This window comes from Panicum virgatum, chromosome 4K (assembly GCF_016808335.1).
Source record: "Panicum virgatum strain AP13 chromosome 4K, P.virgatum_v5, whole genome shotgun sequence".
In the NCBI taxonomy this organism is placed as follows: Eukaryota; Viridiplantae; Streptophyta; class Magnoliopsida; order Poales; family Poaceae; genus Panicum; species Panicum virgatum.
In genome coordinates, this window is record NC_053139.1 from 46783191 (window position 1) to 46922600 (window position 139410).

A 139410-nucleotide genomic window follows, 5' to 3' on the forward strand; every position below is an offset into this window, starting at 1 on the left:
TTGTAGAGCTCACCATCTGACAAGGTGTAGCTTTTTGCCCTTTGGAACATTCTTTTTTCTTCTTTTTCATTCGCAGGTTCAAAATGTCCCCGAAGGTATGCCATGATTGGTGATCGCCAATCTTCACTTGCTATTGCATTGATCTGTTTTGCTTTTTCTTGTTTTGTGGAAGGCTTCGAGATTTTTTCGTAGAAAACATCCGGAGGTAGTGGCTCTTTGCAAGCGGCAGCCTTTGCTAGCTTGTCTGCTTTGTCGTTCTGGCTTCTTGGGATGTGAATAGCTGTGAAGCCCATAAAATATTTTTTCATGGCTCTTACAGCATCTAAGTACATCTTCATTTCTGGCTTCTTTGCTTTTGACTCTTTTTCCACATGGTCGGTGATGACCATCGAGTCAGATTTGATGACAAAATTTGGATGACCTAGAGCTTTCATCTTCCTGAGGCCTAGCAAGAGTGCTTCGTACTCTGTTGTGTTGATTGTACAGGGATCTGGGTCGCTGAATTCCAGGCGTGCGGCATATCTTAGCTTCGCACCCGAAGGTGACTGGATGATTGCCGCGACGACGACTCCTTCGCTACACCATGCGCCATCACAGTGTACTGTCCAGGGCTCAATTGGGGCTTCTGCCGCGAAGGTTGGGGAGGTCCAGTCCACCACAAAATCTGCCAGGACCTGGGATTTGATGGCTGTTCTCTTTTCAAAGTCAATGTAATGCTCCAAAAGTTCTGAAACCCACTTGCTTATTCTTGCAGATGCTTCTCTGTTATGAAAGGGGTCATGCAACAGTTGATCGGTGACTGCCACAATTTTATGGCCTTCAAAATAATGTCTCAATTTTCTTGATGCCATAATGACGGCATAAGCGATTTTCTCAAGCTCCGAATAAAATAGTTTGGAACCCGAAAGCGCTTCTGAGGCGAAGTATACAGGCAGCTGTTTTTGCCGACCTTTGATTGTTCTTTCTACCACCAGGGCTGCACTAACAGCTGTTTGTGAGGCGGAAGTATAGAGTAGAAGAGTTTCTTCGGGGTTGGGTGAGGTCATCTTGGTAAGGTTTTCCAAGTAATTTTTCAATTCTCTGAATGCACTTTTCTGTTCTTCTCCCCACTCAAATTTGTTTGAGCTTCGGAGGGTTTTGAAGAATGGTTAGCTTCGATCTGCTGAACGAGGGATGAATCTGTTCAATGCTGCGATTCTTCCTATCAGTTTCTGCACATCTCTCACGGATCGTGGCTCTTCCATGTTTCGGAGTGCTCTGACTTTGTCTGGATTCGCCTCTATGCCTTTTGTTGAAACAAGGCATCCAATGACTTTGCCTTTGTCTACTCCAAAGACACATTTTTCAGGGTTCAGACTAAGGTTTTCCTTCCGAATGTTTGCGAAGGTCTCGGCCAGGTCTGCTACATGTTTCTTTCTTTCTGCACTGGTGTCCACTATGTCATCGACATAGGCCAGCACGTTTCTTCTGAGTTGAGGGCCCAGAACTTTTGATGACATTCGTGAGAATGATTGCCCGGCATTTTTCAAACCTTCGGGCATCCTGAAGAAACAGTATGTTCTGAAAGGGGTTGTGAAACTTGTTTTTTCTTCGTCTTCTCTCTTCATCCAGATTTGATGGTACCCGGAGAATCAGTCTAAGAGTGACATTAGTTGGCTGCTGGATGCGTCGTCGACAACTTTGTTAATTCTTGGTAAGGGGAAGTCGTCCTTCGGACAGGCTTTGTTCAGATCGGTGAAATCTATGCACATTCTCCATTTGCCATTTTTCTTCTTTACTGGCACAGTGTTGGCCAGCCAAGTGGGGTACTTTACTTCTCTTATGACCTTCGCATCGAGAAGCCTCTAGACTTCTGCCTTTACTGCCTCAACTTTGTCGTCAGACATCTTGCGGAGCTTCTGCTTTTTGGGCTTTATCTTTGGATCAATGTCCAGTTTGTGTTCTATGATTTCTCGGCTAACGCCGCGAAGGTCGCTGGCTGACCAAGCGAAGACATCCTTGTTTTTGTTTAGGAACTCCAAGAGTTCGCATTATTCTTGTGGTTCGAGAGCTGCGCTGATTGTTACTTGCCGATCTGGTAAGTGCTTGTCAAGTGACACTTTTTTCACTTTGCACTCTTGCTGAAACGTTTCTTCTTTGTCCCTTTTTGGTTCATTGAGTGGCGGGGGTTTTTTGTCAGCTTTGACCAAATGGACGTTTCTTTGTCCGGGAGCGACACCCCGTTCAATGTCTCTGGCCAATTGTTGGTTGCCTCGGACTGTGATTACTCCTTTGATTGCGGGCATTTTCATGCACAGGTAGAGCTGATGGACGATTGCCTCAAATTTGTTGATGAGGCCCCTGCCGAAGATTGCATTATATGGATAGTTCATTTCCACGACATCGAAGGTAACAGGTTCGGTCCTTGGGTTAGAGAGATCCCTGAAGGATACTGGGAGGGTTATCTTTCCGAGGGCATTTACTCGTCTGCCCCCAAAGCCGATGAGTGGGATATCCGCCAGTTGCAGAAGGTTGCGGTCGATGTTCATGCGGTCGAAGGTACTTGAAAAGATGATATCCGCGGAGCTTCCCGTGTCGACCAGTATTTTTCCGATGGTCCAGCCCTGAATGTTGGCTTCGATGACCAGTGCATCTGTATGGGGAAAGCTGAGCAGGTTTACATCTTCTTCAGAGAACACTATGGGTGTGTGAGACCATTGCATTTTCTGGACGGGTCCATCCACCATGATGGAATGGACCTGTCGAAAGTAGTTTCTTCTTTGCCTTTTGTTCTCGAATTCTAGGAATGATCCTCCGGATATTGGCATTATCATGCCGAAGGTTGGTAGTGCTGTAGGCTGGGCATTTTGGTTAGTTTGGTTTTCTTGCTTGAGTGGGGGGCCTGGCGGAGGTGGGGGCAACTCTTCTTGAGTTGCTTGAGTTGTGGGTGAGGGAGGCAGCCTTGGATGGTTTGGCTGCGGAGGTTGCCAGTTGATTGGGTAAGGGTTGTAGCCGAAGGTTGGTATTGTTTGGAATAGAGGGTTAAAAGTTGGTTGTGGGGGTTGAAATTGTTGAGCCTGCTGAATGGGCCAGGTGGTGTGCCCCACAAGTTTGGCTTTCTTTTCAGCTTCCATTCTTTCAAGCGTTCTCTTCTTTTCAGGACATTGATTAGTCCTGTGGCCGGCATCTTCTCCATGAAAGTGACAGTATAGTTTCTGTGGTCCCTGCGGAGGTCCGTGGCCTCGGCCTCTCCCTTTTCCGCGGCCCCTATTGGACCTGCCCCTTTGGTTGTGTTCTTTGGTGTTGTTGTTGACTTGCTCCCTCGGAGGTTGTGTAGGGGGTGGAATCATGTAAGGATCAAATTCTTCTGGTTGGTCAGTGTCTTGCGAAGGTTCCACCGAAAGTATGTACTGGTTTTGCTGATTTGTGTTTGTTTGGTTGTTTTGCTGCCAGTTCAGTTGTTGCCTCATCAACTTTCTTTGTTCCACACGCCTTTTGTGATCTGCGTCTGACTTTGCATATTTCTCTACCTCCGCATTTAGTTCTGACAGGCTTCTTGGTGGTTCTCTGTCAAGATGGGATGCCAATTGGCTTGGGAGGAGACCTTCGATGAATTTTGCTATTGCGTCTTTTTCGATGAATTGGCTTGGGGTTTGCTTGGCGAACATGACATTCGTGGTTCCTGGATGTTCCGGCTGTTGGGTGTGTGTTTGGTAACTCTTGCAGTTGCCCAACTTCTTCCTGCATTTTCTAGATTTCTGCTTGTGTTTCTGTGACTCTGCGCTTGGCTTCGGCTAGTTTCTGGGCTTGCTCGGCTGCCCTCTTTCTGGTTGCCAGTTGATTAGCTAGATGAGTTTTTTTCATTTCTAGAGCGCGAAGCTCAAGGTTGAGTTCGTTGTGTAAGATTTGTTCAAGTTGGTCATCTTCGAGCTGGGAGAGGCTGTTCTGTGTTTCAGTTTCGGCTGTTATTGCTGCTGCTGCTTCCTTTGCTGTTGCTGAGGCTGCTGTTGCCTTCTTGCTTACTGCTGAGACTGCTGCTACTTTTTTGCCTGCTGCCGCTGCCTTCTTTGCCTCGATAGCACGTTCTGCTTGAATGCGCTTCTCCTTCTCAATCAGTTGGGTGGAGGTTAGTTCATTAGGTGAGGATTGTCCGATGGGGACTTCGTGAAGGTTAGGACCTTCGGCGTCTGAGGCGCCTGGGTTGGTGGTTTTCTTTCTTTGTGGAGCCATCGTAAGGTGATTTTCGGGCTAAGAACATGGGTGGGCGCGCCTGTTGGGATCTTCGGCTCGATCACCAAACAGAAAGGGAAGGAACAAATCTTATATGAGAAGTAAAACACTGAAGAATAACTTGCACAATCGCTTTTGCACTATAATTCTCCAAGTGTTCAACCCCGTACAATGTTGGGTGGGAGGTGGTATTTATACCCCCAACCTTATTACTACATTCCAAGAATGTCCCTCCAATTCCTCCGTAGGTTAGTAGATTACAACGGGGGTATTCAGTAATTTTACAAGGTAGGACAGTCCGAATTGGACACTCCTACCCGGATCACATGTTTCATGACGCTCGGCGACCTTCGGTGATGACCTTCGCTGGGCTTTGCGGGCCTTCGCCTTCGTCATTCATCACCTCCGCGTCGCCAACCACGCCCCGAAGGTTCTGGACGTCACCATCTAGACCTTCGGTGATAACCTTTGCCAGGCTTCGCGGAGCTTCGCCTTCGTCGTTCATCAGCTCCACGCTGCTTGCCCGCTCCGAAGGTTCTGGACGTCACCTTCAGGCATCGGATATCGACGAGTTCCGCATCCCTCCGACGTCTGGGATTGATCATCTTCCCTGCTTTTCACAAATCGAATGGAGAAATGACCCTTGACGGCTAGTGAGTGTCACGACCTTTGGCGGAACTTCGGGTCCCGCCACCTTCGCCAGGGGGTGATCCCCAACAAGATGGCGGCAAGAAACAGTCCGACGATTTATGCCCCCCCCCCAGTTTCCCACTTCTCCTCGTCGCAACAAGGACCCGCATCCACCACCGTGTCTCCAGCCGACCACCGCTATGCCGCCGCGCATCGCGTTGCTGTTCCCAACCATGCCAGGCTCTACGCGCACCAGCACGGCTGTGTCCACTGTCCAGACGCCATAGCGCCTCGGCGCCGTCGCGCTTGCATGCGGTCCGCGGTGCCAGCCCGCGGCCCGCCGTCCTCGCCGTCGGCGTGTTCTTGATCTGTCACAGCGTCGCGACATCCCTGCCGAGCCAGCAGCTTCACCGGTGTTTGCTCCGGCCACCACCGCGCCGCGCGCACACAATGTTCCCGGCCATATACGCCCTCTTCGGCTATTCCTCCTCCCGCTACAGAGTTTCCCCCATCGACTCAGCTTCAGTTGCAGTCCTCAGCTGATCAGCTCCGCCTGCTTGCTGCCGAGAGCTTGCATGGCCGCTGGCGAACTCATTTGACCATGGAATTAGAATTTGGCACAACGATTATGGGACGTCGAAATCCTACTCCTACTGATGTTTTTCTAGACTTATTGATGGAGATTTCGACTCGAGGGATGAGATTTGCGCCCACCAGCGCCGGAAACGATGGAACCAGGGGGTGGACGGTGTTTCAAATACCATCCACCCCATGGGCATTTCTCCATTTTAGTTCTTCCTCTACATAATTTATTTGAACATGAAATTTAGTGGAGGCATGCGGCACTACATTATACATCTCTGACCATTTTTGTAGATTTTTCTATGAACATCTGGGTCGCCAATTTGGAGCTGAATATAGAAGGGGGTGGACGGCATTTGAAACACCCTCCACCCCACGGACATTTCTTTTTTTATTTTTTCATCTACAAAATTTATTTGGCAACGAAATTTCATGGAGACACGCGAAAAATCATTCTCCATCTCTTTCCATTTTTCTAAGATTTTTTGTGAGTATTTGGGTCGCCGATTTGATTGAAGTTCAAAATAGAAGAACACAAGGTTTCAGATAACAACCACCCCACGACCATTTCTCGTTTTTAAGCTCTTCGTATACAGAGCTTATTTGAGCATGAAACTCTATGCGACGACGCATCCCTGCTCTCCCATCATCTTCCAAGCATTTGTTTTCGGAGATTCCAGTGGTGATCGGCGACGAGCGGTGGCCATGGCTCCGGGCCTCCGACTGTGCCGAGCTGTAGGAGGCCAGGAGAGGGTTTGCATAAAAGTGATTGATCTCCGGCGGAGCCAAGTAAAACTACTCCAGCACTTCAGGTGATGGTGGATTTTACATGGCCAATCAATTCACATGTGTTAAATTGATCGGGTGCTCTAGTCTAATAGGGGGAGGGAATGAATTAGACACTCTAAAAACTTTAACTTATTGCTACAACTTCTTTTACACAAAACATAAACTAGATTATGGTAACTAGATGTGCAACTATGATTCATCTAGTGTCAAACCCACGTCTCAAAAGAGTTTTGCAACCTATAGTCAATCGTAGCAAGATACTACACTAAGAGAATAAAAGCACACAAGTTGCAATATGAAATACAGAAGCTTAAAGAGGAGGGACTAGAGGAAGCAAACTCTCGACACGAGTATTTATTCGTGGTTCAGATTGCCACAAAGGCGCCCCTACATCCACATTGTCGAAGCACTCACGAAGAGTATCGCTTCCGGCAATTAAGTTTCTTCCGTGAACACAATCACGGTAACCTTGATCTCGCTTTCCACTAAGGTAACTTTAACTTATTCCATCTGGAGCCCAAACGTACACCGATGCTTGAGCGTCGTTCTATCTGGCAACCATCGGATGCACCGATGGTACAGCATCAGTTTAACCAGTGCTGCTGATACTTGTCATCTTAATGGTGGATTGGACATGATGTCTCGACGATGGATTGAACATTGCGTCTTGATGGTAGTTTGGACATTTTGAATTATATCCATGGGACCTAAAAACTCCTACAAATGCGATCTCACAAACTTGTTAGTGTTATTAATTAGGGAAAAGTCTGTTTTTCAACCCTGAACTATCACGATAGTCCGATTTTGGCCCTTGAACTACGAAACTGGACATCCTACACCTCCAACTAACGAAACCGTTTGAAAAACAACCCTGGCTCAGCCAAAGGCGTTTTGCTACAGTAAAGTTTTCGAATTTCTGGAATTTCACACCTCTCTCAATTAAATAATAAAGAAAGTATAGTTAATATTGTCTAAAACTCATGATATTTTTTTGGGAGGTAGATCAAAAGACAAGGAATTTATTTTGGCTATATGTGCTACAATAGACATAAAGTAATTTTAATTATAAAATTTTAAAAATAGATAGAATTCAAAATTCCTTGAATTTTTAGGTCAGCTAAACCTATGATAAAAATGAAATAAAAATATGATAATTCATAATTTTTTATTTAGTTTAATAAGGTATTTTTTATTGGCCCAAGTTTTTATGAAAGTTTTTGAATTCCTTCGCAATGCTCAAATTTGAATCAAATTTGATTCCTCAAATTTTAATTTATGAATTTTCTATAGAACTTGGGCCAATAAAAAGTACCTAACTAAACTAAATAAAAAATTATGAATTATCATATTTTTAATGCATTTTTATCATAGGTTTATCTGACCTAAAAATTCAAGGAATTTTGAATTCTACCTATTTTTAAAATTTTATAATTCAAATTCTTTTATGTCTATTGTAGCACATCTAGCCAAAATAGATTCCTTGTCTTTTGATCTACCTCCCAAAAAAATATCATGAGTTTTAGACAATATTAACTATGCTTTCTTTATTATTTAATTGAGAGATGTGTGAAATTCTAGAAATTCGGAAATTTTACTGTAGCAAAACCGCCTTTGGCTGAGCCTGGGTTGTTTTTCAAACGGTTTCGTTAGTTGGAGGTGTAGGATGTCCGGTTTCGTAGTTCAAGGGCCAAAATCAGACTATCGTGATAGTTCAGGGTTGAAAAACAGACTTTTCCCTATTAATTATGTTGTCACTCAATTACCAAAATCACAAACAATAGTCTAATTGAGGCCATGTTCCTTACTAGGTGATAATCAGCATGAATGTTTTTGGCGACGAACTGGAGATCTACATTGGAAAGGACGAGCTAACGGTCTGGCGATTCCGTTTGGAAACAGAAGGATCGAGCCTGGCATGCATGGAGCCGCAGTGTGAGTCGGCTCCTAGTCCTCTTGGAGTGAATCGGCGCCCGGGAGAATGGAAACGCGGCGGCCGGCGGCCGCCGGCGATCTTGTGGGCACGACGTCGTCTCTGCATTACGCTGACGGGTGGGCCATCTGAGAGCAACGGTCCCACATGACAGCGTACCCTCCTGCCTGGTTGGTCGTTTTTTCTTTTTGAGTGGGGTTGGTCGTTTGTTTGTAGGCCCAAGCTAGTTGTGCAGCCCATGTCGAGGGGAGGACTGCTAACGGGCTCCAAACTAGATTGTTGTCATCCTGGCTCCAAGCGATGACAAACGCTCTGTTCCATTTTTTTCCCCTAGGGAGCATCTTTTTTTTTTTGCAGGTGTCCCTATATGTTCCAGTGTCTTCGTTTTAAAAAAATGTTCCTGTGTCTGAATCAATGATGCCCTCAATTTCTTCCGATCATGGCCACATGCATGCCTTAACGGCTACCGACCGAGCACGTCTCGTGTACTGAAAGCTGGGTCAAAAATTACTGTAAATCAGTGTCATTTCTTTCGACATTCTGGTAATAGATTGTTGTACAGTGAAGGGCATGACTATGCATGGTAAACCTAACGATGTTCCATCATTTGCGATTCCGTCAGGATCTGAAATGCTGGGTGTTGGAATTTGGAAACGAGTAGGACTCTGAATTAACCCAGCAACATGTGGCATCCATCCGGTGACCATCGAAGTGTTTGCTGCTGGCTTTGCATCGCATGCTTGGTAACCTACAATCCTTGTTTTGTCCGTCGCATTGTTTAGCTTTAGCACGTAGTTCAGTGATTCATCTTTCAGATCGATGGTAGAGCTATGGTTAAAACACTCCAGAGGGGTTGCACGGAGGGAAAGTGAAGCAAGTGATGCGGATTCAGAAAGGTGAACGGGATGGGACTCAAGATTGCTGCACGGAGCAAGTCTGGTGACTTGTGCTGCCCGGGTTCCCAAGTCGCCTCGCCATCACGGCCTTGGTTCCCCATCCCTCGCAAAGCTTCCTTGGAGTTTGCGTGCCCATGCGCTGCCGCAGTGATGAGCATCTGGAAGCTCTCGGCCGGACCGCCACATCTCGAACCCGAGGCCGATGAACCTCATCGCCGGGTGGTGCCTGCAGGCCGGCCAGCTGCAGGGCGGGGCCTGGTAGCTGTAGTTGGTCTTGTGCCACGTCTGCTTCCTTCTCCTCGGCGGCCATGGTGACAATGGAGAACGACGCGCGCGTCGCGCCTTCCTCTTCTCCCAAACATGGCGGCAACATGTTCGCGCGCACTAGCTCGATCGCCAGTGCCCAGACGCCAGACAAGAACGCCTGCCGTCGGGGCGCTAGCTAGCTCTCGGGTCACGACGCTGCGGCGTCCCTGCCGAGCCAGCAGCTTCACCGGCGCCGGAACGCTGGCACCAGGCACTAGGGGGTGGACGGTGTTTGAAATACCGTCCACCCCCCCCCCCCCCCCCCCCCCCGGAAATTTCTCTTTTTTGGTTTTTTGTCTACAAAACATATTTGGCCTCGAAATTTCTTGGAGACATGAGGATCTACATGCTCCATCTCTGTACATTTTTATGGAATTTTTGGTGAGGATTTGGATGGTCGATTTGAAGTTCCAGTGTAGAACGGGGGGTGGACGGTATTTGAAATACCGTCCACCCACACGGACATTTCTCTTTTTTAGTTATTATGCTACAGAATTTATTTGGGTCTCAAATTTCTTGGAGACATGCTCCCTTACGTGATTCATATCTTTGCATTTTTGTAGAATTTTTGGTGAAGATTTGGATCGTCAATTTGCAATTCCAATATAAAACGGGAGGTGGACGGTGTTTGAAATACCGTCCACCCCACAGACATTTCTCTTTTTTAGTTCTTCTTCTACAGAATTTATTTGGGTTTGAAATTTCGTGGAGACATGCACCCTTACATCCTTCATATCTTTCCATTTTTGTAGAATTTTTCGTGAAGATTTGGGTCGTCGATTTGAGCTGACATTATAGATATTGTAGAACGGGGGTGGTCGGTCTTTCAGACAAGGACCACGCCATGAGGCCAATGGTCACTTCAGAAGCCTAAGTTCAGAAGCTGACATGAAAGCGGAATCGAATTCGAATCGGCCTTGATGATGCATGGATATGGAAGCTGCCACACCCGCATAGGCGCATAGCTGCTAGCTAGCTTCGTCTCGTCCGGATCCCGAGCGGCGTTCCTGGCTGCATCTCTGTTCCTGCATGAGCCCTCGCGTCAAGAGAAGACGAGAAGCAACCGTACCAGAACAGGAGTGAGCAGCAGTGCTAGCTATCCGGCATGCATGAGATGCTGACCCGACTGCTGCCTGCCCGTATGGTCACTGCACTGTCCATGGCCCCTCAGCTAGCTAGGCATGCATGCATGTCTCTGCAGGTATAGGATACGGACATATTATACTCATTTGGTCTGCATTTCTTGCCAAACAACTCAGCTTCAGAGTTCAGATCAGTCTCCATGCATAATTCATATACAAAATGCAGGCCGATGCCTGTCGTCAACGTGTACTTTGACAGTGCCGACGCCTCACTGATTGATTATTGTATGGAAGGTATGTACATCCAAATTAACGGCAGTTTTATTTCATGGCTGTGTTTAGTTCCAAAAAACTCCCCCCAATTCCAAACTTTCCATCACATCGACATCACATCGACATCACATCGAATCATTAAATATAGCAAATGACGTATGCATGGAGCATTAAATATAGATAAATAAAAAAACTAATTGCATAGTTTTGATGTACACGACGAGACGAATCTTTTGAGCCTAATTAGGTCATGGTAGGACAACAATTACCACAAACAAACGAAAAGTGCTACAATATGCTACAGTGTCCGATGTGACTTTTCACATCTACTTTTTACCAACTTTTCGCGGATATAAACACACCCCATATAATTTGGCAGTTGTACTTGATTGTGAAAGAGAAAGGCGTACTGAATAATGATTGTGATATCTCAGGCTTTCTGCGTTCTTATGGCAGCTACAAGGAGTACAGTACTACTGGACGCTGATTATTAGTCGCTAGGGATTTCTCGTTAGTATTCTTCTTCTTTTTTTGAAAGGATGTTTAGTATTCGACAGTAAGAGGTGAAGCGCATGTCCCAATGAACATGCAGCCAATATGGCCGTTGTACAAAGGGAGCAGAACTAGCTAGAAACAGAAAGAGAAGAGACAAAATAAACAAACTGCAAAAATAGTAGCTTGAGTTGTCATCCTTTGTTGAGGCTATGTGTATGGTACAATTTAGTACCATAGTTGAATTCATATTTGAAAAGCACTTTCATGTGATGTGGATTAATTTATGGTCATGAGCTGTATCACATAATAGATGCCGATGACCAAAATGTAGCATTGGCGGCTGCAATGAATCAAACCGTGCATTACTATATCAATATTATTGCGTTTTGAAATGGAAAGAGCACGAGAAAACATCCTTTGGAGAAAAATAAACTTAGAGGTCTGACAATAAGTGTTCATGCCATGCAGCAAAGATATATAAATCCCTTTTCTGAAGAAGTAGATACAGAGAGCAAAACTGCAAAAGGGAATGAAATCCTACTATCCCAGCTAGCAACACAATGCATTCGACATAGCAAGAGAGAATCTTTAGGGATTTGGAGGCATTGGAAACACCATTCCGCTAGCTCTAGCACGCATTAACATATAGCTAAGTCTCCAAAGGTGTAAGCATCTCGACACAAAAAATAATCAGCATGGTACAGCATGCACTGGGGGAAGCTAGAGTTCATCAAGGCTTCCAACAGGAAGCAGCCCAGAGCCTAGCTGATTGAATAGCAACAAGGTTACACAAACATCAATTCATCGGTGTCAATGCCTGAACAATATAGGCCATGTTTAGTTCCCACCCCATAAACCCCGTAAACACAAAAAAACCGTCACATCAAATGTTTCGACACATGCATGGAGTACTAAACGAAGTCTATTTACAAAACTTTTTGCATAGATGGGCTGTAAATCGCGAGACGAATCTAATGAGCCTACTTAATTCATGATTTGCAATAGTGATGCTACAGTAACCATCCACTGATTATTGATTAATCATGGATTAGTTAGCATCATTAGATCCGTCTCGCGATTTACAACTCATCTGTGCAAAAAAATTTGTAAATAGACTTTATTTAGTACTTCAAATTAGTAAAATTCCAATGCAAATTTTTTTTGCGCTCGAACTAAACAGGGCCATAACGTCTGTATCCCACTCCTGACTCTTCACGGTTCTGACATATAGACAAAAGATTCCAAAGAAATCAGGCTTCAAGTACTAGATTATACTACACCCTATATGTTTCCAAGAAGTGGACAAGATCTGCACTACGTTCTGGAGGAGTAACATCCCATTAATTAGATACTGTCTTTCGTAAAAGCTCGGAAATTATGAATGACAAGCGCTTGTAGATTGTGTTTTTTTTTTTGAGAAAGGAAACCCAGCTTTTATAGAAAGCTGATAAACGTTGATTACAAGCCGGCAAGCGGCTCGCTTGTAGATTGTGTTCTAGCTACAAATTCATGGTTATTAGTTGCAAACAGCACAGAACTAGTATATAATCAAATGGTTATCTTGATCATTTTTTAACCAAGAATAAAGCATGCATGAACAATTTCTTTAACACATCTTTATTAACTTAATTTCACTGGTGGTTCTCTAGAATATAATGATGCAAGAAATATTTCACCAGTGCAAAGAAGATAAGAATGTGCATGCCATAAATATTCCCATAAAGTGGAATCGGTGACCAATTTAACTCAGTATTAGGAGAGGTAGTATTAGTACAAAACCCACTTGCACAATACACACCGTAATTGGGTTGCTTCTAGATCTACATGTGCTGCGTGTATAGCAAAAAAAAAAAAATCATGCATGCATGATGTTCATTCTTCCATCCTGGTTTGATGGTTGATTGCTACTGAAAATTCCATTGCTGTACAAAGAGAACATAATAGAGGAATGGTTCCTAATAAACTACTTGGACATAAATAAAACATTGATATGTTCTTATTCATCTAAGCTAAAGCCACACATGGTAATGTAGATACAGAGCTGAAGGAGTGAAGGGAGTTCTAGAGTATAGAAGTAAACAGAAGTTTCAGAAAAAGAAAAGACAAAAATAAAGCAGTTGGGTTTCCAGTTCCAGAACTTTGTAGGAAACAAAGAGAGAGATGAGGACGTACTGAATCAAATGATTTAAACCTGGATACACACCTCCTACCATCAGATTCAGAGGAAGGATTTGCATGCATGGGATGGGAGCGAGGCGGATGTATGGCCTCTAATCAGGTGATGATGATGGCAACTTTTTCTTCCCCTCCCCTCCCCAGCAGTCATCACGGGCTAATTATTGCAAGGGAAAGAGAGGGAGAGAAGATCCCCCACATGAGCTAGCCATGGGTATGTGTGCAACTGGCCACTGGTCAGTCATGCAGTCATGCCCACCCATCATTACATCAATCTGCATCTCATGCAGCCTCTTCCCCATGCCACACCCAGCCACACAAGATCTAGTGATCTACCCATACGGAGTATGCACGACCAAGAAAACTGCAGATAAGGGGGGAAAACAAGCGCGATATTATTCAGCAGATTAATCAGCTTACTCGGTTCAGATTTGGAGGCAGCAAGGAAGCTCCAGCAGGAACGAGCTCTGATGGAGGCAGAGAGCATGGGGAGCCCATCCTTTTGGGGGGAATGAAGCCTGGTCCGAGATCTACACCCATCTCCTCTCACCCCTGCCCGTCTCCTCTTGATCTCCAAGAGAGAAAGGAAGAGCGAGATGGAGGAGAAAGGGGCAGGTCAGAGAAAGAGCGGCGCCCCCGAGCCAGACAACATTCCCCTCAAAGACGAAAAGGCTCCCTGATCTCTCTCTCTCTAGCTAGCCAACTTTTCCATGATCACTCTCACATCTTCTTGATCCTTCCTACCTGTACTCTCTCATCTCATCTCACTTCTCTCTCAGCTTTATTCCCTGGCCCTTTTGGGGTATGAGCAAGAAGAAGGGGGAAGAGGAGGGTGTGTGTATATGGGAGGAAGCGTAGCTTGGCATGCTGAATGGCCACAGGACGAAGGGAAATTGCCCAAGAGGCACGGCTGGTTTCTAGGGGGAGCTGTCTGGCCGAGCGGCAGTACCGCCGCGCCTGTGCTGGACTGGGGAAGAGAAGAGGAGGAGGGCCGGGAGTTATGGTGGACCTCTGCCCACAAGAATTGCTACCTTCACCTACCCACCCCGGCCTACTCTCCCTGCTTTTCCTCATCTGCAGTGTGACAACCTAGATGTGCCAAACTTTTTGTACTAGCACCACCACTCCCATTTTGCTTGGTACTCCTAGTTTAGGACCTCGTATATTGGCATAGAGCCACAGAGGTATAGTATTTTAAAAAACAAAATCTGGCCATTTGCATTTCTAGATATAGGGGCAAAAGTCTAGTATTTACTTCAATATATTGTTAGAGAAGAGGATCGAGATTTATAGATATAGACATCGATAAACATAGTACAATTATTATGATTATATTTAAGTAAATTTACAATGCGAGCAAACAAAAGAGTGAATTTACCATGAATTTGTTAAGGACATTCTGATGTATACATTTTGATTTATGGTATTAATATTCAATTTTTTTTACTCCAAGCAATCTAAATAGGCATTGTTTTGGAGGTAATCGTTGTGGTACCAATTTATAATCCAATATTGATATTTATCTCTCATTAAAAACCCTTGTCGATGGAATTATTTGGAATAGATAAGATAACAACCTCGTTCAGTTTACTATATATCGCTCTATAACTTATGTGTCCTAACTTCTAATCAACAAAATATATTATTTATATTCTCATTTTCATATTCTTTTTTCTTAAAAAAAAGGTCCCAACGAGCACAAACGCAAAAATGGTAAGCTGGTAGCAAATCTGTGCGGGGGTCACTATTCATCACAAAAAGTAGCTAGCCTTTTCCCTCGTGCTTAACAATTAGATTTGTGCCTGTTGAATTCTTTGGATTCCTTCAATTGTTTGAAGTCCAAGCAGCCAAATTGTTTAGCAAAAACGGCTAGATCAGATGTATATAGTATAGTTCTTATTAGTTGTACACTTACCCCATATAGTTTGAGTTTTTTCCCCTACAGATCAAGGAGTCAGTGCAATAAGTCAATCCTTTTTGAAATTTTTATCGATTCTGGAATTAATTAATCGCCCAGAAGCATACTACACGGCATGCCCTGAAAGCCAAGTCATTGTCTAGGCGATCAAATAGACATAAACAGCCCTAGTCAAGATTCAAAAAGGCATTCTTTTTATAAAAATAAAATAAGATCCAAAAAGGGCACCTCTATGCACCTTTTCTCAGCCTAGAAAAAAGGCCTCCGGTGCTCCTACTACTACAATTTTTTTTTCAACACCCATGCTGCCCCCACATGTCAGGCTCAGAGGCAGCAATTATATAGCACGCAGGAGAACATGCACCCACGACACCCGAAACGTCTTTCCCCTCCCTCCTATTTCATCGTTCATCTCATCCGGTTCCCTTCCTGTTCAGACACAAGTTCAAATGCAGAGTTTTTGTTGAAGGACATGAGAGAGAGAGAGAGAGAGAGAGAGAGAGAGAGAGAGAGAGAGAGAGAGAGAGAGAGAGAGAGAGAGAGAGAGAGAGAGAGAGAGAGAGAGATCAGTTGTACGGGGCATGTGGGGGCCTGGCCGGCTGGTCCTGCCTTGTTGGCAAGAAGACGAGGGTAGACCGTAGACATCACGGATCAGGGATGAACAGCAGGAGGAGGAGGACACGCCATGGCCGCTAGCAATGCACTCCCTCCTTCCTCCTCAGGCAGATGCAGCGGCGCAATGAAAACAGCATCTGGCCGACCGATGTGATTGTGACCACGACGCAGTCGTCGTCGTCGTCGTCCATGCCGCGGCCGCCGGGCCCCGTACGTCGCCGTCGCCCCAAGAATCAGGATCTCTTCTTCTTCTACGCAAGTCCGCACGCATACGCGTCCACTGACGCGCGCATCTCCATCACCCTGAGGCCTCTGACGACGCGCCGAAAATTGATGACGACGAGCTGAGAGAGAGCCTGCTGAGACTGATGTGTGCATGCTACGTTACCCTGCCTGCAGGCTGCGTTCAGCTGCAGATCATCAATAGCACTGCTTGTGGCTGCTGAGTTGACGATTCTGAGGGAAAAAGAAAACAGAAATAGCGTGCAATAGCAGAGGATGCAGCATTCAGGTAGCAAAGCCACCCAGCCAACTCATGAACAAACATTGCAATGGCATGATGCATGATGTGTGGGTGTTGTTTAATAAAATTGAAGTCTGTAAATTATACGACATAATGATAATGAAATGATCACGACAATAATTCAATTTGATATACATCATTCATGCATGCCTAATAACGTCGCATTATTGTTGCCTGCCCATTTGTGTGTGTGTGTGTGTGTGTGTATAATTATATAATTATGTGTGTGTGTGTGTGTGTGTGTGTGTGTGTGTGTGTGTGTGTGTGTGTGTGTGTGTGTGTGTGTGTGTGTGTGTGTAGTCGATCTTCTTTTCTTGATAAGTTCAATTATTCGACTTCATTATTCTCAATGTGTATATCCAATGACTCTATTCTTCTGTCTTGATAATAATTAAGTAGTTAGGCCGCATTTTTGTTAGTTTCTCTCTGCACATATATACAGTTGAACGACAAAGAAGGCATCACGTGCGTGATAAAAAGAAAATGTGCATAGACCCCACCCCCACGGCCCCACCATGCATGCATGTTAATCTGATTTTGAGTTGTTCTACAATTAAGTGATGGTATACTACTGTTTTTACAAATCCCCCCTCCCACCTCTCTACGCCTCTCTCCTTGGATGTTGATCCGATGGTCCAGATTGAAGTTTCCATAGTTTGCACGGAGGGATTGGTTTGCACCTGATATGTTCCCAATTTAATTTGGCTGTCACCTTTTTGCAGTTGTCATGTAACTTAAGTAGACGTAGGAAGCAACGACGACTCAAGCCGCGTGCTTGCATTGCCACGAGACACGGGCCGGCACACTACTGTTTGCTATAGACACTAGAGCATCAAGCTGGTCAAGCAAGCAAGCGATAGGATAGGAGGCCGGGGAGCTTTTCGTTCAGAAAATAGCCGCGCGCGGCTTGGTCTCTCACGCACGCCTCCTTGTTCCCACGCACCCACACCACACGCACACTCCTTGTCGCTGATAGGGATTGGACGGCAGAGATGGATGATGGGTCGACCGAGCAACGCTGAAAAAACTGCGCGTGTATGCAGCCGCCCCATCTGGCGGCCGGGCGGCCAGCAGCCAAAGCTGCAGCAGCTTCATGTGTGTGTACATGCATGCTGCCCGAGTCAAGGTAGCAGGTAACATATACTGTATATGCTACTTGTGATCGTGTTTCTTCTTTTTTATTTTCTCTCTCTCTCTCGCGAAAAGTGTGGTCAAGGCATCCAACTCTGCCACGACATTTCAGTTGTTGTGCCCACTCTGCGCTGCCAACACACCAATTAACTAACATCTGATCGATCTCTGCCTGGAGGGAACGAACGAATCCGGAGTGTGTCCAGTTCCAGTCGTAAGAGCTGGCTGTCATGCTGCCAATACCAAGACCCTGTTTGTTTCAAGAGACTTATGCAAAAGTTTCAGAGACTTATGGGTCTAAAAAATTAAACATATAGAATTTTTTTAGGCTAAAAGTCTCTTAAAGTCTAAAATAAAAAAAAAAACTCTCAAGAGAAGTTTATTGAGATTTTTTTTGCTAGAATTCCAGCCTAGCCCATGTGCCCCCCCCCCCCTCCACCCTCACCCCCTCCCTACCCGGCGGTTTGCATGCAGGCATGAAGATGGTGCCCCTGCGGTCCTCCCTCACCCTCATTTATTGCAGATTAGGGGTATTTTTATACTTTGTGAGTTTTATTTAATAATTTTTAGCCCTTCTAGTCTTTCAATTTTAGTTCAGGACTAAAATAAGTTCAGAGACTTGTAGTAACCCAAACATGGGCCAAATAAAGATGACGCGGCGGCCCGGCCGCCCGGCAAGTAGATCACTGGATGGATCGATCGGTACGTGTCGTAGCTAGCCGCACTCAAATTCAAAGTCGACGTACGCTGAACTAATTAATAAGCTGCCGATCACATCACATGCATCGATGGACGATTGGGGGTGGGGCGGGGTTGCCCGGTAGCCGCCGCAGCTACGTCGTACTCCTACACACGAGCCTTAATAGCTAGTAGCTAGGTAATTATTAAGGGTGTGATTGGTTATGGCTGGTTTAGATGCAAAATTCAAAATTTTTAAAACTATCACATCGAATATGTTGGCACATGAGGTATTAAATCTAGACGAAATAAAAAAAACTAATTGTATAGTTTGTTTATAAATTACGAGACGAATCTAATGAGTCTAATTAGGTCATGATTAGATAATAAATTGCTACAGTAATTAAACATGTGCTAATACCAGGTTGATTAGTCTTAATAAATTTGTCTTGTAGTTTGCAGACGAATTCTGTAATTAGTTTTGTGATTAATCTATATTTAATGCTTCAAATGTGAAAAGATCTCCTTTCAAAAAGTTTATACGAAGCAACTAAACAAGATCTTGGTCTATTTCTAACCTGACTAGAGTTACGCAGGCCAGCGTAAGCCAGACCGATGTAGTATTTTGTGAGTTTATTTGGTTGGTTACGTATCTTGTCTTGGCCTGCATAAGATTTTGCTTGGATAGTTATATTGCTCCCTAGGCTGCAATGTTATAGATTGAGATAGAGGCCGTGTTTACTTGCCTCTCGTAAAGTTTTTGAAAGTGCATCTTTCTATATTTGAAGTACTAAATATAGACTAATCATAAAAATAATTACAGAACTCATCTGTAAATCGCGAGACGAATCTAATGAGCCTAATTAATCTGTCATTAGAGGTTGTTTAATATAGCATTACTGTAGCAATTTAGTGTCTAATTACAGCCTAATTAGGTTCATTAGATTCGTCTCGCGATTTACAGGCAGCAGTCGCAAATACATTTTTTATTTCATCTAGATTTAAGTCTCAATATAGGTGTCGGAATTTTTTTTTGGAATTTTGATTTTTGGAACTAAACACGGCGAGAGTTTGGAAACGACGATGCCAGCTAGCTCGGTCGACATGGACATCTTTTTTTTCTCCCTGATCGACATTGTGACAGAACCGCCAAATTAAAACTCTAAATTAAGCGTAATGGCCGTCATTTGAACACATCAGGCACATTAGCTTAATGGTTTAATTTGACGGTCCTTTCTCAACCCACGGCCCGATCGAAACAATACCGATAGTCCCACGCGAAGGCGGGCACAGATGATACAAGCGCGACAATTACTTGAAAATACGAGAGTAACACACGATAGAGATAGGAAGTTTTACAAACCAAGTTCAAATACCCATAAGGCTTACATAATTTACATAAATCAAATAATTTATAAATTTTACAATAGAGTAGCTAAGTCCAAATGGAAAAAGAACCTACAACTCTACTAACTACTCTGGTTCAGGTTCCGTACAACCTGTCAGACTGGTCTTCCAGACCGGTTACACATGACATGCCCAAGACCACCGGTCAGACCAGTCCATCCGACCGGTCAGACCGGTCCACACAAAACAGAGGGGCTGCACACTCTGCCCGCAAGTGTGCAACCCGCCAACTTTCTAGCCTATTGGTCTCGATCCACCACTTCCCACCCCTCTGCATAACGGCGGATAAATTTGACACAGCAGGGACAGAAATCGACGTCCGGGTGCCCTGAAATAAAAATTGGTGGCAACAAACCCTGAGCAACTAATACTCCGCAAGACTTACCCGACCAGTGGGTATACGTAGCCCACATACCTAGACATGCAAGGCATTTGGCTGGTGATTTATTTTGCAGAAAAGCGACTAAAGTAATTTCTTATTTTCAACTTTTAGCTCCATATTCTATATGTTTAAATCATCAACTAGTATTTGCATCTTCTAAGCCACCATAACAAACATTGAATATTAATTCAGGATATACAATTCCAACCACCATCTAAATTCCATAAAGCATCACTACGATGCGGTGCTGCGATCAAAGTGCTCATATCCCAGAGCGACCGACGGCGAATCGATCCGATTTAACCTTGTAAGGTGGACCTAACCAACACGACACGCATTTGCCCCATCGGACTATACATGCCAACCCTTTTTCTTCCTGCCTCGAACTACAAAACAGTCCCACCTGCATATAGTCAGCCGAGCCCTACGAGGGACCACCAAAAGTAAACTCATGCATCCCAATTCTCCGCGGCCACTCGACTCGCCCTAAGGGGTGGGTAGAAGTTCTGTACTTTCAAAGCAAGGCAGTACTCGGCTTACCGGTTTCGACTACTTCCTACTCCCGGCATGCGGTTAGTACAATTCAAACATGATCACAGGGCCAGACAACGAACTGTCCTTAACCGACACAGACGGGGCTAACCCTTCCCCGCCCGGTCTCCAAATTTCCATCCATTCCATCTTGAATATAGTGAACCATATAATGTAATATAAAGACACCCTATATCTCGTGAGTGACAGAAAATCACTCGACTTCTATCAAGCCCTATTAAGCATAGCAGTGCTACCGACCTATCCATACTAGTATGAGGCCCAGGAAAATCTAGGGATCATGCAACTAAGGTTTCAAACAACTCCTGCAACCTAATGCACAAGTAATAAGCACATATAGTGATTCATGAATTGAAATAATAAGACATGCACCGGGGCTTGCCTTGGGACTGCTGCTCAGGGTCAATTGGACCTTGGGCCGACTCCTCACAAGCCTCCTGCTGCGGGGCTTGCCACTGCGGCTCCTGTGGCTCCGCAGTCACCTCGTATACAACCTCCTCCGCCGCGGCTGCTACACGTATGCATATGCATATGATATGAGGAATACAGGCATGATTTACAAAAATTATAAGTAACCAATACCCGAAATAGTTTGCATCTATTTGTACCAACTACCCCTTACTAAACCCTTTCAGCCACAGCCACACCGGTCAGATCGGTCCACCCGACCGGTCAGACCGGTCCCATATAACCCAACCAATATACCGGTCAGACCGGTCCCTCCGACCGGTCAGACCGGTCCTACCCAGGCCAGAAACTAGAATCCTTGGCGCGGCGAAAATCGCCCACCAACTCTAAAACCCTACTAGGAACTAGTTCAGGGGTGCCACTAGGGGTGTTTGACCAGAGGGAATCGCTTAAAACCGCCTAGAAAAGGAGATCGACCCATCCCTAGCTAGAATACCTTGAATGAGTCCTTCCCCCACGAAGAACTTGAATCTACTGCACCCTGGGTATGGAATCGCGGAGAAGGAGCTTTCCCACGCCAATTTGATCCTTCCTAGGCCTTGGAATCAAGTGGAAAGGGTGGATTTGGGGAGTTGAGGGTTTGGGAAGGGGAGAGCTTGGGAGAGGGCGAGCTGAGGATGACTGAGTTGGTGACGAAGAGAGAGAGAGTGATTTAAATATTGTGGGCCCCCAAAACAGTTGAAACCAATTCAACCGGTCAGATCAGTTGCCCCGACCGGTCAGACCGGTCCGGCCCAGGCTGGCAGGGAAAAATTTCTGGTTTAGTGATTTGCCGCGTGAGTTGAAACTAATGACTATGATTAAGTTAATCACAGATGATTGACGCCTGAGGTGTTACGGACATGGACCTTGGAAAGTTTGAAAGCAACCAACGCTGCCGCCCGCCTCTCAGTTTGACCATCGTCCGCGTCCAGTTGCAGAGATTCTGAGTATGGTTTGCACTCGATGACGATCGAGACATTATACAAACCTTATTAATTATAGGAACATCGAGATATCTATATGTTCCGTTGACAAATTGACAACATCCCAGTGCCTTTTGAACATGGAGAAAATAGTAATAATTGATCGAGAACTAGCTAGCTCAAATAAAACTACATATCCCTAACCCTAACCAATGTGCGATCAATAGATTATCAACGTCCTGTGCGGCACAACGAATACACGTCACTGAATTACTGATCAATGTGATCCTGGGCTGGGCTTGTGCCTGCGTCTCCAGATGACACAATTCGGCTCCGGTGTTGGGCTTCTTGTTGGGATTGAAGTGCGGCCTGGTGGTGGAAACTGGCAGCCTCTTTAGCACTGGGCCTGCTGGGCTACGAAACACCCTAACAGATATCCAGAGCCCACTCGATCACCGCTCATCACAAAAATCACCGACAGCGAGAGATGAGTGAACTGATATCCTACCGGTCAAACCTCCGCGGTTTTTTTATTTTTTATTTTTTATTTTCGTTTTTTATAAAAATATATTTTCGATTTGGAAATTTATTGAAATATATCCCGACCGCACCGCTGCAAACAGTTTTTTGGAGCATGTGAAGACTGCAAAATAAACCTCCAGAAGTAACCAGAAGCATCGTCCCCAAAAGACACGGAAAGCAGGGAACCCAACCCAAACCCCTCCTCCCCCGACTGCTCGGGGTCGAGTTGAGTGCTTGGACTTGGAGGAGGGGTTTGGGCCCCTAATCCAATCGAGGCCATCCATTCCACCCAGCCCTACCCCTCCTTGGCTCCTTCCTTCCTTTCCCCCCACCTCCGTCCGTGAAGGTAGGCGTGAGCCAATCAATCCCCCCGCCGCCCCCGAACCCCGCGAATCCTTCCGCCGCAAGCCAGAGGCGAAATCGGGTTCCTCGGCCGCCGCCCCGGCGCGGAGCACCAGCAGCGGCACCGGGGCCATGAGGTCGTCGGACTCGTCGCGCTTCGTGCAGGAGCTCGTGCTCTACGCCGCCAGCGCCGCGCTCAGCTGCCTCGTCCTCTTCGCCGGCCTCCGCCAGCTCGACCCCAACCGCGCCGCGTCCCAGAAGGCCGCGCAGCAGAAGAAGGAGATCGCCAAGCGCCTCGGCCGCCCGCTCGTCTCCACCACGCCCTACGAGGTTCCTTCCCTTCTCCCCCCGATCCCCCATCTAGGGTTCAACCTCGACCGGTGCTCCGCTCCAATCCGCTGCCCCCTCCTCACCGTCCCCACAAAGCCCCCCAAATCAAATCAAACCCAACCCGATCCCTTAATGCTCGCTTCCCCGCCCGTCGCAGGATGTGATTGCGTGCGACGTCATCAACCCCGACAGCATCGACGTCGAGTTCGACTCCATCGGGGGCCTCGACCACGTCAAGCAGGCGCTCTACGAGCTCGTCATCCTGCCCCTGCGCCGCCCGGAGCTCTTCGCCTTCGGCAAGCTCCTCAGCCCCCAGAAGGGCGTCCTCCTCTATGGCCCGCCCGGCACCGGGAAGACCATGCTCGCCAAGGCCATCGCCAGGGAGTCGGGGGCAGTCTTCATCAATGTCAGGATCTCCAATCTCATGAGCAAGTGGTTTGGGGATGCGCAGAAGCTCGGTAAGGCGACGGTTTCTAGTGTTAACCACACTATTGTTTTTGCTGTCCACTTCAAACTTTCTAGTTTAAGAATAGGGGTGTGTGTTTGGATGCCTGCCGCCAGTTGTCAGGCCAAAGCATGGCCACTCCGGAATCGGCCGCACATTGACCGAAAACTGAACTGAGCCTGCCGCGTGACCTTGGGGCAAGCCAAAATTTGGCCTCCTACCCCTGCCCACGGTCAACGACCGAATTTTGGCTGGGCAGGTGTCGGCTTTCATCCAAACACGCCCTAGATGCCAGTTTTGCTGTTTTTTTTTTCCGCTGGGTATGTGATGTGCTGATGTCGGCATGTTATTGCTGTGGCAGTTGCGGCTGTGTTTAGCCTTGCTCACAAGCTCCAGCCTGCTATTATCTTCATCGATGAGGTTGATAGTTTCTTGGGGCAGCGACGCACAACAGACCATGAAGCCATGACTAATATGAAGACGGAGTTCATGTCCCTCTGGGACGGCTTCACCACTGATCGTGAGTGCTCTTATCCATCACCTGCTGCCATGAAAGCACCGCAGATTAATTGTATGTATGCATGTAGAACTAAATACTTGCCCTGTGAAGATTCTTTATGAATGCACAAGAAGCATAATCACAATTTTGTAAACAGTAGTAACATAAATAAATTTGATAGCCAGCCAACACTATCTAAGGTTATTTCCTTAAGAAAATAATTATTCCTAACTATCATATTATTTACGAGCCTCCCGCTAGCGTTCAACCACAATTTTAGTGACATATTTTCACTAGCGTTTCATCAGTTATCAACAAATCCAACCTTTGTGTGTGTATATTGCTTCCAAATGATTTAGTGCATCTTTGCCCGCAAATTACATTGAATGAAGGGGAAACTTACATTTTGTTGAGCAGGGGCACGTGCCTCCTATGCTTTAAGTTTTACATAATAGATGTGCTTGTAAGATTGCATGAGCTGCCACCTAATGTCATCCTGAACTCCTGATTGGTCGACATCAAAGATGAAGCTAGGCTGTGTTGTATGTCATGAGCAAAGGGATTGAGCAGCGTGTGTCCTTAGTCCTCTTCCTCATGTGCTCGAGGCCTATGTCTCAAACATTAACTCTGGTGTTATTTCAGTTTGAGTACCGCTTTGTATTATATACTGATAAAGTCTGTCCAAATCTTCCTCAGTGTCGGAGCCAGTAGGGGGACTAGCATAGGGGGCACGACCATAGTCACAAAGATTCGGGGTCGATGGGGTCGAGGAACGGGGTCGAGGGACGAGATACGGTCCTCGTGAGAAGTTTTTACAAGGCAGGAACGAAAATGACCCCGCGTTTTCGGGACGGGGTCGGTGTTTCCGGATCGAGGAACGGTACCCTCGACATCGAATCTTGTGACTATGGGCACAACCCCCTCATGATCCTATTTTTCTATTGAACCCTTAATCTTAAGAGGAATTTTTAAGGCATGAATCTGTGGTGTTTGTTCTTTGAATTAGCTTAGCTTCCCCCGTAATCATCATTACCTAGCTCCATCACTGTCTGCCTTTAATTAAATCCCGTAACATTCCCAAAACAAATGCTGTAGCAGCCTGTCGTGGTGTGCAAATCCACAGCCGGGTGGCGTAGTGCACCCGCCTAAACCCAAAGGGTGAGTACTCGGGGGTTAGCTAGGATTAGTCCAATCTCGGTGGAAGAACGCGATGAGCACAGCAGGTTTAGAGTGGTTCGGGCCGCCGGAGCGTAATACCCTACGTCCACTGTGCGTTGTATTGCTTGAGCTCTCAAGAGGTTGAGAGCCGGGTAGTTCGGAGTGGAACCGAGTTTGTGTTGTGTCTGGCTTGGTGTTAGCTGAGTCTGTTGTGTGCAGCGAGCGCCTCCTTTTTATATCTCAAGGGAGGCGCGTACATGGCCGTTGAGTCCTCGACAGGTGGGCCCAACGATGTAGTATAAAATGACATACTGTACAGGCATTATGGCATTGCAGGCGACGGAGATTTCATTCCTGGATTTCCTTGCTCTGCCCGTGGGAATCCTCCGTCCAGCATATCCATGCCCTGTCTTGTCGAAACGGCGCCAGGGTGTAGCTTGCGGCGTTGCCTGCAGCGTAGTTGAACGGGCCGTGTAGCTTGCGGCGTAGGCGGTATGATGAAAAGGTGTCGTGCTGCCGTATCCATTTAATGCGGCAGACGGGCTCTGCGAGGATGCGGCGCATGCGGCTGCACTGTGTACCTCGGTAATACACGGTCTACAGTGAGGCCTGACAAAGGCTGCCCCGTGTGCCGCGGCGGCAGAGCACGCCTCAACCACCCGTATTGAATGCGGTGGGTGGGCGAGTCTTCCAGCGGAAGACCCGCGCCCGCGCCTGCGCCTGCGGGACACGTGGCGCCCCTGGACCCCGCCCCGGCGGTATGTTGGTTCTACGCGCGTGGGAGGTCCGGACGGACGCGGGGAGGTCCCGGACCCCTATGGGGGTCCGAGCCCTCGGCTGTTGGCGCGGAGCTTCCCCTCCTCAGGGACATGTGGCGTCACCGGACCCGTCCCAGAGCGGGGAGCGGGTCCGGGGCCGTTGGCCCGGTGAGGTAAGAGCCTGACCCGTGGGGCCCGGCTGCTCCGCCCCTTATGGCGTAGTTACGGATGACTACGCGAGTCCTGCCTTGCTGCAGTAGGAGTGGGTATCCCTGCTATAGGGTACCGACACAGCCAATAGCAATGACCCCTACGGCACACCAGTCACTAGTTGCCTCTGATGTTCAGCATATAATATATCTTGTTAAAATTATATGTACCAAAAGAAACTAATGTGCTTTTTTGGATATCAGTATAGAACTTATGTAACAATTTGGTGGCTTCACAAAGAAAATAAGGAGAATATAGTGCGATAGTAATATATATTTGTAAGAACTGATTTCGGGGAAAATGGTAGCCCATTAATGGCCAGTTCCTGATATGTTTTTTGGCCTGTTTCTGTCTTGCTGTTTTTTTCTCTGTTCATTGATTTTGATTCATCTTTTCATTATTTTGGCTGATTTTGTATACTGGAACAAGCAAGGATGTTTGATTGTAAGTTTTGACTGGGTTTGGGGGTGCACGTCATAGTTTACTTAATCTATCTGACACCAATGTGGCTACGCCTTGCTAGGATTCATATCGATGGTCTATGGCTGGTCATATGGGATGCTTTCAATGTACATAGAGCAATCACTTGCTTCCATCAATGAGTTAGCTTCCATGAGAAGAACATGTTCATAATCTGCTTTTTTCACTCATTTTTGTTTAGGAATTCTCCTGATGAGATTATTATTATTACTACTGTTATTGAGAATTATTGAGATTTCCGTAAGTTACACATGTATGTGATACTAACCATAACCAATGCTGGTGTCATAGGAAGCATGTTTTCAAAAGTTCTAGATACTGAAAGGATGTTACTTCAGAGAAACTATAACTAATAACATGGTAGCCTTTGTCATATGGCATGCTTTCTAGGTGAATTTCTACATGAACTTATAGTATGCCTGAGGTGGACACGAGAAATTAGTTTACAGCTACACTTGTTTGCCATGACGTCTTATTGGGAACCACATTATGTTATTTTTGGAAAAAGGATTGTTACTGCATATGGGTATAGAAATGTTTACTGTACAAATTTACTTCCGTAGATATTACTGAGCAATATTTAATTATAAATATATGCCTTTTGCAGAGAATGCTCGTGTGATGGTCCTTGCTGCTACAAACAGGCCTTCTGAGTTAGATGAGGCCATCCTCAGGCGCTTTACACAGATATTTGAAATTGGAATTCCTGTTCAGAGTGAAAGGAGCAAGATACTTCAGGTTGTATTGAAGGGTGAAAATGTTGAGCCAAATATTGATTATGATCACATTGCAAGACTGTGTGAGGGCTTTACTGGATCAGATATCCTAGAACTGTGCAAGCAGGCAGCATTCTACCCTATCAGGGAGCTGTTGGATAGTGAGAAAAATGGGAGGAACATAGATGTGAGTCTTTTATTTCCACTCAGTTTGTTGGTATACAAGATTTCGCACTGTTGGTTATAACATTTGTTTCCACTTCTGATAGTAAGTTAACAACCTTAGTGCTAAATTAGGGCATGTATTGACTTCTGAAAATTCAATCTTATTTGCTACAATCAGTTTAACATATCTTCTCTAGCATTTTTCTTGAGTGACAATTACTAGCATTAGCTTACCAGTTCAACAAATTTGCTACAATCAGTTTAACACAACTTCTATAGACCTATTAATCTATTATTTTGCATTCATGGATAAAATTTAGACAGTATTGCTATTTGGACCTCACACTACCTGATTTGGTAATAAGAGCTGTGCTGTTTATATATCTCTGCATACTGGTGAAGTTGATTTAAAGTTAACTTAGAAAGGCTTCTTCAACCATCTCACATTGGATCTGATTCGTGACTTCCTACTTCTGTTTCAGAAACCTAGACCATTGAGACAATCAGACTTGGAGAGAGCCTTATCAACATCTAGAAAGGGCAAGAAGGCTGCAAGCTCAGGGCTACAGTCACCCTTGTGGGTTCGGCCCTCAGATTCAGAAGACGATCAGGTACAGAGCGCAATCTTTGAGATATCTAAGCTGATGTCTCGAATAGTTCAGAACAGTCAGTCAGAATCAGAACCGCAAGAGCCTTCTTCACCTTAATCTAATCCTTTTGCTAGATCTCGTGAAAACCTGCAGTGGAGTAAACACAAGCATTACCTCGATTTCGTTAGGTTTTCTTGTGCAGCTTGCGAAGGTTCATCACATGTATTAGTTCCTTTTCGCGTGGCGAGGCTGCACCAGTTTTTGAAGCTAATTGCAGCTGGCAAAGTGGCAAGTTTGCACTGATGTTTAGTTGATTCAGAATTCTATGTGCCTGGCCAAAAATTATAATTATCAGACCTCCATGGTTGTCTGGCTGAAGTACTGTTTTGCTTGCCTTGTATTTCTAAACAGTTTTAGGGTAGTCAATATACATAATGAAGAAAGGGCTCCTCCATTCCAGGTCCGCAAGTGATGCACTTCGTTTTATCTGATTCTATTACCCACATGCCTTTAATCTCTGTCAAGGAAATTCATTTCAGAGCATAAACTGCTTCACACCTGCCATCAGTACTATGACAAAGCAATCCCGTGTTCACTGAGAAATCGTTTGTTCTGATGATCCATTGCAAGCAGATTGCTGTGAAACATGCTTGTCCAAACTTCAGATTACTTTGCGTGTGAAAGAATCAACTTTGCACCACGCCATTGATTATTACGAGCACGAGCAGCTGCTTGCTCGCCTCAAGGCGCTCGTCTCCATGATGATGGACATCTCATCAGCGAGCGAGAGCTTAGTGCCCTTAAGCATCAGCACGTCCGCGCCACCACCGTGCCCGCGGCCGTCGGCGCTGGCCTCCTCGTCCGCCGCCACCCCCAGCGGCCTCCTGGACACGTTGGCGTGGATCTCCTCGAGCAGCCTGAGGAAGGCGCGCTCGACGTGCTCCCCGCTGAGCGCGGACGCCTCGGAGAAGAAGAGCCCCTGCTCCTCGGCGAAGGCGGCCGCCTCGTCGGCGGCCACCGCGCGTCCGGCGGCGGCCAGGTCGGCCTTGTTGCCGATGAGCATGACGACGATGGACTTGTCGGCGTGGGCGCGGAGCTCGTCGACCCAGCGCGCGGCGTGCTCGAAGGTGTGGCGCCTGGTGACGTCGTTGACGAGCATGGCCCCCAGCGCGCCTCGGTAGCAGGCGCCGGTGACCGCCCTGTAGCGCTCCTGGCCGGCGGCGTCCCAAATCTGGGCCTTGACGCGCCGCCGGGCGATGTCGACGGTGCGCGTCTGGAACTCGATGCCGATGGTGGACTTGGAGTCGAGGAAGAACTCGTCGCGGGTGAAGCGCCCCAGCAGCTGCGTCTTCCCCACCGCCGAGTCGCCGATCACCACGATCTTGAACACGTAGTCCTCCTCCATTTCTCGACCTCCCCAGGCTCACCTCCAGGCTATAGCTGCAGCAACAATGGCTCGGCGTCTCCCAAGCTACAAGTCTCTAGCTAGCTCTTGCTAAGTCTCGTCTGACATCCGATCTGCGTGTGTGTGCATAAATATTTGTGCTGGTGACACAAGAAGCAGAGTGGTTGGGAGGGCAGTGAGGAGAAGTTGCTCTCAGCTCCTCCTATGCTCATCAGCACCTTTCATAATGGAGACTGCTGCAAGCTGACAGAGACGAGAGGGGTTTCTTGGTGTTGATAATCTGTTGCTAATTACTGCCACCACTGCTGTTTGTGTACGTTTGTCCTAGTGTCCTACAGTGAGTTTGGTTTCCTATGGCACTTTTCTCTTTCGGCATTCATTCATCCTAGAAAGACTAACTTGTAGCATGCCTTAGGTTAATTAGATTAGATAGGCACGTGCAAATGCAATGCTTCTTTTTCAAAGGTTTTCGTTCTGATGCATTCGTATTTTTAGCAGCGTTCATTTAAGGTTATTAAAAAACTGAAAACAAAAACCTCATCCTCTCCATCAGATCATCAACGTCGTGTGAACCACTTACTCAATCTCAATCGAGTTCGATTTTGCTAGAAATATTAATGACGGCGGAAAGATAATACAATTCAAAATGAGTGTGTTTAGTTAGTTTATCATTAGAAGAGTGTGTTTAGCTAGTAGCTTTCTGTTCAGCGATTCAGCTGCCAATCCAACACCAATGTGATGTTCAGACGTGCAGTGCAGGTTGATGCTCAGCCATGCTCATAGCAGCTTTGGAGGTGATCGATCTTGTGGCACCATTAGTAGAAAAATCATGCTACAATATTCTAGGAATCAAGAGTTTCCACATGATAATCAACTGGCAATTATACAAAGCCTAACATCACCCAGTCCTTAGTCCTTACAAGATGCAGCACCAGAGCAGAGTCCAAGCATGAACGAGCTTACTATACTACAAGCGGGTCAGCAGCAGAGTAGGAGACAGACGAGCGAGGACTAAACTAGAAGGCGCGGGCGGCGACAGCGGGTGGTCACAGATGGTGGCGAACTCAGCCAGGACCTCGGCGACCATCCCGGCTTTGCCCTTGCCGGCGAGCATCCTTACCAGCGCCGCCGCCCGCGCGTCCAGCTCCTCCTCCTCGGAGCTTGCTCTGTCTCTGTGCCGGGGGGACAGCAGCGCGCGTCGGCCAGCGCGGCCGCGTACCCCGTGGCGGCGCGGCTGGAGCGGTCGAGCGCCGCCGCGCGGCGAGACTCAGGCGGCGGCGGAGGAGGAGTGGCGCCTGAGCGGGAGCGCGCGGGGGGTGGCGGTGGAGGTGGGGCGGCGGGAGGGTGGACGGGAGCAGAGTTCAACTTTTCGGTCGAATTTTGCCGAAATTTCGGTGTTTTTTTCGTTTTCGCTAGTTACCGGGAAGTGAAATTCCGGTATTTTTCGCCATTTTCTGTTTTTAAATTTAAAAATTCAAAAATATTTATAAAAAATTCGAAAAAAATATGATAAAAAACTAGGTGTTCTTCTGAGCAAATAGAACTAGAAGACACTTAAATCTAAGATCATTTGCTAGGCTAAAATTGCATTTTAATTGAAAAACAAGGTTATTTGTAGTCTAATGAGGTAGAATTTATAACTTTTTAGTATCCGACGCAGCTTGGCATTTCTCCAGACCCCTCATCGCTCTATACAAATTGAATTTTAGGAATTCTCTATACAAATTGAATCAAAAAAAAAAATCAAACACTGCCACATGAATTGATAACCAATTCAAATCATGTTTGTCCTGGATTTAAAACAACTTTCAATTGGATCAACCAATGCCCCTGAAATTTAATAGACATATCCGCAATAACAAGAATAATAAAAGTCTAGTTGAGACCTAAGAGAGAAAATGGAAGTTGTCACATGAAATGACAAGACTTTTAATTGGTAGTTTTTGAAATAATTAAATAACTTTCAAACCATTGCTCAAATGAAAAAGTTCCTGAAACAAAAGTTGTAGATCTCGAAAACTGAACAAATTTGGTATTCAAAAGTTTTTCATTTGACCTCCGAAACAGTACGAAAATCACAATGGACATCATTTTCCGGTCGAAATCACCGAAATTTCGGTCGAAATCACCGAAATTTCGGTCGGAATTCACCGAAATTTCGTTTTTTGAATTTGAATTCTCTTTCCGTTTGGAATTAGCGAAATTTGGCGAAATTTCGGCCGAAATTTCGTTTCCGGCAGTTGGCGGGATTCGGTAGAAAAACGAAAAGGTGAACCCTGGACGGGAGCGGGAGCGCGACGGCCGCGTCCATTGGCGCGACGACGAGGAGTGGCCGGAGCCACGCTTAGTATTTGTCTATTTTGTTTGGGATTTTCCGTGTGCCGCGCGTGCTCCACGTCCACAACTACTCCAGGTTAGGGACGGTGCGGCGGAGGAGGCGGACACGCAGGACACGGCGCCCCGACGCGACGTGGACGGCGGCGGAGGCGCCTCAGCAATAAGCGGTGGGCCGCACGCGCGGCGGGCTCATCCGAGAGCCGTGTCAAAGCTCGATGCCGTGGGCTGTTTTTTAAGTGGGCCTTCGAGAGAGCTTGGAAAGCGCGCGCGCGCGCGCTGAGAGGAGAGGATAGCCCACCGGAACGGAACGCCCTCCTCTTCTGTCTGACGAGGTTGATCGTGAATCCTGAGAGATGAGATGAGACTGAAACGGTGTCTGCCCATGCCGCCGACTTGCTGCCCTGCATATACATACCGGCTGTGTTTAGTTGCAAAATTTTTCTCTCCAAATTTCACTATTCACCTATCACATCAAATCTTCTGTCTCATGTATGGAGTACTAAATGTAGGTAAATAAAAAACCAATTGCATAGTTTTGATGTACGTTGCGAGACGAATCTTTTGAGCCTAGTTAGCCTATGGTAAGATAATATTTACCACGAACAAACGAAAAATGCTACAGTGCTACAGAATCCGATGTGACTTTTTTTACCACTTTTTGCGAATCTAAACACAGGCACAATGAAAAAGCAGCAGGCCCCAGAATCGCAGCAGATCCGGTCAGAGATGGCTCAACCGTTTTGCAGGGGCAGGAGCACCATGCGATCGTTTAGCTAGCTTCTGCTGTGCTGCATGTGTCCTGGGACGGACAAGCAGCTAGACTGCTAGAGCTTACTGTAGCTGCAAATGGCCTGGGGAATCTGGGCAGGCGAGGCAAGGCATGACCAGACACACTGCCAGCATATCAATAATGAAATGGTATAATATAGAGTATCACTTCCATTGTTACTCGCCTGACTCATCTCTGCTGCTTTCCAAAGGATGGATGGATCATTTGATTTTGATTATTATTCATTCAGTCATGTCGATCGATCGATCAAGTTGCCGCTGCAGGTTAGCAAGCTTAGATTAATCCCCCCAGGCACGCGCCGCCAACAGGTTCCATGGCACGGCCCCTGCTCTCCTGCCCTACCACCCATGGTTTTGTACGCGAGCCAGCAGGCCCAGCACAGCATGGCGGGCCGCGCGTGCAGACAAGCCGGGCACGCGGCCATATAAACCTCCCCCTCCTGGTCCTGGGACAGCTCCGTCTACCAAACCATGGAGAGGGCAGCGTAGCGAGAGCGAGTCCTCCACAAGTGCAAGGATCGGAGCTCGACGACCCACCATGCTATAGCTGGCTTTGGTAGAGATATATAGGTGCTCGACGCGGCGGCGCAGGCGGTGCCGGTGCCGGAGACGATGGGGGAGCTGGAGGAGGAGGAGCGATACGTGCAGGGGGCGTCGAGGTTCTTCCGGGTCAAGCCGCGCGCCGGCGGCGCCAATCTCCACTACCTCGGGTCGTGCTTCCTCTGCAAGGAGAGCATCGCCTGCAACCGCGACGTCTTCATGTACAAGTACGCGCACGCAAGCATGGGCATGGCATCATCATCTTTCCGGCGATTCCTCCCTTCCGTCGTCCCATATCTTGGTGCTAATCGATCTGCTGCCTGCAGGGGGGACGCCGCCTTCTGCAGCGACGACTGCAGGCAGGAGCAGATGGACATGGACGAGGCGCTCCAGACCGTGGCGCGGCGCCACCGCCTCCTGCGCGCGCCGCCGTCGTCCTCGTCCTCGCCGGCAGCTGATGCGGCGGCGTCAAGGCCGCCGGCGATGCGCCGCCGCCCGACCATCGCCAATCTCGCGGCGCGCAATCCCCCCGTGGCCGCAAGCTAGGTAGCTGCATGGTGTCGATCAGCAGGGCCGGCCGCGCGCGTCGAGATGGACATGGATCAGGCCGAGAGTGCAGTAGGTGATCGTCTTCTGCCGCGATCATCCATCAGTTTGCAGTCAGGCGCAGAAATTAGCAAGAAGGATCTAGTACGGGTTGATTGGCCTTGTAGGCATGTATAGGTCAGTAGGTGTTGTTCTCTGGGGATCCTGAGGGCATGCATGGATGATTTCATCTGCATGATCTCTTGGTGAAGGAGAGAGAGAGAGGAGGGAAGAAAATTGAACTGATGAGCAGTTCAATTACACTAGGCAGAGATCCAGCAGAGCAGGAATAATAACCAGGCTATCTATGGACATCTCAACTCTTTGTGATGACCTATCTGCATGTACAAATTAAAAAGATTAATTAGTACCGCTGCCATGTGCATTCTTCTTGGTTCATGAGCTTCCTCACATCATCTCCTCGTCATTGTTCTTGCACTTTTTTCTTCCCGCGGGATATTACTTCAGACGTGGACAGATGAGAGATTCAGAACAGAATTGAGGTGCCACGGCATGCACAATTGTCCTTCAATTACAAGCCTGCTGAGCAACCCTAACCTTGTCCAAAATCACTTTGTATTACCTGCCTAACTTTTTCAGGGCTTAGGTTGTAAGATTTCAGACGCCTGATCTTTTCAGCCTTCAGTTCCGTCTTCTGATGCTCTGAGCAAGTGTGCACATCTTTACTTTCAGATGATGTAAGGAACATGGTCTCATTTAGACCATTATTTGTGATTTTGGTGATTGAGTGACAACATAATCAATGGGACTAACAGATTTGTGAGATCACATTTGTAGGAGTTTTTAGGTCCTATGGATATAATTCAAGATGTCCAAACTATCGTCAAGACGCAATGTTCAATCCATCGTCGGGACGCCAAATCCAATCCACCATCAAGATGACAAATCCAATTAGTCATAAAGATACCGATGGCTCCACCATCGGTGTATCCGATGATTGCCGGATACACCGACGCCCTAAGCATCGGTGCAATTGGGTGAGCACACTTAGCCAAGTGAGGAAAACTCAGTAGCACCAGTTTAACCGACGGGTCAGAGACAGGCATCGGTGCATCCAACATACTATTGTCCAGAGACGATGTCAAGTGCGCAGCAGCCAAGCCTTTAGCACCGGAAGAACCGATGCCCCATCGAAACAAGCGTCAGAGCAATGACGTCAGCAAGGAATTATCAAGTGCAACGGCTACGAGAAGATTCTGTGTCACCGGAAGAACCGACGCCCAAGCATTGGTTTAACCGATGGACCCAGAAGTTGCTGCAGCCGTGTCAGAGAGCCAACGTCTAGAATCAGTCTGTGTGTGACCGGAAGAACCGATGCCCTAGCACCGAAAGTTCCGATGCCTACACAGAAAAATGGCCAACGTCTAGTTCAAGTGTGAGGGCTATATATATGTGTTCCCCCGGCCATTTGAAGTTGGCTGGAGTTTCTAGAAGCCTCATACACATCTAAGAACACCTCCAAGCCATCCAAGAGCAAATAGATCAAATCTTTAGGCTTAGCACAAGCTTTGTGAGTGTTAGTGTTAGGATTAGCTCTTTAGAGAGTGTGAGAGCAAGGTGTTGTGTCTTATGGCTGGTTCTAGAGTGAACCAACAAATATCTCGGTGCACCGGCCCATTGGAGCATTGGTGGCTCGCCGGCAAGTCAACGATCCTCCGGCTTGGTGTGGAGCGGTGTCGACAACATTGAGCAGGGGACGGAGACCCCTCCTTCGTGGGCAAGCTCCCTTAGTGGAAATCGGGATCAAGGTGACTGAAAGCATCTAGGCCCCTAATTCGAGTTTTGGTAATTAATGACAACGATTTGTGGATTAACAATTTCATTCGAGATAATGAGCATAGGTTGATCCACGGATGAAAGATATTTGGTTGTGAACGTGTGAAGTTTGGAGATGATATGCAAAGGTCGGGCTCAAGACAAAGGTATAAAATATGACTTTTGTATTTTACCGGTCACAAGGCGTTTAGTGGATGAAAAGTGACTGAATTTGTTGGATAGATAGCCGTACTATAAAGAGGGGTTGTGTACTCGTGCTTGACGGGTCTTTAGTGCCATTTTGCTCAAAATATCTAGGTGCATGCATGAGGGCTAACGACGTTTTGACAAGATTTGAAAAAGAACAAGTTTGAGAGCTGACTGCACAAGCGCAGACAGTCCGCTCCCTGGAGCGCAGACGGTCCGCACCCGTACCAGAGAGCATGTTTGGCTCTGGTGGAAATTAGATGTGGCTGGCGGACAGTCCGGCCCAGGTGGGCGGACGGTCCGCCGCTCTAACTCAAAATGTACCAGAGATGGTGTTTTCTCTGGCTGGGCTTATGATCTGTGCTGCGGACGGTCCGCCCCTGGGGCACGGACGGTCCGCCGACTATTTGACAATTTGTACCAGAGAAATTGTTGTCTCTGGTAGATTTCAAGGATGAACGGCGGACGGTCCGCTCCTGGGGCGCGGACGGTCCGCCGGCTAATTTCAAAGTTGTACCAGAGACGATGTTCATCTCTGGTAGTGTGGAAAACTTAACTGCGGACGGTCCGCCCCGGGGGCGCGGACGGTCCGCCAGGGCTGTAATGGCTAGTTCTGACACGCATTAAATGCACTCTGACTCTCTGCCTTATAACGGCGAACGGTCCGGTTTTTGAACAGCGGACGGTCCGTGACTTCGCAGAAAAGAGTGTAACGGCTAGTTTTTGAGGGGATGTCTATATATACCCAATGCCCGGCCATTGGGTCTCTTTCTTGGCCATTTGGACTGCATACTTGACACTATAGAGCTAAGGCATCCCTCTCACACACACACTTGCTTAGAGATTGCATTCTTGAGTGTGAGAGCTTCCTAGTGCATTGCATCAAGAGTTTGAGCTTTGTGGCACTAGGGAAACTTCAAGCAATCGTCATTGACTTGTTACTCTTGGGAGTTGCCGCTCCCTAGACGGCTTGGAGAATAGGATTTCGTGGAGCTCCTCCAAAGAGATTGTTGAGGAGCCCCAATTTCGGTTGTGAGAGGTTTTGTGCTCACCTCACCGGAGTGGTGAAGAGCAACTCTAGTGGAATCGAGGTGTGGAGCGGTTCCTTGATTCAAGCCGGCTCAAGATCAAGAGGTTCTTGATAGAGGAGCAGTTGATTCTTGGAATCCACCTCAACGTGGATTAGGGGTGACCGGCAAGTCATCGACACAACGGGATAAACTCGTGTGTCAAGCTTGGTTACCTCTCTTGCTCACTTTAATTCTTGTTTTTACTTTGAGCAATTTACTTTACTAGAGCTTGATTTGTATCTTGTCACCCTAGGTTGCAAACCCATCTAGAGATAGTAGTAGCATGACATAGGGTTTTCCTTTGTTACTAATTAAATTTCTCTAGTGTTGTTGGTTTTAGATTTTAAACCGCCTATTCACCCCTCCTCTAGTCGGTGTTCTTGATCCTACAGTGACCGTGATTGTGTTCACGGAAGAGACTTGATTGCTGGGAAGCAATACTCCTCGTGAGTCCTTCAACAACGTGGACGTAGGGGCACCTTTGTGGCAATCCGAACCACGGAATAAATCCTCGTGTCGAGAGTTTGCTTCCTCTCATTTCTCCTCTTTAAGCTTCCGCATTTCATATTGCAACTTGTGTGCCTTTACTTTCTAAGTGTAGTATCTTGCTAGAATTAGCTATAAGTTGCAAAACTCTTTTTGGGATGAGGGTTTCACACTAGAAGAACCATAATTGCACATCTAGATAGATAGTTTTAATTTAAGTTTTTGTGCAAACTAGTTGGAGCTATAGGTTAAGGTTTTAGAGTATCCAATTCATCCCTTCCTCTCTTAAGCTAGAGCATCCGATCACTTTCAGATGACTAATCGTAGAGGCCGTCTATTTCTGTGATAAGAGGCTAAAACAATTCTCTTTTTTTCCTGCTCAAGTGGCGGCAATACAAAAGGCTTTGTATATAATGTGCATCATGTCACATACCTTCGCTTTGCAGCAACCAAAAATGGGAAAGCTGCTGGCAAGTCATTTTTGTCCTTGGAAAAAAGAAAAGCAACAGTCCACAGCGACTAATAAGTAAAAGCCAAGGACCTTGTAAGAACAGATGTGAATGTTTCCCAGTTGCACAGCTTTTCTTTCCCTTGACATCATCCTCTCTGCAGTGATCATTACAGCACCAAAATTTCAGATGTTACGATTTTATTTTTGAAACGAAATCAGCAACTTTGGACCAGGACGATCAAGGTTGAATATGGTGGGCAAATGAGCAGACATGTACGAGCAAGTGGGAGTAACTATCATGGACACCCAAAGCACACCCATTTGCACTACTTTTTCCTGTTTTCCAGGGCCCAAATGTACAACAAAAATCACAGGAAAGCCAAAAATCAGTCACTATACCCAAAGATATATTCTAGTGACTCATGAGTGGAGCCAATGAATGCCCAACACAAAGTACAAAGAAAAGCCAAAACCCTAACTTTAGTGAGCCTTCAATTTCAAGTCGATGCAATGTACGAGAATCTGTCGTGATCGACCATGGATGCTTCGGGGCTGGACTAGAAATTTAATGTGATGTTAACAACTTAACATGCGAATATTGCAATTATATGTCGTGATCGACCATGGCGACCATGGATTCTTCTTAATTGAAAGGCAGAGCTCCTGCTATTGTTGCAAAAAAAAAGGTGGAGATATTCCAATTAACTTCCAAGTGCTGGAGCGTGACAGCAAGAAAAGGGCAAGCAAGTCATGGGCCCTTTTGCTTCCAGACCACCTTGCTCACCACCATGAGAAGGACAAGATGGCCGGCCTATCGAGCTTGGCACAAGTGCTTGCAAGGGGAAGGAGTGAAGGGCGCACATCATCACGAGATGGAGAGGAAGACAGGTGGAAAGGCTCCTTTTCTAATCTTCTGCAAGAAAGTGTGCTAACCTTTTGGTTGGTTTTGCTCCATTACATACCACCTCAACAGAGGGACGTATATGAGAGCTCTCAGAGCTGGTACACCAGTCCCATTCTGAAATTCTACTGTTACGAAATAAAGAAAACAAAAGCAGATCCATCCAACAGACAATATCAATTGGCATGTACATGTAACTCTGCACTCAACTAGGATCATTTTAGAGTATCAAAAGGAAGACAGAACGCTACAGTACTCTGTAGCCGTCTGCGATTCAAGTTTTTAGTCCTGCTGCTCAACCCTCAAGTGAAAGCTGGTAAGTAGCACCTCAGTCAGAGTGGCAGCTTTCAGGCAAGTAAAAGTTGTCTGATTTTGTTCAAAAAGTGCATCTAATCGATTACTGAATTATCCAAGAAGCATAAAGCGAAACTGAGCTTCTGTAGTCAGGAAGGATAACTCGAGGTCTGGTTGGGCGTTCTCGGTGGGCTACGCCAGCCGGTTCACGGAGACACCCACCACCGAGCATCTGGCGACCGTGAAACGAGTGCCAGGCACCATCACCTACGGCTGCTTAGTACACCACCGGTGGAAGACAGGACGTCCACCATGCTTGACAGTCCTCCGCAGGAATGCCCGCCGGCCGCGTCGCCCGAGCTAGGATGACCCGCGCAGACGGCACTCAAGGGGGCGGAGATGGGCGGTCAAGGGCTGGAGATAGGCATCGAAGCGGCAGCGGAGGCCGGCGTGCGAGGATGGGGATGAGAGGGCGGTGGGCGAGCAGGTCGGCGGCGCCGTTTGCGGATCAGCGGAGGAGGCGCGCAGGGTGAAAGTTAAATTTCTATAGCCAAGGACCTGTTTGCAAGTTTGATTTTTGAACCTTAAAAATACAACGAGGGGTGCTATAATAGCCAAGGACCTGTTTGTAAGTTTGATTTTTCTCAGAAGAAAAGATGTTCTCGTAGTCGGCACTTGGACGAGAGCTGCCACGTCTCCGCTACTCCCTGACGCCTCCCATCCCCACCCCTTGCCGGCCGGCCAGCCATCCTGGCTCCCGGCGTCCATCCAGCAGCTAGCCCCTCGAAGGCTCACCGGTCTCTCCCTATCTCTCTAGCTACCCAACTTTTCCTTACCTCTAACGCACCTTTCAGTACAGAAGCAAACGCTCAAATACATGCACATACAGATTCTTGATCCTACCGATCTCTCACTCGCACTTTCTTCCTAGCTTTATTTTCTGGCCTTTGGGAGGGATGGAGGGAGACGATAGGAGAGAAGGGTTTTAATGGAGGAGGAGAAGCTCTTGGTTTGATTAGGAGTGGGGTCGAGTCATGGTGGACCTTGCTACCTTCACCTACCTCGCCGTCCTTCTACCATTACCATGACTCTAAGTACGTTGCTCGTCAAGCTGTAACCACTAACCAGTTGAGTTCAAAAAAAAGAAAAAAAAAAGACTGTAACCAGTTTAAGTGCATTGGACTCTTTCGTCTTTAGGTCCCTGTTTGTGCAGGCAATAACAAAGAAAACAAATTAAAAAAAAAAGCAAAATGGCACCATGGTTTCTTTAGGTTTTCCAGAAGAAGACGTAATGATATGAACTCAATAAACTAACAACGTGAATGAACTAATAATCACATATCAGCAATTCTGCTATACCTGAAGACATCTGCGCAATATATTGTTAATAAGGGAAAGAACGGGTATTCTCGCCACAAATCCAGCGACATCATCTTCCATTTCTTTAAATTCAAAATGCGGCCTGAGTAAAACAAAAACCCACCAAACATAAGTATAGCTGCATCTTACAATCCTTCTCCTTGGCAAACACTTCTAATTGCCAACCAGATCATTATGATGAACACACAATTTTGTTCTTGGCACTGCAGACCTGGATCTGCATTAAAGGAAACCACAGCATCAGTCCATGTAAACCCTTATTAACTCGGTTGGCCTGTGCTATTTGTGTGAGAGAAAACATCACAGCGATATGAACAAGGTTCAACGGACCCTAACATGATGAAAATAAAATACCCTCAGTAACTTCTAGGACTGGGATGCTCATTGTGCTAACACCAGTGCCACAACAATCATCAACAGCAGACACCTTACCACCTTAGTTCTTTGGTTATCTTACATGTTGTTTAGAAGATTGAAGGTTTGTGATCTTAAAACACATGGCTCCAATTACTCCCATGCTTGCCCTAACATTACTGTCCTGCCAAATTCAATTATCCATGTACTCTATGTAGATCTTTTGGTTCAAGAAAAAAAAAACGATGTTATCTTTTACTGCCGGTGGTCTCCTCAGTCCTTGTCTCCTTGAAAACTCTACCAGCCAATCAGTTCAAATCAATGTGAAATCCTATTGCTTGATGGCAACAAATATCAGTTTCCAATCAACCACCAACCATAGCTGATTGGTCACTGCATATCAATGTGGCAGTGAATGCTGCCTAGCATGGCTTGAAAACAGGGCAGTGTGCCAGCCAGAAATTAGTTTCCCAAGGACAACACTGAACTGTCTAGACATCACATTATAGCAAGTTCCTTCATCTGAGTAGTAACATGAAACCATAGGATATGTCTACATCCACACATAGTGTCAAAAAAGAAAAAGAAAAAAATGAGCCACACTCCAGCAGCAAGGATCAATATACTGTCCACTTAACCAAACAGCATCTTTTACTCGTTTTTCATTCTAAATAGATGTTCAAGCTGAATTACACAATTTGGAGGGGGGCAAAAGTAGCAAAACTAGCAGTGGTCGATAAAAGACATCTCCAAGACTGGTTACTCCATGTACCTTACAGGATCCACAAACAAAATTGACCACATTTAGAGTGGGGAAGGAGCATACCATACTATGGCTTGGAATTAGCATCGGGTTCAGAGGAAGTGGTCGAGGTGGTGGTGGACTTGCGGAGGTCGTCTATGATGCCACCAAGCTCTCGCCGCGCGGACTCCCTTCCAAACATGAAGCCATACCTGCAGCAAGAACAACAGGTGTGGGAGATCTAGCATGCTCAGAGCGGGAGTTCGCAGGGGATACTGGATTATATCAGGCTCTGTTACCAGCAGGAGACGGCGGAGAAGACTCCCGCGGCCGCTACCGTCTGCAGCAGCGTCAGCTTCTTCGCCTGCATCGCCCGCCGGGTGGCGACCGCCGCCTCGGGAGGAGGAAGTTGGCCGGGACAGCGGCGGCGCGGCAGTTTGGGAGTGGAGGTGGCGGCCGCCGACGAAGAGGAGGGCTTGCTTGCGGTTTTAGCCAAGCCCACGGCCCATCTATTGAAACGAGGGAGATGCGACCGAGACGAATGGTTGGGCCTTCGGGCTTTTTGCTGGGCTTTTGTATGAGGAGGAGTTTAGGACTAATTTTTTCTAGGATTTTCCCTAATCTATCAAATTTGGGTCCGGTGGATTTGCCTTCAAGAGTCGCGGATTTTTTTTTTTTTTGCTTGCATAAAATTGACTTTTTTTTCAGGCACTTTCTAGGAACATGGTGGCTCCAATTTTGAACTTAGTTGTAGTGAAATGAAGATCAAGAGTTGTTGATCTAGGCATGTTGTATATTGGAGACAGCGGCACTGCATCTTTCTATCTGCTATGGATGGCCATTTAGTTTGTGAATTGGTTAATGAGTTAAACTTCTAATGTAAATTTTATTTTAAGGGTGTAACAGTTTGCTATTCCTTGTAGTAAGCGCAGATTGATTCTTTCTCATGGACAAATTGAAGTCGGAATATTTATTATTATTATTATTATTAACGAAAGAAGAAGAGGTGGAGAAAAGAACACGGTAGCTGTAGAAAAATTGAGTGTTGCAACACTGGACGCCCTACAACTATTTAAATCAATTTTGCATTTGCCTGTTCAATTCATCTGTCTTCATATATGTATAGCCTTTCTGAATCCTGATAGAGAAATTGTCTGTTTTAAACCTGAACATCTTCTATTTTGGTGCGCTTATGGTCTCTATATAATAATAGGGTAATCTTCTATCTTCTATATACACACAAACTTTTTTTCTCTCCTGCTTAATACATGTGTTTGCGAGAGAGAAAAAAAAAACAAACTTGGAATTTGGAAAATCCGGCGCCGGTGTTTCAGCCCCAAACGCAAACGCCGTCGTCACCTCTTGACCGACGGCGGCGGCCTGCCATCGCCTCCTTTCTTGTCGGCGGGCGGCGGCGGGGGCTCCATCTGCAGCACCCGCTCGAGGTCCTCGACGACGTCCCTCATCGCCGGGCGCTCCTTGGGGTTCTTGCCGAGGCACCGGTCGGCGAGCCTGGCCACCTCGCGCGCGGCGGCCAGCGGGTACCGCCCGCCCAGACGCGGGTCCATGATGGCCCGGAACCCGCCGCCGTCCGGCGGGTGCCGCCGCACCCAAGCCAGCAGCTTCTGCTCCTCCGCGGGGCGGCTCCGCTCCAGCGACCGCCGCCCCGTCAGGATCTCGTACAGCACCACGCCGAAGCTCCACACGTCGCTCTTCGTCGTCAGGTGCCCCGTCTCGATGTAGTCCGGCGCCGCGTACCCGTGCGTCCCAACCACCTGAGCCATCGTCCATGATCCACCACCAGCCCAGTCAGTTCAGATCGTCAGATGCAATGCCGGAAACGTCATGGCACTGGCACACAAGCTGCGAACTGCCACAAGTTTTGATTGGCCGGTTGACCACTCGCATACTCACCGCGGTGGAGACGTGCGTTTTGCCTTCGGTCGGCCCCTCCCTTGCCAGGCCAAAATCCGACAGTTTTGGCTTGAATTCGGCGTCGAGAAGAATGTTGGATGCTTTAAAATCCCTGTAGATCACCTGCCACATCAAAAGGCCGTGGATCAGATATTGATCGCTTACTAGTCTATGTGTTCTTAAAAAATTGAGCAGGCAAATTCAGGTAGGAAGGCTGTGTGTGTTAATGCAGTGTTGAACATGGTTCAGTTTGGAGTTTCAGAGAATGTATTTATCCTGCAGACTACAGTTTAATCGGTTCAGTCAGACATTCAGAGAATGCCCTTTTTATTAGCAAAGAGAATGCATTTTTGTTGGGCATGAACTCGTAGACTCATGATCTGAACCTGAACTTCCGGCACTCCTTCATGGAGATAATCCAGGCCCCGTGCAGCGCCTATCATGATCTGCAGCCTCAATCTCCATGAAAGGGGAGGATGAGCTCGGTTGAACAGGTGGTCATCCAAGGTCTTGTTGGGCATGAACTCGTAGACCAGCAGCCTGTGATTGCCTGCTTCTGAATCCACTGCACAGTAGCCGATCAGCTTTACGAGATTCGGGTGCTCAAGAACACCCAGGAATTGGACTTCAGCCAGCCACTGCTTGTGACCCTGAAATCAGGAAAAAAAAACTTTCTAACTGCTATTCCAAAAGATTTTTTTTAAAAAAAAGATGAACCCAATTGTAAAGGAACACAGTTCCATGCTTGAAAATTTTGAATTTCTTCTGTACTAGTAGGATCTAATTATTGTCATGATCAGACTTGGGCTGTGTTTAAAGCGTGATGCTGATCTATATGATTTAATAGGTTGACTTGTGATGCCATCTTGAATAATTTTCACGTGGTTTGTTCTACGATTCCCACGGAAGTTGACATCAGTGGATGTCCTTGTCTAGTTGGTTGGACCAATATTCTCTTAAATCTCTTTGAAGCTGTCCATGCCAATATTTATGTGTTTAAGATTGTCATGAAGCTCGTATTATCTAATGTTTTCACCGCAAACCAACAATCTTCTGAGTTTTGTTTTAGGCCTTGATCCACATGAGGGCACCTAAAGTCTCAATGATGTTGTTACTTCTCGGCAGTTTGTGGACGCAAAGTAAACAGTGAAAATCTGTAACCAGAAATGACAAATCCTTGTATTTATACACCAGCTTGTGGTCTTGAGAAATGACAACAGGACTTGTGGACAACAGCTCTTGAAGAGTGAAAAATCTGATGACACTTCCCAATTCATTTTTACAAGATGAGGTCTGAATCACTGTAAATTTCTAAGGATTCCATCCAAATATTACACAGATACTCTGCCGCCGTGTGATAAAATACTATGATTAATCTAATCGTTACAGAATTCAAGCTTTCTGATGAACAAATCCGATATGGCATTACAAATCTAATCCCAAAATGCAGCATGGCATGAATAATTTTGGGGGAGAAAAAGAGGAGGAAAAGGAGAGAATATAGGAGATGCGAGGAAGCAAACTGACCTGAAGGCTGCGCTGGTTGAGGCGCTTGACGGCGAGGACGACGCGGCCGCCGCCGGCGGAGCGGAAGAAGGCGCGGTAGACGGAGCCGAAGCCCCCCTCGCCGACCTTGAGCGCGCGGCTGAAGCCGTTGGTGGCGCTCTGGAGCTCGTCGAGGTCGAACACCCGCAGCCGCTGCGCGCCCCGCTCCTCGGACAGCTCCTGGATGCTCCTGGTGGGCGTGGACGCCGATGCGGACGAGGCCTTGCTCCTCTGCCCGACGCCACCGGAGGAGTCGGACGCCGGGGGCGACTTGGCCGGCGCCGTCTTGGCGCCGGGGGCCGGCTGGCTCTTGGACCTGCCCTTGCCGCTCCTGAAGGCGAAGCACCCCATCTGGTGACAGGAACGACGGCAACAGATTAAGCCGGAGAAGAGAGGAGCATGCAAATTTCATCAAGAGAAAGGGAGGGGGGGTGGAGAAGCGAGTCGCTGGCTGTACCGGTGAGAAATCGTTGAAAAATGCGAGAGCTTCACCTAATTCAACAGACCGTGAAGAGGATAGACGAAGAACTGCGAAAAAAGAGGGGATTTTGGGGGTGGGAGGAAGAACAAATGCTATGGTTGCCCATGGGAGAGGAACAAGAGCATGTCGATTGGAGCCAGCAGGGAGCCCTGTCTATCGAAGCCCATAGCAGAGGAGACACGAGGATGGAAAGGAAGGGGCTGAATCAGAAGGAGGCAGAGCAGGCGAAGGGGATTAGCCGATTAGGGAAGAAGGAAGCGGCAGCCCGGGAGGTAGCTAGCCAGACCTGTGGATTGAACGGGAAGGAAGAAGCTTTTGCTTTGACGAACAAGGCAACAAACCGGCAGGTGCAAGGAAATGAGTTCTGCACACACGTGGTGGCATTCATACCTCGTCGTCGGCCGGGCCTCGTGGCTTGGGGATCGGATGGGATGGGATGCGCTCCTCCTCCCTTCCCGCCGCGCTGGCCAAGATATATATGCACGCGCGCGCACCGCCACACGGCGGACGGTCACACCAGTGTGCAGTCCAAGGAAGGGACAGTCAGTGATTTTTTTTCTTGTTCTTTCTGCAATTTCACAGAGTGCTGTTCATTCCCTAGAGACATTTTTTTAAGACCCTATCATCAAAAGAAATTTTACCATTCAAAGTATCAAATAAAATTTATTTATAAATATTTTTTTGACAGATGAGTGCTAATTTGTGAGACGAATCTAATGGGTCTAATTAATTCATAATTTGCTATAATGATCATTTGTTAATTATGAATTAATATATCTTGTTAGATTTGTCTCGCGGTTTAGCCCCAGGATTCTGTAATTAGTTTTGTAATTAGACTTCATTTAATACTTTTAAATATTAAGATTCTTTTTGATGTGATATGATTTAAAGTTTAGCCCGTAAAATCAAACAAGAGTGACTTTTGGGAATTCCGTGCCTTTTTTTCCGGTGCCAATAAAACAAATTGACTGGTAGAAGAAGAATGGCTGCCCAAGACGAAAAAGAAGAGGTTTAGCTATCTTAATTGAGCTGGGTGTATCAAGCATGTTTATCCCTGCTTCCTTCTTCAAGCAAAATTTTTGCTTGGTCAAAAAATGCAAAAGCTTGGCTGTTGGTGGTTAGCACTTCTGCTTCCTTTTTTTTTTCCTCCCCCGGCGAAGCCGTCAAAACAAAGTTGCTGCTGCGATTTGAAAGCCGCGGCCATGCAACAAAAAGTGGCGGGTGGCATGCCAACGAAACAAAAAGGGGTCATCAAGTGGACGTCATCAGGATTTACGATTCTGGTGTCGGTAAGAAAGCAGACTCGATCTCTCAGCACTCTGATTATAACGTCCCGTCTCCCTCAGGCCGGACTCGTTTACATCTGTCAGTTTAACTAAAACACAGACTATCCTTACAGACCAATACATATCTTTTCTGCACCCTCACTTGTGCGCACCCGGTAATAACTTTCCGGTCAGTCACCCATCCCCAATTTGCTCCGGGCCAAGCACGCTTAACCTCAGAGTTTTTTGGAGACCGGCTTCCGAAAAAGAAATTGCAACTTGTTGGTATGAGTATCCTATTAAACCCTGGACCAAGGTGTCACACTGATCCACTGAGGAGACGCCGCTTGGTCTCTCGCGTCGCTCTCGCGTGGGCGGCGCGGGCGACCGACCAAACCCAGCCGCCGCCGCCGCCCTCCCTACCGCTCCCTCCTGCCGCGCCGCCGCCTGAACGGGTCGCCGGCGTCTCGTGCGGCCCATAGTGAGGGCGGCGGCGTGGCTTCTCCCCTCCTCTCCGGCGAATCTGCGCGGGCGCGACCGTCTGGGCTCCCGGAGTCTGCTCGTCGGCGTGGGTCACCCCTCGCGGCGGCGGAGGCAGCTGCTCCCAGATCCGGCACCGTCCCGGACGGATCTGGTGGCTACGCGATGGGGGCGCGCCGTGGTGCGTGGGGGACGGCGGCCGAAACAGGGTGGTGGCGGCGGCGGCCGGTGCGGGATGGTGCAAGGGGAGCGACTGCGGCCGGAAGCTGCCGGCTCTGCCTATTCTGGCCATGGTGGTCTGGAGATGGTGGGGCTAGGCACCTTCTGCGCGCGGGCGACGGGTGCTGCGACAAGTTGGCAGTTACTCCCCTTCTCCTTCTCGACGGCGACACTGGTACAGCGCCACCATGGTGGTGGGGGCGGGGCTAGCAGGTGCTTGCTGGTGGTGCCGAGGTGGTACTTCGGGCGGGGTCGGGCTTCTTCCAGTAGAGGCATTGCCGATGCGGCGGGGAGCAGGCTACTGGCATGGCCGAGAGCGTGCGGCAGGCATGGTGTTGAGCCGGGTGAAAGCCTCCACTGGCACTTTGTCGGTGGCGATGGTGGCGGCGCCCTTGGGGCGTCGCTTTTCCTGCGGGGGGCATCATTGTGAGTCACCATGTCCCTGCAGCACGAGGGTCTCAGAGTGAAAACTTTGTCCTTATGTGAACGTGCGTCGACGACGCCATTGGCGTCGCGCCCTCCTTGGAGGCGCCGTATTTGGAGACCCAGCTCGGCTTTGTGGCAGTGGTGGTGGTCGGTTGGTGGTGTTGTCCGTGCGCAGCGGCAGAGGAGGCACACGATCCGTGTTGGCGGGGCGATGCAGAGGGCCCATTGGTGTTGGTAGCCTTGGGCTGGTGCGTACGGGGCGGTGGTGACCCTGGTGACGGCATGACAGAGGTGTTGCTCTTTTTTGTGGCTTCGGTGGCAAGAATCCTCGGAGCAGTGTCCAGTGTGGCGGGCGGCAAGGTCCCCGTGCACTTTAAGGTGGTTGTCTCTGAGGAGTACGAGGCGGTGGAAGAGGAGAGAGGCCCCACGCATTGAGCGTTCAAGATGTCTGTGTCGATGCCACGACGAGAGTGTTCTGCCAAAGCAAGACTGGAGCTAGGAGATCGACGGTTGTGTGTGCGGCTTGAGGACGACCACCCGTGGTGGAGTTGTTCGAATTGTCGCTCAAAATTGCAGCGGGGCGCAGCATTTGGCGTGGCACAACGTTGGTGACGACGGCGCAGTTCGCGGTGGCTTACTTTCGGCTACTCTCCCAGGTTGTGGTGGTGTAATGCTATGTGGTGTGCATTTGTTTGCGTACATTGTCTATGTGGTGATGGTGTTTGCCTCGGCACGTGATGTACCTTTGCTTCTTTTTTTTAAATGACAGAGTAGTACTCCTGCTGTCTTTAAAAAAAATCTCTCAGCACCCTGATCATCCGCGGGATCGAAACCGGCCAAGGAACGGCGCCGTCACGTGGTCAAGCTTTCGACTACTTTCATGGGATGAGAATGAGATAGCAGGCCGTGGTCCTATGTGGCACCAACTTCATGGCAGCTTACGAACCCACGTTGACATGCGGTGCATGTTTCATTGCCACGTGGTCGGTTTTTCTTTTTTTTTTTGGCGAAACCATCTCTAGCAAGGTTAGCAAAAAGTTTTTTTTTTTTAGTTTTGTGCATCCTCCGTTGAGAACTTTTAATTGGGTGTGGATATGACTATTATTGTCCTATGCGACGAGTTTTTAAAAAAATTTATGCATGAAGCATCTTTAGCATCTTCTCATGGTAAGTGCTAAGTATAGGACGAGTACTGTGGTGGTTGATGGGGGCCAAACCAAACGATGAAATCGACAGCCACAACAAATGTTCGGAGGGTTTATTAGGAATATTTTTTTTATAAACAAAAACAAAAGGGTACAGGAAGGAATCTGAAAAACACAAAAACTTGGATGCTGTAAAAGAGTGACTCTAGCTAAGTATCTGAAACCCCATTAACTTGCAGCCGAGTTTCCGCTCTCCTTTTTTTTTCTCTCAGGTGATGCTGAATTCTGAGGTCACATCCAACTAATTTGCTAGCTGAATTTCCCTGGACTACATTGCAGACAAGACTAGCCCAGTCCTGTTGCCATGGTGATCGAAAGCGTATAGTCGTGCCACGGCATTTCCACGCTCACGCGTTTGAGAGTCCTCTGGTACGTACCCCCGTGCAAGTTGCAGCAAAGCCCATGCCGGTGGCGCCCACAGTCTCCGTGGCGAATTAACCGGTTTTGACTTGGATGGGAATCTGTCCAACCCAGTACAATCTCCATGCACCCAATCACTTGATGATGAGGTGGCTTGCAGGCTTGGAGAAAGAACAAGACAAGAGTGACATTCAGATGCTTCCCCGTCCTAAGCTCACTGACAGCCAGGGTTTTCCATTCTGTTTCTTCAGACAGGTCACTGTCGCACCCATGACGACCTGCTTTTCCTTGCTTCCTGTAAAACAGGTTCAGAGCAAGTGGTAGAGCTGTGAGTGCGAGTGAGCTCATTCGTACCGGAAGCAGCAAGAGAACACATCGGACTGAGAGAGGAGACTTGTTTAGTGGGAAGACTAGTGGTAGAGGTGCGGAATTAAAAGTGGTAAAGTGGTCAAAGACGAAGAAGAATAGGTGACCCGGCCTTTTTTCAGGGTGAAAGAATATTACTGATGGCCAGAGACAGATGAGCCGACAGACATGTTGACCTGTGGTCTTGTGCTGCCTGCTAATCCAACGATGTGGTGGGTGATTAGGCAGGGAATCAAGTGAAGTGGGCCACCGACTAAACAAGGGGTGTGCAATGGAATGGAGATCGCGTGCAGAGTGGGTTCCAACGAGGACGACGACTGAGCGGAGCTCCCCTTCAAAGGTTGGCACCTTTCTCCACGTCCTTTGTCTTGTTTCCTTCTTCCCAGTCCCCCCCCCTGGATAAACTGTGCAGACGATAGTTGTAGGCGAGTCCACCTGGACTTTGGATCATACAAGTACAGATCTAGGTACCTTCTAATATACAGCTTACACCGTGTATGAGCAAGAATTGCCAGCTGCTGCCAACCAAATTTGGAGGCTAGAAGCCTAGAAGCCTTTGACAGGAAAATGATTTACAATGCTTTTCACATGCCTTATCCAAAAAAAAAATCTTTTTCACTTTAAAGGGCCAACAGGGGGGAAGAAGAGGGGCATGATGCAAGACCAAAGCCATCATGATTCTTGAGCAAGCCTTGAGCTCAGCCACATCACTAAACTATCCAGATATTACATCACAAGATAGTATACACCTCAAGTGGGTATTTCTGCTTGCAGAGCAGCAATTCAGGTATGCATTGTCTGCATAATCCATATGATCTTGGTTTTATAGGACTGGTAACTTGTGTACAGATGTGAAGGTTACAGAGAACATGGTTCAGAGCTGGTTCTCGCAAAACATAAAAGGCCTGCCAGAAGAATAAGAGAACATACACATACTGTGCCCGCCAGATTGCATCCCATGAGATAGAATTACAACACTATGCCACATGACGGGAGTGGCGTCTCGAAGACAGTAGATACAACAGACTTCCCAAGGAGCCTCATCATTTTTTTACACAAGTATGGAATTATCACTTGTCTTCTATCTCAACAGCCTCCTGCTTACAGGTGGTGCAAGTCCTGGGATGTTGGGAATATCCTTGTTGTGTGGGTTTACAATCTGCCAATGGAACAGTATGAACATCATTCAGCAATAGTCACTATAACCAAATAAGCCTGAAAATCTTGTGTGCATTTTTTCTGTTGTCATATACGATTTTTTTATTGGCTATTTGATTTATTTCATATATGACTTATTTCTTAACCTGAAAATCATGTAAAGGAGGCCTCTACTTGTAGAATTTCCATGTCATTTTGGGTCGAGTACGTCAGGATATCGGATAGATATGTAATACGCCAATTAATACACTAACAGTTTAGTGAGCAAATCTCTGAAGAACCTGAGCGCTCACCTTAACAACAATTACTGCTATGACTCCAGCAACAATGAGAAAAAGCATGGCCATGATGCAGCGATCAGTTGCAACCTAATTTAAAAGAAGTGAGATAGATGAGAACTCCAAATAAAATGAAAAACTGGTGTTGTGAGATAAACTTACCTGTCTACCGATTTCTTTCACCAATTGAGATGCCTTTTTAATGGAGAAATGGATGGAGTCCAGCTCATTAATAACTCTGCTCATTTGCTCGGTCTGATGAAGATGAAATAACCAAAAGTGACTATTCTAACCCTAATCGAACGGTATAACACAACAATTGGCTGCTTTCAATACATAAGAAAAGCGACTTGCCTGAGCTTTCAAGGCAGCTGCAGTTTCTGTGCCTACATTAATTGTCTCTTGGACAGTCTACAAAATAGACAAAAAAATCAACATCAAGAAGCAATAAAATGAATGCTGCTTCTATGAGGGCATGAGCACAGCAATTGTTCTTTAGAAGCTAAAATCATTGAGACATTGATATATTAGGACTTCAGCAGTAGACTCAATTCCAAACTTAGAACAGAGTGCCAATTCTTGAGTAAAAAAGGCTTCTATATTTTTATACATAACAGCTTCATACAAGAACGTTTCCTCGTCTTCAAAAAAAAGGAAAAGGAAAGATGAAGAGGGGAAACACAGCAATGTCAGCATCTTAGCATCAAAATGAGAAACAAAGATCTTAATAGGATCATATAGGGATGAAGAATATATCTCACTGAGCGCAGATTTCTCAACTTATTAATGTAAGAATGAAAAATCAGCAGGTGTCCTAAGAACATAATGGTAGAAGCTTAGATGTAGGTCATAAAAAAGCACTGCCACAGGAGAAATTAACCTGTTTAGATCGTGCGATAGCTTGATCAGTTCCATCCATTAGTTGATTGCCTTGATCCATTAACTGCTGGTTTGTCATATCTGAGGGGGGAAAGAAAAAGGCTCAGTATATCCAATCCAGTGATGTCAGAGGTTTGTTTCTTTCAAAGCTTTCAATCGAATATTTCCTTAGTTTTTTAACATAAAAGAGATCATACTATGTGCACCTATAGGGCTTGTGACATTGTCACTTACTTGATGCTAACAGGACATTTTCTTCACCATAGTCATCTTCAACACTAGGACCATCAAAAAGATCAATTCGTTTGTTTTCACTTGCATATCTGCAATCCAAATGATCTTTGATGTAAGTATCATGAAATGTTACCAAAACTAGAGATGCATTCTTCAAAGTTTATAAGAAACATAATTAAGATGCAGTGACATGGGTCAACACTCACTGTTTCTTAAGAGCAACATAAGAGTTTAATTCTTTGATCTGCAAAACAAGACAAATTCTCGTTTAGTGAAAGTTAGAGGATCAGACCAAGGTGTATAAATTCACATAGATCGGAACAATGTACAGTAATAATACCATTGACTGTTTTCTGTCATGCAGCATTTTTGCTGTCTCCGGATCCGTACGCCCTACCTCATCTTTGCTAACTCGCTCAAAGTCTTTGATAAGTCTAGAACCACATAAAGAGAGCAAACTGTCAGTTTTCATGGAGCTACTGTACAACATCAGAATTAAGAAACCAGATATCTGTTTTCCTACAAACTATAGTTTGGCCCCCCATTACTGTGATTCAAAATACAGAAATTGCAGAGATACATCAACAGCAGAAATACTGGAACCAGATAGAGAAAAAACACTAAATTGATGTGGGTGTGGTGTAAGTAGTACCGCACTTCCACTTCTCTACTTCATGCCAACCAAGGTGTTTGTGTTTAACCTTTCTATCTGCCATATTCTATTTTTGGGATGTTTCTAAAAGCTACATAGTACAGAAAGGGGAGTGAAAGAGACTGAGTAACCTTTTGCAATCTCGCATCTTATCAGTAAGCTCCTCAAGCTGCCTGCTGCGGCGGTTGGGATCCTTGATCTTGTCCAGCTTCTGAAACCCATTCCTGCAGACAAATTAAGCAACAAATCAGTTCACTCACATTATGCTACCTTACTACAAACATCAAGTTGCAGACGCGCAGACATCAGGAAAAAGAACGAATTTTTCCCCCTCTAAAGGTCTATAACTTGATCTCCAAACTTGTGCTCCGCTCCCGAAATCGCAGCAAGCAAACTGACTGAGATCTAACGAGCATTCTTGGACAACATGAGCAAACTACAAGCAACCAAAATCGCAGCAAGTCGAATTGTTTGAGCTTACTGCAATGCTCGGAGGATATCGCCGATCTGTCCGTCGATCTCGGCCAGCTCCTCGTTGACCGACGCCAAATCCATGTCCTCCTCCTTCTGGGCAACTGCACCAGCAACCGAGCCCCACAGGGGAAAGCGAAATCCAAACAGAAAGCAGGATCAGGCACCCCGTCCCCTCGAGGTACCAGCCAAACCCCACGAGAGCTGGATCGATGGGGCCGGCGGCGGCAGGGACCCCAATGCAGGTTAGGTGGTGAGCCCTGGTTGGATTCGCCGGGCGCAGATCGAGAGGGGTCGATCCCGCGCCCGGGATGGGGGAGGCGGAGGCGGAGGCGCGCGGTGTGGTCTCCGACAGGGCCTGTCGGAGGCACGCCGCTCTTTGCTTGACCTTTTTGTTTGGTTTTGCTTTCGCTTCACGGAGGATCTTCCTCGTTGGATACTTGGGCCCTAGTTCCCACCCCGCCGTATAAAAACCGTAAACGCATTAAAGTGAAAAGGAATCTTACTAATTTAAAGTACTAAATAAAGTCTATTTATAAAATTTTTTGCATGGTTGGGCTGTAAATCGCGAGACGAATCTAATGGGCCTACTTAATCCATAATTTGCAGCAGTGATGATACAGTAACCTTCCGCTAATTATTGCTTAATCATGGATTAATTAGCATTATTAGATTCGTCTCGCGATTTACAATCTATCAGTGCAAAAAAATTTGTAAATAGACTTCATTTAGTACCTCAAATTGAGACGATTATTTCGCAAAAAAAATTTTGCATTTACACCTCCCTGAGCTAAACACGGCCTTGGATTCACATCGTCATGCTGTCCGTACGATCGTCATCCAATGCTGCACATGAGCTGGTCACTTGAGGGAGGCACCTCATGGCAAAATGGTTAGCAGAAATGGATGTTTGAGCAGATGCTTTGCTTTTTAGACAAACTGATTTAAATTCAGTAGAAATGCCAGCTGCAAACTCCTATTTCTAATATGAAATGGTGCAGGCAAAAGATAGTCTATTACTGGAGTATATGAGTAAACGTTATCCCCTGATATGTTTTTGCAACGAAAATTTATCCAAACTGTGAGAAAAAAATGTTTTTAGCTCCTTCAGAGAAATCTTTAGTTTGGGCGTCATTGACTTTTGATATTTATTTTATGAGGATGCATATGGTTGTTGGAAAGTACCTATCCAGCCTAGCATGAGCTCACACCAAACATTCTAATATTCAGAGGGGTTCCTTGACCATCTATTATCTTATTATTTGGCCAACAAACGGAGCCTTCACGTTCGCTCTCAATGTCTAGAAATTTCCACGTTAATCGGAGAAAAATAAAGAAATAAAAATTACCCACCACTGCCACTACGATAAAAATTAGCCTAAAATACCCCTGTGCCTAATTAAAAAGCACCCACCAATGCCATTATGAAAAATTAAATATAAAATATCATTTAGCTATGTATCAATTACAAATATATACTATTAATAAAAACTAAATCTAACAACAATCAATCAAAATAAAATAAAAATAAGAATAATTATCTGCATAATATTATTAAAGCTCAACAAATTAAATTATTATTATAGGTAGATCATAGTTGAATTGTTTTAATCAATAATAAGACATAATTTACGATAATGAACAGGATGATGTTTGGTAAAAAATAGTATAACCTTTAAGTAATAATACAACGACATGCAAATTTTTGAATTTTTAATACTAGCCGCGCAAATACGCAGGCTATACGCCTAGTTGTGTCATAATTAGTCAACCTGGAATGATATGTGGGCACTAGGAGAGTAGTACGAGTGCATGATAATTTGTCCTAATGACCTAATCAATGCAATCAGTCTCATAGTAGCTCTTGCGTCAGTGTTGGGATGAACTTAATACGCACAATTGATGGTATAGCTTTACCTATCAACAGTTTCTGAACTCACGACCAATTCGAGGGCAAGCTACCTTGTTTGTTTATCCATAACCATGAATCAATCAATGGAAGTGATGTAATGTGTATACGGAAGTCCATTGATGTTTTGTAAACCACATATCTAAACTCACGATTTGAGATTTTTCAATGTCTGATCACTCTGGTGTATTTTTTTTTTTGAGGGACTACTCTGGTGTATATATTTGTCATTACCTTGTGAAACATCACCATGTCGTTCACGAGACCAAAGATTTATTCTAAATTAATTAAAGGTAATTTGCAATCTTCAAATGGTGTTGATCTAGCCTCAAGCGTAGAGATATTTTACCATGAAAACCGGGAAAAAAACATTTGTTTTCCTATTTTCCATCATCAGCGTAACGTCTGATACTCTGATGCTCCATCCAGAAGAGCCGTTGCAGCCACCCAAACCCCATCAACAAAACGGCGCCAAACTCGACCTGACGACGACGACGACCATCTCCGCCATGAAGCACCTCCTCCTCCCCTCCCCTCTCCCGCTCCTCCTCCACCGCCCATCCAAGCCCCTTCTCCTCCACCCTCGCCGCCGCCTCGTCCGCATCTCCCCCGCCGCGTCCGACGGCAGCTCTGGCGAACCTGCAACAGCCGCATCGGAGCCTGCCACGGACACTGTCACCCAGCCCTCTCCACCGGCCGCTGCCCCCTCCAGCGGCAAGCCCACCGGCATCAAGAACCGCCTCAAGGTGAGGAACCAGGCCCGCCGGTTCCAGCTTGATGCCCCGCCTGAGGAGGTGACGCCAAAGAAGAAGGCGTCGGCGTCGGCGTCGGCGTCGGCTGCGGCGCCGAGGAGGGAGAAGCAGCGGGAGCGGAAGGGGTGGGAGGAGATGAGCCTGGCCGAGAAGGCCGTGGAGCTGTACGTCGGGGAGAAGGGGCTGCTCTTCTGGCTCAACAAGTTCGCCTACGCCTCCATCTTCATCATGGTCGGCGCCTGGATCCTGTTCCGCTTCGTCGGCCCGTCGCTCGGGCTCTACCAGCTCGACGCCCCGCCGCTGCCGCCGACCGCTGTGTTCGGCGGCTCGCCGTGACACGGCTGGGTGAGAGCGTCGGCTGCGTGTTCTTGCAGAGTGGAGTACTGTAGGTAGCTTAGCGCCTTAGCAAAGTGGATAAGATATATGAGAAAGATTGGGGAAGAAGAGGACGCAAATTTAAGAAAGCATGGCTGATTTAATTCGGCAATGTGTGCCTTGTTACCACAATTGGAGGAATGGATTACGCTTGTGCAGTTTTGGACTAAAAGTTCAATCTTTTGCTGGCAATTTTGAACTGAGGATGCAAAGATCTTATAGCTTCAAGGCATAGCATGATAGCAGTAGCACCTCTTACTGGCTACTGCATCCTGAATTCCTGATTTATATGTGCAAACCTGTTTGGGTTTGTATAGACAAGTAATTAATTTCGATATGCTTCGGGTACAATACTTCGTGTGATCAGAAGGTCATCCTGCTGCTATTCTTCTCAGTAAAACAGAGAGAGAAAAAATCAGAAATGATTTTGAGATTAAGAGACAATTATGGACAACAAATGGACAAAGTAATTACCAGTAATTTCTGTTCTCTTATACAAACCTCTGAATGATTCCATGCTAATTTCTAACACAACACCCTAAAACCCATTGATCAGTTTGACATCAGCACTTCCATGGCATCTAGCAACTGATCATATAGTCAGAAGAATGGGATATAGTCGCATCACAGGGGGGTCATCTACATGGGTCAGTCAGAAAGAAACTGTTGGACAATAGACCGGATCATGACAAGGATTGCGCCACTGAGGAGGTGGAGACGAGGCCGGCGAGTAAGCCGACGATGAGCGCGCTGTTGTACGTCGTCGCCTCATTCTGCCTCACATTCTCCCTGTCGTCGATGAACGAGTCGTTCTTGAATGGCCCACCCACCAGCGCGCCCGTGGCGACGTTCGGGTTGGGCTTGGGCGACTTGAGCCACTCCTGGCCGTCGCAGCCAGTGTCGACGTCGGCGGGGATGGACGCGCCACGGTGGTGCACCCGCTGAGGGTAGCTGTCGCCGTAGCCGACGAGGTAGCTCAGCTTCATCGGGTTGTCGCCGAGGACGTAGTCGGCCTGCTCGAGATTGATGTGAAATTGTGAATGAAATTGTAATTAAGTTTCGTTCTCTGAAGATTGTTCATCAGTTTTCATCTCTAAAGACATATAGCCATTTCTCTGAACAGTTTCTGTTCTGTATCAGTGATGAGGTTGGTGTTAACTACCTGAGACTTGGCGAATTTGCGCAGGTCCGCGGCCCTGAAGCTCTTCCCGCTGCAGGTCAGCTCCGTCTTTCCCGACGCCGACATGTAGTCGCTGTAAACGGCGGCGAGGAACGCGGAGGCAACAGGGTGCTGGAGGGAGTTCCACTCGGCTACATACAGCAACCCCCCTGCACAATGGCACATTGCATCAGAGACCAGTCCGACTGGCCCTTTAGCAACTTTACTTTGTCACAGACCGTAGCATTTTGCTTTTCCCATGATCTTACTATTACTAATTGGAGGGTTTTTTTGAAGCCTCCAGACGAAGCCACCTAGGTGGACAGTCTAAAAAAATAGAGAAATCCTATAAAATCTCACAAAAATTTGAAACATCCGACCATCAATTCGGCAACTCTAATTATAATAGCCATTGGATCTATTATCTTTTTTAATAAATTATCCACCTTTGCCATTATGAAAATAGACTAAAGTAACCCCCTAAACATGTATCTAAATTATTCACCTCTGCCATTATAAAAAATAATCTAAAGTAGCCCCCTAAACATGTATCTAAATTACCCACATCTACCATTATAAAAAATAATCTAAAGTAACTCATAGTCTTCATGTAAATTACTCACTTATGACATTATAAAATAATATCAAATGACCACCTAATTTTTTATATATATTAACCAATAATAACATAATAAAAAGTTAGAATGAACCCCAAATATTAATCAAAATTATGTTAATATAATAAAATCTTAAAGCACATCAATATAAAATTCTAAATTACTATTCCTATCATTAGTAATAGTAAGATTTATATTATTATTTATATAAGCATACTAAGTATTTGTCCGCCAGCTCGCCGCCCACAGGAGCTCGTCCTGGTACGTCGTGGAGTTGTAGTAGGCGCTTAGCTCCGGGAAGGTCCGCGTGTAGGAGCCCCGGTGCTTGTCGGCGAAGGCGAACAGCCGCTCGGCGTGGTCGAGGAGGGACGACGAGTACGTCCCGTTGATGGGCTTGTACACCAGCGACGCCGCAGCCATGGCGGCTGCGGTCTCTGCCGCCACGTCGCTGCCGGGGGACTTGGTGGTGATCTTGGTGAGGGGTCTCTTCTCGGACATTGTCTCCGGACGTTCCCAGCACTTGTGGTCTGCTTTGGGGTCACCCACCTGATGATGACCAACCAGGAGATCAAATCAGAATTGATTCATTGATCCTTTCAAAAAAAAAAAAGAATTGATTCAGTGGAGCAAATTCATCTGAATCTTGCTAGTCTGATACATGTTCAGGGCTAAATTTTGCATCCTGCATGGGGAGTTCTGAATCTTGGATCAAGTGAGTCAACAAGAGGAAACAGCTGGCACGCATTGGAATTGTACAAGATCGATCACATGAGGATCGATGATCGGAATGCAAGCAAGATCACCTGGATGTATAGGACATCGTCGGAGGGGTGGGCGTTGATGAGGAAATCCATGATCCACCCCAGCGCGTCCATGGCCGCGTCGCGCTGCTTGGCGGTGCCCATGGCGGCGCCGTACTCGAGGACGGACCACGACAGCATGGTGCCCGTGAAGGCCAGCGTGAAGCCGAACTTCATGTGGTCGCCGGCGTCGTACATCCCCTTGGAGAGGTCCAGCTTGGCCTCCTTGCCGTCGTCCAGCGCCGAGTCCCCTCGCCACGGGACCTCATTCTTCACCAGCCTCCCGGCTTCATCGATCGATCGAGACATGCATGCATGACGCAACAGCCATTTTAGATGGCATGCAGTTTGGGCATTGATCGAGGAGATCGGCATTGATCGATCGGCACCTACATTTCTGGACCTGGAAGAACTGGAGGGCGACGGCGAGGGCGTCGGCGTACTTGGGGTCCGGCACGCCGGGGAGGGGGAAGACCTGGCCGCCGTTCCTGTAGCGGATGAACACGACGGTGGCCGTGACCGCGAGCGCGACCAGCGTCAGCAGTAGCACCGCACGCTGCAGCCGCAGCAGCGCGCCGCCATTGATGGATCGCTTCACGGAGCTCCCGCCGCCAGATTCAGAGGCGCGCCGCGGGAGGAGCACGAGCACCAGCGGCCATCCGCGGCCGGCGGCGATCCCCTCGGACTCGGACGTCGTCGCATCAACCGATCGAGTAGTCGAGAATTAAACGAGGGAATTGAACTGCGTGCGGGCGCCGGGAACGGATTAACCTCCCCTGCGTGGCTGCGTGTCGAAGCGAAGCAACCAACGGCGGGCGCAGACGTGCCGCCGGCAATGGCGTCGGTTGGTGGGCGGTGGTGGGGAGTTAGAGGCCGGCCATGACCGTCTCGCCCCGGATCAGTTGCGGTTCCTTTTTATGGGGCGCATCGGAACGGGAGGGCCGAGCTTGCAGTTACGCAGGAAGTTTGACGGACACCACACCAGACGAGTCAAGCAACACTTGATCACACAAAAGCATGCCCGCGCGTTAAGATTATTCAGATCCATAATTCATAAGATTGAGATTAGCGCAGTTGATCAATTATTTTCTTCTAGTTGACTTATTTTTCGTTTTTCGTCACTCAATTTTTTTTTCATGTTAACTCAATTTTTTGTCGACATATACATCGTTTACCACTAAAAACAATACACATAAACTGAAAAGTGCACCCGCGATGAGCCATGAACTCAAAAATCAAAATTGAATAAATATGTTCTCACATATAATCAACCTACTCCCTCTATTTTTATTTACATGTCATATTAGGTTTGTCCCAAGTCAAATTTGATAAACTTTGATCATATTTATGGAAAATAATAATAATAATTACAATACCAAATTTGTTTGATTGAATCGAACATAAAGTATATGTTGATAGTGTATATGTTGAATATTATAGTTGTTGCTATAGTATTTTTCTAAAGATTTGATCAAATGTAGTGAAATTTGACTTAGGATAAATCTAATACGATATATAAATAAAAATGGAGGAAGTAATCAACTGACACCAGTTGCTATCTGAAAGTGCATCTAGGCCCCTAATTAATTTTGGTGATTCTTGACAATCACAATTTGGGATATTATGCTTTCAATAAGATATGTGCAGGAATAAATGAAATAATCAAAAAGAAGATGAAAGGAAGGTCCCCAATTCAAATTTATCATATGGTGGATTCTATCAGAGATTTAATTTTAATTTTTGGTTTGAAATTGAGTATAGGACCACCGTACTATTAAGGGGGACGCATTTGATTGATTTAGGTTGTCAAAGTGCTAAATTTGAGATGAATTTTTTTTCAATGAGAGACACTTTTTCACTCACACAACACTTGTGCACAAAAACTTTCGCACTGGGTCGGACGATCCGGCCTGCACCGCCAATTCGGCTCTGGACACGGCCGGATCATCCGGCCCTAGACCGGATGATCCGGCCCCTGTGAGTGGTGAGCGCCTGAACCTCTCTGTCCAAGTCCGGATGATCCGGCCCTTACCCGGATGATCCGAATCTGGAACTTTCTGAGCGCTTGGTAGTCTTTGAGTGAAACCGGATGATCCGGCCTTTGCCCAGATGATCCGAATCTGGGAGTTTTCAAGTGTGTTTTTAACCTATTCTGTTACCCACCTGGATGATCCGGGAACCACAAAAATCACACATAACGGTCACTTGCGGGGTGAGAATATATATACCCCTAACCCCCCCCCCTCATTCATTTCTCTCTGCTCTCCCGACCAACCAAGCCTCCAAAGCATTCATTCCTTCACTCTCCTCCATCCAAAAGCTTGATTATAGTAAGGATTCACCTAGGGATTGAGAGGAAGTGAGATTTGAGGGTTAAGTTGAGAGCACTTCATGAGCTAGCACTTGTTTATCTCAAGAAGCACTTGAAGCAACCTTTGATTCGTCGATTCCATTTGTTACTCTTGGAGCTTTGCTCCTAAATGGTTAGAGGTGCCGGTGAGCTCCCATTTTTTGTTGGTTGAGCCTCCGGAAGTTTGTATTACCCTTTTTCTTCGTGAGAACAAATAGTAAGTGACTCAATCCTCCTACGTGGTTGATTGGGCGAGGAAAAGGGTTATAGGGCAACCCTACTCTTTGTAAGCCCCTCAACAGAGATGTAGCTCCTTTCGTGGAGTGAACTTTGGGATAAATCTTGTGTGCTCCTTTACTTTTTGTTCTTCATATTGTTCTTGAGCTCATTTTGACCCGATCTACATTTTAGTACCATATCTCATGTGTAGAACTTACCCACAGGCTTAGTTACTTCATTTGTCAACTTTTTAGTTACTTCATTTGTCAACTTTGTATTCAAAGGAAATCGTTAAAAACTAAGTAGATTTCAAATCTCGTACAAGATTGTTTCTAGCTGTCGGAACATCCGACCCTACACCGGATCATCCGGGCCTGAGAAGGACCGGAAGATCCGACATAAGGCCGGATCATTCGAACCTAATGTTTTTCTATTAATTTTTTCAGAAAATTTTTAAACAGGCCTATTCACCTCCCTCTAGGCCTAGTGTCGATTCTTTCACTGTCTCCTCCCGCTGCCCTATCTAGACTCGGAGAAAAATTAAAGACGGTACAAATTTCCAACCAAGTCTACAGGTACAAGCGAACTAAGCATTGTTATTCTGTGAACCTACTCATCTATATTTAAGTCCATGATAGGTTCTCGTATTTTCGAGTAACTATTATTTTAATGCTACCTTCATTAATCCATATAAGCCGTGGTAATGATATTCTTGAGTTCCAAGGGAAGCTGAACCCATAGCCATGGCCGCGATGGTGACGGTACGGGCGAGCGGTGGCATCTCTGCCTCGCGGCACGTTTGGAACATAGCCACAAAGATTCGAGGTTGATGGAATCGAGGGACTGGTCGAGGAGCGGGATATGATCCTCGTGAGATGTTTTTACGAGGCGGGGACGGAAATGATCCCGTGTTTCCAGGACGGGATCAGTGTTTTCGGGTCAAGAACGGTATCCTCAACCCCGATTTCTGTGACTATAGTCTGAAATCGCCCTCCGCGACCCTCCACCTTCCCATCCCTGGGGCCTTCTTCAGTCTGTGATGGATTTACTTGATCACAACAACTGGGCTTTAGACTGGAGAAAGGAATTGCCTGGTGGACCTGCAACACTGTCTAACTGCTTGCTCGATAGATGGAGGGTCTCAAAAAAAAATTGCCATATTGAGGGGTGCCGTGCCCCTCCCCCCGCTAGCTCCCTCGGTGCGTCTATTTATTACACGTGCAATTAGAAGCCATACTATCGCACAAGTTTATAGAAGATAAAAAAATATTCAAAGAATAGAAATTGTTCAAGAATAAAATAAAATGTTCAAATTTAAATGTTTCAAGAAATATCTACACATAGAAATTATTTCAGAATAAATATATATGTTTTAGAAAAAATATTATCTAAATATAGTCAAGTGCGATAAGTATAGTTTCTAGTCGTACGTGCAATGAATAGACGCACCCTGCATAGAAGACCCATGGGTGCGTATACTTGCTTGTGTATATACGCATCTACATCAGTATCAAAGGTCATCTTCTTCCATCTCACCTCGCCATATGGATCAAATTAAACACTACCCCAGCGGTGCAAAGAAAAATAAATTCGCTGTTTCCCAAAACCACTCAATATATATCTACCATTTTCCCATTTAATATTTGCTTTCGTGATGGTTTTCCAAGCCAAGACGACACGTCCAAGTTGCCAGTGGTCAACGTATCCTGTCTTGATGTGTCATTTTTTTGACCGTGATTTTTTGTGTATTTACGTGATCTCACAGGGAAGATTGCAGGAAAAGTGCGTTCTCAAAAAAAAAAAAGCATCCAGGAAAAGTCCATTTTACATGTCACCATGGGCCAGGGAGGGCCCAGAGACTGACGTACGCCTAATCAAAAGATAGCCAACCAAAACAGGATGAAATTTCCCTCAACAGGAAGAAAAAAAAAAGAGGAAACAAAAGAAAGAAGCAAGCAAAACCCAATCCAGGGATTTGGTGGGTAAGCGAAAGGAAAGGGAAAGGCGACGATGAGAAGCAAGTAGCCGTCGCCAAGCCGGACCACGGGCGAAGAAAGCAAAGGCAAACCACACCTCACCCGCCGCGGCGCCTACCTGATCCGTCGCCGCCGGCACCGCCTCCGGTCGGAAGGTACCGCCCCCCCGAACCCCCTCCATTCCCCGCTCAAATCCATCGGATTCCTCGCCCGCAGGTCAAATTTCGTTGCCGAGTACTCAGATTCGATTTCAAATGCGTTCGCGTTTGCTTTCCCCTCATTTCCAGGGGCTCCATGGAGCAGCGTGCGGCCCCCGATCGGAGCGACGCCCCCGCCGGGGAGCGCGAGTGGCGGGAGGAGCTGCGGCAGCAGCAGTCCCAGGTGGACGCGCTGCGGGAGCGGCTCGTGGAGGTGAAGGTCGGGATGCGGTGCGCCGAGGGCGACTCCCGGAGGGAGCTGGACCACCTGTGCCGCAGGGTCAAGACCATCGCCACGCTGCTGGCGTACCTCAAGTCCAAGGCCAGGATCATGGCCATACCCCACCTCGCGCACACCTCCTGCGGGATCAGGCTCCAGGAGGGCATCGGGTACATCGTCAGGCACGGCGTGCCGCTGGCAGACTGGCCCAAGGGCGCCGAGCCCGTGTCCTGCGGGGGAGGTTCCGACGACAGGATGGCGGTGGAGAGCGGCGCCGCTCCTGAGCACGGCGATGCCGTCGTGGGGGATGTGGATGTGGACGACATTCTCAAGTCCATCTGTGTGGTGACGGATGTGATGGAGTCGCTTGTGAAGAGAGTGATTGTTGCTGAATCCGAAGCCGCTAACGAGAAGGAGAAGGTGAGGATGGGGTTGGAAGAGATCAGGAGGAAGACTTTGCAGGTCGAGACCATGTCGGCCAAGGTCGAGGAGATGGAGAAGTTTGCTGTGGGTACGAATGGGATGCTGAATGAGATGAGGCAGAGGGTTGAAGACATGGTGCTCGAGACCACTCGGCAGAGGCAGCGCGCTGCTGAAAACGAGCAGGAGCTTAGTCGGGTGAAGCAGGATTTCGAGTCACTGAGAACTTATGTTAGCACTCTTGTTAGTGTCAGAGAAACTCTTCTCTCATCGGAGAAGCAATTCGAAACTATGGAGAAACTTTTTGACAGGTACTTTTGCACCCTGTTATGTGTTCTTAATTACTGTTCTTTTTATGAGTGCATGGTGAAGAATTCATTTTGCCTGGCACATCTTCTATATTATGTTAAAAATGACTTGAAGAAATGGTCTGATGATGAAAAACATAAAAAAAAAGAAATTTAATATTCTAAATCTCAAGCACAAAGGCGCGACATTATGGCAAATCATTCATTACATTTAATTCTCACAGCATACAATGTATTTCTGCACAGAATGCTTTTACTGTTTCCGTCCTTCGATGCTTTAGTGACTCACAAGGCCTGGTGTAGTGCAGAAAAACCCACAAAATGTTTCTAATAGTCAGCTAGTAATCTAAAAGTCAGCCTGTTGATTTTATTAATGACACTGCATTAACAGTACTTTCTTTCAAGTGTACGCTATTGCTATCTAATTCTTAATATCTTGTAATTTGTGTTTGGGATGAGTTCTGGCAGCTGCCCAGGGCGCTTTCTTCTGTTAAGAACTCCACCCTAATACCCTGTCATTTGCTAAGTAGCAAGTATGCTTGTTAAGGCACTGAAATCATTCGGTCTGTTCTGAATTAAGTATTCAAATGCCATCTTCAGCAGACTTATCTCCATCTCATATCATCGCCATATTCTCCACTATCGTTAATTTCTTATGGTATCTTATGAGGGATTCACCGAAATTTGATGATTGCGTTGAATCCAGTTAATTGGCATGCAATCTTTGACTAAAATTGATACTCATTGGTCTCATATATACTGTTGTCAACATTCAGATAAATAGTATAATGTGGTAACACATCCATTGCCCCAATTCTCTATTATCTTGAGAAGATCTGTTTTTTTACATGTAATGGTTCAATAGCTAAGAAGATGCACACCTAAGTGGATACAGAATTAAATGATTGAGTCTAACAGCCTGCTTAGGTCTATATCTGTACCAAAACTCTTGCTTCTTTCTGAACCTGATAGGTCTTTCAGTTCAATAAGGTCCCTGCTGTAGTGCTGTTTGTGTACTCTCAAAACTGGACATCTACTTGAGAAAATGCCATGGGAAGTAAAATAACATAGTAGAAGTCACATTTTAGGGGAGAAGAAATATGCTTTGTCCATTGTCTTCTATCCATTTTCTTTCTCGTCTTTTTTTTTCTTCTTCTAATTGATACAGGTATAGTCAGTTTGTTGCGGTCATAAAATTGTTCAGAGAAGTATGGTGAAATCCCCTCCTCCAACCTCTTGAAAGAAAGGTCCATCGGTCTTGTTGCATGCATGAACAATTTTGTAGATATGATATTGGTGGAGAGAGCATGCCTTGGTACCTGGTAGTCTTCATACTGTTAGTCTTTACTATGTATTGATAATAGCTTGGGCAAATATTTAGGAGCTGGCCAGGCAAGTCTATTTATACACCATTTTGTAGTATCCAAATTCTGATTCTCTACCAAATCTGACATCAACTAACTTGTTTTGTGAGCAGGCTAGTTGCCAAGACTAATCAGCTTGAGACCGAGAAAGCTCAGAAAGAAGCTGAAGTCCAGAAGGTGATGGAGGAGAATGTGAGGCTACGTGCCATGCTGGACAAGAAGGAGGCACAGCTCCAGGCCATGAGTGAGCAGTGCAAGTTCATGGCGCTGAACCACCACAACTAGCAGGCGATGGGCCTGAGGCGGCTGTGCACTCTCGCCCTACTGATGTACCTTACAAACTACAATTGCATTGTTGTGATAGAGAAAGAAGAAAGAAAGAACAGATGCTGTTGGATAACTCGCCGCCGCGCTGCCTGAGTTCCAGGGATGTAATTCATGATGCAAACAATTGTTCCCTTAGGTTTGAGTAGTCTGCTGAATTGTAACTGCGACGCAGATCAAATGCAGTCGCTGAAGCGACTGCAACTTAAGGACTGCACGTGATCTGAGCCATTCATTTTCCCCGCGAACGGACCAGATCTGATACTACATTGTTGCTACAGTACCACACAGTGTTTCCCTCACCTCCCGCGACTGCACAGGAACTCGGTCCTTGTAACTGACATTGTTTCATGATGAAGGGTGTGTAGAATACTGGACACGATCCATCCAATTTCGCAAGCTCATTGTGACATCGTTGTGCTTGCAGCTTTGATTTAGCGGGACATTCTGTTTTAACCAGGGTGCGGTGAACAACGTTTTTTATAACGAAGATGATACTGCTGAACATGCCGCAGTGAAGCTAAACACTTTTGCAGTGTTTTTACCTCTACGATTTTTCAGCAGTAAGGTTGAAATGTAAGAATTGTACTTGGTGCTTTTGAGTTTTGATTTCGATGCTTTTCTTTGTTACTGTGCTCGCACACGCACGCAGTTGTATCTATACACTCTACGTGATGCACTTCTTTTAAGTCTAATTTAGTTCCCAAGCGCCCTGTTTAGTTCCCAAAAAAATTTCTTGAGTATCTGTCACGTCAAATGTTCGGATACATGCATGGAGCATTAAATATAGTTGAAAAAAAAACTAATTACACAGTCTAGCTGATTAGCACGAGATGAATCTTTTAAGTCTAATTAGTTTATAATTAAATATTATTTTTCAAGTGACAACGAAATGTGCTACAGTACTAAAATTCAAACTTTTTCGCGAACTAAATGGCGCCTCACAATTTTAGTTTTAGTTGACAGTGCTATGTGGGCCTACCTGTCAGGGGATTTACACTTTTTAAATGTGCCAAAAAAAAAGCAAGCGGCTGCGACGGCTTCCTAGTTCCTACTGCGTGGACCTCGTGCTTACTGCTACTTGTACCCGTCCCTCCGCGCAGAGAAATCCGCACGCAAACACAGCCTCGCGCGAGCGCCCCCCCCCCCCCCCCCCCCGATCCGAGATCTGGGCCGGCCAGCCATGGCGACTAGGGTTTGGCTCCCCGCCCTCCTCCTCGCCTTCCTCCTCGCCTCCTCACCCTTCACCCAAGGTAAACAACAGCGCGGGCGCGCGCACCGCCGCGTCTCCACTTCATCCCTCTCTCTCTCTTCCCGCCACGCAGATCCGCTCCGGGGACCTCCCGCTCTTTCGGGAATTCCGCGCCGCGGCTGCGCTAGATCCGTGCGCGTCGCTTCTCCGTGGCGCGGAAATGGAGCTGATCGAGCTCCGTGGGGTTGGGCCAGAGCAGATTGGGGCTCGGGGCGGGCTCAGGTGGGGTAGATCGGTGGTTTTGGAGGGGGTTTGGAGGTGTTGGTCGGATGTAGAGGTGGGGTCCTAGACGCGACGGATCGCGGTCTTGGGGAGGATTAGTTGGTATACAGTAGCTTTGTCTAGTGCACGCATCTATGTTTGCATGTTGGTCTAGCTAATCATCTGCGGACTAGCTGTTATTGAGTTGATTCGAAATTGTACGGGATTTCATACTGGCACGCCAGCAGTAATTTTTCACTGGGTAAAATTTTGGAAAACAGCACTATTTTTTTGAACCCAGAACAACTCCAACAAGTGATTACAGAAGTAGGAAGTATTAATACCTTGGTTGTTGTGTACAATAGGCAATTTATATTGAGCTGCACAGGGTTCCTATTCCAAGCACGCATACTAATGTAGTCTCCACATTGCATATCTTTTAATCAGCCAGGATAAGTTTCTATAAGTATTTTCTCATTGACCTACACACAGCATGTCTTTTAATCAGCTAGGATAAGTTTTCTATAAGTATTTTCTCTAATTGACCTACTGACATCTTATACTAGAAGCTCAGAGTGGATTTCAATTTCATTGCTAGTGTTAAAAGGTATTTCTTATTGCTGTAAGGATGCCTTATCCTGTTGCACTACATAACATTGCTAGCCTGGTGATCTCTTCCTGAGATTTTTGGGACCTATTGAGTTGGCTAATAGAGTAGGTTTTGTTTTGTGTACATTGTTCAACTTTCCTATTCTCCATTTCCACAATTGAGACTCTGTATGCGCTATTCTTTCCTAAACTATCTGTTTACACTGAATTTAATTTTCCTTCCCTTCTTACAGTTGCTAGAGCTCAGTCGGACTCCGACTCGGAGGAAGATGCTGCTACAGCTGAGGTTGTCGAAGGGGCTGATTTAGGAATTGTGGGTGATGATACTCAGGTTTCCAGTGATGGACCTTTGAGTCCTGCTCCTGGTGTAGAGACAGTATGTGTATTCCCCAAAAATGCTGGCAAAAGTGAGTGCATTTCAAAGTATTATACGTTATACACACTAAACTGGATCAATTCATGGCTTATCAGAAAGAATTCCATTCATATCTGTAGCATGCGATGTTCATTTAACATTTCAAAGTTCTAGGGCAGCTGATTTTGTTGAATATCTGCATATAATCAGTAACCAATAATGCATCCCTTCTTTTACTTTGTTGCAGTTGTACCAGCAGGTGAAGAAACTGAATTACTCGTTGGCCTGCAAAATGAGGGTAACGATAACCTCTCCTTCCATATATTTATTTATATTCGTCTCTCTAGCAAATCACCATTAATGTCTTATATTTTATATTTATATAAGCATTTCCTCTTTTTGCTGGTGGCTCATATTGAATTTCATCTCTAGTTTATCAGTGTTGAAGCTAGGATTAGTGGTGAACTTGGGCTACATCTATTTACATAGAATTTGTTTAGTGAATGTTTCATGCTCATATGTTTGTGCATCTTTGCTTTGTGTATTAACTCATTGCAAGTTCTAAAATCGTTTCTATTCAATCAATGCTCTATCCTGCTAGTTTGTATATAAGCTTCATGTTATCACCAATTGAAAGAAATTTGGATTACGATGGACTAAATGGAGAGCATAGATTGTAACTGTAAGACATTCTTGGCCCTTGAGAGAACCACTTTGAGTTTTCTTTGGGCAACAGATGCTTCTATAGTGTTGGCAAATTGAATTGGGTACTCTTGTTTCATTTTATATTAGATGCATGTTTATTTGCATCTAGAAGAAAAGCTAATTACTGCAGATGGTAGTCTTACACTGTTTGCTTACATTGTATTTACAGGTGAATCAACTTTGAATGTTGTTGCTGTCCATTCAACTCTCCATCTTCCTTATGACCATCGAATGTATGGCCAGAACCTTACTGTTCAGGTGAGGATATGGGCTCCTTATTGTTTATCATCTTTTATTCTAGCTGAAGTAGCCATCTCTGGTGGATATATGCATTATCAAACCATCGACTCAGTTACCATATATTAAGTTTTATTCTAGCTGTAGTTGTTCGGAAAATAGGGGATGAAGGACTCCTATGCTTCTTTAGGACCTCCTGTTCTTGCTTGCTGGTTGTTTCCTTGAATTGATGTGTGGTGCGAAGGCTCTCAGTGATCTTAAGAATGACAAAGCTCTCATGTGTGTTCGATAAGACAAAAATGTAGGGAGTTTGCTATTGCTTTGTTGATTTTCCTTCAGCTCTATAGTTGCTCTGGATCACTTGCATATCTTGACTATAGACAAGGTAAGAGGGCGTCCACTGAATGGTTCTTATACTCTGATTGGGGGTTGAGGGTGGTTGGGTTGTTTTGGCCTTTTGGGTGTGTCCAGACAACAGAGCTGGAGGTGGGAGATGTGGAAACAGGGTGGGGGTGTGAAAGCCAGTCAAAGTATGCGAATCTTCTAGGATCTGCTCATTTGCTACTACTGAATTAAGTTGCATAGGAATTGAGGTGTAGAATAAGACTTAGAGAGGGTCCTTGGGTGTAGTCGAGAGTGTGGACAAGTTAAAGTTAGATAGCATATTTCTTAAAAAAACAATATTAATAACTCTGTTATTTCATGTTATCTTTGTACAGAAATTCTTCAATGCATCAGTTCCTGTTTCTGTGCAAGCAACTTTCCCGTATACATTCGTTGTGAGCAAGTTCTTGCAGGTGTGTTAATTTCTCTCTTACCCTTGAGATAAGTCCATGATGATTATATTTCTTTACCTTGAAATAACTAATGAATGATGATGCTCATCTAAACTGTGAAGACTAATTCTTTATGCTCTTGCAGCCTGGAGCCTATGATCTAGTTGGTTACATAGTGTATGAGATTGATCAGCACCCTTACCAGAATGTATTCTACAATGGCACGATTGAGGTTGTCGAGGCTGGAGGCTTACTCAGTGTTGAATCTGTTTTCCTTATTACCCTTGGAATTGCACTTCTTGGTCTCTTTGGATTGTGGGCATATGGCCAGGTTCAGCAGCTGTCGAAGGTAATCCTGTGTTTCAGGCTTTGAAATTTCCTTTCCTTAGGGAAATATATGTTCCTTCTGTAAACATGAGCTGTTCAGCATTCAACAAACCATAAACCATGGTGAACTGATAATTCAGACTGTTTTTTCTCATCAACTTAGTTTAGCGATGATTAATGCAAACCCACTTCTGTTATAATTACCGCTTGTCTTGTTGGGTCATATATTTTTCCTCAGCAACTTGTTTCTTGCTTGTAGAAAACAAAGAAGGCCCCCAAGGTCGAGCTCGGAACTGGAACAACTGATGCCAACATCGATGAGTGGCTGGAGGTATGTTTCTGCTGATGAAATTTCTTTTTGGAAGTCAGAACCATGTCAAGGACTGACGCCCATTCCTGTTTTACCTTGCAGGGCACTTCGTTTGCACAGAGAAGCAAATCCAAGAAGAAGCAGACCTGAGGCTTCCGAGTCTAGCTCATCATTTGAGGATCTAGAATGAGGCAAAGTGAGGGTAGCACCTCACAATCACAAGTGACTTTGCAGAAGATAGATGTGAAGGGAGGTTTTGAAAACTGTAGTTTCGTGGTGGCACATCTTTGTTAACACCATTTTCGGCCTTGTGTACTTTACATGGGAACTTTTCTTCAAACAAAATTTTGTTAAAAAAAAGGTATATGCTATCGCTGCTGGGATTTCTGATCTTATTTGAACTGTTAGCTGCCAAACTTAAACATTTTTATATCATTGGCACCCTAGAATTTTCTGAGCTTGGATGGAAGATTTATTTTTAAAGATACTGGCCACTGGCTGGAAAGCTTGGCAGTTTAAGACTATCTGGTCGGTCTATATATATCATCCCAGGCGCCTAGGACATACCGCACGACGCACTCCCACGCGAATACAGCGCGAGTCAGAGCTCAAAACGCGCCCTACGCACAGCCTTAACATCGAGCCATGGGTGTATAGGTTGTAGTGTCTGGTTAGTTAGGGAGTGCGTGGGTGTTTAGATAGGGAGTGAGTATAGATACTATAGCTTGTACCTAGTTTGAGGCACTAAAAAAACATCCAGCCATGCGCCGGCTATATCTAAACACGAATTATTCAACGGATCTTCCGCAGAGCTCGGCATCGGCGGCGGCGCAGCTTCAGCTCCCTCCACAACCCAGCCCGTTAGATCTGGGAGACAGGCGGGCTGGGAGGGAAAGGCGTCTAGGAAAGGAATGGGGTGGGCTCGGGCTGTGTGGGCCGCTTCGTCTGGGCTGGAGACATTGCCGGTGTTTTTTTTTCATTGTCTCGCTAGAATGGTGGGGTGTGTTCGGGTAACGCGCGTTACCCCCACAGGATATTGTGGGTTGATTTCTCGTTAGTTGAGCTGAAAGTAAGAAATTAAGTTGGCTCAATATATCAGTTCGTGGCAAATATTAAAAAAAATTGGAACATTTTTTTCTTGAATGTGGAACAATTTTTTATTGCTGGGGACAATTGTTCCATCAACAAAAAAAATTCCAGTAATAAAAAAATTATTCCACTCTATATGTGATGGTTTGACTGCCAGTCACACGTGTAACTCCTAACATTTGCGAGAATGGTGGGATGCTCGGAATAAAGTTAATGCTGGTGAACAACTCAAGCCGGTGAATGATATTGTGCACAAGGCCCGGTCTGTAACTGATGTGTGTGATGTTATTCCCACTGTTAAGCCTCTTGTGTTTGTGTTAGGACAGGAGGGCCTCGTCAACGATGGAAGCCTCCACCCGAGGGAACATGGAAAATTAATGTTGGTGGTGCTTTTTGGGAGCAGGAAAAGAAGGGAGCGTGGAGCCTGCAGCAATGGCAGGAGCTGGATCCCTGGAGACGGTTTGCGACGTGCTGCGGAGTCGCATGCTTGTTTAGCAGCTCTTCATGCTGCGGCTGATCAGGGGCTTCAAGACGTCATACTTGAGACCGACTCACAGATCCTGGTCAAGGCACTGCAATCTGATATGTATGATCGTGCACGTGGTGGGATTTAGCTTCCGAGAAGCTAAATTTATCATGGCGATTAACTTTAGTTCTGTGGCAATTGAACATGCCCCTTGTTCTTGTAATCTGTTTGGATGCATCCCCTCCTTAAATTTGTAACTATGGTGTTGGTTAGTGACATCACTAAACCCGGTGTGTATTAATAAAGAGTTGAAGTTACTATAAAAAATGAATGGTTAAAATGTTGTGATAGTGCACAAATAACAGGTACGGTGGTACCTTATTAACTTATTATGAACATCGAAAAGGTATGCAGCATAGTGATTATATTAACTTATTATGAACAACGAAAAGGTCCGCCGCCTAGTGATTACAAAAGACTCGGTAGCACTCCAGATTAACTCAGTAGCACTCTAGATTCTGAGTTCGACTTTCTGCAGAAGGATTTAACGTGCTTATGTTCATATAGGTGAATATACACGTGTTTTAAGTGTTGAGTTGTATTTGTATAATTAAAAAATTAAAAAATAACTTGTAAAAAATATCGTATTCAGCTGCTGCAAAATGCGAATATGTAAGATGTCTTGCTGGATGTATTCAGCCGTGCACCATCGCCCCGTGAATGTCGCTTGTTGTCTTGCTGGATCAAACAAACATGTAAGATGTATCATGTATGATGTATCTAGTCAGCAAGTTAATTCCTTTACACTGTAGTACCAATACCTGAAGCCATGTTCGCTTTAATTCAACAATTTGCTAGACTAAAAGCTCTCGACGAGATGAGGGGAGTAGGTAGGCATCAGAGTCATGGAAGAGGAGCAACATGGCTTGCCTCTCGGAGGCAGCTTCTGCATCGTAAGCAGGATACAAATGTCGTCATCTGCCTCAGCGTCCCCTCACCAAAATTCAATTCGTAACCCTTTGTAAAGCTATTTTTTTTCAAGAAGGTAATCCAAGTAAACCTGCACAGTGCTGCATGTTATTTCCTGTTCAACGTCATTATACTAGGTTTCACGGCTGTTAATTCATTGCTACAAGACCACTGGCTCTCTGGACGCAGACCAAACTGCGCTCCAGAGCAACAAAGAAACGGAAAAAAAAAAGTAAATTCTGATCAAAGAAGAAACACACAGGCAGGTTCAAGAGCCACATGCCAAACAACAGAGTGTATGCGATGGGGGGATTAGGTTAGGCATCAGAGTCATGGAAGACGAGCAACACGGCAGGCCCTCGTGGAGCCGGCTTCTGCTTCGTAAGCAGGATAAACATGTCGTCATCTGCCACATCTTCCCCCAGCAGATCATTATCAGATCAAATCAAACACAAGAATGAATTCAGGCAAAAAGATCGGCAACACTGCATTAGAAAACATGCAAAACTCTAAATCCTAAACCCTAAATCAAATCAAACACAGAATGAATTCAGGCAAAAAGATCGGCAACACTGCATTAGAAAACACACAAGTTGAACCCAACCCCCTAAAAAAAGGTATAGAAATAGAATAGAGGAAACAGAGAGGCGCAGCCGCGCAGGTCGGTGATTACAATATTGCAACTGCAAGCAAACTTTTTTTTTTTTGGCAAAGCAACTGCAAGCAAACTTGGTTGGACAAAACATTCGAGATCTCCGACCGAAGAATAAAAACATAAAGAAAGCAGGGGTGCGAGAAGAGACGGCCACAACCGGTGGGGCGAAATGGAATGAGCTGGCGGCGGCGGCTGCGACAGAGGTGTGGCGGCCTGCACGGTATTTATGGATGGTGATTGCTAGGGTTGAGTGCCCTCGGCCTCGATTCTCCAGGGCCGACACCTGGATCTCCGGCAACCGTCCGATCCGCAACGGCTGCGAGATCGCGTCGTCAGTTCGGCCGCTCCCGTTTCACAACGGAGGTGACGCCTCCACGGCGCACACTCGGTCCGCGATCCGCAACGGCTGGCATCACGGGGCATTCTCGCCAGACAAATCAGAGTTTTCTGAACTCTTATCATCGCTAATAGTCACACTCCCTCTCATCAAATACCCCTCAGCCAAACTCACTGCTTATGGAGAAAGTACAATTTCCTAACATCACCCAGAGAGAATGTTTGGCAGCATATTTTACAAGGGAGCCACAATCAATGTAGAGATCTCATTCTATCCATATTTACAATGTCCAAAGGACTGGATTGCATTCATCCCAAACAATTTACAAGGCAACAGCTTAACAGCGAGGAACTGGAATCAACAACAGCGCTGTTACGCTTTGCTACACACATCATGCTTGCCGAACTTTAGGTCAGAAGCGCTCCTATGGGGTTCTACCGCCTGAGATTTCCTCCTCTAACTTCCCGCATCACATGACAAGAGTATTCTGACAAAGCAGTGAATAGCATCGCAGCACAGGAGGTCAATCGACTGTTGCACGGGTTCAGGTTGCTAAGCGCAAGGAAGCTTGTTCTTGAGAAAATGACCACGAATGCTTCTTCTGCTGAGTGACAACAGCTACTTCTGCTGAGTGATAGCGTCGCTGCAGAACTTCTTGAAATTTTGGCACTCATCGGCGAGGAAGTCGCTGCAAAATTCAACAGGATCTTAAAACAAGATTGTCCAAAAGCAACATAGATGGACTACAGATAGACCATGGACTTACTAGATCCGTTCAACCATTTCTGCCTGATCCCATCTAGGACTCCAGGGATAATCATTTATTGGGGGTGACATAATAGGTGCCCCATCGGCATCGCAGTGCTGCAGAGGAATCAGGAAGGCAGACGTCATTCCACAGTATCAAAATCTTCATTTTTTGCTTAATAGCATCTAAGTGGTAAAAGATATATAGGTAGCTCCGCCGTGGCTCTTATCACAAGATAAAACTATTCCAACACCCAAGCAAATTATTGAGCGACAAAGAAAGGGTTTTAACTTTCAAGGCCTGTCTAGTATGTGAAGAGAATTTTTCATGATATGTCAGAACTACATGTTTGCTTCTTCTTGTGTTCATTTTCAGAACAACAACCAAATATAACATTGAATAAATAAAGCCTGAAACAGATAATGAGTTAATGACTACAGTTACAACAAAAAGTAAAATGATAAAAATTCATATCTAGTTCTGAAATTTTCTGAGAAAAAATCAGGCAAGTAGAAGAAAGGGCGAAATACATGCGTATAAATTTTTAAGACCAAACTTAGCTTCTTTTTATGAGACACAACATTCATAAATCACAAAGAAAGGGTGAAGAAAAAGACCAAAACAGTGTATGTGCTCTATTTTTGTCTTTCGTTTAACAGTTTGCTGATTTCATATTACAAAGTTGAGTATGGTTTTGATATTTTAGAAGATGGGTTTCCTAAAATAGCATAAAAGGTGCCAGCTTCACTATGTGATTGTATCGAAATTCAATTATACTACTCAATCCTATATGCAGAAAGCACTACAACTTACAAAAAATGAGACCTCTGATCAACCAAGTAATTACAAATAAACATAACTGTTCAGGAGTCAAATAGTGACCTGAGAACTCTGCAATGTGAGGATAGGTTGTTGCTTTGGGAACTGAAGGGGGATGGCAAAGTGTACCTGCAGCATCACAATGTGTTCCTTGTCACTTGTTAATGAATTAGTCAAAGTTATAGGCTAAGATGAAATAATAAAAAAGGATGATGCAAATTGTCAACAAAAAAAAATCTGTGTAAGTAAAGAAAGCAAATTTATTCAGGATGTGGCATTAAACAGTTCGCAACATGCAAAGTCAAGAGGAAATGAAGGAAAAGACACTCCACAAACATACAGCTGCTAATGGTTCCAGCATAAAAATTGGGGAAATGCATCCGCACCAACGTTCTGAATGTTGGTGACCCGTGACCGAATACCACAAACGACATACAGCATTGTGGTGTTATTCCACGAGAATGAATATTGTTTCTAGAAGCGTGTCCCATTTTCTTCTCAGATGCCAGGTTTTGTTTTTTTTTACTAATTCTGCATTAATCTTAGCGGTTTAATGTGCTTAAAATCCACATATTTAAAAAAATTTGCAGTCACTATGTGCGAAGTGGAAGGGAGGACAAAATTTCATGTTTTCTGACTATCGCCATGGAATAGAAAAGAACAAGAGAGTATCAGGTTCATGCATTCTGTGACATACCAGAAATGTGAAAACTCCTGAAATGGAAAGCACTGTAGCCCTCCTGCAAAAGATCTGATGCACAGATGTATCATTAGGAAACTTGGCTAAATCCACAATTATGTATGGAAAAACAAATTATTTACAAATACCGGATCAGCCTCTATTGGTCTCCCAAAGGTAGGAGCCAGTGCCTCGATAAAACGTCTCCTGGCACCAATTGAAGCTGATGCCTCAACAACCTTCAGTACAATTATCAAAGTTAATGTAGGAACAAAAAGAACCATTAAAAAACACATAGATAAACCCCTACTTCATGTGTTTTCATGAGTCATGACATCGCATAGCCATCAGCTAGGCAAAATTTTGGTGCCAAGCCAACCAGTGGTTGTAACCATGAGAGTGAAAGAGAGAGTGGGCAGGGGGGGAAGCTTTAGGCATTATCGCCAGGCCAGTTATTGTCCTAGTAAATGAGCTCACAAAGCAGAGGAAGGAGCCTTCCTCCCTGGCTCCCTCCCTCAGAATTGTGGCAATCATGCACGGCTTAACTAATTAACAAATGCTTGAACATTATTTGGTAAACAAAAAGCCCATAGGTTTTATACAACCAAGCACTTGAAGCATTACAAAGCATTGATATGCAACTAGACAGCACAAAAAGCACATGCAGACACAGTCAGGTTTATAGCTGCCATCCAAATAATAGTAGACATTGTTTTTTCCGCTTCATTTTTTCTTCTGTTGCAGTTTCCCCTCACTTTCCGAAAGACCATAGTCTGAACAAAACTTGAACACTCAGATTTTAATGCAAATACGGATTTTAATGCAACCGAAACAGAGTAAATGTTTTACAGTCATCTAATCGGATCGAGATTAGTCATCGATTAGGCCGATTAGTTGAGCCCAGTCGTCTGTCTAGTCTTCCCATACATCCAGGACCGATATGATATGTATAATATACAGTACATAGTATATAGTATCAACACCACAAATATTGGCAGGAGCTCCTGGGCAGCAGGTATCTCCTGGCAGCGGGGAGGCATGGAGCACCTGGGCAGTGGGTAGCTCCTAGCAGCGGGTAGGCGTAGGCATGGAGCTCCTGGGCATTTTCTTGGCGGCGGCAGCGTGCTCCTGGGAGGCTAGATGCACCAGCGGATGCGCCTTTGGGTGGGCGGCGGCATGTAATTTGAAGAGCGGACAGCGGCGCGTCCACGCGTGTTCTAGAAGGCGTTTTGGGGTGAGGTGGCTTGGCAGCACCTGAAGCTGTGAGATATATACCCAAAACCTAATGGGCCTAATTGCCAGCTCAGTAGTCCACCACCCACTGGCCGAGGCCCATCATCTCAAATATGATCATTTTCAAGCCTAAACAGATGACTAATCACGGTTAGTCGACAACTACCTGGGCGACTAGGTTTCTAGTCGCTGGCCCTTATCAATGGCAAGGGAGCGATAAACCTGACTAATCGCAATTAGTTGGATGACTAGAAAACATCAACAGACAACCTGTAGACATTGTGTAATTCCCATTCCCCATGCGTTAACTCATATGCATGGAGTTGATATGAAAATGGCATGGAAAATGCAAAACAACAACAGCATGGCTTACCAGCAGGTTAAGACTTTCTTCTAAGGCAGGAAGATACTCCGCCAAACACCTGCATATGATAGACCAAGGAGAGTTCGGTCATCTTTTGCTTCTTTACGAGAAATATTGTAATAAATGGGGGACCCAAAGACATAACAAGTGTGTTATGCGTCAAAACATGGTATACAAAAAGATAACACAGAAGGCAAGATAATCTTCATCTAGCGGCATGGAAAGTTGACTTACATCCCATTTGACCATGGAGGGAGTTTCACATCCTCAACTGAGAAAAGTGATTTCAAATCTGATGTTGAGATTAGTTTGAGTCGTGGAGCAGAAGGAACAGAAGAGTAACTTGAACTTCTACTGATTGGAAAAATGACCTGCACAAGAAACAGGCAATGTGGTTTTCAAGTGAACAAAAAGCTCCTATTCCATCGGGTTGTCCAAACTATAGAAAGACAAAATGAAAGGAGATGGCTAGTGCTATTCATTATCAAGGCTACTGCTATTATCAAATATCCATGCCTGCATCCATGGAACCAGTGGCTTTAGAGGTTAACCTGTAGATGGATCTTTTGAGGTAATCTCCAAGGACAGCCTGGCACCAGTTTGTTAAAGTTGAAGTCGACGTCCAGAAGTGGTACAGCAAATTTCACCTCATCTGGCTACAAAATACAACAAATACCAGGTGAGAGTAGATACCAATTTTCATGAAAAAGAAACGGATGTGGAAACTGGTAAACTTGCCCTATCAGCGGAAGGTACCATGCAGACTTCAATCCCCTGTTCAATGAGAGAATTTCGAGAAGTCATTACTCATCCAATTAATTTAATAAAAAAACTGTACTGATTGGAAGAGCAATTGGTAATAAGCCAGCCAAGCCACTTAACCTTCGACACATATTTAAGACCCTTTCCGTTTCTCACTCACTACTGCAACCATACCATATACAGATATATGGCGCATTAATCTAATATCTCAATGCCACTTAATGCGAACATGTGCAAATGCATTACCTCCTTAGTGAGAACTGTACTTAATTCAAACGTCACCCTTGCATCATCAACCTTGGCAACCTGCTTCTTGTGGCATTCAATGTACAATTCCCTGCACCGAACAAAATTTGAATGAAATGTTATTGAAAGAACAGAAACCTTGGCACCAAAAGTACCAGGAGTATCCCGAAATGCTTCCACCACCAACAAGAGCATCCCATGATGTGAATTTCTTCCCAACCACATGTCTACCTGACTAACTATGGTTCAAAAGTAAAAAATTTGACAAAGCATACATTCATTCAATCCCAGCGCTGACAGAAAGCAAAGACACCAGCATCCATCCCAAAACCCTCTTCATAAACATAGTTAAACCATCGTCCCATGTTTGCAATCCACAGTTAGTGTACTATGTAATGATGATGATTGATGACACCATAGGCATAGACAGCTCGAGAAGCAAGAAAAACCTCACCGGAGCTCATGTACGAGAGCAAAGAGTCCCCTGGGATCGCGGTAATCCCAACGTGCCAAGCAGCTCTTGTCATTTCCAGCGTCGGCATAATCAACCAGCGGCTGGAACCCCTCGTCGTCCTGGCCGAACACCACGTCGGGCGCCACCATGGGAGACAAGGCATTATACACGAAATCCCCTGCGGTAGCGGGAATTAGAGGCGCGAAATCCAAAAGCCCGAACCCTAGAAGCATCATCAAACGCTTAGAGCGAGGGAGCCTTACAGTGGACGTAGTCGAGGCAGAAGGGGATGGAGAGCGTGAATCGATCGGAGTGGCGGCCGTTGTGGCAGCCGGACCAGATCTGCCCCACCTGCAAGCGAGCGAAGTGAGACGGGGAGCGGCGAGGCGAGGCGAGGCGAGACGATGGAGCGCAGGGGGCGAAGCGGATACCCTGATGGGAAGCTTGGAGTGCGAGAGTAGGTAGCTGAGCTGCGCGGCGACGAGGGGCGCGAGAGGGGGCGACGAGGTGGGGACCGGCGCCGCGGCGTCGGCGGACGGAGACATCGCCGCCGGCGGATGTGGCTGGACTCGACACAGGCAACCAAGTTTATTTTCCTCGCTTGGTCTATGTTGGGTTTTGGAAGAGGAAAAAGTCTCAGACAGCGAGCATTTTGGGCGCAATACTGGTTTTGCGGTCGACCGCTCGCGCCGATGCACGTGGAGCTAGTGGGCTGCGCACGATCCTCCGGCTCCACTTTCACTTTATTTTTTCTAACTTTCATGTGTTTTATTTTTTGTCTTTAACCTTTTTTATCTTGAAATTTTGTGTCAAAATATTTTCTCCAAGTTTTCTATCTCAGAATCTTTTGATGGACTTTTTTGACTTCTAAATTTTTGCTTGCAGAAAAATTTTGCATCCCAACTTTTCTTTCCAAAATTTATCGATCTCAAAATATTCTAATCCAAATTTTACAAAATTTTCTGTTCAGAAATTTTTTCTTTCATTTTTTTCTCAAAACTTTGTTAAAAATTGTTTGTATAAATTTGGTTAATTTTTTATTTGTATAAGTTAGTATAGTTTAGTAGTTCAAATATGTCACGACAGTTTATTGGGAACGAGATGAGATGACGTGATGTGACAGTGGACTAGCGAGACCGGATACATCAGCTCAACAGCAGAAATGGGCCGGACGGTGCGGTCGGAATCGACCGTACGGAGCCTGATTTTACGGGCGACCGTAAATTAGCGCCCCCCATTTTGGGCCCGGTTGATATTCCAAGGTTTGCTAAATTAAACCCAACACGATGGCCACTAGATACTCTCCCTTCTGCTATGTGCCTTCGATGCCACGTCGTCACCCACGCAAATGTTAAGAGTCGCCCGGGCTATTCGGAGTCAAATCATCGCACAAGACTCGATAATTAATTTTTTATTTCCGAACAAATTTTGTGTATTGCTATAATAATTAAAAAATTATTCCGGAAAAAAATTGTTCTAGAACAAATTTGACTATGAGTCAGTTTGTTGAGCTAGTTTAGGCCCAACAACATAAAATCTGGAGTGGATGACAAGTCTGCTAGGGTCACCCGTGTGACCCCCAGCAGCCCCCCGTCAGCCACGGAGTCAATTACTCAATTTCGCAACCAACAATATGGTGGCTGCTGATCAGAAGGGGCTTGGTAATCCTACAGACGACAATGCTAATATGTTATGTGTCTCGTCCTACCAACTTGTGAGATCGAGTTGGTTTTCAGTTCTCACCTCTTCTAACGGTTTGCTTACCCTCATGGATATACCGTCATCCGGTGGGCTGGATTTGTTGATAATTGAGACGCCAGATCCTTTGTTTCTCAAGGCAGTCGTCTTGCTCGCCCTGGACATTCAACGACTACAAAGCATGTTGATATTCCTAATGTGCTACTCTTGATGCCACTAGAAATCTTTGATATTCCTTTGTCGGGACGGTGGCCGGCTTCGAGGCGACTGGCCTAACCGTCGGCGATGGACGACGAGAGAGTCTTGCAAGGACCTGAATGCAATTTTTCTTCCAAAAGTATCTTTGTAAGATTTGCAACATTATACGTGAAATACAACTGGTTTCTCAAAAGAAAAAAAAAACTCCCTCCATTTCTTTCTGCCACTTCATTAGCATTCCAAAAAAAAAATAACTAGAGAACCCTCTCGGCTCTAGCTGATTTATGGAGAATTCGTGTATGGTTCTATGGGAAAACACTCTGAGTTAGATAGCACATGAAAGATCCGTTTTGGAAGGTTTTAACCGGGATAACTGTACATCGATCGCGTGCCAATCCACGTTGTGCCGTCTAAAGCTGGTGAGATGAATAAATTAGCCTAGCAGAATATGTATCAGCGGAGTGCGCAACATTTTTTTTCCAATAACATTTTTAGGAGTGGGTACGTGGCAATGAACCAACGAGATTGGCCAATTTCCTTAGTTAGCGCGCGTAGTTGGGCCGAGCAGTGGCTTCGTCTTGACTGATGGGCTTAATTTCTTCGCTCGTGGGCTTGGTAGCACTGTCGCCGGCGGCCGGCCCAAAATGTTTCAGGCGCGCCCCCACTCGGCTTCCCCGCGGCCGTTCCGGCGCCGCGCCAGTCCCCACCGCCGGCGCGGCCTCCGGGAGGTCGGAGGAGGAGCTACAGGAGGGAGTTGTCGCTGCTTCCACACCCGGCGCCGAGCGGCCGGCCGGGCTCCCCACGCAGCATGGGCCCGGGCGGGGGAGGGGGAGGGAGGCGCCGTGGAACGGATCGCCGCCGGCCCGGAAGGCAAGGGAGACGCCGGCTGCGCCGCTGCGGCCTCTCTGCTCCCTCCCGTTCCTGTGTGCTCCACGTTGCCGGTGCCGGCCACCATCGGAATTCCGGCAAGGTTTGTCACTATGCCGTCGTGTGCCGGAATTGTTCAGTACTTTTATACTTTGATTGACCTGCCGATGATATTGATGTACATCAGTGCTTGAGCTGTTCCAATCATGCAATGACAAGCTTAAGGTGCAATTATTTTCAACTAAACTGTGGCCTGAACAAAGCATGTAATGTGGCCTCTGGCCTGGACAATCTCTCAGATTAGCTAGATTAGCTGTTGAATTTCTTTGTCACAAGTGAAAACGCATCGGCTTTACATTGTTTGCATCATTAAGTAACCATAACCAGTTTTATTTGCTTTATATCGTAGCTGGGAGACGGCTCAACCACCAGCCAGGAGGCGGCGAACCACTATCAGGGAGGCAGGGAGGTGGCGAACCGCCAGCAGGGAGGCAGGGAAGACCATTGAGGATCTTTTGGCATAGCAGAGGAATTTGTGATTTGAGTTTGCTGGGTCTGTGAACAGGTCTCTTCAGATCATGTATAACATTTGGATGTACGAAGCTGAGATAGATGTCGAGATTAAAGCACAGAAAGAAGCCGAAATGCAGGAGATGAAAGCACAGAATGAAGCTCAACTACAGAAGGTGATGAAGGAGAACGTGAGGCTACTTTGCATTGTTGATAAGGAGGCACAGCTCCAGGCGATGAGTGAGCAGTGCAAGTTGCTTTTTTTTTTTGAGCAGAGCAGTGCAAGTTGCTGGCACAGCAGATGCCGTGAGATAACTCATGCTGCTACCTTAGCTCCGCTCCCAGGGCTCTAAATTCTTCATGCCAAGGTTTAAAGTCCAGAAGTGGGTCAGGAGATTCGCCTCATCTGACTAAATAGGGAGGTAACACTTGCAGTACAAGAGAAAAAACAACAATTTTCACGAAAAATTGTGGTTACAGCGATCTATGGATGGTACCAGGCATGCTTCAATCCTCAGCTCAACATGCTGACCCCCAAAATCACTTCTCAACCAACAAACTCCATTGAATAATTGAACTAATTGGGAAAACAGTACTAAGTGATAAGAAATTCACGTGCGTGGATTCAACCCCTCAGTGCCATTGAATGGGCAAATGCAGCATGGCATTGCATCCCTTCCGAGCTTAATACAGAAACCGTTCAGTTTGAAACTTAACGCAGACAACAGCTGGATACATCAATCTTCACTACTGAGCTTAAGTTAAAGACCAAACATCTATACAAACTACAACATGCAGGCATCCCTTTGGACGAACAAGGGATTAACAAGGCTTATCCTATCCTGGGTATAATAAATAAAAGAAAATTCACAAATTTACAGGTTCCTATGTACAATTTGAAAAATGGCAGATGAAATCTCCTCAACCAAAACTGCCAAAATGTTGGCACCGTCAAGATTCCCTCCGTGATTCGCTTTCTTTTTAGCAAAGTCTATTGGTTTCTTCTACAACCAAAGTAGACAAATGTATTGTCATACTGGGGCAGGTGAATTTTGCAGAGCTGCGAAGTAGTCCTCTTCAACATTCTTCAGTAGATTGTCGCTGCTTAAGCTGATACACCATGATATGGATCCCTTATCCAAAGGCCAAGGCAACAAAGCTGAAATCAAGGGGAAAGTTTTGCTCAGTTCAAACCTTGGCATTATCAAAAACATGTTGCTGCCAAACTATGCCAGCTCTAAGAACTATTGGATTTTTTTCTCATAAAGAAGCCATCAGTCCAAATAAGCTTCTGGTCAGCAAAGTAAGTGATGCATGTTTATCTGATAAAAAATTCAAGGAAAATGAATGCTAACTTAGGGCTGTCATTGATTAAGCAATAATTTCGTAACTTTATTAACTAATAAAGCACAGATCTTAGCAAACTTTTTGGTGGCATAAAATTTTGCATTCTCATAGGAAGCTTTACTGTTTCTTTCATGAAATTGGAGGCATTAGCAGTTCTTGACAAACAAAGGGACGTACCGACTCAACTACGATATATTTTGCAATAAAAGGGGAAAAAATGAGCTAAATGACTAACCTGCAGAATTGTTGGCTCCCTCTTCTGCTGTGTGCAACAAAATTGTCCCAGAAAGAATTGTTATTAGGCCACATAATTCCGAAGCAATACTACTTAAGCTTTGACCAGCCCAGTCCTACAATTCATAGTTTCATAGCAAGCCCAGTAAGTAGCAAACAAGGCCCAGTTCAGCTTAATTAACTAAACAATTAGGATTAGCTTCTACCTTGAACATAATTCCACTCGCCACTATTGTAAGGGTTGTAAACATTACATAATAAATAGGAGAAACAATAGCTAAATTAAATGTATCCAGTGCCTGCAAAAGTAGTAGGAAGTCAGCATAACCTGAAAACTGAGATATACTTGCAATGATCAGAAACATACTAGATCAAGTAAAAATCAGTTTGTAGCTCGTTGCAGACAAAAAAAATCTTTTTAAGTTGTCAGCGCACTGAAGTACAATCACAGGTGAAGTAACAGGAAAAAGATGGGCATACCTTGTTGAGGTAGTTTATTTGAGAAACCCCACAGATAATTGCAACCATAAGAAAAAACCATGTGTATGGATAAGCAGCCTGATTCACTCCATCCAATGTAAGCTTTATGGCAACACCAATGGCTTTGATGCTAACGACCTTCAAAGTAAGAAAAGTTCAGTAACTACATATTCCTGCAGTTAAGAGTTAGACTGTGCATCTGCTACTCAAAACACACTTACCGTTAGCGACCCCATTGAGGAGCAGATGCCCAGATATACTAGGATATTAGTCTGACCATATCGAGGTTCAAAGAAGAGTACTAGCGTTCCCACAAGTAACATTGTTGTCATTGCATATGCTAGAAATCCTGCCCATGGTTGACACCATCAGAGTATGGACTATGGAGTTTGTCTTTAAGAAATGCAGCTGCAACTAACAGTTATGTGTACGATTGGGTGCAATTACCGACCTGGTTGAGTAGCTAGGTTCCAGATTTCTTTAACAGAGTTAGGCATATGCTCTTCCGGAGCATGCATAACAACAACAACTGAACCTACTATGCACGATACACAGCCAAGGACCCCGAGCTTCTCAAGTCGCTCCTTCAGCACAAAGTGTGCCAACACTGAACTGCCCAATTTCAGGAAAGAAACACATATGTCAAGCTCAAGCATAGAAGGTTGCAATACAGCATAGACTTATCAGCTTTTGTACGGAAATTCACCTCACTATTATGCTTAATGCTCCAAGAGGAGTCACAAGCACAGCTGGCGCGAATATATAAGCAACAAAGTTTGCAACCTCCCCAAGCAGCACTTGCCAAGGTCAACACTAAGGAAAATCAGTTGGATGCTAAAGTTTAAATTTACTCTGTGAATTTGACGTGGAACGTGCTTACTTGTGGTCATTCCAGCCCACCACAGAGGCTCGGAAAGGTAAGTGTATCCTCCACCACCTGTAACGAAGAAGAGATGAGCCTGGTAAGCTGAAATTGAAGGACGTTTGACCATGAAACTCAATACACGCTCAGCAGAACTCCAACAGGCCGTTTCAAAAAAAGATACTAGTAGATTGAAACAAGTAAAAATCCAGACATAATTAACGACCACTCAGCACAGCGATAGAGGAAATATCAGAGGTAGGAATTGACTCCACTCCATATAGGCAACTCGATCCGCAGGAATTTAATCACTTCTAGAAGACAGAGACAACCCGACGACCGAAACGCTCATCACACCCACAGGTTTCTGACCTGACTCGGACTTGTCAAGATCTAGAATCACCGCAGCCGCCCCAATCGCGCTGACGTTTTCAGGTCAAATCATGGACCGCCACGACACGGCATTTTCAGGTCGCGTTGTATGCAATCGCTCGGATCCGAGTGCCGTGGCGTCAAAACAGCCCGCTGAATTGACCAAAGCAGCAGCCGGTACAGTTGAATTGAATCGCATCAGATCAGGCCGCCGGATTGGCCGGTTCGGGTGAGTCGCCGCAAATCAAATCAGAGGAACGCAAATGTAGGTTGGGGATGACCGGTAGGCCGGGAACAGATGGGTCAGAGGATTCGAGGGCCGGCGGGGCGGATCACTGCTAGCAAGCGCGTGAAGAGATGAAGCAACGGGTACGGGCAGCAACGCAGGGGCATTCTGGGTGGGCGGTAGCATGATGTACCTGCGCGTGCGCCGCACTTGGCGGCGCGGCGGAGGCCGATCTTCTTGAGGATGAAGCTGACGCCGATGAAGGCGCTGGAGGCGACGGCGAGCGCCAGGCCCTTGGCGTTGTCCGAGACCTGCATCATCGTCGCTGGTGCCGGAGAATCCGAGCCCAATCCTCCTCCCTGTAGCGGCGGCTAGCGGGCAGGAGGACGGGGGCAGACGGCAGAGCGAGCGGATCCCTTCCTCCCTCCCGCCTCCAAATCCAAAATTTGAAGGGAAGCGGAGGGAACCGGGAGCAGGATGGTGGGGAGCGCCTGCGGCTTGCCCCCGCCTCGTCCTCTCTTCCCTGCTGCTGGTGGTGGTGCGGTCGTGGCCCTTGCTATTCTCCTCCGCTGCGGCCGGCGGCTGCGGTCTCGGCTGACGGCCGGTCGTTTGGTTGGTTGCCGTTGGCCCCTTGCGGCCAATCAGCGAGGAGGGAGCGAGGGAGGAGGAGGAAAGCGCACGGGTGCTTCGGGTGACGTGCGGGCCAGGACGGATGGTGGGGCCGGGATGTCAGCCCCGGGGAGCGTGGGGCAGGATGGAGGACCACACCACCTGGACAACGATGGCGGGGCGGCACGGGCGACGCAATGCATGTGGCGCGACCGACGGCGACGCGATCAAAAAAATCTCGCCACTTGGGCCGAAAAGCCCGGGGGTCATGTCTTGTTGTCTCGCTTTAGCTGGATGCACTGCACGCGCTAAAACCATTGAGGGGCCGTATTTTTGGACGTCTCATCGTTTGTTTGATCAGATGTCGGGAGGATTTTTCAAACACTAATTAAAAAACTAATTCCAGAACTCACTTGGAAACCACGAGACGAATCTTTTGTCTTTGACCGCAACATTAGCACATGTTGGTTACTGTAGCACTTATGGCTAATCATGCACTAATTAGACTTAAAAGATTCGTCTCGTCGTGTACATCCAAACTGTGTAATTAGTTTTGTTATTTAATTATATTTAGTGCTTCATACAATTGTTTAAAGGGGAGGTGAAAATTTTTGGTTGAAAATTTTTGGAAACTAAACGGCTTCTATGCGGTGGAATCGCATGTTGTATCGATCCCGACCGACCGGCCTCATCAATTTTTTTAACGTGAATGAGCACGTATTTCATTAAAAAGAAAACAATACGATCATTACAAATCTTAATAGACAGTTAAGACGGATACAAGCGCCACTAAGCAAGTGGCGGACGACAACACAACAGACAAGAACATCAAGAAAACTATTTGGGCTCTCCTGACCTACGAACCTAGCACAACCATACAACTGAACCTGCAAAGTAAACTACAACGACAAGAGTGCAAAGTTCTACAACACAACAACGGTGGCAAAGCATCCACCCAACCAACTAACCACGGCGGCAAAGCATCCGCCCGAGGTAATTTTCAACCAATACGACGACGGCGGCAAAGCATCCGCCAAACGACGACCGACGCAACCCTAACGATGTAGATGCAACCGAGCGAAGGCAGACGCAGAAGCAGGAACTCTCCGAAGAGAGCAAACGACCACCACCACCGGAGCGGAGAGGAGGGACGAGGGGGAAAAATGACGCCTTCAACAAGGTGAGCGGCGCCCAAGGGCGTTGTCGTCATTAGCCCGCAAACGGGTCCATGGCTTTCACCTCCACCCAAATCCCTCCACAAATCCGACACCACCGCAGCATAGGAGGGTACGCCAGCCGGCACCACACCGCAGGAGGCCACCAGGAGGGCGGCCAGCGGGGCAGAGCAAGGATTTTCATCCGGACAGCTCACCGGAGAGGAGGGACAAGGGGGAACGATGACGCCTTCAAGAAGGTGAGCGGCGCCCTTGGCCCGCAAACGGGTCCATGGCTTTCGCCTCCACCCAAGTCCCTCCACAAATCCAACGCCACCGCAGCACAGGAGGGTACGCCGCGCGGGCACCGCGCCGCAGGAGGTCAACAGGAGGGCGGCCAACGTCCAGGGGGGGGGGCAGAGCAACCCCCAAGACGAGCGGGCGATGCAAACCAATGGCCGGGCCAAGGGAGCGTCCGGCGCAACTGCCTGGGAGCCCGCCCAGGAGCGACCAAGCCGATGGCGGCGGCGGCCCCTGTGACACCTCTTGTGTCAGTTTAACCAAAGCTAGGCAATTAACATAACTTCACACACAAATGAGCTAAGAAAACTTAAATAAGAACCCTATATCTAGTTCTTGCAAACCTTTGTGTAAATGTATGTGTGCATGTGTTTGAGTGCAATGCTTGAAAAACAATATTTGGTATACTTTTAAACTTAACTTGACATGTGTGGTAATAAGGTAATAAAATACACCTTTCATAATGATCTATAAACTTTCTATGCAAATCAAATTCAAACTGGAAAACCATCACATGAAATAATTATTGGAACCATTCTTGGATTTGTGAAGAGCTACTAATTCAAACAAATTAAATAAACAAGAGTTCAATTTCTAGAAATAAGGAAGTTAAAAATAACTTTCAAACCAATGCACTTATGCATAGGAAAATGAATCTACATATTCACCATGTCATGTTCAACAAAAACCTAGTTGAAGCCTAGGAGTAAAAGTGCCAAAATTCACATGAAATGATAAGTACTTTAAATGGCAATTTTTGAAATAATTAAATAACTCTCAAACCATTGCTCGAATGAAAAAGTGCATAACACGAAAGTTGTAGATCTCGAAAAACTGAGCAAAAGTGATATTCAACACTTTTTCATTTGAGGCCAAGATGAGGGAGAAAAATGGAAATTACAGAACTGGGTTTTGGAACTTTGGTCTAATTACGAAATTGCCACTGATCGTTTCTTCCACCTCCGTCTCCCTGCACCGCGCCTACGGCGGCGCCATACGCCGGCGCAGACGCCACCTGGCCGCCCACGCGTCGCGCCCCAGCTCCAAACCGCTTCCGCGCCCCTGGTATTGCCCCAACCCACCTTCCCCGGCGCCCCTGAGCTCGCCACGCCCCTTTTCCTCTCCTGCGCGCGCCACGAGGATGGCCGCCGCGCCACACGCCTGGCTGCGCCCTTCCCTGGCCAGGCCTTCCCCAGGCCGCTGCGTCCCAGCTCGCCCTCCCCCTCCTCCCTTTCCTATTTAAGGCATTGCAGCCCTCCACGCGCACGCCTAGAGCGCCCCGGCCACCATTGCCATGGCTGCCGAGCTCGGCTCGCCGCGGAGCCCCCGTCTCCGGCCTTCCTCCACACGAACCAACCCCAGAACGGAAGCTCCTCAGCCTCCTGAAGCTCACAGACCCGTCCGCTCCCTCCTTCCCCCACTAGAACCTCGCCGCCGGCGACCAGACCCGCCGCCGTCCGCCCCTCGCCGTGGAGAGCCCAGCTCCAACCACCTCCGCTCCTCCTACGACCGCCCAAGGGTAGCTCTCGATCCCCTCTCTCTTTTCCCCCACAAACCCCTCGCCGCCGGCCAACCCCTCGTCGGGAAACGCCGCGCCCGTACCCTCCTCTGTTCCTGACTTCCGCCAGGGACCTCCCTGGAGAAGAAACAAAAGTTCCAGGGGTCCAAATGAAAAGTTACAAATGAACTCAAAACAGCAAACTTTAAAAATGCCTAGAAAATCGTATAAAAATCATAAAAATGCAAACTAAAATGTTCTGGAATCCTTAGAACATGAACTACAACTTTTGTTACAGTCACATGTTCATATTTTGCTTTTATTTTAATCTGAGAAAAAGAATAAGAAAATCACCTTATGCATGTTCATGAAGTTATACTCAGCAAATGACCTTGATTTTTGGATATGTTATCACTAATGGAATATTAAGATCACAGTAAAAATATGACACCCAACCAAAACATTTATCATGTTAGAGCAATCAAGATTCTCTAATCTATTGCTAGATTCTCGATTTAATTCAGGAAAATATGCACATGAACTTGCTCTGAAATTTTTACTGCATGCATGTGAAACTGAAACCCTGTTAATCCCTAAATTTCAGATTTATTAGAGTTCATTTACTATATACCATGTTTTATGCTTGTTTAATCAACTTAATTCTTCATATATAGTTCTTATGCTCAGAAAAATCTATATTTATTTCTGAAGTCTCTTTTTAGCTCTGTGTTCCTGTCTAAAAATTTTGAGGTGCATTTACTGAGTTTTGCTTTGGTGAATAATCATGCTTAACATCTTAGGGCTAGATTTACTATTTTTGTTCTGAGTAATATACACCATAACTGATCTTGATTTTTGGACATGATCTTGTTTAGAGTATTTTATATATGTAATAAAAATTTCGTATGAAGTACTAGTTAAATGCACCTTGAGAAATTTATGCTAGATCATGTTAAGTTAAATGCATAACTAATTTATCTTGTGGTTATAAAGCTCGATAATTTTTCTGGAGTATGTTTAGCTCATGAATAGGCTCTGGTAAAAATTTGAGAATCATATCCCTAGCACAACTCTCTGGAGAATTAATCTTATTTAATGGCTTGTTGTTTTTGTTCTTTTTATTACCTCAGCTGTATAAGTGAATAAAATCTGGAAAAAATTACAGTACTGAGTAGATGCTTGGTAGATGCTCCCATAAAATTTGTAGCACCAGAACACATATCAAACTTGCTGTGCAAAAAGGTGAAGCAACTAGAGTAATCTACTTACATGCTTTGTTATGGTTAATTACTTTATGGTTGGATGCTGAAAACTATACCATAGATGCTAAAGTACCTGATTTGAGTTAATTTAGTTTTTCATCACTAGCTCATGAGTAAATTGGTTGCTATGAAATAGTGAAAGTCTGCTATGTTTTAATGATAAGAATGAAAATCAAAACACACAGCTCTTTTATGAAGTAAAGTGAAATTAAGAACTACTCTATAAACGATTGCCCAGAAAATAAAGTTAACTAAGACCACCACAACAAACACGTGCTATTCTGGACTACAACTTTATAGTGAAGGAAATAAATATGTTTATATCATGTTGTAACAATATCATTTCTGCATGCATATAGAAACGGTAAATCTACTCGACGGTGATTACGAGTTGGTGCCCGCGAATACTACCACTCCGGAGAGTGTCTCTCTTAATTATACTGACTTGAATCAAGACCCGAACCAATGTTCGGAAGAGCCCAAGGCTACCTTTGAACAGTGCCCAAGAAGGCAAGCCCCGGTGCATAATCCCATTATTTTACGCCTTATATTCATCCAACTATTTGTATATGTTGTAATAATTTTATTGCGCATTTACGTTTTCTAGGAGTTGATCGAAAACCTTATATGCATGATCCCTAGGTACCTATGTTTGTTATCCGGATCTTTTTCTCGACTAGTTGCCCCGCTAACTAGGTACGGTAAAAGTCGAGAGGTTTCCTACCTCTCGCGAGTTATAGGAATTTTACTGACTTTAATTCCTGCTGAAATATAAGGACAACGGCGGGGTTGTGTAGTTGTGATACCCCGCTGGTGTAGTCAAAACTGGCTAAGGTCGTGGGGTGTGGCTCATTTCGTTAAGCGTTTGAAAGTACTAGCCACATGCCGAGAAATATGGTAATCGGTAAGCTGAAGTACCTGATTGGACCGGCGAGTGGAACGACCATTCACCCTCTTGGTAGAAGTAGGTTTTATTTTTGTCCGGACGTACGGGTGCAGAGACGTCGGGCTCTGTAGTCGGGGAGGGTGACCCGGATCCACGGACTGGAAAGAAAGGGGAAATGTTGTGTGGGTGACTTGGTTCCCATACGTGTGGTCTAGGTTCCCCTGGCCAGGTTGAAATTCGATTCAGAATCGTCCGCCTCTCACGGCATGAGACTGCTTAATGATTTCGGTCACATAGAGTAACAAGTGGAACATGATGATGATAATACTGCTGGTTGATTAAATGATTGCTCTACCATGTTTGTGTAGAGTTGGATGCAAACTTAGAATGATTAATCTAACTAGAAGATGGCTAAATAAAATCTAAAAATAAGGATCAACATTTAGTGGCATTTTTGGCAAACAAACCCCAACAACCAAAAAGCCTTGCATGTCTAGTTATCGGACTATGTTATATCCGGTGACGGGTCAGTCTTGCTGAGTATTAGTATACTCAGCCTTGCTTGTGGCACTGTTTTTCAGGTACTAACTTTGAAGATCTGTTCGCGAGTCTTACTTGGCCATGTACCTGGCCTCCGGGCTGGTCTGTTGAGTGGGATGGCCCTTCAGCTGGTGCTGACCACCCTCCCGCTGAGTGACGCTTTCGTACGGGCTTTATCGATGCGTCACGTTATTTCGCTAGTTATCTTTTACTGCTTCCGCTGAACAATGAGACTTGAATAATTTGAGTAGAAGGAACTCTGTAGTACTTTCGCTACTCTGAACATGTTTTGTAATAAATTTCCTTTCCGCTGCAATCACTCTGAGATGTATGAAATGTTCTGCATTGTAATCTCTGGGCTCACCTTCGTGTGAGTGTTGTCTGCTGATCCTGGAATAGCGTGGCTTTAATCGAGGCTTCACTCGAGGAACTACCGGTGAGTGCCAATTTGGGTCAGAGTTGCTTAGCAACAAAGATCAGTGCACCCGGGCCCAGTAGTTTTGGGTGGTTCCGCCACAGCTGGCATCAGAGCTCGCAGACAGCCTACCAGAGATGACAGCCTCAGTTTTCAAAAGAACAAATTAAAACTTGACTTCAAAACTACTAAAGTTTTTGAAAGAGTTTAGAATCTCCAAGGACAAGTCTAGGACGTAAAGCCCTAGGGGATCTTATGGGTATAATCAGGTGGCTTATTTTGTATGGCTAACTTCCAGCACATTACTTTTCAGTATTTAAATTCCGCAATTTAAATTCTGCAACTACATCATCGCCGCGGAGGTATGCTTACTCAGTCAGCTGAGGGAGTCTGACCTTCCCTTCGGTGATGCGAGCCGAACGCTGGAGCTCAAGCAGTGGCCTACTTGAGCTGCTGCCCATATACCAACTTCGGTTGATTATATGGGGAGTAATGGTTCGAAATTGGAATTCAATTCCCCGTCGAAGACGGTACTCAGTCAATACGTTGTTTCGATAACGTATGCTTAACGTTGTCCATACGGCGGTAATTGTATGGATGCCGATTCTATAGTGATCGGTAATGTATGTGAACGCTTTCGTGAGTGCTGGCACGGAAGGTTCAATTTTATATACTGTCAATCTTCTGCAGGTACGCTAACTCAAAATCGAATCCTAGGCTAGATATCTATATCGAGTAGCTATATAGCGAGAGACGTATTATGTATGCCACCGAAGCTAACCACGTAAGTCCAAGGTTACTTGGCAATTCTTTTCTTGGTGAGGACAATTAAGATCTGCATTCATCCTCAAATCATCAGCAAAGAAACTTTTGAAAGAAATCAAAATCGAAAAGTTTAAAACACGATCTTAAGGATCATCTAGCAAATCTGTGTAATCTGGAAATTCTGGATTCCTCTAATTTTTAAAATATGAAAATCACTTCAAATCAAGTTTGGCTTGGAATATGAAATGTAGCTACATAGATTTCCAAGCTGCTGTAAAAATATGAGAATTTTTGAAGCTTTCTACCTTAGTGTTTTCGAATTTATAGTAACCCTCTGCAAATCTGTCAAGTTGGAACAGTCTGTCTAAACTGAATTTTTCGACAATCTTAAGTTGCTCATATGAAAAATCATTCAACACAAAAGTTGTAGGTAACTTAATAAAGAACTCACTGTAAAATTTTTAATTATCTTTTCCTACTGGTTTAGTAGATATAGTCAAATTACTCTTTCTCTGGACAATCTGTTTTCTGGTTTGACATCACTTCAAAACCTTGAGCATTAAACCTTGTTAGGATCTGAACTGGCCTTAGTGTTGACTAGATGAAATATTCCTCACTACCTTGGGCATATTATGTAAAATTTTGAGAATTTTTGACAAAGTATATTGTCCTTGGTGAAGAAAACACTAGCTCTCTGTTCGCTGAATTTTCTGGACATACAGTAAGGAAGACTTTTAAGAAAAAGACCATCATAGGGTTGATCTAGACCTAGCCTTGACTAGAAAAAGTGTGCACAATGATATTACGAATGCCCTAGAAAAATTTCAAAAATTTTTGGACCCCTCAATTTAGAGTGATGAAACTCTAAACTTGCTTCCGGTACAATTGAACTCTCATTGTCTAGTCTAAACCCCACAGGTTATTGCTGAAATTTTCACCCTTGTAGATGACTCTTCTTAGCTGTGAGTTGAATAACAAAGTGGTCACAAAATTTCATGACCTAAATTCTCACAAATTTTCATCTTCTTAATGTTAGTATACTCCAAGTTATAGGCAAAACACTATTGCCCGGCCTGCTGAAAACAGCTAGAACAGAGAAGCAAAGACCGAATATTTCGACCATCTTACTCTTAAAATTAGCCTATGAGTTGACTACCAAAGCTGTAGCACATGAAATTATCTAACTCCTGTCAAAATTTTAAGGCATTTTGATGAACGGAACGCGAGTTATGAGTTTTCTCGTAACCTGCAGCTTCCTGCACGTTCGGTTAACCATGCCTTTCGAGTTCTACTCATCTGCCCATCTATCCTTTGAATCATACCAATGTTAGGGACCATATTGCTGGTGTTAACCCTTCCATATTGTTGAAGCGCAATGTTCTCCAACCTCAGGATGCTGGTTATCAATAGCTCAACAAAAAGAAGAATGGCACAAGGGATGACTGAAATTACGTGGACGAGTTGAAGAAAATTCTCATTGCCCTTCTTGCTCAAATGGGTCTTTTGAAAAAAAAATAGGTGCACAAAAATGCTAGAATATCATGCATAATCATGACTGCAACATTCATGCAATACTTGTAGCAAAAGTACTACCGATGCATTGTTATTACATTCCCACGATTTAAATCACATATGCATCTGGGAAGGAATTGTGAATATTATCTGGCTCTTCATCTTCCTTTCTTGCCCCGAGCATTAATTGGGTTGCTATGTTTTTAACTTGTCGTGGTGTTCGTCACTAACCTAAGGTGCCGCGACGGAACCTAGGGCCTCGTGTGTGCTACCACAACACGATTGTGCTACTAGGTGCGTGCTGGTATCTTGGTCTGTGATAGCGACTCCGTGGCAATCTATTTTCTCGCAACCTGAATAATGTGTTGATTTGTTTGAGTTCTATTTTGGCTCAACAAAAATTAAGAGTACTTGCCTGACCTTCCAGTAGCTAACCTACATTACAACCTGAGCACCGCATGCCCACCTGCATGATCATCCTACCAAATAGATATACCCCATCATACATGAAAACCATGTGCATCAGAAGTTATACACCAGGAAAACGCCCATCATTCAATAGTATCATGACAAATGCATCATGCCATGTGCATCATGTCATCAATGCATAGACCATTTTATCTGTGCAGTGCGTCCCCCACACATATATTACCTAGGTGCGTTGCCTCATTACAACCAAACACTGCACCTAACTTATCAATGTGTATCATCAATCTCATGACATGTTGGCATCTCCACCATATATCATGGCATTGAAACATCATGCATCTTTCTCAAAACATGTACCAACTCTATTAAATCATCTTGAGCAAGAATGTCTTGAGAAAAGTTTGTTTTAGCCGAAGAATAAGATCTCCATCCTAGAAAGCTGACGGATATAACTGGACCGGCAGGTACAGAAGAGAAACCCAAATTTTTTTTTAGACCTGATCAACTACCTCAAAATAAGTTGAGCCTATGGAACAAAATGTAGTAAAACAAATCTCCTTACTTCTGTAAAATTTTGAAATTTTTTTGAGAATTGTAACCCTCAAAATTCAGTCTTTTGGTAAACCCCTATAATTCTATCAATTTGTAGCAGTCTGGCCACATGAATTTTTCGACCCACATAAAAGCTTTTACTGAGAAGGGGTTCAAAATGAATGTTGTGGATAACTGAGTCTAGAAGCTACTGAAATTTTTTGAGAATTTTGTTTCAAGTGGTTTGGTACTTACAGTCAAAATACTAGCCCTCTGTTCAGTCTGAAATCTGGGTCAACCTTCCTGCAAACACTTAAGGATTTGACTATCTTAAGCTCTGTTTCGGAGTTGGAGTTGACTAGAGGAAATGATCACAATTATCTTAGGCACCTCCAGTAAAAATTTGAGAATTTTTCGACCTTGAATTCCTCAGTTATGATCAATTCTATCAACTACCCAGAATCTGTTTTGCAAAAGAATCATCAAGTACAAGCTCTCTTAAAGAGTGGAGAAGCCTACTGCAACAAGGATAGAGTTGTATGGTTTGAATCTCCATAGTGGATCAACTGAATCGTGATCTTTGAAAACCAATTCTTGATAGGTCACCGCTTCCAAAGCTTTCCAGTCACTTGGGTATTAACAAAATATATCAAGACCCTAGGCAAAATTTCTCGCTAAATATATATCATAATGCTATAACGAGATCACTTATAAATACCCGTTACACTCCAATTTTTGCCGATTATGGATTTCATGATTGGTTTGCCAAGCACCTCTCCAAGGCCTAATTCCATATGGATCATTATCGATAACCGACACCTTTTCTTCAATTACACACTATTCATACTACCAAGAAGTGAGCCGGTATTCATCTTGATTACATTGTGGTCTACATATCATACCACATACAATTAAATTCAATAGTAGTGCTCAACTCCTAGCACACTTTTTGGGAAATCCCTTGCAATCTTCTCCTGTCACCAAACTGAAGTTCAGCTTATCATCCTCGAACCGACGGCCAAACTGAAAAGTGGACCGAATCTTAAAAGACATGCTAAGATCTTACATCGTTCATTATGACAACCATGAAGACAAATGCCCGTTTTTAGCAGAGTTCTCACCCAGATATCAAGCAAGCTTGAAAATGGCACGAACTATAGCATCATATGATCAAAGGTGTCAAACTCCACTGAGTTTGTCACAAACCGAAGACCACTAAATATTTAGACCAGACTTGATCATTCGGCAGAATAACAACCAAAGATAATACAAGAAAATATTAGAGATGACCACTCTAGCCAAATGAGTTATTTGGATAAAAAGAAGAAAATTTTTGCAACTCGAAGTCGGTAATAATGTCTACCTTCTGGTTTCACCAACCAAAGGCACACACACTGTCCACACTTAGCTTATTCACCTGAATCTCGGGGCGAGATTCTTTTTAAGGGGGGTAGGCTGTGACACCTCTGGTGTCAGTTTAACCAAAGCTAGGCAATTAACATAACTTCACACACAAATGAGCTAAGAAAACTTAAATAAGAACCCTATATCTAGTTCTTGCAAACCTTTGTGTAAATGTATGTGTGCATGTGTTTGAGTGCAATGCTTGAAAAACAATATTTGGTATACTTTTAAACTTAACTTGACATGTGTGGTAATAAGGTAATAAAATACACCTTTCATAATGATCTATAAACTTTCTATGCAAATCAAATTCAAACTGGAAAACCATCACATGAAATGATTATTGGAACCATTCTTGGATTTGTGAAGAGCTACTAATTCAAACAAATTAAATAAACAAGAGTTCAATTTCTAGAAATAAGGAAGTTAAAAATAACTTTCAAACCAATGCACTTATGCATAGGAAAATGAATCTACATATTCACCATGTCATGTTCAACAAAAACCTAGTTGAAGCCTAGGAGTAAAAGTGCCAAAATTCACATGAAATGATAAGTACTTTAAATGGCAATTTTTGAAATAATTAAATAACTCTCAAACCATTGCTCGAATGAAAAAGTGCATAACACGAAAGTTGTAGATCTCGAAAAACTGAGCAAAAGTGGTATTCAACACTTTTTCATTTGAGGCCAAGATGAGGGAGAAAAATGGAAATTACAGAACTGGGTTTTGGAACTTTGGTCTAATTACGAAATTGCCACTGATCGTTTCTTCCACCTCCGTCTCCCTGCACCGCGCCTACGGCGGCGCCGTACGCCGGCGCAGACGCCACCTGGCCGCCCACGCGTCGCGCCCCAGCTCCAAACCGCTTCCGCGCCCCTGGTATTGCCCCAACCCACCTTCCCCGGCGCCCCTGAGCTCGCCACGCCCCTTTTCCTCTCCTGCGCGCGCCACGAGGATGGCCGCCGCGCCACACGCCTGGCTGCGCCCTTCCCTGGCCAGGCCTTCCCCAGGCCGCTGCGTCCCAGCTCGCCCTCCCCCTCCTCCCTTTCCTATTTAAGGCATTGCAGCCCTCCACGCGCACGCCTAGAGCGCCCCGGCCACCATTGCCATGGCTGCCGAGCTCGGCTCGCCGCGGAGCCCCCGTCTCCGGCCTTCCTCCACACGAACCAACCCCAGAACGGAAGCTCCTCAGCCTCCTGAAGCTCACAGACCCGTCCGCTCCCTCCTTCCCCCACTAGAACCTCGCCACCGGCGACCAGACCCGCCGCCGTCCGCCCCTCGCCGTGGAGAGCCCAGCTCCAACCACCTCCGCTCCTCCTACGACCGCCCAAGGGTAGCTCTCGATCCCCTCTCTCTTTTCCCCCACAAACCCCTCGCCGCCGGCCAACCCCTCGTCGGGAAACGCCGCGCCCGTACCCTCCTCTGTTCCTGACTTCCGCCAGGGACCTCCCTGGAGAAGAAACAAAAGTTCCAGGGGTCCAAATGAAAAGTTACAAATGAACTCAAAACAGCAAACTTTAAAAATGCCTAGAAAATCGTATAAAAATCATAAAAATGCAAACTAAAATGTTCTGGAATCCTTAGAACATGAACTACAACTTTTGTTACAGTCACATGTTCATATTTTGCTTTTATTTTAATCTGAGAAAAAGAATAAGAAAATCACCTTATGCATGTTCATGAAGTTATACTCAGCAAATGACCTTGATTTTTGGATATGTTATCACTAATGGAATATTAAGATCACAGTAAAAAGATGACACCCAACCAAAACATTTATCATGTTAGAGCAATCAAGATTCTCTAATCTATTGCTAGATTCTCGATTTAATTCAGGAAAATATGCACATGAACTTGCTCTGAAATTTTTACTGCATCCATGTGAAACTGAAACCCTGTTAATCCCTAAATTTCAGATTTATTAGAGTTCATTTACTATATACCATGTTTTATGCTTGTTTAATCAACTTAATTCTTCATATATAGTTCTTATGCTCAGAAAAATCTATATTTATTTCTGAAGTCTCTTTTTAGCTCTGTGTTCCTGTCTAAAAATTTTGAGGTGCAGTTACTGAGTTTTGCTTTGGTGAATAATCATGCTTAGCATCTTAGGGCTAGATTTACTATTTTTATTCTGAGTAATCTACACCATAACTGATCTTGATTTTTGGACATGATCTTGTTTAGAGTATTTTATATATGTAATAAAAATTTCGTATGAAGTACTAGTTAAATGCACCTTGAGAAATTTATGCTAAATCATGTTAAGTTAAATGCATAACTAATTTATCTTGTGGTTATAAAGCTCGATAATTTTCTGGAGTATGTTTAGCTCATGAATAGGCTTTGGTAAAAATTTGAGAATCATATCCCTAGCACAACTCTCTGGAGAATTAATCTTAGTTAATGGCTTGTTGTTTTTGTTCTTTTTATTACCTCAGCTGTATAAGTGAATAAAATCTGGAAAAAATTACAGTACTGAGTAGATGCTTGGTAGATGCTCCCATAAAATTTGTAGCACCAGAACACATATCAAACTTGCTGTGCAAAAAGGTGAAGCAACTAGAGTAATCTACTTACATGCTTTGTTATGGTTAATTACTTTATGGTTGGATGCTGAAAACTATACCATAGATGCTAAAGTACCTGATTTGAGTTAATTTAGTTTTTCATCACTAGCTCATGAGTAAATTGGTTGCTATGAAATAGTGAAAGTCTGCTATGTTTTAATGATAAGAATGAAAATCAAAACACACAACTCTTTTATGAAGTAAAGTGAAATTAAGAACTACTCTATAAACGATTGCCCAGAAAATAAAGTTAACTAAGACCACCACAACAAACACGTGCTATTCTGGACTACAACTTTATAGTGAAGGAAATAAATATGTTTATATCATGTTGTAACAATATCATTTCTGCATGCATATAGAAACGGTAAATCTACTCGACGGTGATTACGAGTTGGTGCCCGCGAATACTACCACTCCGGAGAGTGTCTCTCTTAATTATACTGACTTGAATCAAGACCCGAACCAATGTTCGGAAGAGCCCAAGGCTACCTTTGAACAGTGCCCAAGAAGGCAAGCCCCGGTGCATAATCCCATTATTTTACGCCTTATATTCATCCAACTATTTGTATATGTTGTAATAATTTTATTGCGCATTTACGTTTTCTAGGAGTTGATCGAAAACCTTATATGCATGATCCCTAGGTACCTATGTTTGTTATCCGGATCTTTTTCTCGACTAGTTGCCCCGCTAACTAGGTACGGTAAAAGTCGAGAGGTTTCCTGCCTCTCGCGAGTTATAGGAATTTTACTGACTTTAATTCCTGCTGAAATATAAGGACAACGGCGGGGTTGTGTAGTTGTGATACCCCGCTGGTGTAGTCAAAACTGGCTAAGGTCGCGGGGTGTGGCTCATTTTGTTAAGCGTTTGAAAGTACTAGCCACATGCCGAGAAATATGGTAATCGGTAAGCTGAAGTACCTGATTGGACCGGCGAGTGGAACGACCATTCACCCTCTTGGTAGAAGTAGGTTTTATTTTTGTCCGGACGTACGGGTGCAGAGACGTCGGGCTCTGTAGTCGGGGAGGGTGACCCGGATCCACGGACTGGAAAGAAAGGGGAAATGTTGTGTGGGTGACTTGGTTCCCATACGTGTGGTCTAGGTTCCCCTGGCCAGGTTGAAATTCGATTCAGAATCGTCCGCCTCTCACGGCATGAGACTGCTTAATGATTTCGGTCACATAGAGTAACAAGTGGAACATGATGATGATAATACTGCTGGTTGATTAAATGATTGCTCTACCATGTTTGTGTAGAGTTGGATGCAAACTTAGAATGATTAATCTAACTAGAAGATGGCTAAATAAAATCTAAAAATAAGGATCAACATTTAGTGGCATTTTTGGCAAACAAACCCCACCAACCAAAAAACCTTGCATGTCTAGTTATCGGACTATGTTATATCCGGTGACGGGTCAGTCTTGCTGAGTATTTGTGGCAGAACCGCTTAAATTATCCCGGCTCAAGTGCGTAAACCATCACCATAAAGGCAACATTAGCTTAAACGCACTTGAAACGGAACAATTTTTGGTCTGTCGGGTAACGTCCCGATACAACCACCGATTCTCGGATCGAACAAGCATACCTCGCACGAAGGCGAGTCCAGAGATATTACAACCACAATTTTACAACACAGGCATATTAAAGATTACAAACCGGTTCAAAAGATTATTACAAAACCAACTTAAGTAAAACAGTTATACAAAACAAAAGTGTAGACTCAGAGTTTAAACAGCGGAAGATAAAACACGATAACTACAACACGTCGCAAAAGTATACCAAGCTAGCCCAAGCATGGTATTACTCGTCACAGTCATTGCCGGCCGAAGACGTATCCCATTCTACGGACCAGCCAGGAGGCAAAGCGCAAGGATAGGTCAAGCTAGCGACCTGATCCTCAAAAGTCATACCTGAAAAAGGGTTTCAACAGCAAGGCTGAGTATTCTAATACTCAGCAAGACTTAACCGATAACGGGTATAAGTAGCCCACCTTAGCTAGACTATGCAAGGCTTTGTAAGGCTCTGGTTTTCCTTTGCTGAAAAGCAATAAAGAGTAGGTCCTTACTTTCAAGTTTTAGCTGCAAGATTCTAGTTGATTAACCATTCTATGTAAGCATCTACCAACCATTCATGGTGAAACTTCTAAGCAAACATCAAGATTAATAAGAATATTGTTGCTCTTATTACTCTGTGTGGCAAAGAGATCAAGCAGTCTCATTTCATCGTGAGAGGCGGACGATTCTGAATCGAAATTCAACCTTGCAAGGGTAACCTAGCACACACGTCTGGAATACCGTCGGGTCATTCCCAAACAACCGTTAACCTTTCTTTCCGGCTTGTGGATAGTGCCACTCTCCCCGACTACAGGGCTCCAAGGCCGAACCTTGTCCCTAGAAGTCGTAGTGTTGCGCAACATAAAATAAAACCTATCCCTACTGAGAGAGTGGGAGGTATATCCACTCCCCGGTCCAATCGGCTACTAGGCTTGCCGCGTACCATATTTACGGCATGTGACTAGTACTTTCAAAAACTTAACCAGCACTACCACACACCGCGACCTTAGCAAGTTCATCAACACAGACGGGGTCTCACATAGGACATAATATCGAACACAACCCCGTCTGTCGTCCTTATATTGTTAACAGAAAGTAAACAAGCAATTCCTATAAAGCTCGCGAGTGACAGGCAATCACTCGACTTTTACCGTTCCTATAAGCTTAGCAGATAGTCGAACTCAGGTCTAGTGTTCAGTACATAGGTTCCTAGGATCATGCATCTAGGGTTTCAATTCAAATCCTAAGAACTGTAAATGCACAAGTAAGTAATAACAGTAAATGATAATAATTTGAAATATAGGTTATGTCCGGGGCTTGCCTTCTCGGTAATTGCTAACTATTTCAGCGCTAGGCTCTTCCGAACTTTGGTTCGGGGCTTCAGTTAGTTCCGCAGTGTTCACTTGAGCTTCGAGATCACCTCCGTCAGACTCCGGAATCAACTCGTACGTCCCGTCTGACAAAGTAGTCGTATCTATATGTAATGCAAGAACAACATTATAAACAAACATGGGCAATCGTTTATAGAGTAGTTAAATAACAAATTTAACTACACAAGGCATCATGATCAAAAGCACAAAAGAAGTTAACTAACTTCATAAAAAGAGTGGTGGCGATTTCCTATACAAATAAGTCATAGTTTGTAAATAAATCAACAAATCAAAGTACAAACAGTAATAAAATCTACCAAAATTACTCTAAACAGAACATGAATAAATTAATCTACCCTACAAAAATCATGTCAAGAAATGTAATCATTTAATCACAGTAAATCATTTACTCAGATAACATCTAGAACAAGCAAGAATTACACAGGTCAAACTAAAGAAGATCAGAAGCTCAAAATTTAACATGAGATCTAAACAGGGATGATCTAGCTGCTGTGAATTTTTCATGATTTTATCTGCACGGAATTAATTCAGAAAAATTAAACTAAACAGACATCAGTTTAGCAAGATTTAATTTTTTGCTCCTGTTCTAGACATGAACTAAAGCTCAAACTTCCTGGACAAGCTAACATACTCCAGAAGAACACTCATGAATATTTTCATGATTTATTAAGAACAGAAACTATTTACCATGAATAAAGTCTATTAAACAAAGATTAAATCAAATAAATAGCTACAACAAAGAACTGATCATGAAATTTTTATAGCAAAGCTAGTGTAACATGAGTAAACTACCACCAAAATTTCAAAGCAAAACAAGCTTTCAAGCATCAGATAAGAAAAAGATTAAAGAACAAGTAGTTATACACCTAGTAACACAAAACAACATCTACAGCAAAAACTTGCAACTAAGGCCTAACATATTCTGGTTCTACTGTATAGAGCTCTTCAAGAGGACTCTAAAACATCCAGATTTGCTATTTTACAAATTTTCTACGAATTTATACTAAATTTCAAAGTTTACAGCAAATCCTAGCAAACAAGTCCCTGAAGGCACTATTCATATGTGTCTTGGGTTTGCAGACAGCCCCCTGGGCTTCTTCGAATTCAAAACCGAAGGCCCTTGGCTGGGTCAGAGAGAAGGGCGACGGTTGACCGGCCAAAACCGGCGAAGGGAGGCGTCGGCGGCGTAAAGGGAGAGGTCAGGGAGCTAGAGGGGACCACGGCGCACCAGTAGATGCCCGAAATCGAGGTCGGGGTGGCCTGGGGTGGCGGCGCGACGCGAGCAGGCGGTCGGCGGCGGAGGAGAACAGCGGAGGCGGCGCTCCGGTGAGGGATTGGCGGGAAGAAAGGGTGGGCGAGCTGCGCGGGGGCGAGGCGGTGCTAGCTAGGGGGTCAGAGAGGGCGGAGGAGCGGCGGTGAGGCGGCTCCGCGGCGGCGTCAAGCTTGCCGGAGTACGGGATGGAGCGGCGGCGGCGTTCTATAGCGTGGTAGCGAGGAGAGAGCAAAAGAAGGAGAGGAATAGGTCGCTGGGGTCTTTAAGGTGCTCGTGCGCGCGCTGGAAAAGGTCCTGGGGCTCGGCGGTGAGCTCGCCACGGCGGCGTCGCGGTGGCGGCCGCGAGGAGGTTCTGGGCGCGTGGCACGGGCTGGAGAGGGCCAGCGCGAAGCCAAAGAGCGGTGGAGAAGGTCCGCGCGACGCGTGGGCGACGGAGCACGACGACTTAATGGCCGGGAAGGCCGGGAAGCCTCTCCACGGCGCCGGCGTCGGCGCCGTCGGTGGGCGGCGGCGAAACAGAGCAGGGGTGGGGAAGAAGGGGATAAGGGCGATTTTGCAATTTCCAAAAGTTCCAGGGACTAAATTGTAAACCAGTGATAACTTTTAAACCAAAGCTCAAATGGAAAAGTGCCCAACATGAAAGTTGTTCAAAATCTCAAGATCTACAACTTTGATGTTGTGCAAAAATTTATTTGACCAAAGATTCAAGAGCTAAAATTAAAATCATTGAAGGGATTTTGAAATCTAGGAAATTTGTCTTTTTCAACGTAAATTCACTTACAAACATAGACTTACAAGCAAAAATTGATGCCATGCAATAAATGCACTGAAATTTTGCATAAACACCCTCCACAAAAGCTATAATCAGAAATAACTATATAAAGGACCTTGCATAAAATCATAATTACACATATAACCTTTCATAATTACAAAAAGATCCTTTTTAAGTAATTGAAGCACATGATGCATAGCAAACCTACACCATTACTGTGCAGGCACCAAAATAAAATACTGTGTAAACACCCGGGGTGTTACAGCCTTCCCCCCTAACAGGAATCTCGTCCCGAGATTACAGGAAGAAAAGGGTGCAAAGAATTGGTACCTGGATTGGTCCTAAGAAAGTCGGGAAAGTTTCTTTGAAGAAAATTTTCAGTTTCCCAAGTAGCTTCTTCTACAGTATGCTGATTCCACTGGATCTTGTACATTTTAACTTTCTCCCTTCTAGTACTTCTTTCTTTGGTGTCAAGAATCTTGATCGGATACTCCGTATAAGATAGATCGGATTCAATTTCGATATCTTGTGGTTCAAGGATTTCAGTAGGTACCCTGGTGCACTTCCGAAGTTGTGAGACATGGAAGACATCATGAACGGCGGCCAACTGAGATGAAAGTCGAAGTCGGTAGGCAACGGGTCCATAAGTTTCGATAATTTCAAATGGTCCAATGTATCGGGGTGCTAATTTTCCTTTTAAGCCAAAGCGTTGAACACCTTTAGTAGGAGATACTCGCAAATATACAAAGTCTCCTACCTCGAATTGTAAAGGATCTCTCCTTTTGTCTGCATAACTTTTCTGTCTTGATTGAGCTGCTTTAAGATTTACCTGGATAATTCTGACTTGCTCCTCTGCCTCCGAAACTAAATCTGGCCCAAAAATTTTGCGTTCCCCAGCTTGTGACCAATTCAAAGGAGTTCGACACCTTCGACCGTATAATGCTTCAAATGGGGCCATTTGCAAGCTAGATTGATAACTGTTATTGTATGAAAACTCTGCCAGTGCTAAGCACTTAACCCAATTCTTGCCATATTGAATAACACATGCCCTCAACATGTCTTCAAGGATTTGATTGATTCGTTCAGTTTGCCCATCTGTTTGTGGATGATAAGCCGAACTATGAATCAATTTTGTTCCAAGGGATTCCTGCATTTGCTCCCAGAAACGTGCTATAAACTGAGGCCCACGATCAGAAATAATCGTCTTTGGAATGCCATGTAAACGAACAATCTGGTCGAGATAAATCTCTGCGTACTTCTTGGCAGAATAAGTGGTGTGTACTGGAATAAAATGAGCAGTCTTGGTGAGTCTATCAACGATTACCCAAACAGAATCATGCCTATGAGGAGTAATGGGTAAACCAACGATAAAATCCATACTGATGTCCTCCCATTTCCAGGATGGAATAGATAAAGGTTGGAGAGTACCAGCTACTTTCAAATGACTAGCTTTAACTCTTTGACAGACATCACACTCAGAAACATATCTGGCGATCTCTCTTTTCATTCGAGTCCACCAGAAATTTTGTTTGAGATCATGGTACATCTTGGTACCACCGGGATGAATCGAAAACTTCGATAGATGTGCTTCATCAAGGATTTGCTTTCTAAGCTGATGATCCTTAGGTACCACCAGTCGGGATTCGAACCATAGAACTCCCCTATGATCCACTCTGAAACATTTATACTTTGCTTCTCCCTGTGATAACTTTTCCTTGATAACCTTGATACCCTCATCATGTAATTGTCCCATGATGATGCTATCATGAATTGTAGGCTCAAGGGATATATGGTTCAAACTTCCTTGAGGTACCATTTCTAGGTTTAACTTCATCATTTCCTGGCATAGAGTTTCATTGAATGGTTCTACAGATAGACAATGGCATTGTGACTTGCGGCTGAGTGCATCCGCAACCACATTAGCCTTTCCTGGATGATAGTGCACTTCTAAATCATAATCCTTTATCAACTCTAGCCAGCGTCTCTGCCTCATGTTGAGATCAGCTTGAGTAAAGATATATTTGAGGCTCTTATGGTCAGTGTAAATATTACAGTGAGTTCCCATAAGATGATGTCTCCAAATCTTAAGAGCGTGAATGACAGCTGCTAATTCCAGATCATGGGTTGGATAATTCTTCTCATGATCCCGGAGAGCTCTTGATGCATAAGAGATAACCCGGTTGTCCTGCATAAGCACACAACCAAGTCCCGTACCCGAAGCATCACAATAGACGTCAAAAGGTTTGGTACTGTCCGGTGTAGACAATACTGGAGCGGTAGTTAATCTTGCTTTGAGGGTTTGGAAAGCTTCTTCACACTTATCATTCCAAACAAACTTTACTCCCTTCTTCAATAACTCCGTCATAGGCTTGGCTATTCTGGAGAAATCAGTAATGAATCGACGATAATATCCAGCTAAACCAAGAAAACTGCGAATTTGATGAACTGAAATAGGAGATTCCCAATCCATCACTTCTTGTACTTTAGTTGGATCAATAGATATACCATCACTGGAGATAGTGTGACCTAAGAATTTCACACTGTCCAACCAAAATTCACACTTGGAGAATTTGGCATAAAGATGATGATCTCGTAATCGTTGGAGAACGATACGCAAATGTTCAGCATGATCTTCTTCATTCTTGGAGTAGATTAAGATATCGTCAATGAAAACCACGACGAATTTATCCAGCTCCGGCATGAAGACTGAATTCATCAAGTACATAAAATATGCTGGGGCGTTGGTAAGACCAAAAGACATAACCAAATATTCATATAGTCCATATCTGGTAGAGAAAGCAGTCTTTGGAATATCACAAGGCCTGATCTTTATTTGATGGTAGCCAGAACGAAGATCAATCTTAGAGAAAACCTTAGCTCCAGCTAACTGATCAAACAGAATATCAATGCGGGGAAGAGGATACTTGTTTTTAATAGTGACCGCATTGAGTGGTCGATAATCAACACATAGCCTCAAACTATCGTCTTTCTTCTTCACAAACAGGGCTGGACATCCCCAGGGTGAAGAACTTGGACGTATAAAACCTTTGTCAAGAAGGTCTTGGAGTTGGACTTTCAATTCTGCTAATTCATTTGGAGGCATTCGGTACGACCTCTTAGAAATAGGGGCGGTACCGGGTTGAAGTTCGATAACAAACTCGATGTCTCTATCAGGAGGCATTCCAGGTAAATCATCTGGAAATACATCCGCATACTCCCACACGATAGGGATATCTTCAAGTTTAATTTCTTTTGTGGCATAAGCACAAGAGTTAATGCACTCTCGTTGCGGCAGATAGAGTATGGTGGCTCCTTGATGTGGTGAATCCATCTCGATAGCTCGGGAAGAGATATCTAGTAGTACTTTATGTGTAGTCATCCAATTCACACCTAGAATAACATCCATGCCTTCTAAATTCAGCAAGATCAAGTCTGTCTTTATCAATTTGCTACCCAGCTTAATTGGCACACATCTAGTGATTTGATTGGAAGCTATCTTCCCACCAGGGGTTGTTATCATAAAAGATCCCTTAGTATGACAAAAATCCAATCCTAATCTTGCTCCAAATTTGGCACTTATAAAACTATGCGTTGCACCAGAATCAAATAATATGACTGCGGGTTTATTGTGGATAGAGAAAGTACCCGTCATTACTGGCGCTCCTGCTGGAAGGTCTGCAAGAGTAGTGAAATTAACTCGCCCTTGCCGGACTTGCACTATTTGCCTCTTGCCCTTGCCCTTGTTGTTGTTGTTGTTGTTGTTGTTGTTGTTCTGATTAGAGTTTTGCCCTGGATTGTTTCTTCTGGGTTGTGGACAATTCTTGGCAAAATGAGAAGCACTGCCACAGTTGAAACATCGATTATTACTATTCCCACTATTGAACTGTGGGGCATTCGGCCTTGGGCTAAACTGCTGTTGTTGCTGTTGCTGAGGCACTGGAGGTCTGAATCCTCCCTGTTGCTGAGGCGGCCTAAAGACAAACCTACCCACTGGGGCATTTCTTTGTGGAGGCCTAGGTGGAGTATTTTGCACCAGGCGATACCTTGGTGGCTGGGCACTCGAGGGTCCCGTTGGTGCCTTCCGCTTTTTCTCAGCACGATGTGCAGCAATACAATCTTCCTGAGTAATGGCCATATTCACCAGCTCATTATAGGTATGGGGCTGAACCAAGTTTAAACGTTCCTTGAGCTTAGTATTGAGGCCACGACGGAAACGATCACGTTTCTTGGCATCAGTATCAGCATGATGGCCCGCATATTGGCACAGATGATTGAAGGTCTGTGCATATTGAAGAACAGTGCGGGTTCCCTGATCTAGAGCCAAGAATTCATTCAACTTTCTCTCCATCAGTCCATCCGGAATATGATGTGATCTGAATGCAGTTCTGAATTCCTCCCAAGATATGATATGTTCAGCAGGCTGCATTTCACAATAATTATCCCACCATAAACGTGCAGGACCGCGAAGCTGTTGGGCGGCAAAGGGGGCCTTGTTCGCATCAATACATGGTACCGCTAACAAAGCAAACTTGGAATTGATTGTACGAAGCCAAGCATCGGCATCCAATGGGTCATCAGCTTTGCTGAAAAGTGGAGGTTGGGTACCAAAGAATTCCTGGTAACCCGCTGGTTGTGCCTCCCTTCCTCCATACTGTTGGCGTGGCTGATTTTGTTGCCCATGGACTAGCTGGCGAAGCAGTTCTGTTTGCATGGCCATTAACTCGGCCAGATTTGACGGGGGTGGCGGTGGTTGCTGAGATCCACTGCCATTTTCACAACCGAAGCCATCAGGAGTTCCGCGTGTATGACCAACCATCTGTAATCATGGAAGATATCCATTAGATACATATTTCTCGCTTCCAAAATCAATGGTACGTATAATGATCATACATTTGGATAAAACAAAATCAGCAAAAATGTGACTAGATGCGGTGTAGCACAATGTGCACAACACATAAATGTGCAACCCACAAAAATTCAAAACTGGTCAGCGGCTAGATAGCTTCATGCTTCATCGTATAGAGACTCCATGCTGAGAGCAAAGAGTAAAGAAAATAACCTATCAATTCGCTCTTCATCGCTATGTACTATGTTGCTAAACAACAGAGATCATAGAAGGGGTTGGACTAAAATTTAGTCTCACAGATTCAACATGCTAACATTTGATGAGCACATATGTCACAAAATTTGCAACCTCTTGTATTCATCAAACGGCGTGAAGATGCACAAATAAAGAGATTTGCTAAGTAGAAAGATTATGATTTCCAAACTGGTAGTCGCTACTTATATTACATCAAAGCAGCCTTGTTTTTACAACCTAACATCGCTTAACCTTACCACATATAATACAGCAAGTGGTACTCCTCCCTAAGGCTATTTTACAATAACATCTTCCCTATATACATATGTTACAACAAGAGAACACAACTATCTAGGACAAGTCTAAGACGCCTAGAAGTCGTCGAGGTTGCCCACAGAAGAGGCGCTGCCGGAAGAAGAGTCGTCCGGCTGAGGGTTAGGCTCAGCAAGTGCGTGCTCTGAATCTAAGTCAGATACTCCCTCAATCTCCTCTGGGTCCTCCTCTGCTGCTGCCGGCTCAGCTGGGGCATCTAGTTGCTCCTGGAGCATACCAACATGTGCTAAAGCATCAGCCCAATCTGCTTGCAGCTCATTCACCTGCGCCTGAAGAAAACCGATAACTGTGTTGCGCTGCTCTATCTCAGCACCATACTCCATAGCCTGATGCTCAAACTGTGCAATAGCAGTGTCCCTCCCAGCAACGGCATCCTGAAGTCCCCCAATCTGAATATCCTTCAGACGAAGACCTCGCTGAAAACTCTGGGCCAAGTCTATCACCTGGTCCATGTGTCGCTGCTGAAGTATCTGGTAGTGAGACTGGGCATTCATATATCTGACTACTGCCTCGATAGTCTCATCCGCTACATCTCCAATCAAGTGCCCAAAGTGTGTGACCCTGAACAGCCACTCTGCATCGCCAGTACGGACTGCTGGAAACAAACCAATAGGATATGCTGCTACCTCCTCGGGGTGGTGCTCACAAAAAGTGGTGATAGCGTTGAGAGCTGCTTTCTCAAACGCATCCACAAGACGATACCCAATCACCTCGATCTCAATCGGTGGCCACTCCAAGGTGGGGTGCTGAGGAATGGTCATCTTAACTCTGTTCTTCTTAATTCCATCCTCCGAGAACTGGCGTCCCGTGTACTGGGGTGGATCTGGGTAGTGGAAGATACGAAGTGAATCCCAAAGAATCCTCGGAAAACCCTCCCAGTACAGACAATCGGTATGAGCATTTCCCTCCTCATCCCAAAAGATCTGGGAACAAGTCGCCATCTGAATCAAAAAGGATTCAAATGTGAGTAATACAATTATCTCAAGACTTCTCAAATAAAGCTTTAAGAAGACTGCGGTAAAACAAATGTGATTCTAATTCACAAGATGATATGATTCCAAACTCAAAGAATAATAAACCACAATTGGTACTGGTTCATCATTTGAGATTCTAAGGAATGAAAAGATCCCTATAACAACAAGATGGGGCTTAGGAGGAAGGCATGACTCGAAACCATATTTTTTTATCTAAGGAAAATCTAAGCATCGTAACAAGCATGCTACTAAAATCAGAGTTTCACTCACTCATGTTTTAAGCACACTAACACTTATCTTATAAGGATTCATACTAGAAATTCCTTAAAAAGCTCATGTAGCAACTTTAAATATCATGAACCAATCAAACATCAACCAGATATGTATGCACGTCCTGACCGTCCTCACAAGATAAACAATTGCCAACTATCGTTGGGCTTACGTGGTTAGCACGGTGGTATACATAAATACGGCTCTCCCTATATAGCTATTCGATACATTCTAACCGTTCTTAGCTTATCGAATCGCGGTTAGTGTACCTGCATAAGATTGACAGAACATATATATATATATCCAATGAACCTTTCATGCCAGCATTCATGAAAGCGTTCCCAAACATTACCGCTCACTATAGAAGCGGCAGCCATACAATTTCCGCCGTATGGCCAACGTTAGCATACGCTACTCAGAGGCGTATTCACAAATTTCTTTACTCCCAATATAGTCGACCGAGGTCGGTATATTGGCAGCAGCTCAAGTAGGTCACTGCTTGAGCGCAGCGTTCGGTTCGCATCATCGACGGGAAGGTCAGACTCCCTCAGCTGACTGAGCACACTTTACTTCCAATATAGTCAACTAATCGTTGGTATATTGGGAGCACCTCAAGTAAGCCACTGCTTGAGGGCAGCGTTCGGCTCGCATCACCGACGGGAAGGTCAGACTCTCTCAGCTGACTGAGGATCCTTACCATCTTACCTCACGTAGGTGCGTCGTTACAATAATAAGAGTTGCTTGTGAGTATGTTTTGACAAAATGTAAAGTGCTGGAAGTCAGATAACATAAACCATACAGAAATAACCACATAGTAATTCCCATAAATTCCCTAGGACTTTACGTTCTAAGCACAACTCTTAACGAATCCAACATAGTTTTCCGAAATTCTTTATGGTTCCAATTTTATATGGAAATCGATTTTTAAGGTTCCAACACCTCTGGTATATGCTTGTAGCTCTGATGCCAGCTGTGGCAGAACCGCTTAAATTATCCCGGCTCAAGTGCGTAAACCATCACCATAAAGGCAACATTAGCTTAAACGCACTTGAAACGGAACAATTTTTGGTCTGTCGGGTAACGTCCCGATACAACCACCGATTCTCGGATCGAACAAGCATACCTCGCACGAAGGCGAGTCCAGAGATATTACAACCACAATTTTACAACACAGGCATATTAAAGATTACAAACCGGTTCAAAAGATTATTACAAAACCAACTTAAGTAAAACAGTTATACAAAACAAAAGTGTAGACTCAGAGTTTAAACAGCGGAAGATAAAACACGATAACTACAACACGTCGCAAAAGTATACCAAGCTAGCCCAAGCATGGTATTACTCGTCACAGTCATTGCCGGCCGAAGACGTATCCCATTCTACGGACCAGCCAGGAGGCAAAGCGCAAGGATAGGTCAAGCTAGCGACCTGATCCTCAAAAGTCATACCTGAAAAAGGGTTTCAACAGCAAGGCTGAGTATTCTAATACTCAGCAAGACTTAACCGATAACGGGTATAAGTAGCCCACCTTAGCTAGACTATGCAAGGCTTTGTAAGGCTCTGGTTTTCCTTTGCTGAAAAGCAATAAAGAGTAGGTCCTTACTTTCAAGTTTTAGCTGCAAGATTCTAGTTGATTAACCATTCTATGTAAGCATCTACCAACCATTCATGGTGAAACTTCTAAGCAAACATCAAGATTAATAAGAATATTGTTGCTCTTATTACTCTGTGTGGCAAAGAGATCAAGCAGTCTCATTTCATCGTGAGAGGCGGACGATTCTGAATCGAAATTCAACCTTGCAAGGGTAACCTAGCACACACGTCTGGAATACCGTCGGGTCATTCCCAAACAACCGTTAACCTTTCTTTCCGGCTTGTGGATAGTGCCACTCTCCCCGACTACAGGGCTCCAAGGCCGAACCTTGTCCCTAGAAGTCGTAGTGTTGCGCAACATAAAATAAAACCTATCCCTACTGAGAGAGTGGGAGGTATATCCACTCCCCGGTCCAATCGGCTACTAGGCTTGCCGCGTACCATATTTACGGCATGTGACTAGTACTTTCAAAAACTTAACCAGCACTACCACACACCGCGACCTTAGCAAGTTCATCAACACAGACGGGGTCTCACATAGGACATAATATCGAACACAACCCCGTCTGTCGTCCTTATATTGTTAACAGAAAGTAAACAAGCAATTCCTATAAAGCTCGCGAGTGACAGGCAATCACTCGACTTTTACCGTTCCTATAAGCTTAGCAGATAGTCGAACTCAGGTCTAGTGTTCAGTACATAGGTTCCTAGGATCATGCATCTAGGGTTTCAATTCAAATCCTAAGAACTGTAAATGCACAAGTAAGTAATAACAGTAAATGATAATAATTTGAAATATAGGTTATGTCCGGGGCTTGCCTTCTCGGTAATTGCTAACTATTTCAGCGCTAGGCTCTTCCGAACTTTGGTTCGGGGCTTCAGTTAGTTCCGCAGTGTTCACTTGAGCTTCGAGATCACCTCCGTCAGACTCCGGAATCAACTCGTACGTCCCGTCTGACAAAGTAGTCGTATCTATATGTAATGCAAGAACAACATTATAAACAAACATGGGCAATCGTTTATAGAGTAGTTAAATAACAAATTTAACTACACAAGGCATCATGATCAAAAGCACAAAAGAAGTTAACTAACTTCATAAAAAGAGTGGTGGCGATTTCCTATACAAATAAGTCATAGTTTGTAAATAAATCAACAAATCAAAGTACAAACAGTAATAAAATCTACCAAAATTACTCTAAACAGAACATGAATAAATTAATCTACCCTACAAAAATCATGTCAAGAAATGTAATCATTTAATCACAGTAAATCATTTACTCAGATAACATCTAGAACAAGCAAGAATTACACAGGTCAAACTAAAGAAGATCAGAAGCTCAAAATTTAACATGAGATCTAAACAGGGATGATCTAGCTGCTGTGAATTTTTCATGATTTTATCTGCACGGAATTAATTCAGAAAAATTAAACTAAACAGACATCAGTTTAGCAAGATTTAATTTTTTGCTCCTGTTCTAGACATGAACTAAAGCTCAAACTTCCTGGACAAGCTAACATACTCTAGAAGAACACTCATGAATATTTTCATGATTTATTAAGAACAGAAACTATTTACCATGAATAAAGTCTATTAAACAAAGATTAAATCAAATAAATAGCTACAACAAAGAACTGATCATGAAATTTTTATAGCAAAGCTAGTGTAACATGAGTAAACTACCACCAAAATTTCAAAGCAAAACAAGCTTTCAAGCATCAGATAAGAAAAAGATTAAAGAACAAGTAGTTATACACCTAGTAACACAAAACAACATCTACAGCAAAAACTTGCAACTAAGGCCTAACATATTCTGGTTCTACTGCATAGAGCTCTTCAAGAGGACTCTAAAACATCCAGATTTGCTATTTTACAAATTTTCTACGAATTTATACTGAATTTCAAAGTTTACAGCAAATCCTAGCAAACAAGTCCCTGAAGGCACTATTCATATGTGTCTTGGGTTTGCAGACAGCCCCCTGGGCTTCTTCGAATTCAAAACCGAAGGCCCTTGGCTGGGTCAGAGAGAAGGGCGACGGTTGACCGGCCAAAACCGGCGAAGGGAGGCGTCGGCGGCGTAAAGGGAGAGGTCAGGGAGCTAGAGGGGACCACGGCGCACCAGTAGATGCCCGAAATCGAGGTCGGGGTGGCCTGGGGTGGCGGCGCGACGCGAGCAGGCGGTCGGCGGCGGAGGAGAACAGCGGAGGCGGCGCTCCGGTGAGGGATTGGCGGGAAGAAAGGGTGGGCGAGCTGCGCGGGGGCGAGGCGGTGCTAGCTAGGGGGTCAGAGAGGGCGGAGGAGCGGCGGTGAGGCGGCTCCGCGGCGGCGTCAAGCTTGCCGGAGTACGGGATGGAGCGGCGGCGGCGTTCTATAGCGTGGTAGCGAGGAGAGAGCAAAAGAAGGAGAGGAATAGGTCGCTGGGGTCTTTAAGGTGCTCGTGCGCGCGCTGGAAAAGGTCCTGGGGCTCGGCGGTGAGCTCGCCACGGCGGCGTCGCGGTGGCGGCCGCGAGGAGGTTCTGGGCGCGTGGCACGGGCTGGAGAGGGCCAGCGCGAAGCCAAAGAGCGGTGGAGAAGGTCCGCGCGACGCGTGGGCGACGGAGCACGACGACTTAATGGCCGGGAAGGCCGGGAAGCCTCTCCACGGCGCCGGCGTCGGCGCCGTCGGTGGGCGGCGGCGAAACAGAGCAGGGGTGGGGAAGAAGGGGATAAGGGCGATTTTGCAATTTCCAAAAGTTCCAGGGACTAAATTGTAAACCAGTGATAACTTTTAAACCAAAGCTCAAATGGAAAAGTGCCCAACATGAAAGTTGTTCAAAATCTCAAGATCTACAACTTTGATGTTGTGCAAAAATTTATTTGACCAAAGATTCAAGAGCTAAAATTAAAATCATTGAAGGGATTTTGAAATCTAGGAAATTTGTCTTTTTCAACGTAAATTCACTTACAAACATAGACTTACAAGCAAAAATTGATGCCATGCAATAAATGCACTGAAATTTTGCATAAACACCCTCCACAAAAGCTATAATCAGAAATAACTATATAAAGGACCTTGCATAAAATCATAATTACACATATAACCTTTCATAATTACAAAAAGATCCTTTTTAAGTAATTGAAGCACATGATGCATAGCAAACCTACACCATTACTGTGCAGGCACCAAAATAAAATACTGTGTAAACACCCGGGGTGTTACAGTATTAGTATACTCAGCCTTGCTTGTGGCACTGTTTTTCAGGTACTAACTTTGAAGATCTGTTCGCGAGTCTTACTTGGCCGTGTACCTGGCCTCCGGGCTGGTCTGTTGAGTGGGATGGCCCTTCAGCTGGTGCTGACCACCCTCCCGCTGAGTGACGCTTTCGTACGGGCTTTATCGATACGTCACGTTATTTCGCTAGTTATCTTTTACTGCTTCCGCTGAACAATAAGACTTGAATAATTTGAGTAGAAGGAACTCTGTAGTACTTTCGCTACTCTGAACATGTTTTGTAATAAATTTCCTTTCCGCTGCAATCACTCTGAGATGTATGAAATGTTCTGCATTGTAATCTCTGGGCTCACCTTCGTGTGAGTGTTGTCTGCTGATCCTGGAATAGCGTGGCTTTAATCGAGGCTTCACTCGAGGAACTACCGGTGAGTGCCAATTTGGGTCAGAGTTGCTTAGCAACAAAAATCAGTGCACCCGGGCCCAGTAGTTTTGGGTGGTTCCGCCACAGCCCCCGGCCACCAGACGGCATGGCAAGCCACGAGACCGGAGAGGGCCGGCCAGGAAGGGCGCCGCGACCGGGGGGAGCGCCGGCGACGGCAACGCGGCCGCTTGCCCCCGCACAACCGGCCACCATGGGGCGGCGGCGCCAGAGGAGGCCCGCCCCCAGCGAGCGGCGACGCGGCAGCGCCCCCCGGCCAGCACGAGTCGACGGCGGCGGCGGCGGGTGGTGGCCGCACAACCACCCGAACGGCGGAGGCGCGCCACACCCAAGCCACCGACGGGGGCGCGCCCAGCGGCAGATCGAACAGGGGGGGGGGGCGGATCCGGCGAGAAGGAGGCCGGATCCGGCCCCGGCGGCCGTCGGCGGCGGAGGTCGGCGAGGTTGAAATTGGTGGAAAGAAAGTCACAAGAGAGCGTTCGATCAAAAATGTTTGCAGCCGCACCAATTTGTCCAGCTGATTGAGGAAGAAGTCAGCCTGGGAAGGGTGGCTTGTGGCACACCCATGGTGTTCTAGTTGGTATTCATGTTTAGAGGATTCCTGTTTAGAGGAGGGTTAATATTTTTATTTAAATCAAACTCTTGTTGAACTCGCTTGCTTTCTTTCTAAATGCATCGGCAGCGCTCCTGCCATTTTTTTTTAAAAAAAGAAGTACATGTGTGTTTGCGAATTGAGCGATGGCTGCTGTTCACATTGATGGCCTGGCCAGTGTAATAATAAACGCATAAACGATCAACTTAGGATAAAAAACAAGAACGTGACACGTGTCTTGAGGAGGAGTGCACCAGTGCAGTGACTCGGCCAACGAACGAAGCTCGGCGGCACCCCGCGCCGCGTGCATCACGTGCATCCGCATTATCCCGAATCTGATCTGAAACGAACGACCGTTGAAAATGAAATTCCGTCCCGTCTCTTTCGCATGCATGACCCGTACGCCCATGTCCAAGCGGCGAAGCAAACGATCGAGCAGGGGGGAGGAAGGCTGTTTCGCGATTGCTCGTGCCCGCACGCGGCTCAGACGTACTTGACTGGTCATCGCAAGTTGGAGGCCTCCAGTTTCCATCCCATAAACCCGTAAACACAAAAAAATCATCACATCAAATGTTTCGACATATGCATGGAGTACTAAATAAAGTCTATTTATAAAACTTTTTGCATAGATGGGCTGTAAATCGCGAGACGAATCTAATGAGTCTATTTAATCTATGATTTACAACAGTAATGCTACAGTAACCATCCGCTAATTATTGATTAATCATAAATTAATTAGTAAGATTCCAACACAAAAATTTTTTGACCGGCGCATGTGAGATTTCAAAAATGTCAGCGCCACACACGAGATGCCAGGCCAGTATTTTATTGATTTGTTTACCATGCATTATATTTATTTATCGTGAGGGATCATACTCCCTCTATTCACTTTTGATAGCTATATTTCAAAAACTTAAATGTTCAAAAATGATAGCTATATTTACTATTAGCATGGGTATTGGCAATAAATAGCACTAGTTACAAGGAGTTCCTAGTTAAAACATTGGATGACCAACAAAAAAGTCTGTGACATTTATTAGATTGATAAGCACACTTGTGGTGCCCTTGGTCATTGTGTCATATGGAAATATATCTATCAAAACTGAATGGAGGGAGTATATAGCTAGCTAGCCTAAGATCGATGCCAGAGCGATTGATGATGCGCTGCTGACCGGCCGGCCGGCCGATTCAAAACGTAGGTACCTCTCAGTCATCGAACCGCGTACAATGATTATCGCTTGCTTAACTCACTTATAATTACGTAGTTTAGTAGCTACTAATCCCTCTATCTATTCTAAATCATAGATCATTTTAGCAAATCTAAATATATATATATACATTTTCCTATGCACCTAGATAGTATTGATTGTGTCTAGCTCAATGTACAGGGGTTCCAGGGGCTTCAACGTAATTTTTTGTTTTTTAGAAATTTTTGTGCAAATAAAGTGGGACAGCTGTCCTTCCAGAACATATCTATATTTGTATGGGTCTTTGTACGGTATCCTTAACTCTCAAAAAAAAACAGCAACGCGCTTGACCTGACCGGCGGCGCTCGACGATCGATGATGCAATGCCAACGCACCCTCCGACGCCGATCCCCGCCGGCGAGCGGTCGCTCTCGTCTCGCCGCGGCCTGCACGGCGTGGCAACTCTGTAAAATCCGCACGCCCGGCCGCTCCAAGGAAGACTTTTCGTGCTCGCTCCTGCCGAAGTGCCGCTGCTGTGCACGTTCCAACTTTCACACTTAGCTTGGATTTGATCCACAAGAATGCGTGTTGTCTCCCTTCAAAAAAACAAAACGGGTGTTGTCATGTGAATGGGATTCTCTAGCTTCCAAAAGGCTGCCTGCCAACTAGTGTTTTTCTTTTATGCAAAACTCTCGTTTGGCAAGAATTTAGTTCCTCGCTCGAAGCAATATTTTTGATAAGCTAGAAGCTGTGAACCAATTTATTTGTCTAGTTTCTGGCTTCAGGCACAAATTTATTCAGTTTTGCCAGAAACACCTTTTGTTTTTGTTGGGGTTTCCTCAGTTTTCTGGTGGAGAGAATATGAGAACACAAACCCAACCAGAGTGTGGGGTGGCACTGTGCGAGATGCGACATGCACGCGGCGCGAGCTGGATGAAATGACAGAAAGGGCTGGCTGGTGGTCAAACACATGATCTCGCACGCAATGCTTGACCGGATTTAAAATGAAACAAAGACGGGCGTGATGATGGTCGATGGATTGGATTCACGGGCGGGTCAATTATTCCAGCTCATCTCTCTTTTACCGGTTTTCTTCGAGTGTTGAACTCATCTCTTATTTAATTCGTTTCCCGTCGGACTAGCTAGCAGCCGACTAGTACGGATGTGTTCACATTTTGACACGGCTCGGTTTGAACCGAGAGACGGCCTGAAACTGGCGAGTCGAAACAAAACGCCCTCTCCAAATTGCACGCGCTCATCATAGTTGTTGTGACGCTTTTGAGTGTTGTTTATCTCAACTTACCGTAATAACGAGGACCTGCAGACTAGCAGTGCAAGCAGCATCCCAACGGAGAATACCGTAATAAAAAATGCTGATCTACGTACTAGTAGTCCTACAAGTTAAAAGGAGGGAAGGTTGTTTGAACACTTGAAAAAATGTTTTTAACTTTGCGCAGAAGTGAAACCACCTGACCGGGAAAGAGAAGCTTGAGGTCAAAGTGTAGAAAGGGAAGGGGGAGAAGCGAGATAAGGAGAGGAGGAGGCCACCACCGGTGGAGGGAGGAAGACGAGACGGGATGAGAAGAGAAATCGAGGAGGACGGCGACAGGCGCCAGGCGGGGCCTGCACATGCCTGCCTGGGATGGGAGACGACGGAACGAGTCAAAGGTTGCCTACGGCGACGAGACGAGACGACCAGGTGTGTTTAGATGCGCGAAAAGGGTCGCATCGAATATACTATAACATTTTTTATTTGTTTGTGGTAAATATTGTACTACCATATGCTAACTAGGTTCAAAAGATTCGTCTCGCAACGTACATCAAAATTATGCAATTAGTTTTTTTATTTACATATATTTAATATTCTATGTATGAATTATTTATTATATTTAATGTTTCGATGTAATTTCGATGTGATGGAAAATTTTAAAAATTTGAGGGAAGCGAACACAGACACGCGCTGCGCCACGCCATCTGGCCAATGGCCCATGGAACAAACAAAAGCTGCTACCCGAGGAGAGGAGAGGAGAGGACCGGACCAACCCAACCCCAACCCCACCCCCACCCCCAAACCCGAACCAACCTCCTCTCTCCTCGACGGCCCCCCGTTCCAATTTCAGTTGCGACTTCAAACCCGCGACCCCACCAACTCCGCCCCGCCGCTGCGGCGCGGCCTCGCCGGATACAGGAGGAGGACGACGACGAGGAGCTAGCCCGCCGACGCCGAGGAAGCCGAGCGAGGTGCCCGCCGCCGCTGGGATAGCCGGGTGACCGTTCGGTTTCGGCCATGGGGTGCGTCTGCTCCAGGCGGTTCCCCGAGGAGCCGGCGCCGCGGTCGGTCGCCGACGCCTACGTCGCGCGCCGCGCCCGCTACGGGCCCGGGGACTTCGACTCCGGCGAGCTCGCCATCCCGCCGCCCAAGCCGCACCCGTCGCACAAGGTACTCCCGTATGTATATACACTTGGATTCATTGCACCATACACGTGGATTGCGCAAGCTCTGCCTCTCCCCTCTCATGCATGCCCCCTCCTCTCTCTATCAATCCTCCTCCCCGCGGCCGGCTTCACGGTTCATCTCGCGTCTGCGATCCACCTGCGTCACTGCTGCAAAATCCTGTCAGCTTCGAGGGGAAGGGAAGAGCATGACGTCACGCCCGGGCTTTGTCTGCGGAGCGCTCTGATTTGTTGGCTGACCAGTTCGTCGGTCAGAGTTCTCACCCAACCAACCAATTGACGCACAACACGTGCTACCGGAAGGCTCTCGCTCGAAAAAATTTGCAAACTCTCCAGTCTGCTTACCAAGTTGCTGCCTCCTCCTAGTTACAGCTACCTCCTTGATCAGAGGGTACATGATTGATACTCGTCGCTGCGAAGCTGAAACTGGTTTATGCTCTATTCAGCTGGCCGCCGCCGCGCAAACTCTATGCGGCGGTGAAGCTCTCCATTCTAGCTAGCTGCTTCCTTCATCAAAATGGAACACCGCTCGGAAATTTTGGTTGAGGCGAGGCGGCTGGTGTACCAGACTATTTCAATATCTGATGCCAAATCTGCATGTGCTCGTTTAGGCAGGGCAGGGAAACAGAAGCAACAAGGAAAGCCAACAAAAAATTAGAAAGAAAAAAAAAGAGGGTGCACAAATCTGCATGTCGGCATACAATGTGGTCAAGCTTGGCGGCCTCCCTTTTGCATATTCTAAGGATTGTCCTTGGATGATTCTCTTCTTTTTACTGGGATCAGTGAAGGAACAGCCGTGCTTAATCTACATTGAGGTTGCTGTCACCAAAACTGCAAAAGTCTACTATCTGGACTGGTCGAGCCTGCTACCCGAAATGTGAACTTGTATCTCCATAGCGACTGACCGCGTTCTTCGCTCAGCTTGGAAAATCTGACAAATTATGCCTCTCACTCTTCCGACGGCATAAACTTGGCAGCTTTGATCCGAAATTAGGAGATAGCTCTGGATGTGCTAGGAGTTTGTCAAAGTACAAAGCGTGTGACAAGGGAAAAGCAGTCTTACTGCACGTCACTGTCATTTGTCAAGATATTGATGTTTTGATGACAAGTGACTAGGCAAATGAGCTTGACTGGAATCTCATAGTTGGAGATGTCAAAAACTACGCTACAGGATACTAAGCCAGCAGGTTCAAGGGAATTCACTATACCTGGTTATCAATGGGTACATTTCCCTTGTCTGCTACCATTCCTTCCTAGTCTACTACTCTACTCTGGTCAGGACAGTTACCATCAAGGATAATCTTTCTATTCCACAGTAATCGCACTGTGGCAATGGAATAGCTTTGAAGCAGTGGCATACCTTCTATATCCTAATATATCCAGCTCATTCAATACTTCATGTTTCAATTGACTTGCATGAGCTTCATACATATATTTTAAAAGTAGTGTTGTTTCATAGTTTTGAACATTTCAGACCAGAATAACACTTTTAAAAGCATATCTTTCTTTATTTTTCATGAGGTCACAGCTGAAATTCTGTTTCTTAAAGTGGTGATGTATTCGACCTTTTCTTCGCTGTGTTTTGTGCTATATCCTGTTATCTTTCTATTGGCAGCTGAAATCATAAAACTAAGAGAACATAGCAGTAGGTTTTTTCACATGAACTCTGACACTAAGTTTTGCCAGGCATCAGAAACAGGTACATTTTTGGGAAGAGCTAGCATAGCTGGTCTGGAAAAGGCTGTTGAGGTGTTAGATACCCTCGGGAGCAGCATGACAAGTTTGAATCATGGCAGCGGCTTTCTCTCTGGGGGAACGAACCGGGGAAATAAAGTCTGTATTTTAGCATTCGAAGTCGCAAATACAATAGCTAAAGCTTCTAGTTTATGGAGGTCATTCTCTGATGAGAGTATAAAAGAGCTTAAGGAAGAGATTTTGCATTCAGATGGAGTGCGGATATTGGTTTCCTCAAATTCCAGTGAGCTATTGCAAATTGCTTCTGTTGATAAAAGGTATGACTGTATGGTTCCAAGTTGCTTTGAAATTTTTTAGCTGATATAGTCAAAATTGTGGCTGACATGGACTTGAAAAATGGAATCCAACAGGGAAGAACTTGCCATCTTTTCAAGAGAAGTCATACGGTTTGGCAACCTCTGTAAAGATCCTATATGGCATAACTTGGGACGATATTTCGACAAGTACGCCCCTGAGAAGTACGCTTGCTTTGAGATGCCGCTATCTACAATCATACTAGCACTTCATGTTCTCTGAATTACTTTGATTTCCAGGTTAACGACAGATAATACACCTCAGGATCATTCAAGGGAGAATATGGATGCTCCTGTCCAGAATTTGATTAATCTGGCACAAAACACTTCTGTACGTATGCTGTAAAGAATTCTTATATGTTGGCTTTAGTGTCTTGATAGTTGATAGATGCTTGAAATTTATAATACTTCTTATTTTTTATATGCACAAAACACTGTTGTTTTAGATCTCCACCATTTGATTTATTGATTAACTTAATTTTCCTTGGGTCAGAAATACAGTTCTGAGAGTGGTGGTACCGTCATGCTATTTTTTGTCAATCGTGAATCTAATGCTTATCAACCAAAAAACTGCAGGAGCTCTACCATGAACTGCACGCTCTGGACAGATTTGAGCAGGATTTTAAAAGGAAATTTCATGAAGAGGAGTCTGTGCCAGCGGCCAGACGAGGTACAATCAGACAGATGCCTTTTTCTGAACAGTGCCAATAGACGCTACAATGCAAACTTTAGGCTTTTTCTCTTTAACTTGCCTAGAAATAGTGTTTTTTTTACACTTTGTGAACAATTGCTTGAGTGGTTCACATTAAAAGTACGTGGTTTTAGTACAAACATTTTCCCTGGGTCTCTCTTTGATAAAACATTATGTTTTCTGCTGATTCTCACCTTTATTTTATTCTAAATGAACCAGCTCGTGACAGCCACTGATAAATAGACTGGTTAACAAGCATTGGCTGACAGATAGGATTTACATGGGAAACCAGGGAATGACATCCACATGTTTTGGATAATGAACTACAAGAAAATGTCTATGACACTCCTAACCATGTTTATTGGAGAGATTTTGAAAATTCCTTAAAATGAGTAAAAAGATATAAGCATTCCTTCATAGTAAAAAAGATATAAAGCATATTTTTCACAATACCAGTTGTTATACACTCATATACAAAAGCTTCTATCATGGGATGTAATTGCATTTGCTTCCTTTTTATTGCAGAGAGCATTATGATATTACATAGTGAACTAAAGCGCCAAAGGAAGATCGTGAAAAATCTGAAGAAGAAATCCTTGTGGTCCAAGACTTTGGAAGAGGTAATATTCCAACCATATTTGCTTAATTATTTTATAGTTTGTACTATAACTTTGTGTCGGTTAGTCTATAGTTGTTAGCATTGATAAGCTAATGAAACATTTCTTTGCCCTCGACCTTCTTTTGAAGAATGCTGACAGTGCATCCCGCTAACTGCAGGTTGTGGAAAAACTTGTGGACATTGTAATATTTTTGCATAAACAAATCCGAGATTCATTTAATGAAGATGGTAAGTAGTACTACAATTATGTTGTTTTTTGTTACCTTGGAAAAATGTATGTAATAATATCCTAACACCTCTCTGAATAAAAAAGTTCATGCAGGAACCAACTTTGATTCCGAGCATACTCAGAACAAAAGGCTAGGTTCCTGCGGTCTGGCTCTACATTATGCTAACATCATCAATCAGATTGAAAATATAGTAAGTTTGTCTGATAAGCCATGCAATGTTTATTTATTTCTGTTTGATGTTTCGCTTTCATTGTATATAATGGCATGGCAGCAAATCTCCATACTTTCTCCTGTTCATCCAGAATATTGTGAACTATCTCTCTGTCTCATAGCAACAAAGTACTAGTACCGACACCGTTGTGCATACGCTGAGCATACATTTTCAAACTTAGCCGGCTTCGTCTATAAAAGGGGAATTTCATACTCAAACTATCATGTGTACCTACCTATGCAGGTTTCTCGGCCTCTCTCTCTTCCTCCTAGTTCTAGAGACAATTTGTACCATGGTCTGCCAAAAACAGTAAAGTCAGCTCTGCGATCACGATTGCAATCATATAACTCCGAAGATGAGGTTTGTCTTTTTTTTATAAAATGTTTTCAGTGGTTTTCTTTTTTCTCAAAATCCGATTTGACTGCTAATTTTGTTGCAGCCGTTCTAGTGCACTAATAAATTTGTTCCAACTGTGCAGCGTACGGTAGCTCAAATCAAAGCTGAAATGCAGAAAACTCTTCGCTGGCTTCTGCCAATAGCAGAAAATACACTAAGGTGCGTTGTGCTTGTTTTAAGTTATTCCGACAATCTGACTTGGATATCTAGTGCTTTGTCCTAACAATTAGATCTCTTGATTCATTGACCAGAGCACACCAAGGGTTCGGCTGGGTTGGCGAATGGGCGAACGTTGGGTTAGTGATACATCAACAAGTCTTGATTCCCTTGTCACCGTTCATAAACCTTTTGAATTCCCATCAACAGTATAGCATAACATATACGCTCTTCTTACAGGAGCGACATGAGCAAGAAATCAGATTCCCAGAACAGCATCGCCCGCATCCAGACGCTGCATCACGCCGACAAGGCGAAGACAGAGCAGTACATCCTCGAGCTGGTGGTACTGCTCCATCATCTGGTGGTCCAGGTGAAGAACCGCGGCTACGGGAGCAAATCAACCAAGCACGAGCGGTCCCGATCCAACAAGGGGCTGGACCTGCAACCGGAGACCAGGCACACCACATCTCCCGTGAACAATGGCATCGCCCTGAGCCCGTTGTCGGACTGCGAGCGCGCAGCCCTGGAGCACCTGAGCTTCAAGAGGACGAGCTACGGGAGGAGCCAGAGCTGCGAGCCCCCGCCCGACAGAGGGACCAAGGCGCACCGGAGCTGGGACTCGTGCCGGAGCCAGGGCAGCTCGCCGGCGAGGGAGTTCGGCAGGAACCCGGGGCTGGACCGTGACACGGCGAGGGACCTTGATGTAATCGATGGCTTGGATAGACTGACTTCGTACTCGCACCCTTCATCCCCAACGTTTTGCTAGATGGTGCTGTATATTAGTAGGTGCTGATTCTTTTGCTGCTGCTTTGCCCGGCTCATCGTATATCTTGTATATGTGTGATTTATCTATATATTATCGTAGCCTATCATTGTAAATATATATGATTTCGTATTGTAGAGCTTGCGATTGAGTGGAGGTATAGAAAGCGAGATCACAAGCGATGCTCCAGGCCCTTGGGGAAATTGAAATATAGTTTTGTTTGAACTATTCCATTGAATTTAACCACAAAATCAAAATGGTTTGAATTGTGCAAGAGTTGTTTTTTTTTTCAGCACGACTCGCACCTGTGTGTTGCTTCTGAAGCTACAAATCTTCTTTGCTGACCTGTGCCGGACCGGGAATAATATCCATCGCTCATTGCTCGTTCAGACACGTAACTGCTGCTCCCTCTGATGAGCCAGCTCCACACCACAAATATCCTATCAAGAGAAAAATGTCTGTCTAATCCAGAAATAGTAGCAGTATCTTGAGAAATCTGTGTAATCCTATGGTAATCCAATCGAGTACTAGCTGTTGGTTTGCCGGCGACGTCCAAGTCCGGCGCTGCCCCCTCCACCACCCAACTGTCCGCGGCGGAAGGGACCCGCTTAGCGCGCGGTGCCCCGCACCAGCTTCCCGTCGCCGATGTTGGCACGTCGCCGCGCGAGTGGTCGGGTCGGCGCATTAATTCGCCCCGCAGCTTGGCTTCCCTGTGGCTGTGGATAATACTCTCTCCAACGTCTCCCCTACCTGGTCTGCTAACTGCGGCCATGGCCCATGGGAATCTTGTCGGTACAGATAGTTTGATAATTTCCTTCTAGAAAACCAGATCACCGGGAACCTCAAGACGGCCGTCTCTTTCAGGTTAGTTTTTTTTTGAGGCCGGTGAGCTCGGACGCCACAACAACAGTAACAGAGGGAGTTCACACGAGCCACCCAAAAGATCACCTCCTCCAACTCCAACAGTAGTGATCCATAGCCGTTGATGGTGGATCGAGATGTACGTGCGGGGCCCACCCATTTCCGAGGAAGTTTTTCTTTTCTGAGGAAGATGGCAAGACGCAATGATACCTGCTGCTCCCAATTGTGAAAGCAACAGCAGGCAGGCAGAAGCCGAGGACGGAGGACAGGGCGGTGGATGAGTCAGCACGGACTCCTCGTCATCCTCCCGAGGATAAGATCAAGAGCTGGACGCGCAAGTGCCACCACAAGCTCCCCGCCCCCCAACCACCTATAAATCTGCGCTCTCTACAACCATCCTCGACGACGACGAATCACGAAGCACTTGAAGAAGAAAGCAACAGCAACACAAGCAATGGCCTCGTTCGCATCGACGGCGGCATCCGCTTCGACAGCCGTTCCGAGCTGCGGCGCCGGGGCCCGGCGCGGCGGGCGGTGCGTGGCCCGCGCGTCCGCGGTGGCGATGGCGCCGGCGAGGACGCACTACGAGGTGCTCGGGGTCGGGGCCGGGGCGAGCAGGGGCGAGATCAAGGCGGCGTACCGGCGCCTGGCCAGGGAGGTGCACCCGGACGCCGGCGGCTGCGGCGGCGGCGACGAGGGCTTCATCCAGCTGCACGCCGCGTACGCCACGCTCGCGGACCCCGACGAGCGCGCGCGCTACGACCGCTCGGTGGTGGCGCGGCCCGCGGGGCGGCGCCGCCGGGGTTCCGGCCGCGGAGGTGGGAGACCGACCAGTGCTGGTAGTGGTAGGGACACAGCCGCGCCGCCTGCCCGTCGCGCCGCGTCTTGCGCTGCCACGGTGCCACCGCCGCCGCTCAATCGTGGCCGGCGGTGAAGTCGCCGGCCGACTGGCCGGAGCGCGCGGCCCATCCCATCATGTTGGGGAGGGAAGGGGAAGGCCCGCGTGGCCCACTTCGCGACCCATTGGGGCCCACCAGAAAACGGAACCTTGTCCACGGTTGCACGAAGAGAGACATTTTTCCCATCTCTTGTGTACTTACTTGATCACCTTGTAAATATGGATAATTCCTCGTCTTGGACGGTAAACAATCCAAAGTAGGCAAGAAACGGTAATTTCCAAAGGGTTTCAAAAGTGAATGTGCTGATGATGACGCTTCTGGCCGAGCTTCCTTGATTTTGGTTGAAGACAAGGCAATTAAACCAAGGCAGTCATGTCTGTCCTTTTGCTCTCGTGGCTCTGCACGCTTGTTGCTCGCGCTCACTCGAGGGTTCAGTGGCTGTGACATGATAAGGGTCCCAAGCTAGCAGAACACACATTCTCTTACAAGTCGCTGCCCCGAAAATTCAGTTGCTAATGGAACCATGTTCTATCTGAATGTTCTGTCTGTTAAGTAAGATGGGGCTGTGGCCCTAAAACTCTTTTTAAAAAAATTCAGTTGCCAATGCTTGATCAATCAGATGGAGTTTTGTCTCCTGTAAGCATGCCGACATCGGTCTTGCAGTATGAATGGATGATCTTGCCAACTTCCTCTCGGCGAGCAATGGAGTTCAGTCCCCGGACGTTCCAACTGAAGATGGATAAAATAAATTGCTGCTACTCATCAATCACAACTCGACTGCTCAAATATGGTGGTGTAGAACAAGCTCTGCCTTTGCTGCTACCAAATGTGGTTTTTTTTTGTAAATAAAAGCAGGTGCAAATCGGAGAGGTGGACCGGCGTCGTCGTGTGTCCTCGTCAGTCCGCCGCCGACCGTCCTGCGAGCCCATCCCGCGTCTGGAACGCCTCCACCCATCATCTCCTTGGCACCCATCGCGACACCCTGCGCCGGACGGCCGCGACCGCCGCTCCGGCGGCGGCCTCGCCGAAGAGCGCCTCCCACCCGTCGCCGCCGCCGCCGCCGCCACCGCCGAGCTCGAGCTTCCCGTCCCATGCCGGGCGGCATGGACCCGTTAGGCGGGCAGGGGCTCCCATCAGCGGCGCCACCGGCACGCCGCGATCGAGCGGCGTCGGGAACGCGTAGGTACGGTCGCCGGCCGCGCAGAACGGGAGCAGGCGCTCCCGGGCAGAGCCACGCGCGGCGAGGATTGCCGGACTTCGGGGTGGGCGGTGTTTCCTTCCCCGTCCAGGGGGAGTAAATGAAATACCGTCCACCCCTTGGCCTCTCCTGATCGTTGGATCGGCCTCGTGCGGCTAGGATCGTCCTGACCGACTAGTTGCCCGGCAGCTGTTGCGAGAGCGAGGCCTCTCCACGGTCCTCGCGCGCCGGACCGCCGTTCCCCGGCGCCGCCCGGGAAGGCAGAGGGCTGGCCGGGGACATCGTGCTCAGGTGCTCGGCCCCCGGGCGGCGGCCTTTGCTCCTCGTCGCATCACGGGGAAGAAGAGCAAAGGGTTGATGCGGAGCTCGATCGACCTCGAGGTCCAGGCGCCCTGGCGATGGCTCCGGCGCGCCCGCGCGGTCCGTCGGCGTCGTCGCCATTATTACGCGCACGTCGACGGCGCGGTTCGTCGCCATGAGCTAGAGCGCCTGTTGCTGCTGCTGTCCAACCCGTCTACGAGGCCAGCAGCGTCACAGAGCACGCGGGCGCCGGAGCTAAGGCCGAACCGCGCGGCTGCACCGTAGCTTCAACGAAAGCTAACGCGTCTACTACTGTGCTCACTACCAACTTTACAAAATAAGAAGAAGAAAAAACATGCTTTCGAACGAGACAACATACATACTGAACTTCTGATACTCATCAGAGCAAGACCTAGTGATATGTTCACTCTGTTCCTAGCTAACTCAAAAAAGTCGATGCCTAGTACATTGACACACTTCAAATAACAAATGTTAGCGTCAAGCTTCTGCAACTTCGAACCTGCATCCAGGCATTGAACCAGAAACATGAGCCTGCAAAAAGTCCAGCAAACAACTGAAGTGAGCAGGCAGATACAAGGATGCTTGGAATTCATTTTTTTAAAAAAACATAACTTTGTTTCTCTGAAGCATCAGCCTGATGGTTTGGCTGCTGAAAGACGGGCGCTGATCGTGTTCAACAAAGAAATGGTGTTGTTTTTACAAATGTCAACCTAAAATTTTTATGTCAGTTTTATTCCGGGGAACGTATTGGTCACGCTCTTGGGCGCAATTGCAGCACAATGAGGATTAAAAGGAGAGGTTATTTCAAGCATGTCGCTTGTTGGAGATATCGGCTCGTCGTTTCTTCACATCCCATGGATGATCTTTTAGTTTACAGATTGGTGAGAACGTGATGTGGTCGCTACTGCGTTCAATAATGTTAGTCTGATCCCTCTCGACGAGAAGGGTGAAGCCAGACAAAAAAAAGTGTCAACCATGCCTGCCTGGCTGCTTGCAGCCTGCTGATAACCACCACAAAAACTGAGCCCAAACTGTTTGGAACACGCAACATACGCCTGTTGGGTTGATCATGTCGGCGATGATATCAACATTAAGACAATGACATCTAAATAATAGCTATAAGTGAACAAGTTCAATTTGAACTTGTGCCCTTTGTTGGAGGGCTCTAAGAGACCCCCAAATTGGTGTTGTCCCCGCATGGGGCTTTGCCTATAAATAAGGGAGAGGTCCTTTCTGAATATGTGAGAAAAATTCTTTACCATCTCCCTCTATCCTAAACTGCCCAACCACAGCTATTGCAAAGAAACCATGGGAAGAACAATCACAAGTCCTAGACGTGATTACAAGCTCTAATAAATGCGTAGCTCAAGTAATTAAGGTATGTGCTACTATACATCTAATTTTGTGGTTCCATCTTGAGCTAGTGATCCTATTAAATTCTAACAGTGGTATCAGAGCCATCTAGCTCTAAGATTGAACCCTTAAGAAGCTTTTGTTCATGTTCTTCCTTATGTTCATATGTTAAAGTTTATGTTCCTGTCTGAATACATGTACTGTGCAAGCAAATCATCATGATTTTCATGTCAAGATCATGATTTTCATGCTAACGTTCATGATGTTTATAGTTATGTTCAAGTTCTTCCTATGAAAAAGCCTTAGTTGATATCTAAGAGGTCAATCATGATCAGTTTCATGTTTATCTTTGAGCTGTGCATCAATATTCATGTGTTCATGCTTCAAATTTCATAAGTTCATGCCCAAATCATGTAATCATGCCTGTCGTGGTGCTGCAAACCACAGCCGGGTGGCGGAAGGCACCCGCCCTAGCCCAGAGGGTGTGTACTTGGGGGTTAGCTAGTCTTAGATCAATCTTCCTCAAGAACTCGATGAACACAACCGGATTTAGAGTGGTTCGGGCCGCCGGAGCGTAATACCCTACGTCCACTGTGTGTTGTATTGCCTTCCACGAGAGTGAGAAGGTGCGAGAGTTTCAGCCTGTCTGGATTGTGGAGATTGTCATGTGCACTGCGGGCACCTCCCTTTTATATCTCAAGGGGGCGCGTACACGGCTGTTGGATCCCCGACAGGTGGGCCCAACGATGCGATATAAAATAACGAGGTGTTCACACCTTATGGCGTTGCAGGCGAGGGGGATCTCTCTCTTGGATTCGCTCGCCTGCTCCCGGAGCCCTCCGTCCATCATGTCTTGGCGCTGTCTTGTCGAGACGGAGCGTGACGCAGCTAGTAGCATCGCCTGTTATGTAGCTGAGCGGCTATGTAGGGAGCGGCGTAGGCGGCATGATGGAAAAGTGCCGGGCCGTCGTATCCATTTAATGCGGCAGACGGGCTCTGCGCGGCGCGGCTCAGGCGGCTCCACTGTGCTCCTTGGTAATACGCGGCGCGCAGCGGGGCCTGTCAAAAGGCTGTCTTGTGTACCGCGGTGGCAGAGCACGCCTTGTCCATCGCATTAAATGCGGTAGGTGGGCGAGTCTTCCTGCGGAAGACTCGCGCACAACCCCACGTCTCCGGGACACGTGGCGGCTCCGGACCCCTACACTGTGAGGGGAGTCCGGACGGGCGCAGGAGGCTCCGGACCCCTCTGGGGGTCCGAGGCCCCGGCGGTCAGCTCGGAGCTTCCCTTTTGTGTAGACACGTGGCGTCACCGGACCCATCCTCAGGCGGGGAACGGTCCGGGGCCGTTGGCCTGGTGAGGGAAAAACCTGCCTGTGGGGCCTGGCTACTCCATCTTTCCCGCGCAGCTACGGGTAACTACGCGGGTCCTGTCTTGTTGCAGTAAGAGTGGGTATCCCTGTTACAGGGTACCGACTGTGGCCCCCGGGCCCACCTTGGGAGAGGTACGAACCCACAGGTGGGGCCACTTCAGCGATTTGGCTCTGCATAGCTTGAAGCTCCTTTCTGCAGGGGTCTCGACCGGCCTTGACCACCCGTCGGATTGGATGTTGCCTCATCACGTCGCAACGGATTACTGACTAAGGGCCCCACGATAAGTGGTTCACCTAGTCACACGCGCGACGCTCGGCATTGTTGCGGCCGGAGTAAACGAATCATTTACCACCGGCGCAGCTCCCGAAGAGCTCGGCCGCGCCTACGATTAATGCGCGCACGTCGGCTCGGCTTCCGCCTTGCTTTACGCGCGTGGGCGACGGTTCGGATCCCACCTTTTCGCACCCTCGTTGATTACCCACCCTCCTTGACAGGTGGGCCTGGGCCCCCACGTCATGGACTGGGCGGCTAACTCCGGGTGCGGGCGTCGCTTGAGTTCCGGCGACGGTTCCGGGGCGCGCTGGTTGAGTCAGGCTTTATAGCGGGGCATACCGCATTCCACGGTTGCTTTCCCGCATTCGTCTTCTTCCTCCAGCCTTTGCGCCCCTTTGCCTCCGAGCCTTCCTCGCTCTTCTCTCCCCCCTACACAAGCTACTTCCTCACCCACCAAGAGATGGCGTCCCTTGTTCATCCCCGTCGCTTCCAGACCGAGGGAGAACTGAACACAGTGCGCCGCCTGCTTGGGTGGAGCGCTCAGGAGACCGGCTGGGGCGTGCGAGCAGGCTCGGTTCCCCTTGGCAACCTCCGCGCTGGGGAGTTCGTGCTATTCACCTCGCACATCTCCGCCGGCGTGGGACTGCCGATTTCTTCATTCTTGCTGCTGCTGCTGGAAGACTTCGGCCTCCAACTTCAGCATCTGACACCGCACTCCCTCCTCCTGACGTCCATCTTCGTGCACCTATGCGAGATGTTCGTAGGAGTTCGGCCCTGCGTCATCCTCTTCCGCTACTTCTTCATTCTGGTGAGGTCCGGAAGGAGCAGGGACGAAGTGGGAGGGTACTACTTCCAGATAAGGAGCGACCTGCCGACTCCTTACATTCCCGGCCTTGCTGGCGGAAGGTGGGAGGAGTGGCGCAGGGATTGGGTGATCGCCACCACCGAAGCCAACGAGCGCCTTGCCCTGCCGACCACGGGGCCCGCCACCGACAAAGCATCTTGGAGGGCCAAGCCGTCACTGCAGCCGGAGTTCGACTCCGTGCTGGACAAGATCAGGTCGCTGGCGGAGAGCGGCCTCACCTCATGGCACGTGCTCGGCGACTTCGTGAAGCGGTGGATCGCCCCCCTGAAGCAGCGGCCGCGACCGGCGTGGAGCTTCACCGGCCTCAACGACTGCAGCAGGACCCACCGCGGGGAGGGAAGCGACCTGACCCAGGAGGCCTTGGAGGTCCTGGTGCGGAACGTGACGGGAGACACCTTCATCCCGGAGAACCTGATCCCCCCGCAGGGCATAGTCCCCCTCTGCGAGGACTCCGCGAGGGTGGCAGTGCTGGCAACCCTGCCGACTCTGGACGACGGGGGACTGGCCCCACGCCAGACCGGCGGCGACGCGAACCGTGGGCTCCGGATCCCTGGCACGTCCGGGGATCAGGCTACGCTGGGCGCTGCGGGGTCCGGCGTCACTACGAAGGGGAAACAGGCCGCGGCTAGCAGCGCGGCCGCGGCCGGTTCTAGCCGGGCTCAGAGCAGCTCCGGTGCGTCGTCGGGGGACGCAGGCCGGCGGAGGCTACTCCGGGGCGACGGGACCCTGGTCTCGGAGCCCGCCGCGAAGCGCCAGAGATCTTCTGAAGGCGCAGGCCAAGGTAGCTCCCGGGCTGCCGGCCCCCACGGGTCCTCTGGCGCAACTGGACCACCACCATCGCCACCGAGGAGCTCATCGCGCCGGCAGTGAGAGCAGCAGCAGCAGGAGCAGCCGCAAGAGCAGCGGCAGCAGGCGCACGGACGGCAGCAGCAACAACAGGTGCGACCCCGGGTTGCGCCCATGCCGCAGCCGCAGGAACAGCAGCAACGGGTGCAGGCCCGGGTTGCGCCTGTATTGCAGCTGCACGGGCAACAACAGCAACAGCAACAGCAGCAGCCACAAGAGAAAAGGCCCGGGCTCCGGGGACGCTGGGTACCCGGTACTGTTGGGTTAGTGTCATCCTGCTCTCCTTGCCTGTGCCGGTGTTCTGTTTGTTTTTGTTGATGGCTTTTCTGCTTTGCTACCAGGGCTTCCCGCCCCAGCGGTTCTTCTACCACCGTTGGCACATCAGCAGGTGCCCGGGCGGCGGCGACCTCGGCATCGACAGCGACGGTGGCAGCAGGTGCGGGACCCTCAGGTACGGCGTCCTGCTGCTTACTTCGTGGCACATGATGCGATGCTGACTGTCATGCCATTTCCAGACTCTGCAGTGCTCAGTGCAGCAGCGGCGGCGGCGGTGGCGCCGGTGCTGGGTGCAGCCGCACCCGACACGGTGGTGGAGGTGCCAGTGCAGAGCGCAGCCGCTCCTGACACTTCGGTGGAGGGGGCACCCGATGCGGCCGCGTCCGCTACGGCAGCAGCGGGAGTGCCGGAGTTAGGCTCGGCCGCGCCCGACTCGGCGGCGGCGGGGGCGCCAGAGCTGGGGTCCGGCCGCGCCCGACTCGGCAGCAGCAGCGGGGGCGCGGAGCTGGGTCCGGCCGCGCCCGACTCGGCAGCAGCAGGAGCGCCGGAGCTGGGTCCGGCCGCGCCTCGACTCGGGGCAGCAGCAGGGGCGCCGGAGCTGGGCTCGGCCAGCTCCCGACTCGGCGGGCAGCAGGAGCGCTGGAGCTGGGTCCGGCCGCGCCCGACTCGGCACAGCAGCAGGGGCGCCGGAGCTGGGCTCGGCCGCTCCCGACTCGGCGGCATCGGGGGCGCCGGAGCTGAGCTCGGCCGCCACCCGACTCGCAGCAGCGGGGGCGGCCGGAGCTGGGTCCGGCCGCGCCCGACTCGGCGGCGGCGGAGGCGCCGGAGACAAGTGCCGCAGCGGAAGCCCCTACCTCCAGCTCCGGTCCTGTTGCGGAGGAAGAGTTGGAGGTGGTGTTTGGCAGACGGCTCCTGCAGCTCCAATCCCCGGAGGAGGATGCGACTCCGCTTCCTCAGGTGCTGTTGCGAGTTCGGCGGTCGATCGAGGAGGCAACCTCCTCTGCCGAGGCGGCCTTCCGGCGGGAGTGGTCTGCACTGGAGAGCGAGCGCCAGCGCCTCTCCGACTGGCACACCCGCCTGGAAGCGCACACGAAAGCAGAAGCCTCCCGCGCTGCGGAAGCTCGGTCGAAGCTCAAGTCGGACCAAGAGGCCTACCGAGCCAGCCTTAAGAAGGTGTTTGACCGAGAGCTCGCAGTGTCGACCCGGGAGAAATCCTTGGCGCAGCGGGAGCAGGACTTCACCCTGGAGGTTGTTGGCTTCGCTGCTCAGCGGTCCGACCTCGAGGCTCAACTCGCAGTTCAACAGTCCGAGCTGGAGACTCGCAGCGAGGACCTCGAGTTCCGGAGGCAGGAGCTCGACGTCTTCTCTGCGACTCTGCAGGGATGGCGCGAGCAACTGCAGGAGAGAGCCAGCCAGCTGGCTGCCGACGAGGCGGATCTGGAGGAGGGCCGGAAGTCCCTCGCTAAGCGGGAGGCTCACGCCACCGGCATAGAGAAGGAGCTCGGGCGCCAGCGAGACTCGCTCAAGAAGCAGAAGGCATCGGTGGAGCAGAGGGAGGCCAAGCTCGAGGAGAGGTCCCGCGAGCTCGAGGAGAGGTCCCGCGAGGTGGAGGTGGCCAAAGCGACCCTGGACACCCGGGTGCAAGAGGCTGTCCGGGAGGCGGTCCAGAAGCACCAGGAAGACCAGCGCGCTGGAGCTCAGCGGATTGCTGACTGGGCGGCCGAAGCGACCTCGCACTGGTGCCATTTGGAATGAGCCCGATCCAGGTGGCGGAGCCGCCAGCTTCGATAGCTGACGCCCTCCCAGTATTGAGCTCTGCTTCGGACAGGCTCCAGCGCCTGGGGCCGGTCCTTACTGGACAGCTTGAAATCGAGGGCCGCGAGCTGATCCGGATGGTGGCGGAGCACATCCTGACCTGCCTCCGGAGCCACGACCCGGCCATCTCGCTGGCGCCCGTGGTCGATGGCCCTGTAGCAGAGACGGAGGCCGCCGCTCGGGACAGCGTGCGGGAGGTCGTTGACTTCGTCGCCGCCTACTTCAAGCGAGAGCCTGCGGACCCTTAGGCTGGGGATTGTATCTTTTTTCCTTTGCATTATGTAACAAACATTGTATTAGTTGAAAATTTTTGAAATAGAAGAAACTTCAACTTAGCTGTTTGTCGACTGTTGATTTGCGGTATGCGGCATCCTGGCGCCCCTGGCCCCCTGGCGGATAGGTTCAGTTGTTTGGACCTGTCTGCCACGTGAGCCGTAGAAGATACTCCGGACCTCCTTGGGCACAGGTGTCACATAGTTTGCAAGACGAGCAAGCGTCTTGTTCCCTGCGTAGCATACAGAACTACAGAGAGAAGAATCAAATTTGCTTATATGGTAGCAATGATACTGCAACTTAGCTGTTTGGCGCATGCAGAATCCATTCATGGTGTCTGGGACAAGGTGGATGCTCGGGCCCCCTGGGAGATAGACTCAGTTGTTTTGAGTCTGTCTACCATTGAAACCAGACCTTGGTCTGCATGAAGGCTTTGAAGCGGATGCCAGGACCCCCTGGTAGGTAGGTTCAATGGTTTGAGGCTGGCTACCACCCTAGAGGCGGCTTAACCTGTGTACCACTTCAAATTCACAGCTTAGTAGCAGGCCCGCGGGACTTATCCCTGACCAGTGCCAAGCTGGTACAGGGTCCGGGGCTCAAGATGCGCAGGTCCAGGTTGGTCAGTGCTTGTTACAGAGTGGTGGAGTGCGTAGGCTTAGGGTCGGAACCAGGCTAAAGCGCTACGCAGGGCTCCGGACCATTCCAGGAAACAGCACGATCTTTCCGGACCTGGCTCCACTGTCCCAGACCCTTCGCAGCAGTGGGTGAGGCCACTTTGTTGTGCTCGATCCTTTGAGATATAGTGCTGGACATGCCGTGTTGGACTTAGGAAGCCAGCTCTTGAGTTGGGACGAGGTCCGGGCCCCTAATTACCCGGCTCCAGGTACTAGAGCACTCGTTACAGGGTGGTGGAGAGTGCAGGCTTTTGGGTACGGAACCAGCTAAGCGGCTACACTGGGCTCCGAACCGCCCCAGGAAACAAGTACCCGCTCCCCAGAGTAGGTCTCTAGGGGCCCGGACCCTTCTCCAGCAGCAAGAGGGTCCGGACCTGTACGGTAGTCCAGCAGCTCAATGCGGATCTTAGTTGCAGCAGCAAGAGTGGAGGTCCCGCGGGGGTTAGAAAAAGGCGAAAATTCCGAGAATCGAAATACGTAATTTAGCTTTGACACAAAGATAGAACTAGGAGAAATTCTTTCCTTTGCAATCTCGATGTACATGGCTTGCACGATGGATATCAGAGGCCGGGTTTATGAGGTCGGACCTCTACCGCTCTGAGTCGCGCGTTAGCCGTCGGTGCGATGGGTGCCAGAGGTCGGGTTTACGAGGGTGGCCCTCAACCGCTCTGGGCCGCACGCTGACTCTATCTTATTACAAAGGAAAAGTTATTTCCCTGCTCTGCCTAGGTGTAAAACTTACGCAGATGCTCTATGTTCCACGGGTTGGGCAGCGGCACTCCGTCTTCTGTGGCGAGGCGAATGCATCCGGGCCGGCATACCTCCGTAACCTTGAAAGGCCCCTCCCAGCTGGGGGAGAGTTTGTGGAGCCCCGCTCGGTTCAGGATCCGCCTGAGGACGAGGTCGCCAGCCCGGAGCTCCCTACTGTGCACGAACCGTTGATGATAGCGCCGGAGCGCCTGGTTGTAACGTGCATTTCGGATTGCTGCTCGCCACCTTCGCTCGTCAACGAAGTCCACGTCATCGCACCGCAGCTGCTCCTGCATGGATTCGTCAAAGGCCTGGACCCGTGGGGAGCCCAGGTGAATTTCTGGGGGAAGGCATGCTTCGGCCCCGTAGACCAGGAAGAACGGAGTCTCCCCGGTAGCTCGGCTGGGTGTGGTCCGGTTGCCCCATAGTACACTCGGAAGCTCGTCAACCCATTTGGCTCCGTGCTTTTTCAAGCAGTTGTAGGTGCGGGTCTTGAGTCCCCTGAGGATCTCTGCATTCGCTCTCTCAACCTGTCCATTGCTGCGGGGATGTGCCACGGACGCAAAGCATAGCTGGATGCCAATGTCCTCACAGTACTCTTGGAAGAGTCTGCTTTTGAATTGGGTCCCGTTGTCCGCGATGATGCGGTTTGGGACGCCAAATCTGCACACAATGGACCTGAGGAATGCGACTGCTGATTTCTTAGTAATATTCACCACAGGAGTAACTTC

General features: G+C 46.5%; 11 protein-coding genes, 3 long non-coding RNA genes and 2 pseudogenes across 22 annotated transcripts; 8 read left to right on the forward strand and 8 right to left on the reverse strand.

Annotated features, from left to right (window-relative positions):
- Positions 1-10143: 10143 nt before the first annotated feature.
- Positions 10144-14390, reverse strand: LOC120704481. Its single transcript, XR_005687566.1, has 2 exons — positions 13788-14390; positions 10144-10537 (listed from the first exon to the last, which is right to left on the reverse strand). It is a non-coding gene; the product is annotated as an uncharacterized LOC120704481 (long non-coding RNA).
- An 8301-nt stretch (positions 14391-22691) lies between these two features.
- On the forward strand, positions 22692-28629 carry LOC120704482 (outer mitochondrial transmembrane helix translocase-like). Of its 2 annotated transcripts, XM_039988883.1 has the most exons (6): positions 22692-23140; positions 23298-23598; positions 23947-24105; positions 27298-27593; positions 28054-28182; positions 28296-28625. In XM_039988883.1, the coding sequence occupies exons 1-6, from the start codon at positions 22943-22945 to the stop codon at positions 28302-28304; spliced, it is 1092 nt and encodes a 363-aa protein (XP_039844817.1). In that variant the 5' UTR covers positions 22692-22942; the 3' UTR covers positions 28305-28625. The 2 variants fall into 2 exon arrangements, with proteins under 2 accessions (XP_039844817.1, XP_039844815.1); XM_039988881.1 differs by having other exon boundaries at positions 28054-28629.
- A 9-nt stretch (positions 28630-28638) lies between these two features.
- LOC120704483 (ras-related protein RABA3-like) lies at positions 28639-29812 on the reverse strand. The gene has a single exon (XM_039988884.1). It carries the CDS (start codon positions 29564-29566, stop codon positions 28874-28876), a length of 693 nt encoding a protein of 230 aa, XP_039844818.1. The 5' UTR covers positions 29567-29812; the 3' UTR covers positions 28639-28873.
- Positions 29813-33113: 3301 nt separating this feature from the next.
- On the forward strand, positions 33114-34216 carry LOC120704484 (FCS-Like Zinc finger 2-like). The gene is made up of 2 exons (XM_039988885.1): positions 33114-33459; positions 33559-34216. The coding sequence occupies exons 1-2, from the start codon at positions 33305-33307 to the stop codon at positions 33776-33778; spliced, it is 375 nt and encodes a 124-aa protein (XP_039844819.1). The 5' UTR covers positions 33114-33304; the 3' UTR covers positions 33779-34216.
- A 6078-nt stretch (positions 34217-40294) lies between these two features.
- On the reverse strand, positions 40295-41964 carry LOC120704490. The gene is made up of 3 exons (XR_005687568.1): positions 41778-41964; positions 41563-41690; positions 40295-40599 (listed from the first exon to the last, which is right to left on the reverse strand). It is a non-coding gene; the product is annotated as an uncharacterized LOC120704490 (long non-coding RNA).
- A 583-nt stretch (positions 41965-42547) lies between these two features.
- LOC120704486 (probable serine/threonine-protein kinase PBL19) lies at positions 42548-45923 on the reverse strand. Of its 2 annotated transcripts, none has more exons than XM_039988888.1 (5): positions 45809-45923; positions 44920-45288; positions 43779-44042; positions 43393-43515; positions 42548-43253 (listed from the first exon to the last, which is right to left on the reverse strand). In XM_039988888.1, exons 2-5 carry the CDS (start codon positions 45286-45288, stop codon positions 42834-42836), a joined length of 1176 nt encoding a protein of 391 aa, XP_039844822.1. In that variant the 5' UTR covers positions 45809-45923; the 3' UTR covers positions 42548-42833. The 2 variants fall into 2 exon arrangements, with proteins under 2 accessions (XP_039844822.1, XP_039844821.1); XM_039988887.1 differs by having other exon boundaries at positions 45395-45868.
- A 4523-nt stretch (positions 45924-50446) lies between these two features.
- On the reverse strand, positions 50447-53833 carry LOC120704487 (novel plant SNARE 11-like). The gene is made up of 10 exons (XM_039988889.1): positions 53422-53833; positions 53072-53164; positions 52629-52722; positions 52495-52532; positions 52289-52377; positions 52056-52135; positions 51530-51586; positions 51338-51430; positions 51191-51265; positions 50447-50898 (listed from the first exon to the last, which is right to left on the reverse strand). The coding sequence occupies exons 1-10, from the start codon at positions 53493-53495 to the stop codon at positions 50821-50823; spliced, it is 771 nt and encodes a 256-aa protein (XP_039844823.1). The 5' UTR covers positions 53496-53833; the 3' UTR covers positions 50447-50820.
- Positions 53834-55571: 1738 nt separating this feature from the next.
- Positions 55572-59605, reverse strand: LOC120704485 (annotated as a pseudogene). The gene is made up of 5 exons (XR_005687567.1): positions 59417-59605; positions 59027-59310; positions 58365-58769; positions 57610-57933; positions 55572-57460 (listed from the first exon to the last, which is right to left on the reverse strand). The product of XR_005687567.1 is annotated as an endoglucanase 18-like (transcript).
- LOC120704489 lies at positions 55639-56625 on the forward strand. Its single transcript, XM_039988890.1, has one exon. The coding sequence runs from the start codon at positions 55671-55673 to the stop codon at positions 56406-56408; it is 738 nt and encodes a 245-aa protein (XP_039844824.1). The 5' UTR covers positions 55639-55670; the 3' UTR covers positions 56409-56625.
- A 3910-nt stretch (positions 59606-63515) lies between the features above and the next one.
- On the forward strand, positions 63516-66668 carry LOC120704491. The gene is made up of 3 exons (XM_039988891.1): positions 63516-63723; positions 63856-64716; positions 66191-66668. The coding sequence occupies exons 2-3, from the start codon at positions 63863-63865 to the stop codon at positions 66360-66362; spliced, it is 1026 nt and encodes a 341-aa protein (XP_039844825.1). The 5' UTR covers positions 63516-63723; positions 63856-63862; the 3' UTR covers positions 66363-66668.
- An 814-nt stretch (positions 66669-67482) lies between these two features.
- On the forward strand, positions 67483-71619 carry LOC120704492 (translocon-associated protein subunit alpha-like). The gene is made up of 8 exons (XM_039988892.1): positions 67483-67654; positions 68697-68870; positions 69066-69116; positions 69693-69781; positions 70480-70557; positions 70682-70885; positions 71123-71194; positions 71276-71619. Exons 1-8 carry the CDS (start codon positions 67585-67587, stop codon positions 71321-71323), a joined length of 786 nt encoding a protein of 261 aa, XP_039844826.1. The 5' UTR covers positions 67483-67584; the 3' UTR covers positions 71324-71619.
- A 3247-nt stretch (positions 71620-74866) lies between these two features.
- On the reverse strand, positions 74867-80631 carry LOC120704493 (BRISC and BRCA1-A complex member 2-like). The gene is made up of 13 exons (XM_039988894.1): positions 80426-80631; positions 80258-80345; positions 79995-80172; positions 79541-79631; positions 79271-79306; positions 79084-79188; positions 78767-78903; positions 78542-78590; positions 77085-77174; positions 76954-77007; positions 76320-76385; positions 75456-75553; positions 74867-75377 (listed from the first exon to the last, which is right to left on the reverse strand). Exons 1-13 carry the CDS (start codon positions 80537-80539, stop codon positions 75308-75310), a joined length of 1176 nt encoding a protein of 391 aa, XP_039844828.1. The 5' UTR covers positions 80540-80631; the 3' UTR covers positions 74867-75307.
- Positions 80632-82529: 1898 nt separating this feature from the next.
- On the forward strand, positions 82530-83386 carry LOC120704494. The gene is made up of 2 exons (XR_005687569.1): positions 82530-82860; positions 83167-83386. It is a non-coding gene; the product is annotated as an uncharacterized LOC120704494 (long non-coding RNA).
- A 497-nt stretch (positions 83387-83883) lies between these two features.
- Positions 83884-87426, reverse strand: LOC120704495 (probable magnesium transporter NIPA6). Its single transcript, XM_039988895.1, has 9 exons — positions 86982-87426; positions 86209-86265; positions 86035-86125; positions 85780-85940; positions 85550-85677; positions 85329-85466; positions 85055-85147; positions 84850-84964; positions 83884-84426 (listed from the first exon to the last, which is right to left on the reverse strand). The coding sequence occupies exons 1-9, from the start codon at positions 87106-87108 to the stop codon at positions 84299-84301; spliced, it is 1038 nt and encodes a 345-aa protein (XP_039844829.1). The 5' UTR covers positions 87109-87426; the 3' UTR covers positions 83884-84298.
- A 33959-nt stretch (positions 87427-121385) lies between these two features.
- Positions 121386-127178, forward strand: LOC120704496 (protein PSK SIMULATOR 2-like). 6 transcript variants are annotated; one of them, XM_039988897.1, is made up of 13 exons: positions 121390-121545; positions 121577-121773; positions 123474-123799; positions 123893-124000; positions 124076-124166; positions 124412-124505; positions 125052-125146; positions 125304-125373; positions 125459-125565; positions 125830-125946; positions 126065-126141; positions 126234-126278; positions 126379-127170. In XM_039988897.1, the coding sequence occupies exons 2-13, from the start codon at positions 121621-121623 to the stop codon at positions 126905-126907; spliced, it is 1812 nt and encodes a 603-aa protein (XP_039844831.1). In that variant the 5' UTR covers positions 121390-121545; positions 121577-121620; the 3' UTR covers positions 126908-127170. The 6 variants fall into 6 exon arrangements, with proteins under 6 accessions (XP_039844834.1, XP_039844832.1, XP_039844833.1 ...); XM_039988900.1 differs by having other exon boundaries at positions 121386-121773; positions 123893-123985; positions 125468-125565; positions 126379-127178; XM_039988898.1 differs by having other exon boundaries at positions 121387-121773; positions 125468-125565; positions 126379-127178.
- A 926-nt stretch (positions 127179-128104) lies between these two features.
- On the forward strand, positions 128105-129055 carry LOC120704497 (annotated as a pseudogene).
- Positions 129056-139410: the final 10355 nt, after the last annotated feature.

Bases quoted from the DNA above. Each gene is read 5' to 3' on its own strand.
- LOC120704482 (XM_039988881.1), top strand. From the start codon at position 22,943: ATGAGGTCGTCGGACTCGTCGCGCTTCGTGCAGGAGCTCGTGCTCTAC. The intron at 23,141-23,297 runs GTTCCTTCCCTT...CGCCCGTCGCAG, and splicing joins TCTCCACCACGCCCTACGAG to GATGTGATTGCGTGCGACGT. The intron at 23,599-23,946 runs GTAAGGCGACGG...TTGCTGTGGCAG, and splicing joins TGGGGATGCGCAGAAGCTCG to TTGCGGCTGTGTTTAGCCTT.
- LOC120704483 (XM_039988884.1), bottom strand. From the start codon at position 29,566: ATGGAGGAGGACTACGTGTTCAAGATCGTGGTGATCGGCGACTCGGCG.
- LOC120704484 (XM_039988885.1), top strand. From the start codon at position 33,305: ATGGGGGAGCTGGAGGAGGAGGAGCGATACGTGCAGGGGGCGTCGAGG. The intron at 33,460-33,558 runs GTACGCGCACGC...TGCTGCCTGCAG, and splicing joins CGCGACGTCTTCATGTACAA to GGGGGACGCCGCCTTCTGCA.
- LOC120704486 (XM_039988888.1), bottom strand. From the start codon at position 45,288: ATGGGGTGCTTCGCCTTCAGGAGCGGCAAGGGCAGGTCCAAGAGCCAG. The intron at 44,043-44,919 runs GTCAGTTTGCTT...TCCTGATTTCAG, and splicing joins TCAACCAGCGCAGCCTTCAG to GGTCACAAGCAGTGGCTGGC. The intron at 43,516-43,778 runs GTTCAGATCATG...TTGATGTGGCAG, and splicing joins AAGGAGTGCCGGAAGTTCAG to GTGATCTACAGGGATTTTAA.
- LOC120704487 (XM_039988889.1), bottom strand. From the start codon at position 53,495: ATGGATTTGGCGTCGGTCAACGAGGAGCTGGCCGAGATCGACGGACAG. The intron at 52,723-53,071 runs GTTACTCAGTCT...ATGTGGTTCTAG, and splicing joins AAGATGCGAGATTGCAAAAG to ACTTATCAAAGACTTTGAGC. The intron at 52,378-52,494 runs GTGAGTGTTGAC...TTTGGATTGCAG, and splicing joins TATGTTGCTCTTAAGAAACA to ATATGCAAGTGAAAACAAAC.
- LOC120704489 (XM_039988890.1), top strand. From the start codon at position 55,671: ATGAAAACCGGGAAAAAAACATTTGTTTTCCTATTTTCCATCATCAGC.
- LOC120704491 (XM_039988891.1), top strand. From the start codon at position 63,863: ATGGAGCAGCGTGCGGCCCCCGATCGGAGCGACGCCCCCGCCGGGGAG. The intron at 64,717-66,190 runs GTACTTTTGCAC...TTTTGTGAGCAG, and splicing joins ATGGAGAAACTTTTTGACAG to GCTAGTTGCCAAGACTAATC.
- LOC120704492 (XM_039988892.1), top strand. From the start codon at position 67,585: ATGGCGACTAGGGTTTGGCTCCCCGCCCTCCTCCTCGCCTTCCTCCTC. The intron at 67,655-68,696 runs GTAAACAACAGC...CCCTTCTTACAG, and splicing joins CTCCTCACCCTTCACCCAAG to TTGCTAGAGCTCAGTCGGAC. The intron at 69,782-70,479 runs GTGAGGATATGG...ATCTTTGTACAG, and splicing joins GCCAGAACCTTACTGTTCAG to AAATTCTTCAATGCATCAGT.
- LOC120704493 (XM_039988894.1), bottom strand. From the start codon at position 80,539: ATGTCTCCGTCCGCCGACGCCGCGGCGCCGGTCCCCACCTCGTCGCCC. The intron at 80,173-80,257 runs GTAAGGCTCCCT...CCGCTACCGCAG, and splicing joins CTGCCTCGACTACGTCCACT to GGGATTTCGTGTATAATGCC. The intron at 77,175-78,541 runs GTAAGCCATGCT...ATTGTACTGAAG, and splicing joins AAGAAAGTCTTAACCTGCTG to GTTGTTGAGGCATCAGCTTC.
- LOC120704495 (XM_039988895.1), bottom strand. From the start codon at position 87,108: ATGATGCAGGTCTCGGACAACGCCAAGGGCCTGGCGCTCGCCGTCGCC. The intron at 86,266-86,981 runs GTACATCATGCT...TCTTCGTTACAG, and splicing joins CAAGTGCGGCGCACGCGCAG to GTGGTGGAGGATACACTTAC. The intron at 85,148-85,328 runs GTATGCCCATCT...CTACTTTTGCAG, and splicing joins AAATAAACTACCTCAACAAG to GCACTGGATACATTTAATTT.
- LOC120704496 (XM_039988896.1), top strand. From the start codon at position 121,621: ATGGGGTGCGTCTGCTCCAGGCGGTTCCCCGAGGAGCCGGCGCCGCGG. The intron at 123,800-123,892 runs GTATGACTGTAT...GGAATCCAACAG, and splicing joins ATTGCTTCTGTTGATAAAAG to GGAAGAACTTGCCATCTTTT. The intron at 125,374-125,458 runs GTAAGTAGTACT...TGAATAAAAAAG, and splicing joins AGATTCATTTAATGAAGATG to TTCATGCAGGAACCAACTTT.